The sequence below is a fragment of the Ictalurus punctatus genome, chromosome 5 (genome assembly GCF_001660625.3).
Source record: "Ictalurus punctatus breed USDA103 chromosome 5, Coco_2.0, whole genome shotgun sequence".
NCBI lineage: Eukaryota > Metazoa > Chordata > Actinopteri > Siluriformes > Ictaluridae > Ictalurus > Ictalurus punctatus.
Window position 1 is genome coordinate 16,354,456 of NC_030420.2, and position 119,252 is coordinate 16,473,707.

Genomic DNA, 119,252 nt, shown 5'->3' on the forward strand with positions numbered 1-119,252 from the left:
AAACGCAATGTCTCATTCCCTTCTCAGGGAACAGGGTTACATGCGTAACCCAGACGTTTTGTTTTTGTTCACAAATATTTTTTGTAATTCCTCTTCATAAAAAACACCATCGATGACATCGTCGTCATAATCACACAATCTATAGACGGGACATTCGCGTGATATATATATGTATATATATTCCATTATAGTGAAAAACTCGTGCGTATAGTTTTCTTTATAAACTTTTGTGAACTGACCTCTTACTTTAGAAATTCTAATAATGTCACCAACTTTATATTTAAATTTGGGGATTACAGTGGGGCCGTCATTAGATCCATATAAGTTATTATACACCGCAGATTAATTTTCTTTGTTTACATCAATAGGTCCCATCTTAATGCTCCTGTGATAGCTGGTATTGTATCCATCCGTGATGTCTTGTGGAATATCGATATAGTGTTTGGAGTTTGCAGCAGTTAAATATCTCCATATCCGCCCTTTTAAGCTTCTATTAAACCGTTCGACGATGCAAGCTTTTAAATCAGTGGCTGTTGCAAAATGTTGTATGTTGTACTTTTTTGTCATGCTTTGAAAATGTTTATTAAAAAATTATTTCCTATTATCTGTCTGTAGTTTGCGGGGTACACTGCCCTCATCCAATATAGATTCGAAAGCTTTAGACACCTCAACACCGGATTTGTTTTTTAAAACCCGAGTCCATGCATATTTACTAAATATGTCTATGCACGTCAACAGAAAATGAACGTTGTCGTTTTCCTTGGCGTATGCAGACATATCAACCAGATCGGCTTGAAACTGCATATCAATACCATAAACAAAAACTAGATTTCTTTTGTATTTTAACAGAGCAGTTCTGTGTAACGTGTAAGCATCCTCGCCGACGAGCCAATTCGAAACTTGTTTATCTGTTAAACAAATCCCTGTTTCTTTTAAAAACACAGTCTTTTAAACGTTTTTTACCCCAAAAGATCCCGGGTTTGAAGGTGTGTAATACACTTTTCTCATTTTTTCCGACGTATCGACACTTTTAGCCTCCACAAAAGAATAACTCAGATGGTCTTAAATGTAATGGTATTTATTTCAGTAAAAGAGCACAAAAGTTATCATACATCATTGAGGGAGTGTAGAAGTTTTATACACATCACAGTGTTTTTCTCAACCACATATGCAATAAATGTATCGATTATTTCACAGACAACAGTCTGTTCATTTCTCGACAGAAGGATTACACATAAATCATGCACATATGTACACATAGATAAAATGTCTACAATTCTAACACGTCTGCCACATTCAGTCACAAGATCTAGTATTTTTGTGATAGAAGCCCAAATTGGATCGCATGCATTAATATACATATGTAACAAAGCAGACCAATCGCACGCCGTACCTCTCACAAGACATATCTGATTCATGAGGTTTGTTAAACATCTCGGTTCAACATCACATCCATTTACAGCGACATGTACATCAGCACAGTCCGTACACAGCACTTGTACATCATGCTGGACATCTCGCACCTAATACAGCGCTTAAGCAGACTCTTTGCTAATCCTGTAGCACTACACGCATTTCACATCTCAAACGACTGGTGCGATCCAATTCCAGCTGTCCACGGCATCATAGACAATCTGTTTGCTGCTGACATCCACAAGTTTCTCTCTGACTTCGTGAAGCCTTTCCACGATGTACACTTCATCACGCAGCTCGTGCAGAACGGCATCCACTGACCCCTGAATCTTCTGGGGTGAATCCTCAAACCACACCGACTCAATGATTGAGCGATGAAATGTTTAAGTCCGGGTTTGACCAGATTACGTGATAGTTCCTCAAAGTATTTCTCAAAGAAATACGCATCAAGTTCGAACAGACACGAGTATATAATCTGACTCGGGTGATTCACTTCGCACCCTAAACAGAGCTCTTTCAGCTTTTTTTTTGATAAGATGTTCCAGAAGGACCACGACTGTCACTTTTATAATCTTGAATGCATGAGACCAAACACAGCCGTCCCTGTCATCAATACCATTGTAGACAGATGCTCTTGCTAAAGTACCTGTGGTTCCATAAGGAAACTTGTAAGGAAACTTAAGTTGTGATATCCTAATTCCTTGCAGAAATTATCTAGCCAACTGTTGTCACATATTTGTGGGAGGGATTCTAGCATTGTTGCGTTGTCATCAGGCAAAGCCAGGTCTGTCTCTGGGTTGTTGCTGTAGCAGGCATATGCAGAATCTTGAGACATCTTCTATATGTGTCCACTGTAACACCTTCCACCCCATTTTAATCATCGCGGCATGAGGACGGTCTTAAGAGACAGTCTACGGAGTTGGTAACGCCCTGCTCACGGTTAAACAGCAGATTCTTTACAACATCATTCTCATGAAAAAATTTGACAAACTAACACTTTGCTGTTATTTTTTTCTTGGAGCAAAAGTTAACTCCTCATGCAAGTAGTAAGCAAGCCCCTGACAGCTGTGTGACACCACAGTGTCCCTTTGGATTAATTGCTTGCTTTTCAAAATAAATTACATGAAGATTATCACAAGGTAAGACTTGGCTATATTGTTATTGTTTGTTGTTCATTTATATAACAGCACTTTTCCAATGGTTGATGAACACGCACCTTCTTTTGTGTCACATGTGTATATAAAAAGACTGGCTTGGTGTGTTTAGACATGAATTGTTGTAATATTTGCTGCTGCTGCATATACTGATGAATAGGGAATGAATGAATGTGGTGTTTGATGTTGTCATGTGGGGTAGTAAAGAGAGAACGTAATCAGGAATGCCAAATGACTTGTGTTTTTCACAAGTCTCTACCTTCAAGTCCAAGTCAAGTCACAAGTAATTATTTTGTGACTTAAGTGCAACTCAAGTCCAAGTCACAGACTTGAGTTTCCAACTCTGGTGTTTACAAAAAAAGTATCCCAGTCTCAAAGGAAAACATTCTGCAACAACACAATGTTGACAAGTGGTTGTATTGTTGAAGTAATGTATTACCAGTTAAGAGTACCTGAACTAGACACTGACCTACTGAGTTTCCTGTGGTGGTCAAATGGAGAAGTAGATCAGGAATTAACTGAGTACAAAATGGTTGTCCACCTCTTTGGTGCAAAGTTATCACCAAGTGTTGCTAATTATGCCCTTAGAAAAGCAGCAGAAGAAAACCATAATAAGTAATCAATCGAAGCAGTTAACAGTTCTCAAAAACTTTTATGTAGACGACTGCTTAAAGTCTATCTCAAGCAATGCTCAAGCTATTTCATTATACAATCATCTCTCAACACTGTGTGAAAGTGGAGGTTTTTGCCTCTCAAAGTGGACATGTAACAGTTGTGAATTGTTGGCTGCTGTTCCAGAAAATTAAAGTCAAAGAAGTATTTGAATTTGGATTTTATTTACTTCCTGCAGAAAAAGCTTTAGGAGTGCTATGGTGTGTTGATTCCAACATGTTTAAATTTAAGATCAATTTGAAAGAAAGACCTGTAACCAGATGAGGAATCCTGTCAGTTGCAAGTTCCATCTAAGACCCCTTGGGCTTTCAAGCTCATCTGAGAAATGAGCTTGAATTTGAGTTACAAGATTCTGTCTTTTGGACAGACAGTACAACGGTCTTGAAATATATTGACAATGAAAGGCTTCGTTTTAAAACCTTTGTTGCCAATACGATTGCCATCATAAGAGAGTCAACCAAGCCACACCAGTGGAGGTATGTCAATACCTCAAAAACCCTGCTGATTCTACATCCAGAGGACTTACTTGTGAAAGTTTATGAAAAACTTGTGCTGGACACACGGTCCTTCATTTCTCAAGGAACCTGTGAGCATGTGGCCTGATAAGTATCATGACCTGTCAATAAAAGAGGACAACAAAGCACTCAGCCTCAGTGAATCTTGTGTGTGCCACAGGAGGGAGAGATGCTGTGAACAAATTGATCAATTATTACTCTGATTGGTACATGTTGAAGAGAGCAGTTGCCTGGATTCTTCATTTCAAGGCTAAAATTATGTAGAGTAGCAATGATAAAACAACAAACCAAAAAGTTCAGAGTAAAACAAAACCCACAACAAAAACACTACAAGGCTTTAACAATGCTGGAGTTGACAAGGGCAGAAAATGAGATCAGCAAGTTTATTATTTAGGTCAAAGATTCATAGAAGAAATTTCCATGTAGCAAAAAAGTAATACATTTGTTAAAAAAAAAGGAATACAAAAGAAAAAGAGCAGTTGCCTTTCTAAGCTGGATCCAGTACTTCAGGATGGAATGCTGAGAGTTGGAGGTTGTCTTGGTAAATCTGGAATTCCTGAGCATGTAAAGCATCTACTCATAATACCAAAATACTCCTATGTCACTACTTTAATCTTGAGACATTAATGAAAAAATTGGATAATGTGGAAGGAATTATATGCTTTCAAAATTATGACAAAAGTATTGGCTTCCATCTGTAAACTCTGCTGTGAGGAAGTTTCTCTCTAGACGTGTGACATGTAGAAAGATCGGAGCAAAAGATGTAGAACAAAAGATGTCAGAACTGCCATATGACATCTGATGCCATATGATTAATACCAGATCAACCACCCTTTACTAAGGTTGAGGTAGATTATTTTGGATCATTCAAAGTCAAAGAAGGTAAAAGTAATATTAAGAGATATGGTGTACTGTTTACTTGTCTGACAACAAGAGCTGTTCATATCAAAGTTGTACATACACTGGACACAGATTCTTGTTTGAATGCCATCTGACATTTTGTGTGAAGGAGAGGACAGGTGTCAATCATGAGAAGTGATAATGGTACTATCTTCCTACAGGGGCTGAGACTAAACTGTGTGAAGCCACTGAACAGTGGAATCAGCTAAAAATTACTAATTACAGTGGAATCAGCTAAAAAGTACTCTCATACAAAGGGGAATACAATGGATATTCAAGCCACTCTCTGGATCCCATTTTGGTGGTATATGGAAAAGACATAAGATCAGTCAGAAAAATCCCGAAATCTGTGCTGAAAAGCAAACGCTTATGATGAGAGTTTACATACATTCCTGTGTGAGGTGGAAGCAATAATTAATGACAGACCACTTACCAATGCATCGGATGACCCTAGAGATCTTGAGCCATTGACAACTAATCATTTCTTGTTGATGAAAAAACAACCAGCCTTGCCTCATGGACTTTTCCAAAAGGAGGACACATATGCCCATTCCAAATGGAAGCAGGTTCAATGTCTTGCTGATCTAAGCGATGGGTATGTAAATAGTTTCCTGCACTGCAAGAGCATCAAAAATGGACTCAAGTGAAAATTAAGCTTTCAGTTGGAGATTTTCAGTTGGAGTTGTACTAATAATAGACAACTCTTTCCCAAGAAATTCCCAAGAAAATCCTGTTTCCTGAAAAGGGAACGAGACGTTGCATATCTTTGTCATACTGGCACATGCCTATGAATTGTGTCTTCGCTTCAGATCATAGAGGCTTATGAGGTGCTTCACAGGTGCCATTTTTATATCATGTGCCACACTTAATTGCCACGTCACCTGATCATGGCAGGCCTATAAATAGGCATAATGTTACACATGCTTCAGATTCTGGACACGCGCAAGGGCGCTTCCCAAAGAGTGAAGCTCACACAACATCTCGTTCCCTTCTCAGGGAACAGGGTTACGTGCGTAAACCAGACATTTTGACTAAAAGGGATTACAGTATTTTAGACAAAAAATAGATTGTTGAGATGTGATAAAACAAGTGGAATACACTGTATAACGATTGAAAGAAATGTGAACATTTGCTGAGTTTAAAGAATAAATAATGACTAAGGATATTCCATGGATGTCAGAGCTGTGAGTATTTCACTAAGAAGACAAGAGTTAAGATATGTGTCAAAACTTGTAAACTAACTTTGATAAAATCACATGTCCTGTACATCAAGCATCTTCAGTTTGCCAGAAACTACTGGAACTTCAAATGAGATTGGATTCTATGGTTTTTAACTTTTTGTCAATAAACACAAGAGGTGGTTTTGGTTGTGGCTCTTTAATGTTTTGGGGCTTTTTTCTGCCAGAATACCTGGGCAATTTGTTAGGAGACATGGCATCATGGACCATCAAATATCAACAGATATTAAATGAAAACCTGACTGCCTCTTCCAGAAAGCTTAAAATGGGCCATGGTTGGATCTTCCAGCAGGACAATGATCCAAAACATACATCAAAATCAACAAACAAATCGTCATGTGCATCCTAGTCCCCTGACTTGAAACCCATAGAAAACCTGAGGGGTGAACTGAAGAGGAGAGTCCACAAGTGTGGACCTTGTAATTTGAAGGATCTGGAGAGATTCTGTATGGAGGAATGGTGTCATCCCTTACTATTTATTCTCCAACCTCATCAGGAATTATAGGAGAAGACTCATAGCTGTCTTCTCATAGCTGTTATCTTAGCAAAGGGAGGTAGCACAAAGTATTTACTCAAAGGTTTGGATAAAAAAAAAACTGTTTTGTTTGGAGCTGTTTGATATCCATGAGAGCAGAGCATTTTTGTGAATTTTTTGAACAAAAAGTAAAAAAAATAATGACAATTTTTCACAGCCTTCTTTGCTCATATCTGCATATTATATATATATAATATGCAGATATGAGCAAATTACATATTACAATAATATATATATATATATATATATATATATATATATATATATATATATATATATATATATATATATATATTATTGTAATATGTAATTTACTCACTTTCAAATATGTTGTTTCAAACTCCTAACAAGTGGACAGAAACACTGCAGTTGTGGCTGAGATTCAAACATTCAGCACAGAATTTTATCGCTCCATCTCCTACAGCAGTGGTTTTCAATCCTGGTCCTGGGGACCCGCCACTCTGCACATTTTGCATGTCTCTTTTATTTAACACACCTGATTCAGATCATCAACTCATTAGGAGAGAGATTCATGAACTGAGCTGAGTGTGTCAGATATACAAAATGTGCCGTACTGTGGGTGCCCAGTCCACTGTCCTAGTTCACTATTTCATCTGTCTAAAACCTTTTTAAGAATGTACTGGTTGGTTTTTCCATTCAACTAAAGAGAATGGGGAGTAGAGCTCTCAAGTTGCAAAAAGCCTCCAAAAGTCCATGAAAGTAGTCCAGCTGAAACCGAATTACTGACTCTTAGAATTGAACTCAATAATCAGATCAATCTGATTTGGGAACAAAATCACTGATACTGGTTTAATGAACTAGATCAAACAATTCATTGAAAAGGTCCAAGTCAAAAGAATGATTCAATCACAAATCAGACGTCAAAAGAATGATTCAATCACAAATCAGACAATGTTATTTTTCCTCATTAATCATCATTCAGTGAATGATGATTTAAATTTTGGTCTGTTCCTCATACAACCCCAATTCCAAAAAAGTTGGGACACTGTAAAATGTAAATAAAAACAGAATACAATGATTTGAAAATCTCATAAACCCACATGTTATTCACAATAGAACATGGAAAGCATATGAAATGTTTAAACTAAGGAAATGTACAATTTTAAAGAAAAAATAAGGTAATTTTAAATTTGATGGCCTCAACACAACTCAAAAAAGTTGGGACGGGGGCAACAATCGGCTGGAAAAGTAAGTGCTACTAAAAAGAAACAGCTGGAGGAACATTTTGCAACTAATTAGGTTAATTGGCAACAGGTCAGTAACATGATTGGGTATAAAAAATAGTACCTAAGAGAGGCGGTGTGTATCAGAAGTAAAGATGGGATGGAATCTGGATGGAAGCATAAGTTGCTCTAAAATCTGTATATACCTTTCAGTACTGATGGTGCCTTCCCAGATGTGCAAGCTGCCCATTCCATAGGGAGTAATGCAACCCCATACCATCAGAGATGCAGGCTTTTGAACTGAGCACTGATAAAAAGCCTGATGGTATATCTCCTCTTTAGTTTAGAGGACACGGCGTCCATGGTTTCAAAAAAGAATTTCAAATTTTGATTCACCTGACCACAGAACAGTTTTCCACTTTGCCTCAGTCTATTTTAAATTAGCTTTAGCCAGAGAAGATGGCAGCATATTTGCATCATGTTCACATATGGCTTCTTCTTTGCATGATAGAGCTTTAACCAGCATTTGTGGATGGCACGGCGAACTGTGTTCACAAACAGTTCTGGAAGTGTTTCTGATCCCATGCAGTGATTTCCATTACAGAATCTTGCCTGTTTTTAATGCAGTGCCACCTGAGGGCCCGAAGATAACAGGCATGCAATACTGATTTTCACACTTGTCCCTTGTGCACAGAGATTTTGGCAGATTCTAGGAATCTTTTGATCATATTATGTACTGTAGATGATGAGCTATTCATAGTCTTCACAATTTTATGTTGAGGAACATTATTCTGAAATTGTTCCAGAAATTGTAGATGCAGTTTTTCACAGATTGTTGAACCTCTGACCATCTTTACTTCTAAAAGACTGCCTCTCTAAGAGACTCTTTTTATACCCAATCATGTTACTGACCTGTTGCCAATTAACCTCCAGCTGTTTCTTTTTAGTGACACTTACTTTCCCAGCCTTTTGTTGCCCCTGTCCCAATTTGTTTGAGATGTGTTGTGGCCATCAAATTCAAAATTGCCTTATTTTTTTCTTTAAAATGTACATTTCCTCAGTTTAAACATTTGATATGTTTTCTATGTTCTGAATAACATATGAGTTTATGAGATTTGCATTGCATTCTGCTTTTATTTACATTTTACATATCGTCCCAACTTTTTTGGAATTTGAGGTGTACAAAAACACTGAATGGCTTCAGTAGACTTACAGTCCATAAAACACAAGAAGTAGGGACTAGTTTAATGACACCTTTTTTGCTTTTGCATCCTTTTTAAACTTGAAAACTCTACTACAGTACCAGTAACAACTAGAGATGCACCGATGTATCGGCCAATAATTAATATCAACCAATAAAGACTATTTTTCACGCTATCAGCCGATAGTTTAAAAACATTTGATGATCAGTGCCGCTTATATTCTGTCAATCAAAAGAGGGTGGGAAAACATCGATTTCATGTTGTGTGTAAAGCAGATGTCTCTTGTGTGGAATGACGACAAAACTGCAGTCTGTAAGCTCTGCACTGCTAAAATAATACACCGGAAGTGAGCGGCAGTGAAGAAGGAGTTTCGGCGACAAGTCTCATTGTTATTGTTTCTTGCTGAGCTGCTTGCGCTGAATTAAAGCACCAGTACACCGGTGAAACATTTAAATGAAGATGAGATGACAAAAAGTATATATTGCCCAGAAAAATATATTTGTAGAGTAGTGTATTTCATATCCAGTTAATGTTGATACATAAAAAAAAGTTTATAATATATTACTAGTATTGATGTTCAGTGATGAAGTAGAAATGCTTTTGTTTGTGGTGAGTGAATGTGAAGCCTAACAGGAGTTTTTTTTTAGAATTAAGTCAATTGATTCTGTTAATATGAATTAATAACATTCAATAAGTTAAGAAATCTTAATTTAATCTTCAAAATTTAGTTAATGTGTTAATGTTAATTTGAGTAATGTGTTTTCTGTTTATGATACCAGTTACTGTGAAACAACTTGTTGAAATGGAGAGAATAAAGTTTTTATTTGCATTTCTTTCAGAATTCTTTTAAATGAATTATTATTCATTTTTAAGAATGCATAAAAGGCAGAACTATCAGTATCAGCCGATTTCACTCTGAATAATCGGTTCTCACTATCGGCTGAGAAATTTTGTATCGGTGCACCTCTAGTAACAACAAATACATTGTTCAAATTTTCTCATTTTGTGTTCCATGGAAGAATGTAAGTCCTACAAGTTTGGGACATGATGAGGGTGAGTAAATGGTGACAGAATTTTCTTATATGTTTGTATCCGTTTCAACAGGTTGTCCACCGATGAACAGCCGCCTGGAGTCCTTATCATAGATGCATGATGCATGCAAATATACAATATTAATGATCAAATAATAATCACTATTAATCACAGTTTATGTTCCATCAGAGGTCAGGTGTGATATAGCAATCTCATCAGGTGTCAGGAGGCAGTTGAGGACACAAATGCAGTTACAGCATGATTTTTTAACGAAGCAAACTAAACACTGAAGTAATCCAAAATTGTGGTCAGTACACAGGCAAGGCAGTTACAGAATGATTTTTTAACGATGAATAATTAGCGTTGAACAAACAACATATACTAGGGCAGACAAGATCAACAACGTAAATAGCAGCAGAGGTCAAAACCAAAATATCATGCAATAAACAAAAGGCTTGTTCTCAACTGATAACAAGACACAGAGTGTATACTTCATAATGACTGTAAGAACTAAGCGTCTATTTAAACTGGTTGCTGTGAAGGTAATTGACTCCAGGTGTGTGTAATCAGTAATCTGGTAAGCCTGACTGAGCGAGTCTGGTTGTTGTAGTTCTTGGTGGCCATGTTTGTAAGCCGCACTGTGTTCTGGGAAGCATATATGTAGTTGACATGACATCAGGATTGTATGGTCATGTGTGTAGATCATTAATCTCACCTTTCTCATTTTCACCTGGTCTGTCCAGAGAACAGCTAGCAGCCAATGCAGTGTCCGAGTGTGATTCCTCTGGAAAACAAAATTCACATAGTTCTTATAACCATATACAACAGTAAATGTTATAATAATAAAATTGCTGTTTTAATATATCAAACTAAATATAGTTCACACCAAGGATTGTCACATACCGAGACGTAAGGGAGATTAGGGCATATGCAAGTGCAGTTAACAGTTTTATTAAAGGAGACAACAGCAGACAAATCCAAATCGTAATCCAAAAATGTAGTCCAAAAACATGCAAAAGGTCAGGCGATCGGCAAACAGGCATAAATAGGGCAAAGCAATAATCAGAGTCGAAAAAAGAAGGGCCTTAGTCAGGGAGGTGACCAAAAACCCGATGGTCACTCTGACAGAGCTCCAGCGTGTCTCTGTGGAGAGAGGAGAAACTTCCAGAAGAACAACTATCTCTGCAGCACTCCACCAATCAGGCCTTTATGGTAGAGTGGCCAGATGGAAGCCACGCCTCAGTAAAAGGCACATGACAGCCCGTCTGGAGTTTGCCAAAAGGCACTTGAAGGAATCTCAGACCAAAGATTGAACAAAGATTCAACTCTTTGGCCTGAATGGCAAGCGTCATGTCTGGAGGAAACCAGGCACCACTCATCACCTGGCCAATACCATCTCTACAGTGAAGCATGGTGGTGACAGCATCATGCTGTGGGGATGTTTTCCAGCAGCAGGAACTGGGAAAGATGAATGCAGCAATGTACAGAGACATCCTAGATGAAAACCTGCTCCAGAGCGCTCTGGAACTCACACTGGGGCGAAGGTTCATCTTCCAACAGGACAACGACCCTAAGCAGACAGCCAAGATAACAAAGGAGTGGCTACAGGACAACTCTGTGAATGTCCTTGAGTGGCCCACCCAGAGCCCAGACTTGAACCCATGTTGTCATTATGGGGTGTTGTTTGTAGAATTTTGAGAAAAATAATTAATTTAATCCATTTTGGAATAAGGCTGTAACATAACAAAATGTGGAAAAAGTGAAGCGCTGTGAATACTTTCTGGATGCACTGTATACACACACACACACACACACACACACACACAGTGTGGGAAATATCAACATTTGTTTCAGTAAATATATTTCCAATGAGGCTATACACATGAAATTTTCACTAGACATCAGTATTGTACCACTGTATATATAAATAAAATAAATTTAAAATTTCTATAAAATGGGAACATTGCAAATAAGAATTGAATCAAACCACAAAATCAGTGCCAATGTCATAAAACATGCACTTCAACATTACAAATTAACCACTTGCTAGTGGAACAGTACTATAACAATTGGGAGGCCCGTTTTACACTGTTAGCGGATTTTTCAAAGATTGAATTTTGGGTGCCAGCTTGCCTTCCAGGTTGAGCATTACCTGCTGAATAAAGTGGAAAGTACAGTATAGTCCAAGTGCAGGGCATAAATCAGTCCGAAAAGAACACAGAAGACCTGAAACAGGTTGGCCAGTTCATCCAGCACCAAACTCCCTTTCAAGACGATGTTCACTTTGAATGGGTTTAGCTGAGGACTTTCTGATTAGAAGCAGAGGATCCCCACTGGAGTTTGACTGTATGAGTCCTTGTCAGTTACATCCTAACGGAGAAAGAAACAGATTGACGAAAAAATGTCAGCTCTACTCGCCAGGTAGGGGTTCAAGCAGGAGAAAACGTCCAATATTGTTTAAAACACTGTTTTTCACTGTTAAAAATGAACAGACAAAAAAATGTCGGCGGGTAGGAGTTCAAGCGGGCTCGTGTCCACCGCATGCGAATTAAAAAAAACTCGCTAGTTAAAAGCTGAAAACAATGGTTTATTTATTACTTACAAATAGCACCTTGATATAGGAAAAATTATAAGAATTAACATAAAAAGTTTTTATGTTCCATTTAAAAAAAAAATCTAAATTTACAGACGAAAAAATGTCTACCGAACTCACCTGGCGGGGTTCAAGCGGGAGAAAACATCCGAAATGGTTTCAAACAATATTTTTCAGTTAAAATGAACAGGCGAAAAAATGTCCCCTGAACTCGCCTAGTTCAAGTTCATGTGGGAGAAAACGTACAAAATTGTTTCAAACTATATTTTTTATTACTTACAAACAGCCTCTCAACGGAAAATAGAAACAATAAAAACTGACTAAAACATACTTTCTAACCACTCATCAACAGCTCCTCGACATGACAGTATCATGACATGACAGGGCTAACAGTGTACAGCATACAGTGCATCCGGAAAGTATTCACAGCGCTTCACTTTTTCCACATCTTGTTATGTTACAGCCTTATTCCAAAATGGATTAAATTCATTATTTTCCTCAAAATTCTACAAACAATACCCCATAATGACAATGTGAAAGAAGTTTGTTTGAAATCTTTGCAAATTTATTACAAATAAAAAACAAAAAAGGGACATTTACAAAAGTATTCACAGCCTTTGCCATGACACTCAAAATTGAGCTCAGATGCATCCTGTTTCCACTGATCATCCTTGAGATGTTTCTACAACTTGATTGGAGTCCACCTGTGGTAAAATCAGTTGATTGGACATGATTTGGAAAGGCAAACACCTGTCTATATAAGGTCCCACAGCTAACAATGCATGTCAGAGCACAAACCAAGCCATGAAGTCTAAGGAATTGTCTGTAGACCTCCGAGACAGGATTGTATCGACGCACAGATCTGGGGAAGGGTACAGAAACATTTCTGCAGCATTGAAGGTCCCAATGACACAGTGGCCTCCATCATCCGTAAATGGAAGAAGTCTGGAACCACCAGGACTCTTCCTAGAGCTGGCTGCCGGGCCAAGTTGAGCGATCGGGGGAGAAGGGCCTTAGTCAGGGAGGTGACCAAAAACCCGATGGTCACTCTGACAGAGCTCTAGCGTGTCTCTGTGGAGAGAGGAGAACCTTCCAGAAGAACAACTATCTCTGCAGCACTCCACCAATCAGGCCTGAATGGTAGAGTGGCCAGATGGAAGCCACTCCTCAGTAAAAGTCACGTGACAACCCGTCTGGAGTTTGCCAAAAGGCACCTGAAGGACTCTCAGACCAAAGATTGAACAAAGATTGAACTCTTTGGCCTGAATGGCAAGCGTCATGTCTGGAGGAAACCAGGTACCACTCATCACCTGGCCAATACCATCTCTACAGTGAAGCATGGTGGTGGCAGCATCATGCTGTGGGGATGTTTTTCAGCGGCAGGAACTGGGAGACTAGTCAGGATCGAGGGAAAGATTAATGCAGCAATGTACAGAGACATCCTTGATGAAAACCTGCTCCAGAGTGCTCTGGACCTCAGACTGGGGTGAAGGTTCATCTTCCAACAGGAAAACGACCCTAAGCACACAGCCAGGATAACAAAGGAGTGGCTACAGGACAACTCTGTGAATGTCCTTGACTGGCCCAGCCAGAGCCCAGACTTGAACCCGATTGAACATCTCTGGAGCGATCTGAAAATGGCTGTGCACCGACTCTCCCATCCAACCTGATGGAGCTTGAGAGGTCCTGCAAAGAAGAATGGGAGAACTGCCCAAAAATAGGTGTGCCAAGCTTGTAGCATCATACTCAAAAAGACTTGAGGCTGTAATTGGTGCCAAAGGTGCTTCAACAAAGAACTGAGCAAAGGATGTGAATACTCATGTAAATGTGCTTTTTTTGTTGTTGTTTTTTATTTTCAATAAATTTGCAAAGATTTCATACAAACTTCTTTTACGTTGTCATTATGGGGTATTGTTTGTACACTTTTGAGGAAAATAATTAATTTAATCCATTTTGGAATAAGGCTGTAACATAACAAAATGTGGAAAAAGTGAAGCGTTGTGAATACTTTCCGGATGCACTGTACATCAGTTCCATGTGATTGAATTAAGTTACATTAACACAATTTGTTTTTGTACATCAAACATGATTTGATGATATATTTTCAATGCCCTGAATAAAAATAAACTCCACCTGAGCTGAGGATTGAACCCCAATTGCTGGCATTCTGTAATAGCCACCTTACTGCGTTATTCTACCACACACATTGTAGCTGTGTTAATTTAAATACTATAGTTATAGTATCTGTACTGTGTGAATCGATTAAAATTATATATATATAATATATATATATATATACACACAATTTAAGTATTAATTTAAACATGTGGCAAAACGTGTTGTTACAGAGAGAGCATATTCACAACATGATTTACATGTCCTATCACAGATAGTCAGAGGTGGGTAGTAACATGCTACATTTACTTTGTTACATTTACTTGAGTAATTTTTTTTTATTACTTTTACGGGTAGGTTTTAACTGGCCATACTTATACTGTTACTCAAGTTAATTTTTAATCACAGAAATGTACTTTTACTTCGCTACACTCACTGCCATTCCTTTGTTACTGTTTAATGTTAATAAATATATGTAGTTTTAATAATTAGTTTAAATCATGTATAATGAGGTCACGAGCCTAGCAATACACTGCAGTGGTCTGAATGTCCATGTATTGCCTAACCTTAACCCTCCTGAGTCCACCTCCTCACAATCCTTGTGGAGACAGGCTGACTTTGAACTGCAGGAAGGAGTTCTTGTACTATAGTTACTATAGTTATTGTACCTATACTACGTGACTCGATCACACTTACTTTGTATAATTGAATCTTGTCATTAGAAACTTGTTTATGTAAGACCTTAAGGACAACCAGGCCGCATTCCACAGAGGACAATCCAAATAGATCCCTTCATACCTTCAAACAATAAGTCACAGATTCACTCACAGGATGGGGCCCAGCTAATGTGTTTACATATAGGTACCATCTCAAAGTAATACTAACGGTCATCGTAAGGAGGCCATCTGGCAGGATGTTGCCACGTGGTAATCTCCCACCCCCCTGGAAAGCCACAAGGAGTCAAGGAAGTAGAGCTCTATTTTAGAGCAAGGTGAAAATTCATACCATCTTCTAAAGGCACACACCCTTTGCGAACGCCTTTCCGGACTTAATTTCTCTGATCATCTACTGGAATATGTGCTGTCATTTCTTCAGTTCAACCACCCGGCCTTCTTAATGCTGGCTCCATTCAAATAAGCAAGGACAAAAGGGAGGTCTGTTCACCTGACCTGAATTAATCCTCAAGTCGTAAAACGTAGACTGTGAAATCTAACTGACCTTCTTTTGTCCAAAACAGCTTTCACACCATGACCAGCACAAAAGAACAGAGACAGATAAACTTTCCTCATGGAATTCACGTTATCATGCTTTCATACAAGGTTTATAACATAAACTTTGTAATCATTATACTGTTATGCCTATACTTACTCCACCAATCTCGCAAATGATTATTATCCTTCCCTGTACACTCACATATCCATGTCCAGAATCCAAAAATGTTATCCTTATGTTTGTTAACATATATATCTACTAGCATCCCTAGCGAAATGTCGAGCACTGTGAAATATATTAACCCTGTATGTAACCTAAATGTAGCTATTAGGCTTTTATTATCTGGTATTAGGCCAATATATATCAGGCAAAGTATTCCTTATATCGAAATTCGTCATGTTTATTTCTGTATGTCACTTATAACATTTCCAGAATGCTAGTGAATGGCAAATTTTAATAACTCATCAAGAAATCCCCTTTTATTGGTAAAAGACAACATTAACCCAAAGTAAGAATGAGCATGGACCCTAAGGATATTATGCAGATTAATTCGAGGGGAAGACCAACCTCTCTACCAGTCACCTGAAAAGACCACTTCTAATTGGTTAGGACCCCTAGAGGGCTGGGATAGTTAGCAAGGGTTAAAAAGCCATGTCACAGTGAACCCACAGGCTGGCAGTGAGGAAGATTCATTTTGTTAGTCTCGTCCGCTTCATCATTTGTTTTCCAGACCTCTGCTTCTTTCTTTTCTTAAGTATTATTGGTAACTTTAATCTAAGAAACTCTTAAGCCGAAACCACCTGTGACCGTAATCGACTCCTTCCAATCGCTGATCAACTCGACTAGGCCTCCTGACCTCTGCCAACATTGCACGCCTCATCTCTCACTAACTACAGCAAGCAAGTACACATCTTTACCACGTATAATAAGCTGGAGCAGTACCTAGGAATGAATAGACTATAATCAGTTTTTGGGTCCTTCATAATACATTGATGTTTCGCTCAGGTCAGAGTCTATTTTGAAGCCATATTTTGCCAAAACACTAGCATTCTGCTTGACCTCTGTTGTAAGTCTTTTCCTCTCTGTCATGCCCATGTGTGTGTGTGTATGTGTATGCATTTGTGTATATGTGTTAGAATAGTCTTTGTGTAATAGTTAGATTAGTTTATGCGTCATAGAATAGTGTAATAAAGTCTCATCTATATTAAAGTGAAGTTGTCTGTGATTCATTTGCTCATGATCTGAGTCCCTATACTTGCCGATTTTGTTACCCTGCTCAGAAATATTGCATCATCACTATAAGGTATTATACTAATAAAGGCCACGAGAGTAATAACTTTCAGAATTAGTGCATAGCCTCACTAAAGATTATTGGATGAATAAATTGGTTAGCTGCTGTTACTTGATTCTGTTTTGATTTTGATGAGAAACATAATCTTTTTATGTAAACCATACGTAATAGTTTTTCTTAAATCTAACAGACCACACATTCCATTTTTTACAGGCTCGGCAAGGTTAAATTTGCTCTGCTGCTTGTTGCAAAACAAGAGAGGTTCACAGATCTGCGGACGAAGCACAAGCAGATCACGGGCTTCAATACAAGAAACAGCACCATTTGGTTGGTAAAAGAATATATGCTGTCTACTGTATCTAGCAAGCCATGTTTGTTCAAATAAAACATGACTGCCCCTTACTGGTTTTGTCTTTCCTGCATCCGCAGTATATGTGTGTGATAACACGTGATACCACATGAAATCACAGGATCCTCTTTCCTTTGATGTGCATTTTCAATGGGCATCTTTCATCTGTATGTCATGTAAAACAGAATTTAGAAATGTAGTTGTTCTAATATTCCCTAATGTGTATATATGTAGATCGATAATGTCCATTAATTTGATAATTTCAAGAAAATTACTGTGTTTACATTTTTTTTTTTAACTGATAGTGTAGTTTAATTTCATAGATCTGCAGGAGAAGAATATATTCATGCAAACATGATTTTGTGGATGATTAAATGCAATAAGATGTTACACTATATTACAAATTTACAGGCTTTGTGAATTTCACATGTAACTTAGGTAATAAAATCTCTGTTTTTGTGAATTTTCAATTTAAGTACGTTACCATCCTTGGTACTAACCCAGGCTCCATACTTTATTTTAGGTGGACAGTTTTTGTGCATTTTCAATGTAAGTAAATGGGACTTCCTTGATACTCCACACTTTTTCAAGTAGACAATTTTTTACATATCATCTGTTACAGCATATGAGGTGCACAACAAAATATCAAACTTAGTGAATCCAGAGTAGCCTTAATATGCTAAATGAGATGATTGAATATGTATATTGGACCATTCTGTTACTAACGTTTTGCAAGGTAAGCAGTGTTAATAAGAAATTAAGCTATCAAAATGTGTTATTCGTCCAATCTCCAACCATTTGTTTAACAGATGATGCATCTGCAGCTTGACTCTTAAATGGTTTGAATAATAAGAACCCTCATACTCATATTTAAACACATTGTGGAACACATTTGCTGTAATGTGTTATAAATATAAAATTATGAAAAAATATTTTACATAAACTGCAGAGTAGTTACAAAATTGCAATTATGGTGTGTACTAAAGAGTGCACTTCCGAATTCAATACCATAACTAGAGATTGATCGTGCAGGTACTTTAAAAGTAAGTACAACGTAAGAACATTTTGGTACAGAGTAAGTACATTGTATCAAGTGCATCATTTATTATGTAAGTACATAATTGTTAAAGACACCTAATATAAAGTGGGACCAGTTCTTCTTACCAGACCTGACTGTCACCACATGCTGATCTCCTTAGACAATTTTGTGACATATGGCTAGGTTTTCTGTCCAAGGTGATATTACCTGCTTTTGTAAACCAATAGAGTAATCTTGTTAATCTTGTGCCTTGTTGTCGCCAATATATGCCCTGTGGTATTTATTATCTGATCCTCCATCCTGCTTCAGAAATTATATCATTGTCACCTGTTGTTTAGAAATGTACTGTATAGTGTGTAAGACACTTTTTCTGATGTTCCTTTTGTCATGTCAAGGTTAAAAGAATGTTCCTGCAGCTAGTTATCTGGAGAATAATAGAGTATGCCTGCTCTGGTGGCTGAAAATTTACATTCTTACCTAAATGATTAGTGTGCAGAGGAAAAGATATTAACGTATAAATTACAGTAAGAGCTTTAATTTAAACATTGTTTAAGCTGAAACCAAAGAATGTTGATTATAGGATTATTCAGAGAAATAATAGATCTTTCTGAATTTGATTACTCCTATGAACAATTTTATTAAATAATTTCAGTTTGTAAATTCACAGGAAAATGAACTTGCCGATTATCCAATAATTCATACATATTAAAAAATCTGCAACAATAATAGATTAATGGATATATTCTACATATTCATTGTCATGTCCAATATATATTAAACAAGAAAGTTAATAAAACATTAAACATATACAGGTACATTAATCATTTCCAGTGAATGTGACATTATAAACTGAAAAAAGTCCAGTGTTGAAAAAAAAACCCTTAATATTTACAGTGTCTAAGGTGGTGAGAAAAGAAAAGAAACTCTACTACTAAATAATAAATTTTAAAAAATGAAATAATAAAAAATAACTTTGTAGTGTAAAGTTAGCTAGTATGTGCTGTTCAGGCAGGTAAGATATGAGTACAGCATAAACCACTATGCACAGATATTACAGAGTGGATTAAAACAAAGAAATGGTGGGGCAGTGGAACACTGTAGCTGGTTTTCACCAAATGAATAATACAAAAATACATTCTGCATTGAGATTTTGAGTTAAATGAAAAAACACACAAAAAAATGTAAACACATAATGTATATTGTGCTACTTTACCTCATAGAGTGCTGTGAAAAAGTATTTGCCCCATCCTGATTTCTTCTGTTTTTGTGTATATCTCATTCTAAATAGTTTTAGATCTTCAAACAAAATACAACATAAAACAAAGACAACTTGATTAAACAGACAATACAGTTTTGTTTTTTTTATTGAAGCAAAAAAAGTTATCAAACACTTATCACCCATGTGAAAAACTAATTGCCCCCTTAAACTTAAAATCTGGTTGTGCCACCTTTACCAGCAATAACTGCAAACAAACACTTCCGATAACTGGTCTTTCACAGCACTGTGGTGGAATTCTGGCCTACTCTTCTTTACAGAACTGCTTTAGTTCAGCCACATTGGAGGGTTTGTGAGCAGAAACTGCCCATTTAAGTTTCTGCCACAGCATCTCAATTGGTTCAAGTCAGGATTTGACTAGGTCACTCAAAAACTTTAATTTTGCTATTTTTGAGTCATTCAGAGGTTGACTTACTCCTATGCTTTGGATCATTGTCTTGCTGCATAAGCCTGTTGTGTTTGAGTTTCAACTTACGGACTGAAGACCGAACATTCTCCTTTAGGATTTTCTGGTAGAGAGCAGAATTCATATTTTCCTCAATTATTGCAAATTGCCCAGGCCGTGAAGCAGCAAGCATACCCACACCATCACCCTGGCACTACAATGCTTGCGTAGATATGATGTTCTTTTTGTGGAATTCAGTGTTTGGTTTACACCAGATGTAACAGGACCCCCGTCTTCCAAGCAGTTCCACTTTTGACTCCTTAATCCACAGAACATTCTCCCAAAGGAGGATCACCAAGGTGTGTTTTGGCAAAATTCAGACAAGCCCTAATGTTCTTCTCAGTTAGCAATGGTTTTCACCTTGCCACTATTCCACGGATCGAATTTTTTCCCAGTGTCTTTCTGAAAGTGGAGTCATGAACAATGACCTTTACTGATGCAAGAAAGGTCTGTATTTCCTTTGATGTTGTCCTTCGCTCTTTTGTGACTTCCTGGATTAGTCGTTGCTGTGCTCTTGGAGGAATTTTGGAAGGTTAGCCACTTCTGGGAAGGTTCACTACTGTGCCGAGTTTGTTCAATTTGGAGATAATGGCTCTCACTGTGATTCTTTTAAGTCCCAGAGCCTTTAAAATAGCTTTGTAACCCTTCCCAGACTGATGTATTTCAATCACCTTCTTTCTCACAATTTCTGGAATTTCTTTCAACTTTGGCATGGTGTGTTACTGGGTAAGACCATTTAACCAACTTCATGCTGTTGAAAAGGTTCTATTTAAGTGTTGATTTGATTGACCAGGGCTGGCAGTAATCAGGTCTGGTTGCATCTCGTCCAGCTGAACCCCATTATGAATGCCGTTTCATAGAGTTGGGGAATTAGTAACTGGGGGCAAATACATTTTCACACAGGCACAGATTTTTGGTTAATTTTCTTGCTTCAATAAATAACATTATCATTTAAAAACTGTATTTTGTGTTTACTTGGGTTGCCTTTGTTTTACATTATATTTTGTTTTAATTTCTGAAAGAATTTAGTATGAGATATACACAAAAACAGGAGAAATCAAATACTTTTTCACAGCACTGTATATTGAGGTAGGTATATACCACCCCACAAGGTGGTTTTTTTCACAAGTCCTAGTGGTGATCACAGTGATTCCAAATACTGCTTGGCATCAAGGGAGCCACATATTGGGTTAATCCTTTCAGTACTTTTTTGACTTAGGCCATAATGTTTAGGCTAAAGGTTAAATCAGCCTTTCCTCAGGAGGCACTTTAAGCACGCTGCTCATCTCGAGACGAGCTCCTGCCACCTCTTGTTGGCTGGGGCTATAGGTGCCTTCAGACTGCCGTTTCCTTCGTGCAGTGAGCATCATGCAACCCAAACCTACCATGGCCAGCAAAGCAGCAAAACACATCAGTGGGATTGCCACTATAAGCCAGGGGATACTCTCCGTCTGCTGCAGCCTCTTCAGGATAGAGAAGAGTACAGGAAATGTAGAAAGATGTGTGGATAGTGTGAGGCAGGGTAAAGTGACTCATCGAATGTTGTTGTTTTTTTTTTTTTGTACATGCAGTGCATTTTTTTTTAACTGTACAAGAAAATTTTATTCTTTTCTATCTCATGTATAAGAAGACTAAAATGACCACAGTTACAATGAACCTGAAGCATTATGTTACATATAGTATAGACTAGAGTATGTTACAGATTGATAATAAGTAAACTCACAGGAGCCTCGCAGTTATCTCCACTGAAACCTGGCAAGCACTCACAAAGGTAATGATTCTGCTTATCCATGCAGGTAGCTCCATTGAGACAGGGGTTGGACTCACACTCATCTATGTCTATCTCACATCTAGGAAGAGAGATAGATCTCACTAAGACTGTTTTGGGATAAATAGTTGGACTAGGGTGATAGATGCCATGATTTATGTTAACAAAGTTAAACTCTCACCTCTCCCCAGTGTATCCAAGTCTGCAGGTACAGTTAAACCCCCAGGGTCCATCCATACAGACTCCTCCATTAGTACACTGCACATCTACTCCACACTGCAGTGGAGGGAAGCCCCACCTATTGGACACAAAAAAAGGGAAGAAGAGTACATTGTTAGATTATGTTACACTTTACTGTGTCATAAGATATAACTGTGTCATGCTACCATTACTGGTAATAGTTTCGATAGCTACTATAATGTTTGACATCATGATTTTTTTTTACATCACAAGTTAATTTGATGTGTGCTCTAGTTAGCATATGTTTAATTTAATGTAATATTACATAACATTATACAGTGGTTAATAAAACTATGCTATGACAAATTTCCATAAATTATGTGTCATAAAATTGGTCATAAAACATGCTAACTACAGTAAACGTAGCAAAAATAAAATTAGCATGTGAGTTGTTATGGCAACAAACATGTCAACTATCAAGATAAATACATTCATATTTAGTAACAGTTTGTAAGGCATTTGCCATACTAATTTATGACATGGTCATGTCAGTCATATGATGCAAGGTTCAATTAAAATATTAATATGGTTTACACATTCTACATTCTATGGATTACATAGATGCTTATTCCTAAATTAGTCAACAGGTCTTATCCAAGTCCACTGAACAATGAGCATGAAATCAGCTGTGAGATATCTCTTACTCACTGGCAGAGTGGACCACTGTATGCTGGTGGACAGATGCAAGTGTATCCCCCCACAGTGTTCACACAGGACCCTGCATTCTCACAACGCAGCTCTTGGCACTCATCCACATCCTCATCACAGTGCCTCCCCCTGTAGCCCTGGGCACACTGGCACAGGTATTCCCCAGGAAGATTCCTGCAGGTCCCATGGATGCAAGGCCCAGAGATGCACTCATTGACATCATCCTGGCAGTTTTCAGCCTGCCAGCCTGGGGCACAGTCACATCTATAGTGATTAAAGAGGTCTTGGCATGAGCCATTATTCAAACAAGGATGCAGGAGACACAAGGGTGCACCACTGCACCCAATTTGTGGCTTCTTTCTGCTGCCATAATGGAAAAATTGCGAAAACTGAGGTGCTTCTTCATGAATGCCCTCCACCAGTGGCAGATACACTCCCCCTATCCTGACTTCACCAAGACAGCCAGTGAAATTCTCTGCCAACCACACAGTAGAATGGTTAAAGAAATCCAAGTTGGCAGCAAATGTTTGGTTTGAACCAGCCACTTGCCCATCCACAGTGAGGTTCCAGTGAGAAAAAGCATAGAGTGAACATGTCTTCCTCAGCTCCACATGATGCCATTCTCCATCTGAAACCTCCACCTCACTGTTGAAAGCTAGCACCTCCTGGCTTTTGTTATTACGGATCTTGACCAGCATGAAGGAATTCAGAAAGCCCATGTAGAAAAACCCGAGGCCATTGGATGTACGAAGGAGTGTGCCATTCTCTATACGAGTCCGAAATTTCACAGAAACCAATTTCACAGGAGCAGATAAAGAGCCACTGGCACTGTACTTCAAAGCATTGTTTTCAAATGTGGCATTGGCCAAGCCTAGGGATGGAATACAAAATTGGAAAGAATTTATAAAATCTGAAGAAAAAAAAATGACATTCCAGCATGGTTAAAACAAAACACTAGTAGACATTACATTTCTATGCCTGTTTTTTCAAAATATCATCTTGTGCATGTGTATATTCATTCTTGATCCTGGGGCTGTGAGAGGGCAATACTACAGGCTGTACCACTATGCCATCTGAGTGTATATGTGGTTTGATTAATCAAATAGAGACAATTATACTATTGGTGGGGGTGGTACAGTGAGGGAAAAAAGTATTTGATCCCCTGCTGATTTTGTACGTTTGCCCACTGACAAAGAAATGATCAGTCTATAATTTTAATGGTAGATTTATTTGAACAGTGAGAGACAGAATAACAACAAAAAAATCCAGAAAAACGCATGTCAAAAATGTTATAAATTGATTTGCATTTTAATGAGGGAAATAAGTATTTGACCCCTCTGCAAAACATGACTTAGTACTTGGTGGCAAAACCCTTGTTGGCAATCACAGAGGTCAGACGTTTCTTGTAGTTGGTCACCAGGTTTGCACACATCTCAGGAGGGATTTTGTCCCACTCCTCTTTGCAGATCTTCTCCAAGTCATTAAGGTTTCGAGGCTGACGTTTGGCAACTCGAACCTTCAGCTCCCTCCACAAATTTTCTATGGGATTAAGGTCTGGAGACTGGCTAGGCCACTGCAGGACCTTAATGTGCTTCTTCTTGAGCCACTCCTTTGTTGCCTTGGCCGTGTGTTTTGGGTCATTGTCATGCTGGAATACCCATCCACGACCCATTTTCAATGCCCTGGCTGAGGGAAGGAGGTTCTCACCCAAGATTTGACGGTACATGGCCCCGTCCATTGTCCCTTTGATGCGGTGAAGTTGTCCTGTCCCCTTAGCAGAAAAACACCCCCAAAGCATAATGTTTCCACCTCCATGTTTGATGGTGGGGATGGTGTTTTTGCGTTCATAGGCAGCAGTCCTCCTCCTCCAAACACGGCGAGTTGAGTTGATGCCAAAGAGCTCCATTTTGGTCTCATCTGACCACAACACTTTCACCCAGTTGTCCTCTGAATCATTCAGATGTTCATTGGCAAACTTCAGACGGGCATGTATATGTGCTTTCTTGAGCAGGGGGACCTTGCGGGTGCTGCAGGATTTCAGTCCTTCATGGCGTAGTGTGTTACCAATTGTTTTCTTGGTGACTATGGTCCCAGCTGCCTTGAGATCATTGACAAGATCCTCCCATGTAGTTCTGGGCTGATTCCTCACTGTTCTCATGATCATTGCAACTCCACGAGGTGAGATCTTGCATGGAGCCCCAGGCCAAGGGAGATTGACAGTTCTTTTGTGTTTCTTCCTTTTGCGAATAATCTCACCAAGCTGCTTGGCAATGGTCTTGTAGCCCATTCCAGACTTGTGTAGGTCTACAATCTTGTCCATGACATCCTTGGAGAGCTCTTTCGTCTTGGCCATGGTGGAGAGTTTGGAATCTGATTGATTGATTGCTTCTGTGGACAGGTGTCTTTTATACAGGTAAGGGAGAGGGGGTCAAATACTTATTTCCCTCATTAAAATGCAAATCAATTTATAACATTTTTGACATGCGTTTTTCTGGATTTTCCACAGTGCATAGAAAGACTGATCTCCAGTTATCTAAAGCTGTCAGTTGCAGTTAATGCTGCTAAAGGTAGCACAACCAGATTTGAACTTTAATTTAGTTTTTCACATGGGTGATAGGTGTTGCATAAACTTTTTTTGCTTCAATAAAAATAATAATAATAAAAACTGTATTGTGTGTTTACTCAGGTTGCCTTTGTTTTATGTTGTATTTCATTTGAAGATCTAAAACTATTTATATGAGATTTACACAAAAACAGAAGAAATATACTTTTGCACAGCACTGTATAGTACAATTTTTGTGAAAATTTGTACAGGCTTGATTCCATAATAAGTCTGTACTTTAAATATCCACTTCTTTTTATATAACTTCTTATAAAAAAAAATAACTATTTTGAACCTTAAAAACATATCTAAGCATTGTACACACACTTAAGACTTGCCAAATAAACAATGAGAGAGTCCAATGTCTCAAAAAATTTTATCAAGCCCATTACAGAAGCTCATCAGGTCAAGTACTCACACTCATATCCATCAGGCAGGTCCACACACTGGCTACCCATGACACATGGATTGCTAGCACACCACACTCGGATGTCACAGGTCTTTCCAGTGTAGTTTAGTGGACAGGAACAGATGAAGTCATTCCACTTGATCATGCATTCTCCTCCATTCAGGCATGGTTTCCCCTACAGAAAGTAAACAATATACTTTCAGAAAGACTGAGATAATCTATAAAGTAAGTATTAAAGACAAAGGGGTTTTTCCAGCTCTGATTCAACACACCTAATTCAACCTGACAATTATTTGTGTTGATTCAGATTACTAATATATACTAATCTGAGAAAGGTTTAATTCTTCTGAGATATGACAATCTTAACATACTGTAGGATCATATTTTATCCAGTTCCTTTAAGTGATACTTATTTTTAGACATATCCTCAACAAAAGATAATATCTTACCTTACATGCTTCATCACTGACACAGTGCTCCAGCAAGTTATGTGAAATATCTGCTAAGTAGCTTGGTTGTTCATGTATTTTGATTATTTTGTTTAAGCTCATGTAGAGCTGAGTGTCATCCAGACGTACATCTTGTAGGCAACCTTTGAAATGACCACCCCAAGGTGTAGCATCACCTTCTTCAGGAAGTCCACCAAGATATACCACATCTCCTGCCTGCACTTCAAGCTCAGGAAACGTCCCAGGTCTAAAAAGTATTTCTGTATGGTTGAAGTATAAAAATCCTCCATGGACATTGATGGTAATCAGCATCTTCTCCCCATCTGTGATGAATGTGGAACTCTCTCTTATAGAAGAGTACACAGCAACATTTATTGTGCCTCTCCTCAGGAACACTGAGAGATATGCCTGATTCCCCCGTTTCAATTGGAGAATAAGGCCACTGGTTTTCAATGTTCGCAATAAAAATGATACACTAATGTTACCAGAATGGCTCTGAGTTATGGGAAATGCAGCAAAGCTTCTATTATGCTCATGGTTGAATGTCCATGAAGGGTACTCTGAAGAGGAAGGCATTATATATTTTATACATATATATATTTCTATATATAAATTTATATATATATATATATATATTGGAAAAGTATATCTAATGAGCATGCATTATAAAATGTTTAATGGTTATAGATTTTCAATATTATGCAATTCATTATTTTGGTCAGCATGCCATTTACCCCAGACAAGATCTTACCATAGGAACAGATGTTTCCATAAAATGGCCTGTGGCAGTCACACTTGTATTCAGTCCAAAGGTCTACACACTTTCCTTGATGAGAGCAAGAATCTAGATGGCACCATTCAGGCTTTTCACAGCCCAGTTGGATGTAAGTGACATTCTCTTGGGAGAAGTTATGGGGCAGAATAAGCTGAGAACTGATGACAAAGTCCTCCATGCAACCAACAAATCCTGTCCACGTCTTTGTTTTCTTCAGATAATCTTGTGGGACCCCACCAATGTAAACTTTTTCCAGACAATGTGGAGGGAAAAAAAGATGTTGACCCTGATCTGTCTGCTGAATATATGTGTAATTCTTATCTAATAAAGTCACAACCAGCATGTCATCTACAGAAACAGACACTGCATGCCACAACCCATTGTTAAAAGTCCCATGAAGTTCCACCACCAGCTTTAAGTCCCCTGATTCTGCTGTAGCAAGGAGATTTCCACCATTCATCTCCAGTGTGAAGAAATGCTGTGCATTTCCCCTGAAGAACAGCACTGCATCTTGTAAAGTTGTCCTGAACCGCAGCAAAACAGTGGTTGCCTCATTGTTATAAGTCTTGTTATAAGGAATCTCCACCACCACATAGGCTGCTTTAGAGAATGAGAAAGTGGTGGGAATGCTACAGTTGTCACCGGAGAAGCCAGAAGGACACCTGCACCTAAAAAGGTGTTTGTCTCCACGTAGGAAAGGTTCACACATGCCTCCATTGTTGCAGGGCTCATCCACACAGCCAGTTAAAGCAATGTCACAGTTACGGCCACCCCAAGGCAGCTGATCAGGTACTGATACATTGCAGTGACAGGCATAGTCATTAATGACATCCTCACACAAGGCACCATTCTGACAAGGTGCACTTTCACACTCATCAATGTTCACTTCACATATGAAACCTAGAAAAAGAAGACGACGACAAGAGTCATAATTTAAAGCAATAATAAACAATAAGCTAGTCCAGTTTCATTTGACCATTGTTTTTACTTCACAGTGATTAATATATTGCCAAAAATATTTAAAATATTATGTATTACTTTTTTAAAGTTGTAGATTTAATGCAATATACACAAATATTTTATATGTTCTCTTTCATATGTTTGGATGTTTGGGCAGAGCCAGTTATTTTGTCAGCTGATGAATCAGTTTTGATAGAACAAAGAGACAAGCTAGCATAAGAAACAAGATGGCATAAGAAACATCTGCAATGCCTTTCTTACACTGACACATTCAGCAAGGCCTTTTCTTCAAGATATACTACAGTTAACTTACAAACTGACCTCTCTGTGAAAAATATTAGCTGTAACATCTCTAAGGTCTGCACTGGATAGTGTAGCATCATCACATATGAGAAAAACTCCCACAGTTAACTTGCATGCCAACAAACAACTTTTGCAATAATGGGAGTAAAGATGTTGAAAAAATAGCATATAGCTTCCAACTAGCATAGAGAGAATATGAGAACATGTCATTAAATGCCATAGGGCACTTCTTTTATTCAGAGTAACTTATTTTTCTAATAACAACAACAATATTGGGTTCATATTTAACAATACTTACATTAACAAATGACTGGGCCATTTATGATTCTCAAAATTGCTCAGATCTTAGTATAAATAACTTTACATTTCTTCAGCAAGATGTTTCTTCAATAAGACTATATTTGTAGTGGACTGACATAGGACCTTTATAAAACATTTATAAGCACTGCACAAATATTTTTACAAAGAATTGATGGAAATTTTCAGCTTATAGCAAATCTCTTTAGGGGACAGAGGTTTTATGTGACGTTCTAAACTGGAAAACAGTGTTTCATAACAGGGCTATTAATGCAAATTTGATTGCCATTTATATTCATGTCATAAATATACTCAGCAAAAAAGCAACGTCCTCTCACATTCAATTGCTTCTATTTAAATCAAATTTCTTAACATGTGTAAATATTTGTATTAACATAAAAATATTCAACAAGTGAGACATACACTGAACAAGTTTCATAGACATTTGAAATGACAGAAATGGAATAATGAGTCCCTGAATAAAGGGGGGGTGGGGGGTGGGGGGGATGTCAATATCAAAAGTAACAGTCAGTATCTGGTGTTGACAACAGCTGCTTTAAGTACTACAGTGCATCTCATCCTCATGGACTGTACCAGGTTTGCCAGCTGGCCTTCCTGTCTCCCTGTAGCACTGTCTTGGGTGTCTTACATTACAGACATTGCAGTTTATTACTCTGGCCACATCTGAAGTCCTCATGCCTCCCTGCAGCAGGCCTATGGCATGTTCACGCAGGTGAGCAGGCACCCTAGGCATTTTCTTCTAGTGTTTTTCAGAGTCAGTAGAAAGGTCTCTTTAGTGTCCTAGGTTATTGTAACTGGGACCTTAATTGCCTACCGCCTGTAAAGTGTGAGTGTCTTAAGGACTGTTGCACAGGTGCCTGTGCAATAATTGTTTATGGTTCATTGAACAAGCATAAAAAACATTGTTTAAACCCTTTCCAATAAAGATTTGTAAAGCTTATTTCGATTTTACAAAATTATCTTTAAAATACAGTCTCCTGAAAAAGGGACATTTCTTTTATTGCTGAGTATATAATTCTGGTACTTCATAATAGTTTTGAATGCAAGTGGACCACCAGTATTTCAGTTCAAGCACATGTCATGCTCTATAATTACCATAATCAAAAAGACACAATTCAGTATTTGTCAACAGACCTTTAAAAAAAAAATGAAAAATGCTGCTTGCATAAGTATTCAACCCCTTCAGACTAATACTTGGTAGAACCACCTTTTCTACAATAGCAGCTTAAATTCTGTTGGGGCCCAGAGAACCCATGTCACACCCCTCTTCATCTCCCTCCACTGGCTTCCTGTAGTCGCCCGCATCAAATTAAAGGCCTTGATGCTCACCTACAAGACCTTGTCTGGAACAGCATCCTCCTACCTCAACTCTCTCCTGAAGGCTTACATTCCCTCACGCAATCTGCGATCAATCAACGACCGACGCTTAGTAATACCTACTCAGCGTGGCTCAAGGTCCTTTTCAAGAACATTCAAACTAACTGTTCCTCATTGGTGGAATGAACTTCCAACCTCAATCCGGACCACAGAATCTCTCACCATCTTCAAAAAACAGCGAAAGACCCACCTCTTCCGTGAACACCTAACCAACCCATAAAATAAATAAATAAATAAATAAATAAATAATAAAAATTATCTGGCACTTACACCTCTACTCTGCGCACTTTGCTTCTTCTGGAACTCAATTAACGGATCTTGTATGGTAGTACTACTTGTATTATTCTCTGCTTGATATATCACTTTGCTTGTATTTTCTCATTTATAAGTCGCTTTGGATAAAAGCACCTGCTAAATGAATAAATGTAAATGTAAGTTCCCACCAGTATTGCACACTGATTTCACCCATTTTCACCCATCCTTCCAGGCACATTTGCTCCAGGTCCTTCAGGTTGGTTGGATGTTGCTTGAGATTTTATAGTTTTTAGCCATTTCAACTTATAGATTTATTTGGTTTTCACTGTCTAATTCTAAAAGAACAAACTAGAGTGGTAATTTATCTGTTGAATATTGCTATTATCAAAATTTACACTGTTTGGGATAATCATTTAGTCACACAGTGGTGTCAATACAATGGTTGTTAACTGCAGCATTTGACACTACTAAACATGATATCTTACTGGATAGTCTAGAAAATATGAACAGTGAACAATACAAAGAAGAGGGAAGGAAAACTATTTAACTTTTCTCAATAACTATGTAAAGTACACTACATTATCAAACATAATACATATGGTAGATTATTTAAGGGCTAAACATTTGCTGTTTCAAGAATGCCAAATACTCCACACTATGCTAATGTAAATGGCCATGGAAGAGTGCCATGGAAAGCAAATACACCCACACTTTACCTGTCAGGGGGAGCAGCCCACACCAAATCACTGACACTTGCAATCGTCTCATCCTGCTAAAACATCCAAGCAACAGTGACATTCCTCAACATGCTGTGACAGACAATAACAGAAAATTGACAGGTCCCAAGGCAGCCATTCAACAACTATCTCTCTTCTTTGTCACAGCATATCGCTCTCATGCTCTCTCCTGATTGTGTCTCATAAGCACAAAGGTATCACGGTATCACACACACGCACACACACACGCACACACACGCACCCCTCCACTCAGTACCAGGCAGCCAGTGGTGATTACAGGATGAGTCCATTACCACTCCCCCACAGCCAAGCTGCTTGGGATAATAATCCACCATGCTTCCCTCCCTTGCTCTCCCTCCATCCAACTCCCTCTTTTTCTTGTCCCAGCTGGCCTTTGTCAGTGCTGACAACAGGAATGCCTGTCCACTCAGGGTGTAAGCCAGCAACACCAGCCTATGACACACTCATTACAGAGTACGTGATTTTAAAGGGAAAAGAGCTCCAGCAAGAATGCCATAAGCAGTGAGTGAAGAGAACTGATTTTGCTCAAATTAGTGGTGCAACAGTGTTATATCAAGTTAAAAGAGCTGAAATTCCGTGCATAGCACACACTATATTTGTATTAAATGTAACTGAAAAAAGTATTTGTACGAACAGAACTATTTAACTAATAGTTTACCTTTTAGCTTACATACACATTTGTGTTGATTTAGGGATAATCAGGGCTAAGGAGCTTTTTCTCCTTCCATACTGCTACATTTCCAACAGATATATACACACATTCAATGAAAGCAAACCCTGGACAAAGCTGATATATGGCACCTGCAGCAGCTTTGTTCTTCCTTCATTTGCCTTTCTGCTTTCTGCCATTACATTCATTACATTTCATTGTCTATGTACACTGTAAAAAAGGATTTTGGAGGATGGTAAATACAACCATGCAAATCATTTAAATTTTACTTAAGTATAATAGTAAGCAAATGAAATATATAATAATGGGTAAATTCTACCTACACTACCTACTAGTTAACAGTAATAACTGCAACATAAAATATACCCCAAGATATCCACCTTTTCCCTACACCCATGACGTTTTGCGCAAATTATGGGAGTAACTTCCATTAAGACGTAAACAAACCTTTCACTGTGGTGTTGATAGTCATTCATTCATAGCAAAATGTGGAATCACACTCTGACAAAGCTTATAAAGGACATAATCAGCATACCCGTCCCTTCCTTAATACAGGGATGGAAGGACAACTTAGAAAAAGTGGCCACGGATAACTTACAGTAGCATATTTAGCCATTTTGTTGATTCAGTTGTTTGTGATGATAAGGCAATGAAGAGCTTGGTGGCTTACCACTACCTGTACAGTAATAAAGTGATATCAAAATAATTTTGTGTACAACCCCAATTCCAAAAAAGGCGCTGTGTAAAATGTAAATATAAACAGAATGCAATGATTTGCAAATCTCATAAACCCAAATGTTATTCACAATAGAACATAGAAAACATATCAAATGTTTAAACTGAGTAAATGTACCATCATAAGAAAAAAATAAGGCAATTTTGAATTTAATGGCAGCAATACATCTCAAAAAAGTTGGGACGGAGACAACAAAAGGCTGGAAAAGTAAGTGTTATTAAAAAAGAAAAAATAGTATCTTAGAGATGCAGAGTCTCTCAGAAGTAAATATGAGCAGAGGATCACCAATCTGCTAAAAACTGCGTCTACAAATTGTGGACAGACAAATCATAATTTGAAATTCCTTTTGAAACCATGGACGCCGTGTCCTCTAAACTAAAGAGGACTAAAGAGGAGAGAGACCATCCGGCTTTTAATCAACGCTCAGTTCAAAAGCCTATGGAATGGGTAGTTTGCACATCTGGAAAGGCACCATCAGTGCTGAAAGGTATATGCAGATTTTAGAGAAACATATGCTTCCATCCAGATTCCATCCCATCTTTACTTCTGAGAGACTCTGCCTCTCTAAGATACTCTTTTAATAGCCAATCATGTTAATGATCTGTTGCCAATTAACCTAATTAGTTGCAAAATGTTCCTACAGCTGCTTCTTTTTCATGACATTTACTTTTCCAGCCTTTTGGTGCCCCCATCCCAACTTTTGTAAGACATTTTACAGCCATCAAATTCAAAATTACCTTATTTTTTCTTAAAATGGTACAATTGCTCAGTTTTTATATAATTTCCAGGTTCTATTGTGAATTAGATATGGGTTTATGAGATTTGCAAATAACTTCATTCTGTTTTTATTTACATTTTATACAGTGTCCCAGCTTTTTTGGAATTGGGGTTGTACCTAAAGCCAAAAGAGTCAGGAAACGGGCTTGGATGCAAGTGGTACTTAATCCAGGTACTTAATCCTTCTATTAACCATGGCAAACAAAACCAAGATGTGATCCAAAAACATGGTAAATAAACAGGCACAGGTCAGGCGATGTACAAACAGAGTCAACAAGGTCAAGCAAGATAAAGGATTATAAACAGACTAAGGTCAAAACCAGAATAGTAAATAAACAATGGATTGGTAATGACTGGTACAGAAAGACACAGAGCGTGAACTGAATGTCCTTATATACTGTGAGTGTGCTGGGATGTGAATGAGTCTAGGTGTGTGTAATCAGTAATCAGGTAAGTGTGAATGTGAAAGTATTTGGGGGTTGTAGTACTCAGTGGTCATTTCTGTAGGCCACGCTGTGTATTGGGCATTGTAGTTGGATGCCTTCTCTGGCACCGATATGACAGAAGCCACGTGATAAGTCACGTGGCTTGTTTTTTAACAAGAAGCCGCAGTGATACAGGCACAAATGTCCTCCAAGGTGGGCACTGGATGGGGACCCGCACTCTCTGGACCTCTTAGATTTCATGGTCTATGTCCCAGGTGAGTGTCCAAACAAAGCATGATTTGGGCAGAATGTATTCTTCTGTCATCTCACATAGGTGTGCTGGGTATATGGTGGTAGGAAAGCTGAACCTTGAGAACAGTAGTGCCCTGTGTGCCTGATGTGAGTTGAGTCGTTTGGCAGATTTGATGTCCTCCAGGTTTTTGTGGTCAGTATCTATGGTGAATGGGTGGAGGCCATTTCTCTACTGTCCTTTATTAGAGTATGACCCCAACCAATGTTTCAGATGTGCTAACCTCTGTTTTGAAACATTTCGTGGGCTCAGGGGTGCTGTGGTAAAAGGCATTCTTTAGTTGTTCAAAGGTTTGGTTGGCCATGGGGTTCCATTGCAGCTTATTAGTCCCTCTAGTCAACTGGGTAGTCAGTGGGGTGGCAGTGCTGCTGAAGCCTCATATGAACCACGGGTAGAAATTGGCAAACCCCAGGAATTGCTGTAGTTCCTTGAAACTGGTTGGCACAGGCCACTTGGTTACTGCAGAGACTTTGTCCATGCGCACCCCCTCTGGTGCTGAGGATTGCCACAATAAAAGCAGAGCCTCTCCTTTTGATGCCTTTGGTGTTCCACAGCCTTGAGCTTTGCCTGTCCTAGTTGCATGGGCTCTGTGGTCTGGATTTCCAGAACAGGAGTGCTGACCCCTGACTGACAATAGCTCGTTATTTATTTATCAGGACGTCACACAGGATTGACATGTCCATCAAGAAGTCAAAGCATGATCACTGTATCAGCATGACAAGCTAGTTCTTTGAGCAAATCCTCATTTAACCCTTGGTGGTAAACAACTTTGAGAGCAGGCTCATTCCAGCCACTGCCTGCTGCTATCGTGCAGAAGCAGAGAGCATATTTGCACTAGAGCTTCAACAACTTATCAATAAAATCGATAATAATCGATTATGAAAATCGTTGTCAATGAATCTCATTATCGATTAGTTGGTCTGTGCACAATACATTTACTTATTACATTACTTCTATTACGAAAACACGCTTCAGAGAGTAAATACTAAAGTTGTGTCCCAAATGACATACTATACACTTTCACTATGCACTACCGTCTAATGCAGTGTTTCTCATGCGGACCCCTAGTGGTCAGTGGTGTAATTGCAGGGGGTCCGTAGGAAAGTTTTTAAAATGTTTTAAATAATATTGTATATATTTTTTGTTAAATGAATCAAAACATATTAAAATGAGATGTTTTAAAATTAATAAATTTGGTTATTAGCAAATATCACATTAGCTGAGCTGATGTTCGTTCATTGATGGATTTATTTAAAATTTATTTACAAATGAAATGATAATTTTCAAAAACCTAGGCGTGGTAGACAAGTTCATGTTTTGCATTGATGGATAAAATAAACAAAGGATAATTCAGAGAGTCAAATTAAATGTCACACCAACAGTAAAATGTAAAAAATAAAATGTTTTCATAAAATTTAAATGTTTAATATTAATAAAATAAAGCGACATATATATTATATATATATATATATATATATATATATATATATATATATATATATATATATATATATATATATATATATGAATAACTGTTTAATGTATAGCCTATAATTGTTGTGGAGTGAGGGGGTCCTTATGGATTGTTTGAAATATGCTAGGGGTCCAAACCTCACAAAAGGTTGTGAACCACTGGTCTAGTGTATGAATTTTAGAAAAGTAATATTGTCTCAAATAGAACACATTAGTTTTTTACTAACCTGAAAGCCCTCCCCCATCCGATCAATCGAAAAAATAATCAGCCAACTAATCGATTATGAAAATACTCGTTAGTTGTAGCCCTAATTTGCACCCTCCCAACGCTTCATATGAGTGGGTTTTCTAGCAGGTTTTCTTGGTTCCAGATGGCATTTGCACAATCTAGCGCTTTATCTGTCAGCAGGTTGATGAACTGAATGACCCTGGTGTTATCAGGAATCTACTCTTGACCAGTAAAGTAAAGCAAGCAGGGCGTGTATTTTGCAATGAGTGAGTGAAATGAATGTCCTTATATACTGTAAGTGTGCCGGGATCTGATTGAGTCTAGTCTAGATGTGTGTAATCAGTAATCAGGTGAGTGTGAATGTGAAAGTGTATGGGGGTTGTAGTACTCAGTGGCCATTTCTGTAGGCCGCGCTGTGTGTTGGGGATTGTAGTTGGACACCTTCTGTGGACCGACATGACAGTAAATTAATAAAGAGTAAGAAAGGCTGTTGTTTCTTCTATAAAGTTAGAGAATGCAGTCAGGCAAGGCAAGACAGGCATGTCATGCACTGATGTGCAAAAGAAGTGGAATGCAAGTGTGAGGAAGAATGTAGGGCTGAGGAAGCCAAAGCTCACCATCTTAACTTTAGGACTGTGAATGTAGCACTCTTTAATCGAGAAATTAATTTTCGCTGCTTGTAAATGCAGCCACAAACAGCACATGTTATTCCTGAGCTTCATAAACACATTTCAACCTATTTCCAAGTAAAGCAATAAACAGTATTAGTTTTTAACACACACAAATCACAACATAAACAACACCTACTGCCGTCAGAGCAAGCTAGTCAACTCTGCGCTACTACTTCCACCGGAAGTTCTATCCATAATCATTTCGATAGCAGCGCCCCCAGGAAAAAGTTAGATTAGCCCTGCACTGCAACGTGCTCATGGGTCAATCATTTTAATTGGCGGGACCAGGGAGTGTTGAGCTGCTGGTAAGGTTTCAGTTTAACATATTGCTGTGTATCATATCATGAATGCAAATGATAACTTATTTAATTGCAGGATCTATCACAAGCAGGCGCACGGTGGCTTAATGGTTAGCACGGTCAACACACACCGCCAGGGTTGGGGGTTCGAATTCCTGCCGCATGCAGAGTTTGCATGTTTTTTCCGTGCTTTGGGGGTTTCCCCTGGTACATCGGATTCCTCCCCCTTTCGAAAGACATGCATGGTAGGCTGATTGGCATGTCCAAAGTGCCTGTAGTGTGTGAATGTGTATGTGATTGTGCCCTGCGACGGATTGGCACCCTGTCCAGGGTGTACCCCGCCTTGTGCCTGATGCTCCATAGGATAGTCTCCAGGTTCCCTGTGACCTTGTAGGATAAGTGGTATAGAAAATGAATGGATGGATGGATCCATCACAAGATTTGTAGTCATCGTGCTTCTGTGTTAGACCAGGAATATAAGTTTGTAGTCTTCTCTAGCACTGGCAGTGTGTCTTTGATAACTAGCAAGCTAATTAACAGGAGCAGTGTTAATGCCAGAATTGAACGTGCAAGCAATGTGAGCTACTTAACATTAATTCTAAAATTTAGCAGTGAAAAAAAGCCTGAAGCAATGTGCATGGTAAGAATGTTTTTATGGTTCATGGTAAGAATGTTTTTACATGGGTATGGTTTCATTGTACAGTATTGCATTCTTGGCTGAACCTAGTTTCAGAGGCTCCAAATTTAAGCTAGCTATCTTTTGGTGCAGGGGTGTTGCTCCCAAGAATTTTATAAAAGTACTTAAAAATTTCTAAGGGGGTTCGGGGGATTGACCCCGCAGGAAATTTTTTTTTGCAAAAACAGCACCAAAGCATTAGATTTTGGTGACTTTGAGCATATTTATTTATTTATTTTATTCATATTATGTATAACAAACATCCGTGTAAGCATGTGCTGCAGATTATTTCATTAGTTCAATTTTACATTTTAATTTACTGTGAAGGGCGGTGCTAAAATTACCTTTGTAAACATTTTTTTAGGTATCAAAACCAGTTACTGTTTGTTTGGTGACAATGACAAACTCCATATTTTTATACCTTGGAACTCTGTTTTACTATGGTAATTGTTAATGTTTTCAGTAATTGTTTATCAATGTAAGTTTACATTTTATTTGATACTTGACCATGCCTAATTTCTATTACAATTCTTGAAATAAATACACATAGGTATACACGCCGTTCAAAAAGACAAGAGAATAAATGGCTTTTTGACATACAAAGCTGGCACCTGAAATCCCATCACAAAAATACAGAAGTGACTTTTGAAAGAACCTGTATATAAAACAACAAATATATATATATACATTTTCATTACATTTACAATTCATTCTCTCCAATCCTAGTCTATCAGAGCCCCCACAACAAATTTATTGCGTTTTGTTTTTCAGAAGTACCAGACAATATACTGAAAGAGACCATTGAAACTGAGAAATTAGCTTCTAAACCAGAGAGGGACAATTCCAGTGTTCTGTTGATTTGTCCTACCTTGTCAGATTTTCCTACCATAACTCATAATTATAGCTATATCTATTGATCCATCGTACCAAAAATCCTACTTGCAGGTTTCTGCTTCACATCTGTGACTACATAAAATAATTCAGTGTAACTGATTCTTATTAGGCAATAGTAGGATGATTTTACAGTGCAAAATACCCTATCAGATTATAAAATAAACAGATAGGATGATTTTACAGTGCAAAATACCCTATCAGATTGTCCTTCCAATATAAAATAAACAGGTAGGATGACTTTACATTGCAAAATACCCTATCAGATTCCAAGTCCATGCGCAAGTTGTAAAAAATTATGGGTGTGTTGTTCAGCATGACAAAAATGGGGCAATATTGATGTGCGCATGCGCAGTAAGCCCTGGCAGGACAATCTTATGTACTCCCTTGGTTATTCCCCATGCCTTTAGTGGACCTTCATTTACTAGAAGTAATTAATAGGGCTGGGTGGTACAGCTAAAAATTTATCATGATATAATGTTTCATATAATTCGGTATCAATAATTATTGATAAATTTTTATCTTTTTTAAAACAAAGATCAGAAGAAAAAAGGTTAGACTTTAACAACTGATGTTGGTCAGCTGAAAAGAAACCAAAAAAAAACTGCCACATTGGCGGGCTGACATGTCCTTTTTCCACAATCTCCTCAGCAGGCACCGAACTCATTTTCGCAAGTGTTCGTGTGTTCTGATGTCACATGGCGAAGACGCAACCAAACCCCACAGATACGCAGCTTGTTGTTGGCTGTTTGCTTGTCACTCGTAGCATGAACCTTTATCAAGGCATATGATAGGCTGTTAATGTCCAAGGACAGCACAGGCTTGAGGGTTGTTCATGCAACCAAACTTCATGTCTGTTTACATTTTATCAAGCGTTATACCAAACATTTTTTCTATCATTACCAATAAAGCTGTACCATCGATAAATACCGATAACTTTTTATCGCCCAGCCCTAGTAATTAATGGTAATAATAGAGTAATATCAAAGGTAGAAGTGGTCAATCAGTACCTAGAGCAGAAATACTGCTCAATGCTTACAATATTTAATGATGGCTCTAAAGACTGTTTAAACTGAAAAGGTTCAAGCTGCAGCAGCTGTATTTATTCTACATTTTCAAATAAAAACTGCAAAAAGGACTTCTGATCAAGTAGGAATATTCTCAACAGAGATGGAAGCAATCTTATTAGCTATGCGGAGGACCCTCGACCTTTGAACGTGGTGATCTGCTCAGACTCATTTTCTGCACTATCATGCATATTACCTGGAATATCTTCCAGACAAGATATCTTGTATGAAATTCTTCTGAGTTTATTTAGAGTTTAAAAACTTGGGTGTTAAGTTATGCTTTCTTTGGGTTCCAGCACATGTGGGGGTGGAAGGAAGTGAGGAGGTAGATCACCTGGCAAAGCAAGCTTTGAAATGGTCTAATATAGAGATTAAGATCCCTTAAAGTAAAACAGAAGTTAATATAATAATCCAAATGATTATAAAAAGAAAGTGGCAAGAAGTTAGAGATAAAGAAGAACGGGGAAGACATATGTATCATATTCAATACCAGGTTGGTAGTGAAAGAAGGCATTTTGGTAAGAGAAGACACAATAATAACTAGACTTCACCTTGGTGAAGCTTTAAATTACATACAGCTTTAAATTACTCCCTATACAAAATCAGGAAACATGACTCTGGAAATAACAGTAAACGTGGATTAGCAGAAACTATTTAGCATATTCTACTATGTTATAATGCTTTTAAAAGAGAAATTACACATTTGCTAGAAGAACTACGGGAAATAGGAATAGGAAAATTATCACTTAAAAACTGCAAGAAGAAGAAGTGAGTTAGTGTCCTATGATTGAGAAACTTGATTTTCTAGTCCAATGGACTCTTTATTTATGCTTTACTTTATGGTGTGGATGCTATTTTCACAAGTGGAATAATCATTATATGTTGGATTTTTTACCTTTTTTTTTTGGCCTTGTGGATCCCATGACTGTACATTGACTATACAGCTAAGTATATTTTTACTTACTGGACATTGCATTTGCTCATTTCACCCATTGCTCAAACCAGCATTCACCCGCCCTTCTATTTAATTGCTTCATGGTTACATTTTTTTACCATTATTTTATTTCATTTCATTTTCACACCAAAAACTTTATATAAAAGAGTTTAAACTCAATTTATTTTGTGTATGTGGTTCTGTGATCACTCACTTGGAAATCCTAAATCACTTGAAATCACTTGCTGTGAAAAAGTATTCCTGATTTCTTCTGTTTTTGTGTATATCTCATACTAAATTGTTTCAGAAATTAATATAAAATCTAAGATAAAGCAAAGGCAACCTGTGTAAACAGAAAATACAGCTTGCAAATGATAGTGTTATTTACTGAAGCAAAAAAAGTATCCAATACCAACTGGGCCTGTGTGAAAATGTATTTGGCCATGTAGTTACTAATTCCCCAAATCTAAACTGCATTCATGATGGGGTTCAGCTGAACTAGACACAACCAGGCCTGATTACTGCAAACCCTGTTCAATCAAATCACCACTCCCCATGCTGTGGGAAGTACCCTCGCTCATGACCGGTATCTGAAATCTGGGTAAAATCAGGAATATTTATCGGTCTGCCACGGTTAGGTGATGTGGCATTTTGTGCGTTGCGTGATTATAAAACAGTGCCTGTAAACCATGTCATCAGCCTCTATTATCTGAAGCGAAGACATGATTCACAGGCATGCACCAGTATGACAAAGATATGCAATGTCTCATTCCCTTCTCAGAGAACAGGGTTACATGTGTAACCCAGATCCTTTCAAAGGGAACTCAACTTTGTGTGAGCTTCACACTATGGGAACGAGTATACCCACTCTGTCATACTGAGGGTACGGCCTGTCACAGAGACTCCATCAATAGTGGCGTGGCTGGCCAAAATGGCAATCACGTAGACCCTAATTGCAGAAGGAGCCAACCTTCTAGAGAAACGTTCCTGTAAGAACTCCAAGACCGTAGCCATTGTGCAGTTTACTTGGTTTCACTGAGGTTCCTAGCATTTAACATGGTCTCTAAAATCTCACTTGAGAAACTGGAATGTATAAGCTGGTGCCCCTCAGGGGCCAGACTCACAGTTTCCATGGTTCCAGCCGAGGATGATAAATCAAACCACTGGCTTGAGACAATAGATCCATGTGAACAGGAATCTCCCATGGAGTGCCATCCAGCAGAGATATTATGTCTGAGAGCCAAATTCAATCTGGTGCTACTAGCAGCAGACATAGCACAATCTTGGCAAACTCTTGCTAGAGCCTGTGGGAGCAGAGCAATTGGGGGAAAGGCATACAGACGTTACCTTGGCCACATGTGTACCATGGCGTCCAGCCCTGACCTTTGTTTTTGTTTGTTTTTTTGGTGCAGGAGGAGTGAGGGTGAGCCACAGCAGGCAGCGTGTTGTCTCCTCAGAGGCGAACACATCCCCTTCCGCTCGGCCGAACCTCCGCCATATGGACTCACCCAATTGCAGATGGAGCCTCCAATCCCCGGGTCTCAGCCCCGGTCAGGACAGGACGGTTGCCTGGAATGTACACTCACTGACAAAACTTCCCCTCTGCCAGAGAAGAATTAGTTTTAATGCCTGAACAGGGGGTGTGAATGTAATCCTCCCTCATGCTTGATATATGAGACCACCGCTGTATTGTCCAACACATGTTGGCCTCTCAACTGAGGAGAAGGAATTCAGTGCTAGGAGTATGGCCCACACTTCTAGGAGATTTATATGCCACACTAGATGAGGGCCACTCCAGAGACCATGAAGGAGGCATCTGACATTACCATCTTGCAATAAGAGAAGCCCCTAGAGCAGGGGTCACCAACACGGTGCCCGCGCGCACTAGGTCGCCCCCAAGGACCTACATGAGTCACCCGCAGGCCTGTTCTAAAAATAACACAACTCACCAGTGAGCTGCGTCTAAAATTTGATATGCGTTTCTAATTAAATTTAATTATTTATTTTTTACACTGTCAAATTTTTATTCCCATGTTGAAGTTGAAAAGGTATAGTTCAAAGGTCAGTTTGTGGAGCATAAGCTAGCGGGTGCAGCGAAGACGGGTAGGCTGAATGTGGTTCCTTGCCCCAAAAACATGGCCGAAAAAAGAAAGAAAACTTATCATTTTCACAGTGAATGGAAGGAAGAGTTCTTTTTTACTACTGTGAAAGAAACCTGTGTGTGTTTAATTTGCGGGGCAACTGTGACAACGGCAAAGCAGCACAATGTGTAGAGACACTTCACTACGTGTCACAAAAGCTACCATGCTAACTACCCACTGGGCAGCGCGCTACGGGCAGAAAAAGCCCGTGAGCTAAAGTCAGCTCTGGGTAAGCAGCAGTCTTTTTCCACGAGGCCGGCAAAAAACACCCAAAAAGCAACCGAAGCCTCGTTTAGAGCTACACATTTTCTGATAAAGAAAAAGAAGGCATTTTCAGATGGAGAAGTTTTCAAAGAAGCAATGATGATAATTGGAACACTGTACTTAAAGACGAGAAAAATGGAACCGATCTAATCTCCACTCTCTCCGATGTCCAACTAGGGGCATCTATGATGGCTAGATGAGTGTCGGCTATGTCCGGTAACTTGGCCGATCAGTTGGACCGGGATCTGGCGAAGTGCAGGTGGTTTAGCATCCAGTGCGACGAGTCCGTGGACAGCAGCAGTACAGCGCAGCTGTTGGTCTTTATCCGGATGGTGTTTGATGATTTCTCCACAAAAGAAGATCTCCTGACACTACTGCCCCTAAAGACAACTACGAGGGGAGTTGACATTTATAACGCGGTGTCGCGACGGGCAGAGATCCGGCGCACACAAGAGGGAAAACGCTCCTTCTCCGACTGCCGCACCGGCACGACGTGGGCAGCTTCCTGCCGAACATTCCGCCAGCTGGAAGGACCGCCGCGGCAGGGCGGGACTGACGCGACTCCGGCCAGCGATTGGCGGATCCAACGGGGAAGTCCCACCACTCAGGCGACGACGGAGGAGGATAAAAGGGCGCGCTTCCGGCCGGGAAGGGGAAGAGAATATCGTGGCGTCAAAACGGACTCCGTGCGTGTTTGCAGCGATTCGCAACCTCCGATCACGACGGTAACCTCACGCCCCACGCTAATTCTTCTCTCTCTCTCTCTCTCTCTCTCCCTCTCTCCAGGAGTCGTAAGCGCGGACGAGACCGCCGGATAGTGAGAGTCGCACACACGGAGGACGCCGGCCCGGGAAAACCCCCGCCCCGCCTCGGGAATCCCGCCTCCGCCACGAGTCGACTCCGCCGGCCGTCACGCCTGCACAAACCCCCGCACTCTTCCATTTATAACACGTTCACCTCACCCTAGCCACAATAAAGCACCGTCTGCAACCATCCTTTGGTCTCCTGTGGGTCTGTACGCCGCCCTTCCCCGGGCTAATTCCTCACAACTGGTGGAGGATGCGGGCATAGTACAGACCCGCCTACCGCAAAAAAAAAAAAAAAACAAAAAAAAAACAAAACAAACAAAAAAAAAAAAAAAAAAAAATTTATAAATAAACCCGCGAGAGAGAGAGAAAAAAAAAAAAAAAAAAAGGGGGGGCCCCACAAAATGGACCCCACCCTGCAACACCTGCTGGAGACCAGCCTCCAGCAGCACGCCGTGACGCAGCAGCTCGCCGAAAGCCTTCAGGTCGCCACACAGACACTGATCGCCATGAGGACTGAGACCCCCGCCGCCTCCACGCCTCTCCCCGACGCAACCAGCGAGATCCGCCGCCTACTACCCCCCCTTGGAGGTGACTGCCCTGGAGCGAACCTTGGCCACCCTGGAGCTCGACTCCGGGGAGCAGCAGCACCTCGATCGGCCCCTCGGTGCCCAGGGCCCCCGGTCTGACCGCCAGACCCGGCCCCGCATCTGGAGGAACCCACAGAGGGCGCCCACTTGTGAACACCCCCGAGACGAGCCCATGCCTACAGAGCCGGAGAGGGAAGCCGCCCGGCTGCTTACAAAACCCTGGCTGGCAGGCTGCGCCCTCCATCAGCAGCAACCGCCGGAGGCGCCCTCCGTGACGGTGTGGGTCGAAGGGAGACCGGTAACCGCCCTACTGGACACCGGGAGCACGGTGACCCTTGCCCAACCCTCCATCCTGCCTGAGGGGCGCCGACCAAGCGGGACGCTTACCGTGACATGCGTCCATGGGGACACCCGGGAGGTCCCCTCAGCTGAGGTCCAGATCCGGAGCGAAGCCAGCACCTGGCCCCTCCAGGTCGGAATCATCCCCGAACTCCCCGTGCCCCTCCTCCTGGGACGAGACTGGCCAGGGTTCCGGGTGGTACCGAGAGCCGAGTCCTGGAGACCGCGGCGGCGGGGGAAGGGGATCCCAACCCGGCCGGCCTACCTGGCCCAGGACGACGGAGAGGCCACCTCAGAAGGTAAGACCCCCCAAACTACTAACCCTCTGTCATCTGTCTTTCCCCAGGTAAACCGGGAGGGAAAGTTCGGCCGGGAGCAGAAGGAGGACGACCGACTGAAGCACTGCTGGGCCCAGGTACGGGTGATAGAGGGGGTCGACCAGAGCCCAGACCTGAGGCTCCCCACATCGTACTTCCTCGTCCGAGGGGGGCTCCTGTACCAACGGGCCTGCCGCCGCGGGGAGCAGGTGGACCTACTGGTGGTGCCCCGAGCCAAGACAGCCATCTTATTACACCTAGCCCACACCCATCCCCTCGGCGGCCACCTGGGGGCCCGAAATACCCTGGAGAAACTGCGGGACCGCTTCGTGTGGCCCGGGATGGACGCGGAGGTCCGGACCTTTTGTCAACAGTGCCCGCAGTGCCAACGCACGGCCCCGCGGAGGCCCCCGCCGGCGCCCCTGATACCCCTGCCCATCATCGGTGTCCCGTTTGAGCGAGTGGGCATGGATCTCGTGGGGCCCCTACCCAAGTCGGCCCGGGGCCATGAATACATCCTGGTCCTGGTCGACTACGCCACTCGGTACCCTGAGGCGGTGCCGCTCCGCAAGGCCACCTCGCAAAACATCGCCAGGGAGCTGGTACTCCTCTTCAGTCGAGTGGGGATCCCCAAGGACGTGTTGACCGACCAAGGTACGCCGTTTGTCTCGAAGCTAATGGCGGATTTGTGTCGTATGTTACAGGTGAAGCACCTCCGGACGTCCGTCTACCACCCCCAAACCGACGGACTTGTTGAAAGGTTCAATCAGACCCTCAAGCGGATGCTGCGCCGGGTGGTGGACGAGGAGGGGAGGAACTGGGACCTCCTCCTCCCCTACGTACTCTTCGCCGTTCGGGAGTGCCCCCAGGCGTCCACGGGCTTCACGCCCTTCGAGCTCCTGTTCGGGCGGCGGCCGCGGGGATTGTTGGATGTAGCCCGCGAAGCCTGGGAGGAGCAACCATCCCCGTTCCGCTCCGTCGTCGAGTACGTGCAGGACATGCAAGCCAGGATTGACAGGGTGGGCCCCATCGTCCGGGAGCACATGCTGGCGGCGCAGGAGGAGCAGAAGAAGGTATACAAGCGCCCCGCACAGCCCCGGGAATTCCAGCCGGGGGACCGGGTCCTCCTGTTAGTGCCCAGCAGCGCCTGCAAGTTCCTCGCCCGGTGGCAAGGTCCATACACTGTCCTCGAGCGCCGGGGCCCAGTCAACTACCGCCTACAGCAGCCCGGTAAGCCGAAGGACGGGAAGCTATACCACATAAACCTGCTGAAAAAGTGGGTGGAACCAACCCCGGTGGTGTCGGCGTTCGCAGCTCAGGACTCGGACCGGGGCAAGGGTACCTTGGTCGGCTTCGGGGAGGACCTCACCCCCACCCAAAGACAGGAGCTTACCGAGCTGACCGACCAGTTTGCAGATGTGTTTTCGGCTGCCCCGGGAATGACTCAGCTGGTCCAGCATGAAATCAAGACTCCTCCCGGTGTAGTGGTGAGACAAAGGCCATACCGTGTCCCCGAGGCCCGGCGCCAGGCCATCGAGGAGGAAGTCAGTCGCATGCTGCGGGACCACATCATCGAGGAGTCCAGCAGCCCCTGGTCCAGCCCCATCGTCGTCGTGCCGAAGCCGGATGGGAGCATGAGGCTATGCAATGACTTCCGGAGGCTGAACCAGGTGTCGGAGTTTGACAGCTACCCCCTCCCCAGAGTGGACGACCTGATTGAGAGGCTGGGGAGAGCCCGATTCATATCGACCCTGGACCTCACCAAAGGCTATTGGCAAGTGGCGCTCGCACCGGAGGCAAGGCCCAAGACAGCCTTTAGCACGGCCACCGGCCACTGGCAGTACCGGGTTCTCCCCTTTGGGCTGCACGGGGCGCCCGCCACGTTCCAGCGGCTAATGGACATCCTCCTGCGACCCCACCGACAGTTTGCCGCGGCCTACCTGGACGACGTGGTCATACACTCCTCCACCTGGGCCGACCACCTGTTCCACCTCAGGGAGATCCTGAAAGCCCTCCGGGAGGCCGGCCTGACGGCGAACCCAAAGAAATGCCACCTAGGGCTGACGGAAGCCCAGTGCCTGGGATACCGCATCGGACGGGGGATGCTGAAGCCCCAACAAAAAAAGATCGAGGCTGTGAAGGACTACCCACGTCCAACGTCGAAAAAACAGGTACGTGCCTTCTTGGGATTGGCGGGCTACTACCGCAGGTTCGTGCCTAACTTTTCTGCTGTAGCCTCTCCCCTCTCAGACCTTACAAAGAAGGGCCAGCCAGACCAGATGAGGTGGACAGCCGATGCAGAAAGGGCCTTCCAGGCCCTAAAAGAGGCCCTCACCAGCGCGCCGATACTCCGCAACCCGGACTTTGACCTCCCGTTCACTGTACATACTGATGCGTCCGAGACCGGGCTGGGTGCCGTCCTCTCCCAGACCTTCGACGGGGAAGAACACCCAGTCCTCTACATCAGCCGGAAGCTGTCCCCGGCCGAGAGGAAGTATGCGGCGGTCGAGCGGGAGGCACTAGCAATAAAATGGGCCATCGAGGAGCTGCGATACTATCTGGCGGGCAGGCACTTCATCCTCATAACCGACCACGCCCCCCTGCAGTGGATGGCCAAGGCGAAGGACACCAACGCCCGGGTAACCCGCTGGTTCCTCGCCTTACAAGACTTCTCTTTTCAGGTTAAGCACCGGGCAGGGGCCCAGCATGGTAACGCGGATGGGCTCTCACGACGAGACGCCCTCTGGGCCCACCACCGAGCGGCAGTAGGCTCGGAGCTGAGGGGGGGTACTGTCGCGACGGGCAGAGATCCGGCGCACACAAGAGGGAAAACGCTCCTTCTCCGACTGCCGCACCGGCACGACGTGGGCAGCTTCCTGCCGAACATTCCGCCAGCTGGAAGGACCGCCGCGGCAGGGCGGGACTGACGCGACTCCGGCCAGCGATTGGCGGATCCAACGGGGAAGTCCCACCACTCAGGCGACGACGGAGGAGGATAAAAGGGCGCGCTTCCGGCCGGGAAGGGGAAGAGAATATCGTGGCGTCAAAACGGACTCCGTGCGTGTTTGCAGCGATTCGCAACCTCCGATCACGACGGTAACCTCACGCCCCACGCTAATTCTTCTCTCTCTCTCTCTCTCTCTCCCTCTCTCCAGGAGTCGTAAGCGCGGACGAGACCGCCGGATAGTGAGAGTCGCACACACGGAGGACGCCGGCCCGGGAAAACCCCCGCCCCGCCTCGGGAATCCCGCCTCCGCCACAAGTCGACTCCGCCGGCCGTCACGCCTGCACAAACCCCCGCACTCTTCCATTTATAACACGTTCACCTCACCCTAGCCACAATAAAGCACCGTCTGCAACCATCCTTTGGTCTCCTGTGGGTCTGTACGCCGCCCTTCCCCGGGCTAATTCCTCACAGCGGTGAAGGAGTTTTTCGTGCAGAAAAAGGTAGCATTGGAAAAGCTGGTAGCGGTGACTACAGATGGGGCTCCTGCTATGATCGGCCGACATACAGGTTTCATCGCTCACTGTAAAGGTGACCCAGACTTCCCAAAATTTCTGCATTACCACTGCATCATTCACCAGCAGGCGTTATGTGCAAAAGTGTGTTCATGAAATGGAACAGATATAATTTTGTTAAAAATGCCGCAGATGCCCAACTAATGCCCAACAGCATTAGTTCAAAATGTGATAAGATTTATTTAAAAATATGAAAGTTGATTTTTCTTAAACATTACATAATTGATAACTTTTTCAAACAAGGTGCAACATAGTTCATGATTTGTTAAAATGGTTTGTTAGTGGCTAGTGACAATGGGATATTTTTCCTATGAAATGTTGTAGAAGTGATCATCTCAAAATTTAAACAATTGCTGAGATTAATAGAAATAAAGTGTTGAATATTGATATTATCTGTTTCCCACCTTGTTAATTCATTGTTGATAATTATTGTGAGAAATCATTAACGTGAAGAGTGTCTTCACATGATGAGTATCATTTATCATTAATAACAATAATAATATATAACTAAAGGCAAACTGAGCAAATTTGTTATTTCAGAAGAGTGTATCAAACTGGTAGCCCTTCATATGACTCAGTACCCATGAAGTAGCTCTCAGTTTCAAAAAGGTTGGTGACCCCTGCCCTAGAGTGTGACCTGAGGCTAGAAACCGGGGACACCAGAGTTCTCAGAGCATGTAGGCATCACCATGTGGCAGTGATTATTCTCAGAGGTTTCGTCCTCGGATGAAACTCCTGACTTTCAGCCACCACTGAACAGTCTCATGTGCAATGGACCCAATAGTATGACATTGGCTACTGCTGCCATAAGCCCCAACAGTCTCCATAGAGACTGGAGGGGATGCACAGACCTAACTTTATCTTGCTCAATGTTGATAGGATTGCCCTACGCATGTTGAGGATGGACACGCCCTCATCATATTTGATTTAGGGGATCGAGCTATAAACTGGACCTGATACCCTTTTCTATGGAGGACAGTACCCATGGAGACACATTTGGCAGTAGTTTTAATGCTGCCAGATGGTCTTTAGTGACGTTAAGTTTCCACATTTTGTTGGATGGAAAACATCAGATTTTTGTTGCCCTGTGACTGCTCGCTGACCAGAGAAATTGAAAACTTGGGACAACATTGGCTAGGGGAGCCCTACAGTAATAACTGCCCTAACAACCTCTCGTCCCCTGATACCTCCCTCCGCAGCCCCTCAAGACTGCTTCTTTTTGCCTTTTCGGCACTGAGTATCATTTACCAGAAAATCCTAAAGGAGAATGTCCAGTCTTGAGTCCGTAAGTTGAAACTCGAGCGCAACTGGATTATGCAGCAAGACAATGATCCAAAGCATTGCTCTGTGGCAAGATGCATTATCATCCTGAAAAATTACTTCATCATCACCAAACTTATTTTCTAACCGTGGAATGAGAAAAGTGATCAAAATTTCAATGTACGTCTGTGCATTGACTGTTGAGGTCTCGCCTGGTCCTTTACCTGATATGCAACCTCATATCACAAATGAGTGGGAAAATTTGATTACTTTCTTCAGGCAGCCATCTTTATATGTTTCATTAGAACTGCACCAGACAAAGGTTCCAGTATCATCTCCTTTTTGTGATTCATGATTCATCACTGGATATCACTGTCATCTAATCCTCCAAACTCCATGATTGCTTCTCTTTAGCCCACTGTAACCTTGTTCCCTTTCAAAGGGAACTCCACGTTGTGTTTAGCATAACACTATGGGAGCGCCCTTGCACTCTGAAGCTTGTGTAAAATCATGTCTATTTATAGGCCTGCCGTGATCAGGTGATAATTAAGCGTGTCGCATGATGATATACATATATACATATATACACACACACACACACACATATATATATATATATATATATATATATATATATATATATATATATATATATATATATATATATATATTAATATATTAATATATATATATATATATATATATATATATATATATATATATATATATATATATATATATATGTTATCCCCTAGCCAAGGCTGTCCCAAGGTTTCAGTGTTCTCTTGTCAGGGGGCTGTCCCAGGGCAATGAAAATCTGATGCTTTCCCTCCTATAGGATGTGGAATAGTTAACGTCACTAAATGACCGTCTGGCAGCGTGGAAACTACTGCCCAATGTGTCTCCATGAGTTCTGTTTACCATAGAAAAGTGTTACCGGGTCCAGTTCAGAGATTGACCCCCTCGGTTCAGAGGTGTGCTCGCCACAGTAGTCAGCACAGACCAGAGCCTGACGTTAGCGCAGGAAGTAAGATCCCTCTTGGACAAAGGGGCCATAGAACATGTACCCCGTTCCCTGAGGGTGGGAGGTTTTTACAGACATTATTTTCTGGTCCACAAAAAATAAAGGCGTATGAGGCCAATTTTAGATCTGCGTCATCTGAACTGTACTCTTTGGACATACAGGTTCAAGATGCTGACATCCAAACTTATCATTCCACAGATTCAGTTTGAGGACTGGTTTGTGACGATAGATCTGAAAGGTGCATGTTTCCACATAGAAATATCGCCCAGTCACAGGAAGTTCTTGGGTGTTGCGTTGGAGGTGACGCATATCAAGATCAAGATAACCCTTCGGGCTAGCTTTATCCCCTCGCACCTTCACAAAGTGCATGGATGTCATTCTGGCTCCATTGTGACTCCAGGGCATCTGTGTACTAAACTACCTGGACGACTGGTTAATTCTAGCATGATCCAGGGAACTGGCGGTTCAACATCGAGATTTTGTTCTTGCCCACATGAAGAGCTTGGGGCTCAGGTTGAACCTTAGAAAAGTATGCTTTCTCCAGTACAGAGGACAACTTTTTTAGGGGTTATTAGGATTCTACTATGATGAGGGCATTTCTATCCCCAACATGCATAGGGTCAATCCTATCAACATTGAGCAAGATAAAGCTGGATCTTGACATCCCCTCCAGTCTCTATGGGAGACTATTGGAGCTTTTGGCAGCAGCAGCCAACGTCATACCATTGGGCCTATTGCACAGGATACCATTTCAGTGGTGGCTGAAAAGTTGGGGGTTTTGTCCAAGGATGAATCCTCTGAGAGTAATCAGTGGCACACGGCGATGCCTACATGCTCTGAGAATTTGAGTGTCCCCGGTTTCTTCTAGAAGGGAACGAGACGTTGCGCAGCTTTGTCATACCAGGGCAGGGCTGTGAATTGCATCTTCGCTTCAGATAATAGAGGCTGACAGCTCGGTTCACAGGTGCCATATATATATCACGCGATGCGCTTAATTGCCAAGTCACCTGATCACGGCAGGCCTATAGGCATGATTTTACACAAGCTTCAGATGCCGGTGCTCCCATAGTGTTATGCTAAACGCAACATCTCGTTCCCTACTCAATGAACAGGGTTACATGCGTAACCCAGATGTTTTCTTCTGTTTAGGTGTTAGTGCTGGTTTTCGTTTGTCTTTTCTATATGTAAATGTTTTCCTTTTATAAACTTCCCAATTTGTTTATACTTGCACAAATTTTAGACACAGCTGACTGGGAACAACCAACATCTTTTGCCACACTCTGTGTTGGATTTCCTTATTGAAGGAGTTTTATAATCCTTTCCATTGTTTCAACTCTCTTGTTGGGACCATGTTTCCTTTCAAAAAGTCCAAAGTTAAGGTCTGCAAGAACTCTTTTAAGGTCTGTAAGCACTCTATTTTAACTGCAGACTAATTTGCCTTTTTTTTTTTTTTTTTTTTTTTTTTTTTTTTTTTTTTTTTTTTTTACTTCTGCTGGTATTTGTTTTATAAATGCAAATTACAAGGTGATTCCATACATTGATCTGGAAACAAATATGCCATTAATTAAAATAATTTCATTGTTTGAGGTAGACAAAGCCAGAATGTTCAGTTATTAAACGAAAATTGTTTTCTGTCATATCTGTGATTTGTTTATTTGCTACGAAGTAAAAAAGCAGAGTGAACATCCTCTAAGTGTGGTGATTCCATACTTTTTCCAGGGGTTGTAGAAAGCTTGGCAGTTCCCTCACAAAATTCAGATATATAACTCAGGCCTTTACAGGGCAGTGATTATAACAGCTGTTAAGCGATAGTTAAGCGATTTAACTATCCTATTGGCTCTGCTCGGGGTATGGCTTTGGCAGACCAATAGGGTGAGAGCTACCCGACTATTTAAGGACCCTTATTTTGGTAGGTGTCTCGGTGATTCCGAGTTCCTCGCTCCCCTGGCATTTCCGGTTCCCATTTCCGTTCAGTCTTAGAGCGGTGCTGGTGTCGCGTGCATTGTGGCGAGCTGGCGCCGGAGATCGTGTTCAGTGAATGATATGTATATCAAGCCGCGGTACCTATGAGTAATCATACAACTTCTCGTCTGGTGTTTGTTCGACCCAATGGTAAGTGCAGCTCTCCCTTTTTCACACTGGGACTTGGTAGATTTATGTTGACATTCTGATCTTTGTGTTAAGGTGAGAGTGGGGAGTTGAGCATCCAAGTCTTCTCTAAGACAAATCCCCAGCCGAAGATGCTACATGTGACGCCGCTGCTGTTTTGCTTTACTTACTGTTCTGTTTCACCCGTTCTGTTTTGCTTTACCTGATTTTGTTTTACGGTCATTTTCTTGATCTATTTTGTGTCATCTGATTTTTTTTGCTTTACTTTTGGATGTATGTTTGGCTTATGTTTTGCAACCACACGTAGTCTGAGAGGCTAAGTGGTAAATTAGTGTTTTCCAGCCTCAAACCTGTTTCGGGTTTGTTGTTCCACACAACCACCTTACTATTGATGGGGTGTATGCTATGCCTTATTGTCTGCATGCTATAGTGACTATAATTTTTATTTGTACTGTTTACCATAATTCTGGTTTTGCTTAGGTGCTGCCAACTGCCTCTATTTCGTGTGATGGTGTCAGTGGGCCTAGGTGTTATAGCCACCACACCACGGTGTCTGTAATATTTGTCTTTCTTTGTTTAGTGTTTGTGTAATTTTGGGTTAACCAGTGTCTTCTTTCTCTCCAGGAGCCAGTGAGTCTTGGTGGGACAGGGGAGGCTAGCTGCATTTATTCTGTGGTGTGCTTCACAGCGTGCTCAGTGTGCCAACACAACAACTTCCTTATGGTGTAGGTAGTGTTTGATGATTTTGGCATGACTTGCAGTGGGTTTGGATGACCTCCCGAGCTGTAGCTGGCCTGCCTTGTCCCTGCCAAGCCTGGGTCTGGAGAAGTGGTTAGTTTAAAAATCCTTATTGTCCTTAATGGGAGAGCGATTTTATATTTGTATAAGTTTTAATGATGCTAAAGTGTCATAATAAAATGTGTTTATATATATATATATATATATATATATTTGTACTCGTGTCTCACTCTCATGTACCTTGCCCCGATTGGTAAAACTTGTGTGCCTTTATTTGGGAGTATTTCCCTGGTTCTCCACCAGGGTGGCGTAGTTGGATTTACTAAATTTGGGATAAATGTTTCCCTCCACTTGGGAACGCCACATATAGGTTTACAGTGTAGCTTTAAATTATAAGTGTAGCTAATAACTTCTCCACTTTTTCATTGTGAGGGGAAAAAAAACTACTTGGCAGTCTAGCTATTGGTTGCAAAATCATCATGTCTTATTCTGCTCCCACAGCCCCATGACAAGGAAGAATTAATGGTAAGGTTAGGTTTAGAAGGCAGACGTACAGACTCGCTGTGATAATGAATACATCTGTCTTGAGTCATATGACAACAGCATCAAACTCATGTCCTGGGAGGTATAGTGCCAGTGTCTGTTTTCCCTCTTCAAACACACTGAATCCAGCCTAGCAAGGCCTTTTTAATTAGCTGATGAGTTTAATCAGATGTGTTAAATAACACCTAATGCTGAATTCAGCAGTTGTTGCTCTAAAGGACACAAGTCTGAGATGCCTGGTCCATGGTAATGTGTCTTCTAAAAAAAAAGGTACGTCAACTTCTGCAAAGCTGGTCACTGTAAAATAACAGTCTGACTGTTATCAGACTGAGAGACTCACCTGTGAATCCCGGAGAGCAAAAACATTGATACGCATTAATTAGATCCTCACAGCTTCCCCCATTTAGGCATGGTGCAAGTTCACATTCATCTATGTTAATTGAACAGTTTTGACCTGCAAATCACCACACAGCACATAATTATCTTCATGGAATTGTTCAAAACAGCAGAAAACATTTTGTTAAGCAAATAAGATCTTCTAGCTATAGTAAAGATATAGTCAAATTCACCCGTAAAGCCAGACAAGCATTTGCACAGAAAGCCAGCAGCATACTCATAGCTGAAAGATGTGCTCAACTGGTCTAAGACACCATAATGTCTCTGGTCAGATCGCTGGAAACACTTGCCACCATTCTCGCAAGGCTGAGCCTCACATTCATCCACATCCTTCTCACAGTTCTTCCCTTCATAACCTGTGGCATGAGAGTCATAAGTCATACAATTTTTGTAATGTACTGTAAATCCAGTGCCAAATAAACTACGTTGTGTACCTGATACAATTTCTAAACTATATTTCAATCCTCTGATCTCTATAATGTTCTCATGTGAATTAGACTTTTCTTTTAAATAAAAATATTTTTAAAAGATCCAACAAAGTTTACTGTAGCTTGTCTCAGATATTTTCATCTCCCACTAAATAGCAATAGGAACTATAATTATATCTAACTGAACAAAAATAGTTAATAGAACACATATTCTAATCTACTTTATTCATTAGTAAATTAAATGAGATAACTGGGTTGATGTAATAGCACTTTGAGCAAATACTGTATTGTGCAGAATTGTAGCATTATCCCAGACTAATACGAGTTCAAATAATCAACTTTCAGTGTGTAAATTTTGTTCCCTGGATTGTGTGTTATATTCTTTACTCTGTATTTTTTAGATAGTTATATAATGATAGCTGGTTAGTTTGCTATAGGTTTTTTTTTTTTTTTATCAGTTCTGCTGGGTCTAAGTTATTTGATCACCGACCTTTGCTTCTGTATTTTCTCTTAAGTTTTGTTTTTGGTTGGTCTTTGAATTATAAAGTAACATCTACTTTGTATAAATTGTGTGATTATAAATATAAACTATGCACAAATATTCATTCCAATCCACTATTCTTGAACACTTTCTGATTTTATCTTCTTTTTCTTTCTTTAAAATTCTGGTTGACTATGCAATTGTAATGATGCACCATTTTTTTTTTTTTACTTAAACAATTAAGTTAAATACCTATTTACTTTTCTCCTCTAGAGGGCAGTGTTTGGTATCAAGTGCTTAAACATCTCAGTAAAGTGTGACTGAATCTGGGACAGGAATGAGTTTCCCAAAAGCACTGCAAAGTAAAGATTGTAATAACTTTCTTTACCATTTACCATCTTAACTTTGCGTAATGATCTTTGTGCTGCAATGCTTTTGGGAAACTCGACCCAGTGTAGAAACACAGCAAGAGATGCTTTCCCACTGATCTTCAAACAATACTAATACAAAGTCATCCACTTTGACAACAATATGCACTGTGAAATTTGTTGCCAACTCAGAAGAAGGCATGAGTGATGTCAAGATGAGTCTGCTGAGTCCATGTCAAAATCCTCACATTTTTCACAATTACAGTCATGGGAAAAAGAAAGTGCACCCCCTTCAATTCTATGTTTTATTTATGAGCACCTAAATAACAAGTGTGTACTTCTCACCAACTTCTATAAACAAACAAATAACCTCAAGTAACTTTTTTTCCCCAAAAAGTAAATGAACATTCAGAAACCAGGTGGGACAAAAAATAAGTACACCCTTCCTACTGCCATTATCATTAAGAGAGTAATTAGTAGCCAGGTGTTACTAATGAAATGCACAAGATTAATTAAACATCAAGAAGTGTGACTAACTCTATAAAAGCATAACTTTTGGCAGTTTGGTGTACTCAGGCACCAAAGCACTCAGGTATATGTCGACATCATGCCAAGAAGAAAGGACATCAGGCATGTCTTCAGAGAAACAATTGTTGCTGCTAATCGATTTGGGGAGGGGCCCCTCAAACAATCTGAAATTCACCATTCTACAGTGAAAAGGATTGTTTACAAATAGAGAGCCTTCAAGACAATTGCCAATCTTCCTAGGAGTGGGTGTTCCAGCAAATTCAGGTCCAAGGTCACACTGTTTCATGATCAGAGATCATTTTCTTTTCTTGTGAATGTAAAACTTTGCTAAACTGATTAATGATGTAATTTTGTTTCAGAAAAATTTGGGTTATGTAAACAAAGTAAAATATCATGTGGTTTTAAATTTAAGGTTTTGTTAATTCTTTTTTTTTGTCATATCCATTTTATGGTCAAACCTAAATGAGGTTGAGATAACAGATTTATATTTATAAGGTAATTTCAAGGTGAGAAATGGGGAGGTTTAAGCTATCTTGATTTACATGGAGGATTGGATCTGACAATAATGGAGTTTCTTATAAAATTATTATTAAAATGTTTATCATAAATGGAAAGACCATTTACTAAAGTTTGTTGTAAGGTTGAATCATTAATATCTACTGAAGATTTTATTAAATTTAATATGCCACTGGGGATAGCCTTAATTATTATCATTATTATTATTATTTTAATATTCTTTTAATATTCATTTACATTTGTATAATTGCCCATTCTTGTCAATAAACTAGTTTACAATTAATGTTACGCTGGAAGCAATTCTCCATGTACAAGGACATCTTTTTATAATTGATATTACCATTGTTCCAGGGAGAGAAATTGTGCTTATACAAAAGTGACCACTACGTTAATGCTTGTTTGTGCTAACTAGCTGGGCTAAGCCATACTTGCCAGGACACTTCAGATTCTGGAGAGTATTTGATTCGACACAAAATCTGATGAGACGCTGAGGTGCAGAATGATATCATCAAAATTGCTGATCTGTATTGGTGGTAGAAAGAGACTGTAAATTCTGAATGTGTATATATCTTCTAAATGTGAATTTTGTCATTGTTTTGGAGTACACTTGCTTATAGATAACCTTAAGGCTAACAAATATCATACTAAAAGCCAAAAAACTCCAATTTTGATTTCATGGGGACTTTCATGAAAATTATTGACGACAATGGAGAGCAAAGACAAGGGCATGGTGAGGAAGAAATGGAAACAGTCGAATGGAAAAAAGTGGTGTATGACGTTATGCACATTTTACCCCACCAGTCTCATTTCCACACAGAAAAAAGTAATTTGACTCATAAATCTCACTCCAGCCAGGAAGGAAAAGTTGGTAGCCCTGAGGAGGGTGTACTTTCTTTTTCCAATTACTGTATATAAAATGACTACCTGAGAAAAAAATATTTAAACTTTACCAAATGCTATAGCAAATTAAGCTACTATGATTACTAATAAAATGTAAAACAGTAGGTTACCTGGCCAGCACTGACAGGCGTATTGATTAATTCCCTCATGACATGTGGCTCCATGCTGACAGGGCTCAGACACACACTCAAGAATCTCTTCCTCACAAATTGGCCCAGCAAACCCTGTCCCACTGCAATCACACTCAAACCTGAAATTCACACACAAAAGCCAAACTATTATCACTTCAGAGGCATTCTGTGGTGTCATCTCTATATATCTAACTAACTTTCCATATCTTTTTATATATTTATTAGTAATATAATACATAAATATTGTATATCTGCAAGAAACAGGATTGAAATACATCAGGAAAAGCAACTATAAAATTAGTAATATTTACAAATGGGTACATCAGTTATAAATGTATTAGAATATAATGATTTTCTGTGCTCAACATTATATTGAAATGTTTAAATTGTTTCATACAGAAATTACACTGCAACAAATCCCTTTTGCATAACTGCAGTCTATTTGGTAATTCATATATAATTATTTTTATCAGGAATTGTCGGCATATACACACACTAAGTGATTGTAGAATGTTCCCTTAAAGATTAAGATTGAACAGATGGAGGGTTTATCCTTTTAGAAGCTTACTAATGAACAAAGTTGATCTTATTCCAGACAGATTAGTGCGAAATAGATTTGAGTCATGTTTACTATTAGTGAGCTCTGGGTGACTAAACCATCATCTAAAGCCGTTACGGGGGACTGTATCATCTTTATTTACAGAAGTGGTGTGAGGTATCAGTAAGTCTGCATTGTTCTACATGACACTAAAGGATTATGTAAAATGTTTTTCACTAATAGTTCTCAGTGAAACAGCAGTGTTTAGTATTTTCCAGCTCACACCTAATTTAAGAATAGTTAACTGTCTGTGACTTCATAACTGCCAGAGAAATACTATATATATACAGTCCCCTCCAAAAGTAGACTTTAAACTGTATGTTATCATCATATACCAAGACACATACCTCACATGCCAGGAGATTACACTTAATCTGATATCATTTGTGCACTAGGAAGGAATTTTAATCATTGTGATAAAAATGATTGTATGATGATTAAAAAAAAATATTCATGATGGCACTTCACAACACAGCAAAATTCCAAGTATTGATTTGACACCCAGAGTGTTGAATTTACACCCTACAATGTTTATATAGTCCAACTGGACACAAATGAACACTCTGGGTATCAATTCAACACTAGGGGTTTTACTGTGCAGGCTACTGGCACAGCTCATAGTGTGGTATATAGAATTTATTTTACAATATTATTTCTGACTGCAATAATCCAAAAGGCCCTTTAAAGCTTTTCGAATAAAGCCCACCAGTTTTTCATGGTGGCCCAATAATTCTTACCTGTTCACCAAATCAATACATGAGCCATTGTTGAGGCATGGCACACTGATACACTCATTGATATCCACCTCACAGCTGATGCCTTCAAACCCAGGCACACACTCACATGTGTACAGCCCCACATAGTCATGGCATGTAGCACCATTCTGACATGGAGTCTCCTCACACTCATTGATCTCGACCTCACAGTTCATTCCTGTAATTAAAGAAAAACATATCATACATCAAGCCAAATTTTAAGCCAAATATTAAATATATACAGTACTGTGCAAAAGTTTTAGGCACCCTATATTTTTAGTACAAACTTTGTTATAGATTTTTTATTTTATGATTGGAATTTTATATACCCAAACATTAGTTTTCTAGCACAAAATTAAATGTTACAAAAAAAAAATGCTTGTATGTCATTAAAGAAAGCAGCATATTACATAAGAGACCACTTTTCAGACAAAAAACACAATGAAGGCTACTAGGTTTTGCTGCACAAATTATAAGCAAGTGCGCCAGTCAAAAGTTGTCCAGAAGAACTGTGGCTGGTTCTGCAAGATGCTCAACAAAATGTACCAGCCAATTTCCTTATAAAACTGGACAAATTGTACCAGACTCTACTATTTTTATTTTTATTTTTGTGTCATACCAAATATTGACTTTGTTTCATTTACTACTGTTTACTGCACTTTACGTTTTTTTTTTTTTTTTTTTTTTTTAACGTAGAGACATTTAATTTCATTATTTTGAAGGCATCTTTGCTCTACAGCATTTCTTTGCATGTGCCTAAAACTTTTGCACAGTACTGTAGATGTTTATGACTGCATTATTGAGAAACTGTAATGTGATAGCATACAAAGATATCCTATACAATTGCAAGCTTCCAACTTTGTGGCAACAGTTTGGGGAAGGCCCACATATAGGCATGGTGGTCAGGTGTCCACAAATTGGCTAATTATATCTTCATCTTTATAAATAACAATATAAATAATATCCATGGAGAGAAAAATAAAAAAGCCTCTTCACAAACTTAAGGGTTCTGCATGATAGAGTGTGCATGTCTCTAAATTAGAGATGGAGGCAGTGTGACAGAGATTAAAATCATCTTTCACTTTGTTTTTAAAGATTAGTAAATTTATCTTGATAGTCCCAGGTCAAAATAGCCTAAACATAAATTGTGTAATGTTGGGTATGTACAAATACAGTATATTCATAAGCCAACCACATAATGTTGAAAAATATTTTTAGTTGACATGAAATAACACTTAATACTAGAGATGCACCGATGTATAAAGACTATTTTTTGTTTAGAAACTTCCGATGATCAAGGTCGATTATATCCTGTCAATCAAAAGAGAGCGGGAAAACACATCAATTTCATGCTGTGTGTAAAGGTGGTGTCTCTTGTGTGGAATGACGACAAAACTGCAGTTTGTAATCTCTGCAATGCTAAAATTTTACACCGGAAGTGAAGCAGTGAAGCACTGAAGCAGTGAATCAGTGAAGCGGAAGTTTTGCCGTTGAGTCTAAATTTTTTTTCCCCGCGCTATTTGCACTGCATGTGCTGAATTAAAGCACCAGTACACTGTTGAAAGATTTCAATGAAGATGAGTTGACAAAAAAGTATATATTGCACAGAAAAAATTTATTTGATATCCAGTTAATGTTAATATATAAAAAAGTTGATATTATATATTACCAGTTTGATGTTCAAGGATGAAGTAGAAATGCTTTTGTTTGTGGTGAGTGACAGGAGTCTAACAGGAGGTTTTTTAGAATTCAGTCAATTAGTCCGGTTAATATGAATAAATTAATTAATAATCTTAACATTCAATAAGTTAAGAAATCTTACTTTAATCTTCAGAATTTAGTTGATGTGTTAATGTTAATTTGAGTAATGTGCTTTCTGTTTATGAGACCAGTTACTGTGAAACAACTTGTTGAAATGGAGAGAATAAAGTTTTTATTTGCATTTCCTTCCGAAATGTGTAATTAATTATTATTCATTTAAAAGAAGGCATAAAAGGCAGAATTATCGGTATCGATATCAGCCGATATCACTCTGAATAATCGGTTATCGGTATCGGCTGAGAAATTTAGTATCGGTGCATCTCTACTTAATACCATAAATTTTACCATAATACAGATGTTTAAGTGGTGTATTTGACAAGTTGATTACTTGTTAAACTACAAATCAAGCAGCATCCTTACCTGTGAACCCTATCAGACACTCACAGATGTAACGGTCCTTCCCATTAGTACACTTTCCATTGTTTTTACAGGGCTGGGATGCACACTCATTAATGTCTATCTCACAGTTGTAACCTTGAAATCCAGGCACACAGAAGCAGTGGTACACATCTATACCATCGAGGCATATGGCACCATTCTGACAAGGTTGGGACAGGCATTCATCAGTGTCATGTTCGCAGTAGTTCCCCTGGAAGCCACGGCCACACTTACACTTATACCCGTGTGATGTCTGTATGCAGGTTGCATTGTTAAAGCAGGGATTATCCAAGCAATCCATTACATGAGTCTGGCAGTCCTCGCCACTGTAGCCGCTAGGGCAGTGACAAGAATATCCATTAAGTGCATCTACACAGCGATTCTTTATTCCAGTGCATGGGTTGCTCTTACACTTGTCCAACTTATGAGTACAATCAGGGCCTCCAAAGTCCTCTTGACATGGACAGAAGTAGTTATCTATTCCTAGGGTGCTGATGCAGTTATGACAGTTGACATGAGCACAAGCATCATACAATAGTTCACAGTCTTTACCTACATAGATGAGTGGTTCTTTTGGGCATACACATGTATAGTCAGCCATTGCTTCTATGCATGTGCCACCATTCTGACATGGGGAAGACAAACATATGTCTGCCTTCGCTGTGCTGAATAGTCCTATGGAAAAATATTGTTGTTGTTATTTACCTTATCATAATGAAAATATATTCACACAGTTTGATAATACTTTACAACATAGTTTGATTATACTTTAATAATACTTTAATTCAACCTTAACCCCTTAAATGCTCAGACACTCCTCACACATCCCATGCTCATAATGACACCCTTTCCTTTGTATTTAAAACTTTATTGCAGTTGCTGAAAAATATATAGTATTTACTGATAAACATACATTCAGATATAACTGAATAATAAACCGCGCATTTAAGCGTCTAATGTGTAGCAGTGTGAAAATGCTATAGAGACACTAGGGATTTTCCATTTGTTTTGTTTTGATTTGTAGTTTTGTTTTGTTTTAGATTATTATACATAATTTTGTTTTATTTGTATGCCATTAAAGGAAGTAACAAAGAAGTAATAGAGCACTAACTAAGCTAAACATTAGGGATACTGTCTTGGACCTACAAAGGATTAAGGGAAACACATTTTATGAGATGCTTAGAACAGTCTACAAGCCCTTTTCCTTATAAAAACTGCAGTGTATGTAGCAGGAAGGCAAAGTATTTTATATAATGCAAGGGATTTTTTTTTTGTTTACTAAAAATTTTTCTTTTTAGTACATTTTTAAGGTTGCAGTATTTTTAATGCATCTTTACTTGTACATGTGCCTTTTGCATAGTACTACACTTTCAGACCTGTGAAACACATGGTATTCTCTAACTACTCCCCCTACAATTTAGAAATTCAACCTGCTCATTCACGAATTCTTACACACACATATTTCAATGGGTTAAGGGGCTTTGTCCCACTGTTTTAAACAAGAAGCTGCTGTATGTGTTAACCATATCCTACATAACAACAAAAGATCACCTTAACAGAATCATACTCAAAATCTAACTTAAATTCACCAACATAAAGTCATAGCAAACATAACTAGCTACATAGTAACTGATGACATAGCCATTAGTTCCAAATTTATCTACTTTGCTGGTTATATATATGTGTGTAAGGATGTAGGTGGGTGTATACACGATCAGCCATTACATTAAAACCACTGACAGGTGAAGCGAATAACATTGATTATATCATTACAATGTGGGATACATTAGGCAGCAAGTGAGGCAGCAAGTGAGGCAGCAAGTGAGTCAGCTCTCAAGTTGATTTGTTGAAAGGCAGAAAAATGGGCAAGCATAAGGATCTGAGTGACTTTGACAAGGGCCAAATTGTGATGGCATTTCCAAAACGGCAGTTCTTGTGGGGTGTTCCCAGTATGCAGTGGTTAGTACCTGCCAAAAGTGGTACAAGGAAGGATAACCAGTGAACCAGCGACAGGGCCATGGGTGTCCAAGGCAAATTAATGTGTGTGGGGAGCAAAGTCTAGCCTGTCTGGTCCAATCCCACAGAAGAGCTACTGTAGCACAAATTGCTGAAAATGTCAATGCTGGCTATAGAAATTGCCGTGGGCACTCTGACCAGTCTTTGGCTATGCAGCCCCATACACAGCAACCTGCGATGCACTGTGTTCTGACACAGCCAGCATTAACTTTTTCAGCAATTTGTGCTCCACCACTGAAAGTGCCTACAATGGGCACGTGAGCATCAGATCTGGACCATGGAGCAATGGAATAAGGTGGCCTGGTCTGATGAATCATGTTTCATTTTACATCAAGTGGACAGCTGGGTTCATGTGTTTCACTTACCTAGAGAGGAAGGCAAGCTGTTGGAGGCAGTGTAATGTGCTGGGCAACGTTCTGCTGGGAAAACTTGGCAACCTGGCATTCATGTGGATGTAACTTTGACATGTACCACTTACCTAAACATTGTTGCTTCTTTCAGCAGGATAATGCGCCCTGCTACACTGCAAAAAATTTTCAGGAATGGATTGAGGAATATGACAAAGAGTTGACGGTGCTGACTTGGTCTCTAAAGTCCCAGGATCTCAATCTGATTGAGCAATTGTGGGATGTGCTGGACAAACATGTCCGATCCATGAAGGCCCCATCTTGCAGCTTGCAGGACTGCTGCTAATGTCTTTGTGCCAGATACCACAGCACGCCTTTAGAGGTCTTATGGAATCCATGCCTTGATGGATCAGAGTTGTTTTGGTGCCACAAGGGGGACCTGCACAATATTTGGCAGGTAGTTTTAATGTTATGGCTGATTGGGGTAAATGGAAGCTTTACTGCCTGTCTGTTGGCATTCTTTCTGACTCAGAGACAGGCATGTACTGTATGTGTGTCCCACTTGCCTGTATCTGAGTCATAGGGAATGCCATACAGACAGGCAGTCACACTATTCAGGGCAAATCCAAGGAAATTGTCTGCTATACACTTCTATAACAAGAACTCTCATAGTATATTAAATACACAGCATTTTTCATTAAATCAATTTTCTCTTAAAATGAAGTAAGACTGCAAAACTTTAGTGCCCAACATCATAATGCTCTGATTGCAAACCCATAAAGAGTAGTATGCTGAAGACTCCAGAACCTGTACAAAATCATGAAAGAGATGGCTTCCACTTCTAAGAAATCCCCCATATACCTATTACATGGAGTAGAGAGCAAACACATACACTGCAGTGTAATGAGACCTTTCAAACTTGACTTTATGTACTCATATTACAAATATTCTGTATTTTAATATGTTGATTAGATAAACTGAATACTGGGATTTATATAAAGTAATATACATATGTGATATATATATAGTATATCACAGTATCTCACAAAAGTGAGTACACCCCTCACATTTTTGTAAATATTTGATTATAACTTTTCATGTGACAACACTGAAGAAATGACACTTTGCTACAATGCAAAGTAGTGAGTGTACAGCTTGTCTGACAGTGTAAATTTGCTGTCCCCTCAAAATAACTCAACACACAGCCATTAATGTCTAAACCGCTGGCAACAAAAGTGAGTACACCCTAAGTGAAAATGTCCAAATTGGGCCCAAAGTGTCAATATTTTGTGTGGCCACCATTATTTTCCAGCACTGCCTTAACCCTCGTGGGCATGTAGCTCACCAGAGCTTCACAGGTTGCCACTGGAGTCCTCTTCCACTCCTCCATGATGACATCATGGAGCTGGTGGATGTTAGAAACCTTGTGCTCCTCCACCTTCAGTTTGAGGATGCCCCACAGATGCTCAATAGGGTTTAAGTCTGGAGACATGTTTGGCCAGTCCATCACCTTCACCCTCATCTTCTTTAGCAAGGCAGTGGTCATCTTGGAGGTGTGTTTGGGGTCGTTATCATGCTGGAATACCGCCCTGCGGCCCAGTCTCTGAAGGGAGGGATCATGCTCTGCTTCAGTATGTCACAGTACATGTTGGCATTCATGATTCCCTCAATGAACTGTAGCTCCCCAGTGCCGGCAGCACTCATGCAGCCCCAGACCATGACACTCCGACCACCATGCTTGACTGTAGGCAAGACACACTTGCCTTTGTACTCCTCACCTGGTTGCCGCCACACACGCTTGACACCATCTGAACCAAATAAGTTTATCTTGGTCTCATCAGACCACAGGACATGGTTCCAGTAATCCATGTCCTTAGTTTGCTTGTCTTCCGCAAACTGTTTGCAAGCTTTCTTGTGCATCATCTTTAGAAGAGGCTTCCTTCTGGGACGACAGCCATGCAGACCAATTTGATGCAGTGTGCGGCGTATGGTCTGAGCACTGACAGGCTGACCCCCCACCCCTTCAACCTCTGAAGCAATGCTGGCAGCACTCATACATCTATTTCCCAAAGACAACCTCTGGATATGACGCTGAGCATGTGACCACTCAACTTCTTTGGTTGACCAGGGCAAGGCCTGTTCTGAGTGGAACCTGTCCTGTTAAACCGCTGTATGGTCTTGGCCACCGTGCTGCAGCTCAGTGTCAGGGTCTTGGCAATCTTCTTATAGCCTAGGCCATCTTTATGTAGAGCAACAATTCTTTTTTTCAGATCCTCAGAGAGTTCTTTGCCACGGGGTGCCATGTTGAACTTCCAGTGAACAGTATGAGGGAGTGTGAGAGCAATGACACAAAATTTAACACACCTGCTCCCCATTCACACCTGAGACCTTGTAACACTAACAAGTCACATGACACCAGGGATGGAAAATGGCTAATTGGGCCCAATTTGGACATTTTCACTTAAGGGTGTATTCACTTTTGTTGCCAGCGGTTTGGACATTAATGGCTGTGTGTTGAGGTGTTTTGAGGGAACAGCAAATTTACACTGTTACACAAGCTGTACACTCACTACTTTACATTGTAGCAAAGTCTCATTTCTTCAGTGTTGTCACATGAAAAGATATAATCAAATATTTACAAAAATGTGAGGGGTGTACTCACTTTTGTGAGATACTATATATATGGCCAATATGTGACAATTCAAACCTTCTTCCCAAGTGCATTCTTCCTTATTTCTGCTAAGAAAAAACACCCACTGATACGTTAAGCGAGCATCTGACAGACCGCAAAATGACCAGTCATCGCTCACTTTTTAACGTGACATTATTTAATGTTACGCACAACAACGCTTAGGTGTGCAACAAAGTCTTATTCAAACAGTACCATGAGATGTCAGACCCACAGACACAGATGTGCAATAAAGAAATTCAAACAAAACTGAAAACATTTTACCTCACAAACAGTCACAAATCCCGCGACTGGTTCTTCCTCAGACACGTACATCATCTTTGGTAACTTTTAAATAAGAAGCTGTTTTCCTGCAGCTCAAAAGCCTGTGTACCCCCGAATGAAAGCTAGGTCAGGTGAGCAGGATGAAACCAGAACATTGTATGCGAGATGGTAAGTTTGAATTCCTAGATTTTAAGTCCATATGCATCATATTTAATTGTCCATGATTAATTTATATCATGTGCAGTGTACCTTTTCATGTGTTCCAGTCTTTTTATATGCTAAGCTACAAGTTTTAACTAAAATGTATTTTCTTTTTTCCTGCTAGATGGCTGGCATAGACAGCAAGACACAAGGAGAAACTGCACTAAAACTTATTTATTTATTTGTACAAATTTCTTAAGTGAATATTTTTGAAGTTCTTCAGAGAGTATTACATAAATATTATGCACCGATTTTCTGTATGTTTCATTAAATTTGTGTTATATCGGCCTCATATCGGTAAATCGGCCACACTGCTTTCTAGATATCGGCATCGACCATTAAAAAACTCATATCGGTCGACCACTAGATCTAATGTGTGAATTAACTCCATATAATGAAATCAATGAAAACCACTTAAAGTAGGCTACCCCAAATCCTGTTTGATTTTTAAAAAGTCCAAAGCTTTCCACATTAATCAGAAAGGTATTTAATATCCACTACCCATTTTTCCCAAAGTCCTGCAGGACATTAATATATTATATTTAATACAATAAGGGCCACAGTAAACAAATATTAGACCACAGTCTAGCCAGTGGTTTTGTTTAACACTATTCTCACACTGCCCTTGTATTCAGTGGTTCAAACCTGGCTGAGGGTAAGCAGGGATCTTCTCTAGCTAGGATGCTAGGTATTGTGCTGCATGGGACTTAACTCAGATGTAGGAAGTCTGAGAATTATGCAATTTTCGAGCTTGGCAGGTTCAAGCTACAAAGTGGAAAAAACATGGACATATCCATGAATGCCAGCTAACATTAGTGATCATGAGTTTATGATGTATTCACTTTCTCAGAAGAGTGAACTGTATGGTAAGTGTTGTAGATTTAATAAAATATTGAGTCTATGTTGGTTGATATAATGTAAATATTATTATAAACTCATTTAATGTAGTGAAGTGATATTTTATTTACTGTTGATGGTGTGAGAGGTCATGCTAATTTGATGTCATATGCTGGGGCTGAAGACACGTTCCTGAGTTTCATTGTTTTTCCAATTCTCCCAGTTGAGGAAGCATTTTCTTTAGCTTCTTATAGTTGGAAGTCAAAGATCACAGCATGAATCTTTAACTTTCAGGCAACTAAATGTAATAGTTCTGCCAAAAATTTAACTCACATTATTTTCTCTTTAACCTAAATGTCTGAAGGTTGCTTCTTTAGCTTTGCAATGAAGCAAAGAGACTATTGTCATGTCAATGCCAGAATTGGCATTGCTCTTTGATTCCTGAAACACAGAGTGGCCTATAAACTTGGCCACTATCAACCACAACTCTTAAGGTATATCTCTGTTAGCTCCCTAGGTCGTGAATGAGAATATCTTGTACACAGGTTCGTGCTCTGGTAAGGACCATGGTTCACTACACATTGGGACACTGATAACTCAATTTCCAGCGACATGACTAAGTACTCATGTTGTAAAATGTCACAAAAAGTTAAAAACATAAACATATTTCATTTTTATATGTCATGCAAATTTGTTAGCTTGATCACACTCATTTCTGTCATGGTACTTTAAGCAGGATCGTAGACTACCTAGTGAATTATTTTTTAAAAATCATTAAACACTTAAAAGTCTCAAACAAGCCATATATATAGAACGCCAAATAAAGTAAAAAAACATAAGAAATCATTTGAGAGCTACAACAATGATAACAAGCTGCTTACTTTTGTAGACGGAAGTTGGCTGAGAGTTCGACCCCCATGTTTTTTGAGCTGAGAGGCTTCATAAAACATGACATCATTTCCAGTAAGGGAACATAGTGAGCATCGATGCTCCTCTGTTTTTGCGGGGCATTGTGGGATTTTTTTTGGGAGCGAATGTTCCAGTGCACTGGAGTATTTTGCAATTGAGACAGCCCTTAAAATGGCTGACTCCCTGATCAGAGCCCTGACTACTAAGCTAGGGAGCTGGTTGAGACATACCCTCAGACTGATTGCTGCCTACAGACATGGCTCCATGGACTACAACACTTAGCACAAACTCACTTGATCAATTTTACTATTCTTCTAATTGCACACACCTGAACACAATGATGTAGCACTAGTTACAGCATTTAAGGACCTTCAGTGCACTTACCCATTGCAACTTATACACTCAGTGTTCTCATACCTGTTGATACCAAGCATTACTTCAGTGTGATTGCTTCATGGTTAAGATAATGTTTTATGGTTCCTGGTTTATGTATTTGCATTTCACACACATTGCTCTGTTTGAACACTGCATGACTCCTGCCTGTTTGACATTTTGAATTTGTCTGCCTGTGTAAAAATAAAGAAACTTGCAACTGCTGCAATCTCGGCCACCTGACAGAATACTTCACAGTCACATGGAGGTAGCAGGTTTTCACAATTGGCGACAGGCTTTGGCCTCTTAAGGATATTTCATTGATGAGCAACAGCAGCAGATTGCCATGATCAATACCCAGCTAGCGCAGACAACCATCATGCTGATGCCCTTGCTGGCTACATTGGAAGCACCCTCTCAGTCTGCTTCTTCGCTCATTGCACAAATTGGACAAGTGTTCAGGTGATCCTGCTTTGTGCAAGGGTTACATGCTTTAATGCTAATTGTATTTCTCAATAAGAAGGAGTAGCCAAATGGACCAAGATTGCACAGTTCATAAACTTGGTGACCAATAAAGCACTAACCTGGGATACCACTGTCTGGTCCTAAAGAGGGGAGCAAATTCCTATGAGCACTTCCTTGGGCTTTTTCAGCAAGTGTTTGCCCATTGTGAGCAACTTCTATCACTAAAACAAGGCAACCACACTGTTGCAGAGTTCATGCTAACATTCCACACCCTAGCCACTAGTACAAACCTGCACTCAAAGCAGGTTCTTAACCAATATATCTTCACAAAACTGGCATGGCATGATGATAAAGCCACGCTAGAAGGAGTTCTCACAGACCAGGACAAGGTCACTTCCATAATTAAACAGGGTTCAAACAGGGTTCCAAGAAACTCCGATGGAACCCATCTACTCCCCAAACCTTTGAACACAACCATTCGAGTCAGCTATCATCTTGAGGCACCCTTACCAATCTACACCCTTTGTTGTTCAAGTGGATGCATAAGAAACAGGTGTGGGGGCTGTGTGGTCACAAAGGTTTGGTGAGAGACCTAAGCTTCATGCAGTGGTATTATTTTTGAAGAAATTGTCCTCTGCTCAGTACAACTACAACATAGGCACCAGGGAGCTCCTTGCTGTAAAGATAGCCCTAGAGGAGTATCATCTCTGACTGGAGGGGGCCTTTTGTGATATACACGAGCCATAAGAAACTGGAATATATCAAGACTGCATGGTGGGCCTTATTTTTTGCCAGATTTCAATTCACCCTCTCTTGTTGGCCAGGATCAAAGAACACCAAAGCAGACCCCCTTTAATGCCTAGATACTGCTCGTCCTAAGGAGAACTCATGGGACAGCATCCTATCACAATCTTGTTTTGTGGCAGCTATAACCTGGGAGATTGATCAGGAGATTGATAAAGAAGAGAGTCCCAAGTCAGTGACCAGTGGTAGAAATATGTTCCCATCCAGTTAAGAGACAAACATATCATGTGGGCACACACCTCCCCTGCAATAGGGCACCTGAGCACCCATAAAACCCACCAGCTACATCAATCTAAATACTGGTGGCCACGTAAGTAGAGAGAGCCAATCGAGAAACTGGCCATTTTCTGAAAACCTGTTGCAGCTTCAGGTCCTTCCAGAACATTTCTATCGAATTAAGCTCTTTGATTTGGTCAATCCAAAACATTAAGTTTATTATTCTTTAACCATTCTTCAGTAGAACAAATGAGTCCAAATGCTTTAGATGTAGTTTTGTAACCTTTTCCAACCTGATGAGCACCAACAACTCATTTTCTGAGGTCCTCAGAAATCTTTTGTCGTGCCATGATACACTTCCACAAACATGTTGTGAAGATCAGACTTTGATAGATCCCTGTTCTTTAAATAAAACAGTGTACTCACACCTGATTGTCATCCCATTGTTGGAAAATTAACTCAAACTCAAATTAACTGCTAATCCTAGAGGTTCACATAATTTTGCCCCTCACAGATATGTAATATATGATCATTTTACTTAATAAATGACAAAATTAAATATTTTTGTCTCAGTTGTTTAATTGGGTTTTCTTTGTCTACTATTAGGACTTTTTCTGAAAATCTGATGTTTTATGTCATATTTATAAAGAAATATAGAAAATTCTAAAGAATCACCACTCTAAATATCGAAAAATAGATGATATATATTTTTATTAATTTGATTATACAAAATGTAACTAAAGTTATTACATTATTTTATTGCTGCTTTATTTACTGCTGCTGTTTTTGACAGTGGTCATTGGTGAATTATTCTCACATGCACACATACCATAAAAAACATGCACAATTTACTGTTGAAAACGTCATCTTGAATTTACACAGAATGCCATCAATCAGAATCACTGCTTTCAAATAAGTGGGTGTATCATTCTAATTGTAGTTCAGAGCTGTTGTTCTCACTCACTCATTCACTTTCAGTAAACGCTTATCATGGTCAGGGTCATGGTTTTTCCGGATCCTGTCCTAGGAACACTGGGTATGAGGCAGGGCTACACCCTGGATGGGACACCAGTTCATTGCACAAACCAGTTAATTGCACAAACACATTCATACACTCATTCGCAAGTAGGGGTAATTTATCTTAGTCAATACACCTACTGACATGTTTGTTGGGAGTGTTCCATAAAATGGAGAACCCGGAGGAAATCAAAATGGACACAGGGAGAACATGCACAGAAGCTACAAAGATAATAACTCAAGCTGGATTGAACCTAGGGACCACCTGCATCACTGTACTACCCAGAGCTGTTGCTATAAGGCAAAAGTATGCAGGGTAAATTAATATCTATACTATTCACTGAAGCCCTGCCAGATACAAATTAAATTTCCAAGCATTAATTTAACACTGTAAAATTTGCTGCATGAGGTAAAATAAATATTTGACCATGACATTTGCATAACTGTGTTCTTGCCCCAAATGCAGTCCCGCAGCCAAGACAAGTTTGGTGTCTAAAGTTTAATAGTTTAGTTTTGCATGGAAACTACAAGGCTAATGAGAAAGTAAAGCTTATAGCTACCAGTTTAGCAAAGTGCCAACTAAATCATGTGTAAATAATGCTTGCCTTAAACTGTGCTGAGTTATTAAGAAGGTTATAAAACATGAAAATCTGAACTCTGGAAGCAATATTTTGACATTTAAAACCCCTATGTACCATCTTTCATGAAAACTACCATGATGATCAAATCTAGGCATCCGTGTTCAGCAGGCATATAAAAAGCCTATTTGAAAATTTATATAAAATCCAAATCTAATAGAATTGTTTTGATTATGGTTGGTTCTTGCATCAGCTTGCCTCATAATCCCTGTTGGATGTAGCTAACTAAAAGTAGAGACACTACTAACTTAACTACATTTTTCAGTAGCATGTCTGTAGCTCTGCTGCTTTAAAAATAGTGTAGCTTTTTCAGTAACGACTTACTTTTTCAAACGAACAGTGATGCAGCATAACCAGTAGTTAGGTTTTTTTGTCCAATTATAATGGTGCGCTTGATTGCATATCTGCGGTGCCCGCTTGCTTCACAGGAATTAAGTATTGTAGCTTTGTAGCTCACATGGATAGGAAGTGACCGTCGGATGGACATGTAAAGCGACCAAGCACAGTTAGATACATGATGTATGGGACAGGTAAATTATAATAAATAAACAGATGATGATGCAGAGAATATTACTGGCACTTTGTTGTTAATAGGGAACACAACGTTTACATTTACTTACAAATAATGTTTCATGTTCCTTAAGGAATCAAACAATAAATCTTACACCTTTATATGTAATCTTTGTAAAAGAAAGATTAAAATACTTCGTCCAATACTTCGATTATAATACGACATCCAAGAGTTCAAGCACAAATTTAAGGATGCATATAGAGGTGAACGTGATTGTCATGTTAAATTGATAAGTAGCCTAATATGCACATTATAAATTCTTAATTGTTCTGATTTTTTTTTAAATTATTATTGTGCTTAATTTCTTAATGCAAAATTATACAGTTATTCATAAGCTGCTTCACAATCATGACATACTAAACATGTTGCTCATTTAAGTAGTTTCAATGTAGTTAGACTTCTGTTTGTTAGTAACTTGTAGTGTAGCTCACTACTTTTTTAAAGGGTCGCTTGACTATAGCTTAACTACTTCAAACTATTAGTAGCTTGTAGCTAGAAAAGCTACAGTTTCAAATTAGCTTCCTCAACACTGCTCATAGTACTCACTAACTCAGTAAACTCCTAATTTCTTTTCCAGCTCTAGTTGCAAAGTCAGTGGAAACACATGAACATGGTAACACATACACAGACACCAAAAAGAAACTGACCCCAGCTGAAAGTATCACTACAATACAAGCTGGTCAAAAAATGCAGTCACAAATTCACAAATACTGAAGGAATTTAAAATATTTTTTTTTCTATACATGATCAAAGTGGTGCACACAAGGTCATATAGATCACAGAGTGAAACATGGGTTTTTATTAAAGGGTGAGGAACCATTCTGTAACGCTCTGTAACACTTTAACTGTGAAACATATCCATTTGGACTGTTCTGCTTTTAATGTTATTAAACAACATTTCTTCTAAGGAAATACTTTTAAGTATGTGTTGTGTAAGCTTTCATCAGGAAAAATTTATTTTATTTTATTTAGTTTGTTTATTATTATTATTATTATTATTATTATTATTATTATTATTATCATTATTATTATTATTATCATTATTATTATTATTATTGTGTTGAGGTCGTTTGTCCATGTAATAGCCTAAATGATTTTACAATAAAAAATGCTTTATTTGTACAAATATTTATTACGTGCTCAATCTGAACAGAAATTAAACCCCTTTTCTTATTCAGTTTCTGCCACTATGGACAAATAACTAATATCAATTCATTAGTACTTTCTTTTCACTTAAGTAAACGTGATTATTCATATTGTTTCGATTTTGAGAATTAAAATAAAATACATTTAAACCAGGTGGAAGTGCTACGTAACGCGAAATACCGAATCTCTGAATGTCTGTCTCGCGCAAAAACTTTGAAGCACGTGCAGTGGGACTGAGTGAAGCGGTGCGAATATCTGAAGTAAGAAAACATAACCTATCAAAATAACCATGACCTTTTTGAAACACTATGAAAATAACATGAACTTAATGTCATAATAACATTAGGTTGTGTGCTACGTAAGGAATAATTGACGACGGGTCCAGAGTCAATTATTCCAGTTATACCATGATTACCACACTTCAAGACCTTTTCCAGATGTTTAGTGTGTGTGTGTGTGTGTGTGTGTGTGTGTGTGTGTGTGAAAGAGAGAGAGAGAAAGAGAGAGAGAGAGAGAGAGAGAGAGAGAGACTGAGATTATACAATGTTTAATCCCTCTCCCTCTAATACTTCTCTGTATACAGACTGAAACAAGAAAATCCAAGATTGCTGATTAGTTAACTGCACACAGTTTCCAGGAGTTCATCTCTACATTTCAAGGTTGACCTCCCTATTTACTTCAACAATTAATACAGTGAGGGAAAAAAGTATTTGATTCCCTGCTGATTTTGTACGTTTGCCCACTGACAAAGAAATGATCAGTCTATAATTTTAATGGTAGATTTATTTGAACAGTGAGAGACAGAATAACAACAAGAAAATCCAGAAAAACACATGTCAAAAATGTTATAAATTGATTATAGAATGATCATTGTTATAGAATGATCATTTCTTTGTCAGTGGGCAAACGTACAAAATCAGCAGGGGATCAAATACTTTTTTCCCTTCACTGTATGCTTCGAAGATGAGAAACACCCTGACATTCATTGGAAAGTATTTAATGTGCCATAATGCCAAAAACAAAATGCCACCCACAGTGATTAAAATTGAAATTTTTTTGCTAACTGAAAGTATATGTATATACAATCCCCTGCGAAATTATTGGAACAGCAAGACCAATTCTAGTGTTTTCATTATACATTTGAAGACATTTGGGTTTGAGATCAACAGATGAGACGATAGATCAGAATTTCAGCTTTCATTTGCTCATATTTACATCTAGATGTGTTTAACAACTTATAACATGGCACCTTTGGTGGCGCACCACCCAATTTTTAGATGAGCAAAAGTATAGGAACAGATAGTTTAATTAAAGCAAATAACACTTAATATTTGGCATATCCCTTGCTTTTAATAACTGCATCAAACCCGTGACCCACTGACCACCCAGCTGTTTAATTTTTCTTTTGTGTTGCTTTTCCAGGCTTTTACCACAGATTCTTTCAGTTGTTGCTTGTTTCAGGGGGTTCAGGGGTTTTTGTTCTTCAGAAAGTGAAATGCATGCTCAACTGGGTTAAAGTCTGCTGATTGACTTGGTCAGTCTAAAGCCTTCCACTTTTTTGCCTGATAAAGGACATTCCAAATTGTTGTATTGGCTATGCCCAATGCTTGTGCAAACCAAACAGTAGTAATTCATAGCTATTAATTCTTTAAACAATCAATTTAACAGGACACACCTTTCAGCAAGAAACACCTGTCAGACACGTTTCAATATTTTTGATCACATGAAAAAAATGGGTGGGTTTAAACAAATGGTGCCATGTTCTAAGTTGTTTAACACATCTACATGTAAATATGAGGAAATAAAAGCTGAAATTCTGATCTATCGTCTCATATTCATATTTTGGTCTTGAACATAAATGTCTTCAATGTATAGAGAAAACAATAGAATTGGCCTTGCTGTTCCAATACTTTCAGAGGGGACTATAAATAAATGATCTGGAATAGGTTGTTATCTTGTTTTAAACATTATCTTATTTTCTAAATATTATAAATATTCAATTACATTTTCTTAAATATTGAATGAAATTGATTATTGTTTTTTCATGAAAGACAATATTCCTTTATTTTAAGTAAGTCTCTATTTGTCCAGTTGTGTCAATGTTGTGAAATGGGATTAAGTAAGTAATGTATAATAAAAAGATGAAGAGGAAGAAGAAGAAGAATATGGTAAGGATGTCTAGAAACAGGTTCAAAAAGGAACTCTGATGGGTTGTTAATACAACTTTAAGAGATGGTTCCAATTAGAACCTTTTTTAAAAAGGTTCAAAATGAACATTTAAAGTTCCCCCACAGATGCAATCTCCAGGAACCTCAAAAGGTTAATATTTTAGCCTTTTCTTCTTAGAGTGCGTTTATCTAAATGTCTCTAAAAATTAATCTATAAAAATAGACTAAATGCCAGTTATAACAGTAAAATCTTGAATGTGGAATTACTGGAATTACATCCCAAAGTTTGAAGTTTCCCAAAGGTGTTTTTTAAGGTGGAATTTACATTAGAAGTGAGCCACATAACAATATATAGCCTAGTCCCAATTATGTCTAAGTTTATTTAAGTGTTCAATATTATGTTAAGGTATTACTAAGACAAACTATACAAACCATGTATTTTAAGGCAAGTAACAATTTAGACATCTGGTTTGCTGGTAGGTATAACCTCCTTCCCTTATTTGTTGGCAACATTAGACAGTCCACTACATTACAAAACTAAGTAAGCAAACTTTGGATATCAGGAATCGCTTGGCTGATCAAATACATATGGACTAAATGCATTATACATTTTATTATTTGTCCATTGTTTCATTAATTGTGTTTTTGCTGCCCAGTAAATACTGCAAGGTCATTGTGTCCAGAGTTTCAGTAGTCTGCACAATTTTACTGTCAGCAATCATTCTTTTTAAATGCATTCTTACTCAGTTCAGCTGTGAAATTGTTACTGTAAATTATAGCCTACTGTTAATTCTGTGTTTAGCGTGACTGTTGTTCTTTGCAGTCTCAGATAAGGAAATCACACATGCCCACCAACACAACCGTCTCAGAAACCCCCTCCAAACAGAGACCACCGACCCGCCATTCAGCCAAAGACAATAGTGCGCGCCAAAGACTCGCGGGTTACCATGGCGACACGCAACTTATGGCGTTGCCAGTCTACGTGAAAATCCCCGAAAACCCTTCGTGGGGGAAACAGAAAATAGGTCACTGACCCATTAAGGAGAACGCACAATTTACCCCTTTCTCCCAAAACAAACACTTATTCATGACCAGAGATAGGCCTACCGCCGATATTATCCAAACTACCCGTCTCATATTTATTGGAGTTTTTTCGCTTAAAAAATATCAGGCGGGCGTGTGGTCTGCATTGCATACAACTGTAACATTAATATTATACCAGCAAGGTTTTATGATTGTGCAATTCTGAGGTTTTAGTAGCCCATCAGAAGGTACAAATTAGCTTACTGAGGACTGTGGGCGAATCTTTCGCAATTTTATGAAACTGCTTTGTTATGTTATGCATTTTAATTTTATGCTGATAAAGCGAGTTTTAACAGCACTTTTTGACAGCACCATGATCCAACGCAGACCGTGACTTAGAGAAATGGTTGGGAAATAAACACATTTAATAAATTAATAGAACAACAGTATGGTACTAATAATTGTGTGCGTTACTCTTACCTGGAAATTTAGCGTCGGATCTAAACAACCTGACTGTCTGCTTTATCCACGTATGGGCTAAATCCTAATTACTGCGCTGTACTTTTTTATTCTTTATGGAAAAGCTACCTACTGTAGGTAGATAGTGCTGATTAACACACAACCACAACAGCGTCCTCAGCTCAAAACATTATTCCGCCCGTACCCCATCTCTGCTTTACGTCTCACACACACCTGCCAAATGCAACTGACTTTTTTTTTTTTTTAGATATGTATCTTACTTTAAGCAGAAGCTGGTTCCCAGTTATCACAATGAAAAGTAAGATTATGTAGGCTACGTAGGATACTCAGACAAATTCCTTTTGCTACACAAAATCAAACCACATCAGACCTTAAAACAACATTGCTTCGATGGATCCTTCTCACATCTCTAAACTTCGTGAAACCATCTTATTCTAACAGCAAATAAATAATTATTCAGGTTGCGAACTTTCTAGAACTAATTACGCAGCAAATCTAGGCTTTAATTCGCCATTACCCCATTTGAACATCATCATGGTGAGTAGCACCGCTCTGGACCTTCTGAAATAAGATCGGCCCAACTCCATCGCCTCCTGGGGCTCCTGGGCTGCACTTCTAATAATTCCAGTGCTTAAAACGTTTCCTCAGCATCTCTTTGGGTGGCTCCGACTTTCATTATTACAGGGAACAGAATTTGTGGGTGTGTGAGTGTCCCATGCTGCAGCAGTGTATTCGGACGGGCCTTAGACCGTTAGGGTCAGAGGTAAAACACGGACTGGAATCTGTTATACCTGACTCTGCTGTAGACTAGGGTGACTGTCTCTAATCGAAGCTCATCAGTCAGTAAATTCAAATTTTATTCCTATTCCTAAAATTTTATTTTATTCTGTCTCTCTGATTTACAGCGTTTTAGTTTCTCGTTCATGTTACAGATCCGTTATTTGTGTTGTCTTCTTTTAAGAGACTTTCACGGTCACCTCTATAGCTCAGCAGCTCTGTGTCAGTTCAATTAGTGAGTATGACTGAAAGTAAATAATAGTGAAGCTAAATGGAAATGGAAATAAATCTTGAATTTCGACCTCCAATTAGTGCAAATTATTTCCACTTTGATAGATTTGCTTTAACAAAGCTGTCATTGTCACATAATTAATCAAAGCACATAGAATACTTCAGGCAGTACATAACTAACTTTGGCTTATACAAGAAAATACATTTGACAGAATGCCATGTCTGTCTTCATTACAGTGCTGTGAAAAAAAGTATTTGCCCTTTGTTTTATCTTAGATTTTGTTTTAATTTCTGAAACAATTTAGTATGAGATATACACAAAAACTGAAGAAATCAGGATGGGGGCAATACTTTTTCATAGCACAGTACATGAGTCATCTGAGCAGTCCAGGCCAGATTTGGCATTTGCACACTGATTCACAGGATAGACTCTCTGAGTGTACTTAGGGTTTATCCCCTGTTGCCCCAATGCCCTTTTGCTCTTCTCTCTCATAGTGGTTAGAACTCCCCTGGTTCCAGCTGAGTCAAACCCACACCATGCTGAGTTGGGAGTGACCATGCTTTAATTAAACTACTATAAACAGGCGAGCAGTGTAAAGATTCCAGGCTGCACTCTGCATTCCTGAGTGTCAGTGTGTTAACGACACTGGTGGGGTGGTATTCTTTTGAGAAGATTTGTAATCCACGTTAAGTGTGCTAGACATGTTACTCAAACAAATAGAGCATGAGGTCAAATATATTCATATATGTAATCCAAATATTTTAGATAGCTCCGTATAGTACAGATATAGTTTTAGCTCTTTTCAGTCTATCAGTTTATCCTGATGAGTGATAAAGTAGAGGTGGAGATAAGCCTACTTTTAAACTCTTTGGGGTTTAGGGTTGGGGGCTGGGCTGAGGCCTACCGTTTTACTGAGCATTGTGTTCAGCATGGAGCATTGAGAAGAACTAATTTTTTTGAAGTGTAACCCCCCCACACCCACTGCCCCACCCACCACCCCCAACACAGAAATGCAGGATAACACTCAACAGAGCATCTGATTATCTTGACGGTTGGCCCTCTCAACTGTGCCCTCCTGGGGTATCTATAATGATGGCAGATGATAGATGATGTCGTGGAGGGACACACAACTATAGCAACAAAAAAAATAAATAATCAAGATTAAGAAAATAATTAACCTGTGACAAGTTTGAAAAGTTTTGAAAATCCTTAGTCTCAACAAGAGTTCAATTGTAAATGAAGTACTTTACTTTTAATTGAGATTATAGTGGTATATGTCAGCTCTCAAACCTCTTCTTTATATCTAAGAGCCTAAAAAAAGTTTGTAGCTCAGTAGCTAAGCTCATACATCAAGATTCAGGCTTCATGACAGTACTGAGAAAGTGCTGGTAGTAAATTATCTACTGACCTCTGATTAGTGTCTCTGTACATGTGTTGCTCGATCTTGATGCAGCCTTTGTTATCAAAAATCAAACTATTCTTAGATACACAGTGCTTTCCAGGCTCAGGTCTTATCTGACTGATGGTTATTATCAGTTTGTAAATGTTAATGGTGACTTCTCAAAGTCTCTCAAATAATAACAATAATAAAAATGTGTTTCTTTAAAAATAGCAACTGTACCTATATTTTTGTTATGATCATGCAAATATAATTTATCATCTGTAGTGAACAGTTTTTTTCCCCCATCACATTTCATTGAGCTTTTTTATTATTTGCATAAGCCATAGGGAGCAGGCAATGAATATGGCAGAGAGAAAGGAAACAATTATTTACAAGTCTGCCTGCATGACAATATTTTGCATAAGATTTGACTTCATTACTGATGGCTATTTAGAATTTAAATAAGAAGAACACATTTGAATGAACCTCTCAATTTACAGAAATGCCAAATGTTCAGTTCTTTAAATTGTCCAGAAAAAGATGCTTTAGATTACAAAGAATTTTCACTAGAGAATTTTATAGTCCATATGAGGTTAAATACATGTTCAAGGTTGAGAAGTGGAACATAGTTAGTTATGGCTTAACTAGCATTCCTTGCTTGCTAGCATGAGTTATAATTAATAATTAATTACTAATAATTACAAATCCCAGAAATGTTTTGACCTACAGTGGCGCTTGAAAATTTGTGAATCCTTTAGACGTTTCTATATGTCTGCATAAATATGACCTAAACCATCATCAGATTTTTACACAAGTCCTAAACATGAAGAGAACCCAGTTAAACAAATGAGAGAAAGATATTATACTTGGTCATTTATATATTGAGGAAAATGATCTAATATTACATATCTGTGAGTGGGAAACCTTTGCTTTCAGTATCTGGTGTGACCTCCTTGTGCAGCAAAAACTGCAACTAAGTGTTTCCGGTAACTGGTGATCAGTCCTGCACATCGGCTTGGAGGAATTTTAGCCCATTCCTCAGTACAGAACAGCTTAGCCTCTGGGATGTTGGTGGGTTTTATCAATGAAATGATTGTTCAGGTCCTTCCACTACATTTATATTGAATTATGGTCTTCTTTAACCATTCTTTGGTAGAACAACTTGTGTGCTTAGGGTCGTTGTCTTGCTGCATGAACCACTTTCTCTTGAATTTTAGTTCATGGATAGATGTCCTGACATTTTCGTATAGAATTTGCTAGTATAATTCAGAATTCATTGCTCTATCAATGATGGCAAGCCATCCTGGCCCAGATGCAGCAAAACAGGCCCTAACCATGAGACTACCACCACTACATTTCACAGATGGCATAAGGTTATTATGCTGGAATGCAGTGTTTTCCTTACTCCAAACATAACCCTTCTCATTGAAACTAAAAATTCTATTTTGGTCTCATCTATCCACAAAATATTTTTCCAATAGCCTTCTGGCTTGTCTATTTGATCTTTAGGAAACTTCAGATGGGCAGCAATGTTCTTTTTGGAGAGCAGTAGCTTTCTCCTTGCAACCCTGCCATGCAAACCATTGTTGTTCAGTGTTCTCCTGATGGTGGACTCATGAACATTAACATTAGCCAATGTGACAGAGCCCTTTAGTTGCTTAGAAGTAACCCTGGCTCCTTTGTGACCTCGTGGACCTCGTGTACCTGTCTTGCTCTTGGAGTGATCTTTGTTGGTTGATTACTCCAGGGGAGGGTAACAATGGTCTTGAATTTCTTCCATTTGTACACAATCCTGTCTTACTGTGGATTGGTGTAGTCCAAACTCTTTACAGATAGTTTTGTAACCTTTTCCAACTTGATGAGCATCAACAACTTTTTTTTGAGGTCCTCAGAAATCTCCTTTGTTCATGCAATAATACACTTTCACAAACATACATTGTGAAGATCAGACTTTGATAGATCCCTGTTCTTTAAATAAAACAGGGTGTGCATTCACACCTGATTGTCATCCCATTGATTGAAATCACCCGACTAATTTCACCTTCAAATTAAACTGCTAACCTTAGAGATTTACATACTTTTGCCACTCATGGATATGTACAATTGGATTATTTTCCTCAATAAATAAATTAACAAGTATAAAATTTTTGTCTCATTTGTTTAATTGGGTTCTCTTTATCATCTTTTAGGACATGTGTGAAAATCTAATGATGTTTTAGGTCATATTTATGCAGATATGTAGATATTTCTAAAGAGTTCACAAATTTTCGAGCACCACTCGATGTTCCTCAAAGTACGTAATTAGTGTTGCAGAATCAGGAAATGAAACTTGACATTTAAATAAATTTACTAAACATAGCCACAGGCGGTGATTAATGAGGTCCTCGCACCTTCAGCAAAAATCGCCCCAGTATCCATTTGTTGCAAAGTTACATGGAATAATAAAGATGACATTAACCAAATTTCAGCTCAATCAGATTTACAGTTCCCAAGAAACAGTTATCTGAACATTTTTTGCTTATTATGCTAATTAGCAAAACATGGGCTGAGCTAAATTGGTCTTAAGGAGAGAACACAAGTTAGCAAAAGGAAAACAGAATTTTGTTTGCAAGTAGTAAATGAGATATGGACCAAAATGTAAACACTTACACTCCAGCACCACCATTGACCTGATTGGCAATCTGTGGGGTCCAAGCAGTCGTACAAACATTGCATACAGTGGCCAAAATATTTTAGCTAGATTAGATGTATGGTTCCTGAATAACAGACATCTGACCTTAGCTCTGTGCCTATGAATGATCATGCCCCAAACTTGGCACATGACCACAGAATCTTGTCCTGTAAAGGCCTTTCAAGTTTCATATGGATGAACACAAGCATTCATGAGTTACAGCTCTTTGAGTAAGTTATTCTCCACCTTATTTGAATTGATTGACATGTGGTGGCCAAATTGTTTACAAATGTCAACATGTTTTTGCTCATTATTGAGCTTCAAACTCTGCTGAATAGTTTGACACCAGGTTTGTGAAAATAAGTCTAAATCCTAGGAGTAATTTGCAAAAGTAGATTTAGCATATTATGCAAATGAGCAAAAATTTATCATGGCGGAAATTAGTGCACAGGGAAGCAAAAGCCAAGGAGTAAGAGTAAAAAAGGACTTTGAGTGTATGGTTTACAGTTCTCAAGAAATGTAAATGTTTGCGCTTAAGTACCACCATCAGGCTAATGCTGGTCCCTTTACTTCCGTGAGTAGCAGGGAATTTTGAGCTACAGTACTGTGTAAAAGTTTTAGGTACCTGTTACGTTTCAAAGATGGTTATGGAAGCAATCGCAGATTTCCAAATTATATCATGAACAAACGAACAACAAAACAAATATACGAAGACAACTCGGTAAAATACTGTGGCTAAGGCTAAACATAAACTATCAAACAAAACATGGTACAAGACACAGGTCAAGAAGACAATTACATGAGACAAAGAATCAGTGCAAACAGTGGCTATATATACGAGTGCTCGTTAAACAAAAATTTGATACAGGTGCAGGTGGTCATGTGACAGTAATATGGTGCAGTGGCTGCTGGGAAATTAAGTCCAGAGTTACCTCCTTGATATATGACAGAACCCCCCACCATGGGCTCTTCTCCCGGAGCACCCAAAAATACACTCCCTCCATCTGGTGGTCCTGGCCCCCTGGGCAAATGTCCCCAGCAAAACTAGGAGGCTGAGCAGCATCCTCAGTGGAGCAAGAAAGCAACACACCTTCCTCAGTGTCACAGGTAAGCAGAGCGACGTCCTCAGCAGAACAGGTAAGCAGAGCGACATCCTCAACGGGGCTGGGGCTCAGAGCGACGTCCTCCACGGGGCTGGAGCTCAGAGCGCCGTCTGCGGGGCAGGACAGCGGGACAACTTCCTCCGCAGGACAGGAGAGGGGAGCAATGTTCTCCGCAAGGCCCGAGGGAAACTCCAAGATTTCCGCGAGGCCATAGAGGGGGCGAGGTTCTCCGCGAGGCCAGGGAGTGGAGCAAGGTTCTCCGCGAGGCCAAAGGGAGGAACGATGTTCTCCGCGGAGCACAAGGGGGAAACGATGCCCTCCGTGGAACAGGAAAGGGGAGTGACATACCGTGCGCAGCAAAGAAGAGGAACGACGTCTTCAGCGGAACATGGAGGCAGAGCGACGTCCTCAGCGAAGCAGGATGGCAGAGCGATGACCTCAGCCGAGCAGGAAGGCAGAGCGATGTCCTTAGCCGAGCAGGAAGGCACATCGACGTCCTCAGCTGAGCAGGTAGGCACAGCGACGTCCTCAGCCGAGCAGGTAGGCAGAGCGACGTCTTCAACCGAGCAGGTAGGCAGAGCGACGTCTTCAACCGAGCAGGAAGGCAGAGCGACGTCCTCGACCAAGCAGGAAGGCAGAGCGACTTCTTCAGCCGAGCAGGAAGGCAGAGCGACGTCCTTAGCCGAGCAGGAAGGCACAGCGACGTCCTCAGCCGAGCAGGTAGGCACAGCGATGTCTTCAACCGAGCAGGAAGGCAGAGCAACGTCCTCAACCGAGCAGGAAGGCAGAGCGAGTTCTTCAGCCGAGCAGGAAGGCAGAGCGACGTCCTCAGCCGAGCAGGAAGGCAGAGTGACGTCCTCAGTCGAGCAGGAAGGCAGAGCGACGTCCTCAGCCGAACAGAAAGGCAGAGCGGCGTCCTCAGCCTAGCAGGAAGGGAGAGCGCCGTCCTCCTCCAGGCAGAAAAGCGGAGTGCCTTCCTCACGTTGGCCTCTGGCTGAGGCTCGGTGGGTGAGACCGCCTCAGAGCTCCAGCTTGAGACCCACGAGGAGGTCTCAGCACCTGAGCTCCAGCCAGAGGTCAACATGACGACCTCAGAACCCGAGCTCGAACCTGTGACCCAGGAGGTGGTCTTACCCGCCGAGCTCCAGCCAGAGGTCAACGTGGCGACCTCAGAGCTCCAGCCTGAGACCCATGAGGAGGTCTCAGCTTCAGAGCTTCAGCCAGAGGTCAACCGGATGACCTCAACCAAAGAGTTTCAGCCTGAGACCCATGAGGGGGTCTCAGCTCCAGAGGTAATGCCTCTGTAATGCCAAGATATTGTCCCAGGTCGAAGAGATGACCAACCCAAGCTTTGCTCACGCCAATTTCCTGTCCCAGGTCAAAGAGACAGCCAACCCAGGCCCTGCTCATGCCAAGTTTCTGACCCAGGTCGAAGAGACGGCCAAACTAGGCCCTGCTCATGCCAAGTTCCTGTCCCAGGTCGGTGCCAAAGTCAGTACTGACCAGGTTCTGCTCATACCTGAAGTTGTGGTCATGAACAATCAAGCTCTGATCACACCGGAGACTGCTAATACAGACAACCAGGTTCTGCTCATGCTTGACACCGACGACATGGACGACTCAGTTCCCCTCACGCCCGAGTTAGATGACACGAGCTCTGCTCACAACTGAGTCTGTTGATATGGACAACCAAGCTCTGCTCACGTACAAGTCTGCTGACATAACCATCGAAGTTATGCTCACGCCAGAGTCTGTAGATCTGACCAACCAAGTTCTGCTCACGTCCGAGTTTGCTGACATGGACAACCAAGCTCTGCTCACGTCCAAGTCAGCTGACATGACCAACCAAGTTATGCTCACGCCCGAATCCGCTGACACAGCCAACCAAGTTTAGCCTGCAGAGTCCACTGAGAACGTCGCTCTGATTTTCTGTTCTGCTGAGGACGTCACTCTGCTTTTCTGTTCTGCTGAGGACGTCACTCTGTTTTTCTGTTCTGCTGAGGACGTCGCTTTGCTTTTCTGTTCCACTGAAGACGCTGAGTAGTCTCCTGGTTCAGCTGGGGACATTTTGCCCAGGGGGCCAGAACCGCCAGTGGAGAGGAGTGTTTTGTGGCGCTTCGGGTGGAGAGCCCTTGGGGAGAGTTATGTCACGATCTCCCCATCTGGCAGCGCGTTCGGAGAGATGGGAGGGCGCACGCATGCATGAGCTACGTGCACGAGTGCTCAGCGAGCGCATGCTCTTCGGATTTTGACAGCTGTGACATTGTTTACTGTGGACACATGCATTTGTTATGTTTCTGTTCTGTCTCCTCCCTGTTCTGTCATTGGCTGTTGTTCGAGTGTGTGACTAGATTGGTGTCAGCCTTCAGCACTTAACGTTGATTATGTTTGCTTATATACCGCGTGCCTCCCAGTACACAGCGTGGAGTATTAGATACATACATTAGATTATAGATATACATAGACATAGATACATTAGATTAATACCGTGTTAGATATAGTTATATAGTTAGTTTCACATTAGATTAGTTCATTTAGTCCATGCTGGTTTTTCACTCCCAGTTCACAGTCATAGTTCATGTTTCTTGTTTTGTTTCTTGACCCTGTTTTCTGTGACCGCGACCTTGATTCCTGCTTTGCCCTGTTTATGCCTGTTCGCCAATCGCCTGACCCTTTGCCTGTCTTGACTACGCTTTGGATTACAATTTGGATTTATCTGCCTTTGTCTCCTTTAATAAAACTGTTAACTGCACTTGCATCCGTACTATTCTCCCTTACGTCTCGCAGTACCCTATATTTTTAGTACAAACTTTGTTATAGATTTTTTATTTTATGACTTCTGCATTATCAAGTCAGTGCAAAAAAACATTTTAGATTTTCTAGCACAAAACATTAGTTTTCTAGCACAAAATTAAATGTTACACAAAAATTTTGTATGTCATTTAAGAAAGCAGCATATTATTTAAGAGACCACTTTTCAGGCAAAAAAAAAAAACCACAATGAAGGTTGTTGGGTTTTGTTGCAAAAATTAGAAGCAAGTGTGACAGTCAAAGTTTCCAGAAGAACTGTGGCTGGTTCTGCAAGATGCTCAATAAAACTTACCAGCTAATTTCCTTATAAAACTGCACAATGACTTTATGACTTGTGTTTTGGGCTGCCCATTGCATTTTAGCAAAGAATCAGAACAATATTAAGAAGAAAAATCCTAACAATTCCAACAGGGTAACAAGCAGCAATCTGTAGGGTCCAATCACTTCTCACAAATAGCACCTCCAGTGGCAAATTCTTGCCAAGACACATAGAACAATAAACAAACCAAAGATAAACATACTTATCAAATTTTGTGATAATAGCTCAATGCTGCGTGAAATGTCCGCTAAAAGCTGATCAGTTGAAGGCAGCCATGTTTTTGAAGTAATGAAGAAGTAATTAAAATTCTGCTACAGATATGCAGAATGATATAAGCACACTAAATTTCAGCTCAAAAGGATTTTTGATTCCTGAGAAACAGCTAAATGAATCTAACTTCACCCCCTTTCAATGACCATGCCTCAACCTCCGCAGACATCCTCATATCCTTGTACTGAAGATCCCTTTCAAGTTTGGTTTAATTCCATGTCACCAATCATGAATTACAGCTATTTCAGTAATCCAGCTCCACCTCCTTAGAATTAATTGATGTATGGTGGCCATATTGTTTACAAATGTCAACATGTTTTTGAGAATTATTGGCATTGACATGACATAACTGAGTAGTTATGTCATGTCAATGCTAAAATCTGCATCTAACTAGAACTCCCAGAATGCTACGCGTCCTATAAAAATGGCTGCCACCAAGTGCAATACCCAACACACACAGACTAGGGCTGAAACAGGGCTACATTTAACCACTGACATCACCAGCATACATAGGCTTCTTTTTGTGGAGAAAAAAAGGACTGCTTATGGCCTTGTATAGATTACAGTCTAGATAGATTTTAATATCTAGATAGATTTAAGTCTAAATTAAGTCACAGTCAAGTATTTTTATTCTCTACCATTGGTCTCTTTGGCCTTAGATCAACTGCAGGAGTTGTTCAGTGCAAACATCTTGATGCTTGATCCGCAAAGGGGACGAGTGGAAAATGACCTCTGGTCACTTTGAATATTGCATCATGCCATATGGGCTATCTTCAGCACTAGCAGTTTTCCAGTGTCTCTCTAAAGCTGCAGTACGGACGTTTTGTCTCTTTGTCTCCATCTCTGTTTGAAACATAAATTTGCAAGTTACTTGTGGAGGGTTTTTTCTAAGTGGGTTGTGCTTTGGCACTACTCCTCTATGCAGATAAATCTGATGGTTTTAGGTATACATATGGGTTGTCTGTGATCACCGCATCAGAGCAGATTTGTCATTGTACATCGACATGACACTAAGAAGTATGTCGTACAAGGCATATATCAGAAAATACGTCAGCTGAATAAGTAACGCTCTTGTTCTGACCAAATAAAAACTTAAATGTTTTAAAATAAATAACATTACTGACGTTTAACAGTTGCTCAGTCAGATCAGATCAAGTCACACACTGCAAATTATTAGTACTAAACTTTGCTTCACAAATTGTTAATGTTGTCAAAATCAGCATTTTGTACCTAGCCATAATTTGTGTGTATTAACGTTATTTTTAGATTTCACTTTCTAATAGCTACAACACTCACATACACATCTTACGTATCTTGTAATTTCTATACGTGAAGTAGACAGTGGGAAAGCAAAGAAAATGGCTACGTTTAAATGCAACCAAATAATCCGATAGTAATACAATTGACTTCTCAATCAGACTGAAAAGCCTTCATGTAAACACCTTTATCTATCCGATTGAGCTCGATCTGAATGAAATTTCGATCAGCTTGGAAGGGTTGGTTTATTCCTTTTCTAATCCAATTGAGAGGAAAAACATGACCATTTAAACCATTGAATCCTATTATTTTCTCAATCAGATTCAAAAATACCTTGGGCACATGCGCAGTGTAATGGTGGCAATCACCCAATACTAGGCGCAAGAACCTAATTTATATAAAACAATGGCAACACACATTAAGGGAATGGGGGCACGCACTGTACATTATGCAGGGCTCATGTGTTTTTTCATAACATTACATAAAGCAGAAAAAAAAACAGAATGTCGCGTCATTCAAAAATTCTGTTTCCATTCCACGTCTGTAAACTCCTTAAGAACAACTCTATACAGGTGCATCTCAAACAAATTGAACATCATGGAAAAGTTCATTTTTTTTCATAATTTAATTAAAAAACTTTCATATATTCTAGATTCATTACACAAAGTAAATAACAGTACATAAAGTACAATATTTCAAGCCTTTTTTGTTTTAACCTTTATGATTACGGCTTACAGCTCATGGAAATCAAAAATCCAGTATCTCAAAATAATAGAATAAAGAATTTATTATACAGAAATGTTGACTTCTGAAAAGTATGTTAATTTATGCACTCAATACTTGGTCAGAGTTCCTTTTGCATGAATTACTTCATCAATGCGGCGTGGCATGGAGGGGATCAGCCGGTGGCACTGCTGAGGTGTTATGGAAGCCCAGGGTGCTTTGATAGGGGCCTTCAGCTCATCTGTATTTTTGGGTCTGGTGTCCCTCAGTAAATTCTCTATGGGGCTTAGGTCAGGCGAGTTGGCTGGCCAATCAAGCACAGTAATACCATGGTCAGTAAACTAATTTCCAGTAGTTTTGGCATTGTGGGCAGGTGCCAAGTCCTGCTGGAAAGGAAATCAGCACCTCCATAAAGCTTGTCAGCAGATGGAAGCATGAAGTACTCTAAAATGTCCTGGTAGACGGCTGCATTGACTCTCAACTTGAGAAAACCCAGTGGACCAAGACCAGCAGCTGGCATCGCACCCCATATCATCACTGACTGTGGAAACTTCACACTGGACTTCAAGCAACTTGGATTCTGTGCCTCTCTGCTCTTCCTCCAGACTCTAGGACCTTGATTTCCAAATGAAATGCAAAATTCATCTGAAAAGAGGACTTTGAACCACTATGCAGTGGTGTTTTTAGTAAAAAGGTGCCTGAATATAAGTGTTGCAATTTAAATTATAGCTACATAAACACAAAGGCAGGTCGATGGCTTTCGGGCTAGCAGACAGATTAAAAGCTTGAGTTTGCTTCATGAACGAACTGATTCTTTTGATCCAGTTCTTTTCAATAAATATCATATAAATGAGGCTTTAAAATGAGCTTTATCCAGCCCAAGTACAAACTGTACACAAGACTTTTGTACTTATGGTGACACACGGTGGCTCCTAATAATGATAGACTAGTAGTCGCGCTGGCAGTGTGGCCAGTTTCTTGACTATCGTGTGAGGTTGGTCGCGTCGCGCTGGTCGCTTGCACTATGATTTATGTCATGAGGGCTCTTAGTCACCTGTCATTTAGGACAAACAATGATGAGTAAATAATTTTAAAAAAGTAAATCTAAACATAATAGATGCATATATCTAAATAAATATTATCCACCCATTTATATCCTTGTCTATAGAAATAAAAGCACCAGTATACAAGTAAACATTTAGACCTGTGTACCAAAAAAACATGATTCAAATAGTAGCACTTTTGTACACCAAATGGCTTCCCTGATCAAATGGTAAAATACTAGCATTGAATATTTGGCCTAGCACTTACTAGAATTATAACCACAACGTACCTGTGTCTTTTACTATTTATAGTCTATGCTGGTGCCCCTTGTATAGCTATAAATGCTACATAGGAATACAGATAACAGCCATATACAGACAATGCTCAGCATTTATGCACTTGACACAAACCCAATCCTAAATTGTGTTAAATTAGAATGATTTACCGTAAAATGAAAAAATGTGCCACTTTTCCTCCTCTGTCTTTTCAATTGCCATCTAGTTTCTTCTGTGGTAAGTGCTTAATCCACCAGTCTAGCTATTAACCTGCATTTCAGTCTCAGATTTATGTTCATAATGTATTGATTAGTCAATAATTTCACTTTATGAAAAATGATTAAACTGAATACATTAAGTTCCTTCACAAAGACCTAGGCCTAATATTTGACTCTTTTTCTCTTTATTGATTTAATGACTGTACACAGGTCATTGCTGCTTTCTGTTGTGTAAGTATTCTATTTGACTGAGATCCAGTTTTACACCTACATCCATCTCAGAGGTGATCTGATCACAAGTGGATGCCTGGTGTTGACAGATGTCTCAAATACATCTAATGTGATCATTTGTGGTCAGATTTTGGGAGGAGAGTCTCTGGTTTTGTGATGACATACATCACTTACTATGTCAGTATATTGCTGCATGTTTATAAACAACAAAAAATACACTGTTGATACACCGTTGCTTTACAGTATACAGTGAGGGAAAAAAGTATTTGATCCCCTGCTGATTTTGTACGTTTGCCCACTGACAAAGAAATGATCCGTCTATAACTTTAATGGTAGATTTATTTGGACAGTGAGAGACAGAATAACAACAAAAAAATCCAGAAAAACGCATGTCAAAAATTTTATAAATTGTTTTGCATTTTAATGAGGGAAATAAGTATTTGACTTCCTCTCAATCAGAAAGATTTCTGGCTCCCAGGTGTCTTTTATACAGGTAACGAGCTGAGATTAGGAGCACACTCTTAAAGGGAGTGCTCCTAATATCAGTTTGTTACCTGTATAAAAGACACCTGTCCACAGAAGCAATCAATCAGTCAGATTCCAAACTCTCCATCATGGCCAAGACCAAAGAGCTCTCCAAGGATGTCAGGGACAAGATTGTATACCTACACAAGTCTGGAATGGGCTACAAGACCATTGCCAAGAAGCTTGGTGAGAAGGTGACAACAGTTGGTGCGATTATTCGCAAATGGAAGAAACACAAAAGAACTGTCAATCTCCCTTGGCCTGGGGCTCCATGCAAGTTCTCACCTCGTGGAGTTGCAGTGATCATGAGAACAGTGAGGAATCAGCCCAGAACTACATGGGAGGATCTTGTCAATGATCTCAAGGCAGCTGGGACCATAGTCACCAAGAAAACAATTGGTAACACACTACGCCGTGAAGGACTGAAATCCTGCAGCGCCCGCAAGGTCTGCTGCTCAAGAAAGCACATATACATGCCCGTCTGAAGTTTGCCAATGAACATCTGAATGATTCAGAGGACAAGAAGAAAGTGTTGTGGTCAGATGAGACCAAAATGGAGCTCTTTGGCATCAACTCAACTCGCCGTGTTTGGAGGAGGAGGAATGCTGCCAAGAACACCATCCCCACCGTCACACATGGAGGTGGAAACATTATGCTTTGGGGGTGTTTTTCTGCTAAGGGAACAGAACAACTTCACCACATCAAAGGGACGATGGACGGGGCCATGTACCGTCAAATCTTGGGTGAAAACCTCCTCCTCAAATCCAGGGCATTGAAAATGGGTCGTGGATGGGTATTCCAGCATGACAATGACCCAAAATACACGGCCAAGGCAACAAAGGAGTGGCTCAAGAAGAAGCACATTAAGGTCCTGGAGTGGCCTAGCCAGTCTCCAGACCTTAATCCCATAGAAAATCTGTGGAGGGAGCTGAAGGTTCGAGTTGCCAAATGTCAGCCTCGAAACCTTAATGATTTGGAGAAGATCTGCAAAGAGGAGTGGGACAAAATCCCTCCTGAGATGTGTGCAAACCTGGTGACCAACTACAAGAAACGTCTGACCTCTGTGATTGCCAACAAGGGTTTTGCCACCAAGTACTAAGTCATGTTTTGCAGAGGGGTCAAATACTTATTTCCCTCATTAAAATGCAAATCAATTTATAACATTTTTGCCATCCGTTTTTCTGGATTTTTTTTTTTGTTATTCAGTCTCTCACTGTTCAAATAAATCTACCATTAAAGTTATAGACTGATCATTTCTTTGTCAGTGGGAAAACGTACAAAATCAGCAGGGGATCAAATACTTTTTTCCCTCACTGTACATGCATTTTAATCACCCTAAATATGACGTGTTGAGCAGAATGCTCATTTTTATTTTATTTTTATGTGCATTCTTCAAATGCATGATGATATCAACCATTCCAGAAAAGTTTGAAACATCTTTAAAAAATCTTTAAAATAATATTTCCTCTTTTTTGTGTAAGTACAGTGGATATAAAAAGTCTAGACACCCCTGTTAAAATGGCATGTTTTTGTGATGTAAGAAAAATTAAACAAGATACATAATGTCAAAACATCTTCTACCTTTATTGTGAGAAACAATAAGAATCGTTTTTGGGGAAAATGAAAGATAAAAAATGTACAATAACCTGGTTGCATAAGTGTGCATACCCCTACACTAATACTTAGTTGAAGCACCTTTAGATTTTATCACAGCATTCAATCTTTTGGGGTAAGAGCGAATCATCTTGGCACATCTTGACTTACTGTAGCAATACTTTGCCAGTCTTCCTTGCAAAAGCATTCTAACTCTGCCAAATTGGTAGGGCATCTCCTGTGCACAGCCCACTTCAGGTCACCACACAGATTTTTGATTGGATTTAGGTCTGGACCCTGGCTGGGCCATTCCAAAACCTTGAACGTGTTTGGGTGAAGCCATTCCTTTGTTGATTTGGAGGTTTGCTTCAGGTCATTGTCATACTGACATTCCTCTTTTTCTTAAGTGTTTTAGCAGAAGACTGGTTTTGTGCCAAACTTTACTGGTATTTGGTGCTATTCATTATTCCCTCCACCCTGATTAAAGCCCCAGTTGCAGCTGAAGAAAAACAGCCACAAGGCATGATGCTGCTCCCTCTATACTTCTCTGTGGGGATGATGTTCTTTTGGTGATGTTCTGTGTTTTTTTTTTTGTTTGTTTGTTTGTTTGTTTTTTTTTGTGCCAAACATATCTTTTGGTATTATAGCCAAAAAGTTCAACTTTGGTCTCATCTTCATCATCAGACATTATTTCACATGGTTTTGGGGAACTGGATGTATTTTTTAAATTTATTTTTTGTTTAAAAAAGGCTTCTGTCTTTCCACCCTACCCATAGACATATGAAGAATTCAACCAGTACTTGTTAGAAATTACTGCAATTCTTTTAATGTTGCTGTAGGACTCTTGGCAGCCTCTCTAACCAGTTTTCTCCTGATCTTCTTACCAATTTTAGAGGGAAGTCCTATTCTTAGTAGTCACTGTGGTGCCATATTTTCACCACTTGTTGATTATTGTCTTTACAGTGTTCCATGATATATCCAATGCCTTGGGGAAAAAATTAATTGTAACCCTTTCCTGATATTGTTCAACAATAAGATCCCATATCTGCTTTGTAAGCTCTCTGCGGCCTATGGCTTTCGCACGTGGATGTTTCCAAGAAGATGTCATGAAAATCCTATATACTTTATTTGGAGGTAATAATTAACTTTAATTGATGGCAGGTATATACTAATTAGTATTTAACATGAGTTTGCAACCAGGCTATTGTAAAAAAAAAAAAAAAAAAATGTCTATTTTTTCCCCTAAAATGATTCTTATTGTTTTTCATTTTAATTTATAGGTTACAATTTCACAATAAAAAAGAAAGAAAGTAAATGTTCTGACATGATTTATCTTGGTGTGAATTGGAAGACATTTTCATTCCGGTCCTGGAGTTTCATAATCATAATTTCATAAGGATTTGCACAAAAAGTAAGATGTATTTCATATTATGCAATACCATTCATTACAGTAAACAGTCTGTTTATTGATTTAAGAAAATAGTGGTGCTGATGCATAATATAATATGCTAAACGTTAAAGCATTCACACTGTAGGTTACAGAGTTTTTGTAGTGTAGGTCAACAATGCATGTGAAGATGCTCGTATGCTAGCACATTAAGACAAATGTTATGGTTTGCATGTTACTGAAAAAATAAGGCTTGTGTTGTGAGTATGCATGCATTTGAAGAATATGGGGGAGATTGTTCCTCCTTGTACTTTGTCAGTCAACGATTCAGGGCTCTACAGTAACAATTTCTTTAAGGAGCACTTGTGCTCCTAATTACAAAAATATAAGAGCACGGTCAAAAATTTAGGAGTACGGTTGAAGGTTTTTTTGTTAGATTTTTTAGAAATGGTAACGTTAATGTGCCACAATATAACGCACAGGTAGGCATGAGAAAATTTAATTTTTTTTAAAAAAAAGGTAAAAGTCTGATAAAGTAAATTGAATATTTTCAGTTACTTGTACAGGCTGTTTGCAAAAAAACAACACCCATTAACCTGTTCCACCTTGAAAACAAATACAATAAACCTCAATGTTCAGTCTTTGAAGTCTTCTCCTCTTAAATATATTTAAAGCTACACTATTAGACATTTTCCACTGTCATACTGTTGGTTAATTGCTGAATAAACAGGCATAAAATATTTATTTTTATATATCTTAAACAAAAAGGAGTCTCAATTAAAAGTAGACGAACACAAAAATGATCTATACATTAGGAAAAAGAAGGCTAAAAGCCTTCTAAGGAAATAGCCTATTAAGCTTAATGTCAAAATGATATTAAATGCAACGCATAGTAATTAAACATTACTTAATTTCTCATTTTATTTATATTTTATACATTTATTACAATATCTATTTTTTATATTAATTGATTTATTTATAGCTAAGCATATTACATTTACATTTTATTAGTTTTTTGTTTGTTTGTTTATCAGTTTTAGATCGGTTCCTCGAGTACAGTGTTGCCATGTCTACTGATAATATAGTGTTTTTTTGTAAGATTAAATCAAAACATGAAAACTGGACAAGACTTGTCTAGTAATATCTGGCAACCCTGAGTTTAAATGTAGTGAATGCGCTGTCTTTTAGAGTTGGTGAAGAGAGTGAAGGATAGCTGCAGCGTACTGTATGTTTACAGACTGAACAGTTGCTGCTCTTGATTATGATCGGTGAGGAATTAATAAAGTTTGAATTACACCCAATCTTGTAGTGTTAGCATTAGTATTGATTTACTGGCGCCGTCCGACGCCGCTGTGTCTACACTAGCAGGTCACAGTCTCAGTTTCAGGTCATTTTGCGTGATCAATAAAAGATGGCGGTTGTGAGATCGGGAAGTTGAGAGACGCAGATGATATACAGAGTTATTCTTACACTCGTTCGGTTTACTGAGCAATGTGAAAGTAACTGTTGCACAGTGTAGCTGCATTTTGGAGTTGTCGTTTTTATTCCGATTGTATTATACAACTCCGAACAGGTCACTCGTACCCGTGCGACTAAATATTTTTTCACAGTCGTACAAAGTACTTTTCAGTCGCACTGTAGAGCAGGGAAGGGAAGCGGAGTAGAAAAGCGAGAAGAGCTCTTGGCCGCACCGGGAGGCTGAGCTGCGTCCTCAAGCGAGCAGGGAGCCTCAGCCACGTCCTCAGATGAGCAGGGATGCTGAGCGGCGTCCTCCGTTGACACGGCAGGCAGGACGAGATCCACAGTAAGGGAGGGAGGGTTTCTAGATGGTTCCAGCCTGGTCGGAAGGCTTCTCCTTGACATACGCTATGACGGACCACATCATGTCGAGCCACTCCCGGTTGGCTTGAATGAGGGAGAATTTTCCCTCCTTCTCCCACTTCGGCTTTTCCCTCTCATACAGGACCTCTTGAACGCTAAAAAAATCTGCTGTATCCATGTTAGGGTCTTGCTTTCTGTCACGTCAGGTGGTGCGGATGGATGCAAGTGCAGATAAAGAGTTTAACAACAATGAAAATTAAACACATGACAGAAACATAACACAAGGACCAGAACAGAAACAACGCCAAAGTGAGACAATTAAAGCAAGACAGAAATGCGGTGCAAACTGTGGCTATATGTGTACATAGTGTTCGTTAACTAGAATGTGATTCAGGTGCGTGTGGTCATGTGAGCGTGATGTAGTGCGGTGGCTGCAGGGAGCTGAAGTTCAGAGTAGCCTCCGGGATATAAATGACAACAGCATTTCTTTGAATGTGCATAAGACTATTGCACAGTACTGTACATGCAAATAATGTACAACAAATGAAAAACTATGATTACAAAAAAAAGTATTGAAAACAGGGAAAGACATAAGAAAGCCATGAAGAAAAACTATTGGTTTAATGTGGATTACAGAGAAAAACACAAACAAGCCATGAAAGACAGCTGTAAAAAAAATATATTGAAGAATACAGGGAGGAAAAAAATAGTCATGTACTCAGCAATTACAGGAATGATGCACAATTTAAGGAGAGACAAAATAACTATATTATTAGAAATTACAGGAATAATGCTAAATATAAGGAGCAGCATTGTCATGATTTCCCCTTGAAGCAGCGTGCTCTAAGCGCGAATGCGCGAGCACCTGCTTTTCCATTGTTGACAGTAGTGACATCTGGACGCATGTGTTTTGTTTGTGTTTCTGTCGTGTCTCCTCCCTGTTCTGTCATTGGCTGGGATTTCACGTGTGTCTGTATTGCCCTCAGCTGCTAGCAGTTTAGACGCTGATCATGTCCACATATATACCGCGCGCCTCCCAGCACACAACGCGGAAGCTTATCGTAGAGATAGATTAGTTCGTTTAGTAGTCATAATCACGTTCCATGTTTAGAGTTAGTTCACGCTGGATTATCCGCTCCCAGTTCCTCGTCATAGTTCATGTTTCTCGTTTTGTTTGTCGAAACTGTTTTCCGTGACCATGACCTTGGTTCTTGTTTGGCCCTGTGTGTGCCTGTTTGCCGATCGCCTGACCTTTGCCTGTTATGGATTACGTTTTTGGATCACGTTTTGGATTTGTCTGCCTGTCTCTCTTTGAAAATAAACACTGTTCATACTGCACTTGCATCCGTCCTATCTCCGCTCCGTCACGATACGTGACAGAATCTTCCGCCTTAACATGGATGCAGCAGGAGGACAGGGGAGACATCACGCTACAATGGGAGTAGCAGGACAATACCTTATCGGGAAAGTTCCGATTACTGGCCGCATTTCTTGTCCATGCAGTTCCCTCAGCGGTACGCCGTTGAACTGCCGCCAGAGACAGTGGGATTGGGGAGCTACCCGCTGGAGTTCCTCTTCAGCTGCCAGGAATATTTCTGCAGCCTGGCGTATCCCAAGCCTACTAAGAGACAGTGGATCGGTTTCTTGGTGTCCAGGTTTTGCGGTCTGGCCCGTGACTGGGCGGAGCAGCTGGTGAGCACTGGGTCCTCTGCCCTCCAGGATGTCACTCAATTTGCAGAACTTTTTATGGAGCAGTTCACGCAACCAGGGCAGCTTCATGGTCTGGATTTACTGGGGTGGAGAGTCAATGGACAGCCCCAGCCTGACCTGCCCTTTAACCTCTATTATGAGGGGATTGACAGGTCAGCCTCCACCGATCCGCTTCAGTTTCCAGCCAACGTGAAGGAAGTGGCACCGACATGCATGTCTGAGGGCTGCAGGAGGGAGACCAAGCTACAATGCCCTACCTGCAAAAAACTGGGTCTCCAGGAAGCATTCTACTGCTCTCATGAATGCTTCAAGAGCAGCTGGCGGGAGCATAAGAAACTCCACCGGAGAGCCCATGCAGAGATCCAGCCCGAGGTCAACAGGGTGACCTCGGAGCGCCCGTCGGCGGTCTCAGCACCTGAACACCAGCCGGAGGTGAACCTGGCGACCTCAGAGCTCGAACCTGAGACCCACGAGGTGGGCTCACCTGCTGAGCTCCAGCTACAGGTCAACAGGGCGGCCCCAGCATCAGACCCCAGCCAGAGGTTAAACTGGCGACCTCAGAGCTCGAACCTGAGACCCAGGGGTGGGCTCACCTGCCGAGCTCCAGCTAGAGGTCAACAGGGAGGTTCCAGCACCAGAGCTCAACCCTGAGGTCCAAGTCCAAGTCAAGTCTCAAGTCTCTGAAATCCAAGTCAAGTCTCAAGTCCCTGAGGTCCAAGTCCAAGTCAAGTCTCCAGTCACTGAAGTCCAAGTCAAGTCTCAAGTCTCTGAAATCCAAGTCAAGTCTCAAGTCCCTGAGGTCCAAGGCCAAGTCAAGTCTCCAGTCTCTGAAGTCCAAGTCAAGTCTCCAGTGTCTGAAGTCCAAGTCAAGTCTCTGAAATCCAAGTCAAGTCTCAAGTCCCTGAGGTCCAAGTCCAAGTCAAGTCTCCAGTCTCTGAAGTCCAAGTCAAGTCTCAAGTCTCTGAAATCCAAGTCAAGTCTCAAGTTCCTGATGTCACGTCCAAGCCTGCTGATCCAGTTGACCAAGTTCCGCTAATATCTAAGCCTAACAACCAAGTTCTGCTCACGCCCAAGTCTACTGACATGGCCGACCACGTTCTGCTCACACCCAAGTTTACTGATACGGCCAACCAAGTTCTGTTCAAGCCCAAGTCTACTGATATGGCTGACCAAGTTCTGCTCACGCCTGAGTCTAACGACACGGCCGACCACGTTCTGCTCAAGCCCGGGTCTACCGACCCAGTCGCCCAAGTTCAGCCCACGCCCAAGTCTACCGACCTGGTCACCCAAGTTCAGCCCACGCCCAAGTCTACCGACCCGGTCGTCCAAGTTCAGCCCACACCCAAGTCTACCAACCCGGATGCCCAGGTTCAGTCCACGCCCAAGTCTACCAACCCGGTCGCCCAAGTTCAGCCTACGCCCAAGACTACCGACACGACTATCCAAGTTCTGCCAAAGCCCAAGTCTGCTGACACGCACAGCCAAGTTCTGCTCACGTCCGAGTCTGCTGACACGGACAACCAAGCTCTGCTCACGTCCATGTCTGCTGACATGCACAACCAAGTGTCTGTTGAAACAAACAACCAAGCTCTGCTCATGTTCCCGTCTGATGACCCAACCAACCAAGTTATGTTCATGCCCAAGTCAGCTGACGGGGACAACCAAGCTCTGCTCATGTCCACGTCTGTTGACATGCACAACCAAGTGTCTGTTGACACGGACAACCAAGCTCTGCTCACATCCCAGTCAGCTGACATGACCAGCCAAGTTCAGCTTGCAGGCTCCACTGAGTACGTCGCCCTGCCTTCCTGCTCAGCCGAGGACGTCGCTCTGCCTTCCTATTCAGCCGGGGACGTCGCTACACTTTCATGCTCCGACGAGGATGTTGCCCTGCTTCCCTGCTCTGCTGAGTACAGCGCTCTGTTTCCCTGTTCAGCCGAGGACGTCGCTCTGCTTTCCTGCTCCGCCAAGGACTTTGCTCAGCCCACCTGCCCTGCTGTGAATGTCGCTCCGCTTTCATGCTCTGCCGAGGACTTCGCTCAGCCTGCCTGCCTGGCTGTGGTCGTCGCTCCGCTTTCATGCTCTGCTGAGGACTTCGCTCAGCCTGTCTGCCTGGCTGTGGTCGTCGCTCTGCCTTCATGCTCCGCCGAGGACTTCGCTCAGCCTGTCTGCCCAGCTGTGGTCATCGCTCTGCCTTCATGCTCCGCCGAGGATTTCACTCAGCCTGTCTGCTCAGCTGTGGTCATGGCTCTGCCTACCTGTTCAGCCGGGGACGTCGCTCCGCCTTCATGCTCCGACGAGGACGTCGCCCTGCTTCCCTGCTCCGCCGAGGACGTCGCTCCACAGTCCTGCTCCGCAGAGGACGTCGCTCTGCCGTCCTGCTCCACCGAGGACGTCGCTCAGCTGTCCTGCTCCGCCGAGGACGTCGCTCCGCTTTCATGCTCCGCCGAGGACGTCGCTCAGCCTGTCTGCCCAGCTGTGGTCGTTACTCTGCCTCCCTGTTCAGCCAGGGACGTCGCTCGGCTTCCCTGCACCGCCAAGAACACCGTGCGGTTTCCTGGCTCTGCTTGGGACATTCAGCCCAGGGGGCCGGGGCCGCCACTGAAATGGGATGACTCATGGCACTCCGGGATGAGTGCTTTTGGGGGGGGGGGGTTCTGTCATGATTTCCCCTTGAAGCAGCGTGCTCTAAGCACCTGCTTTTCCATTGTTGACAGTAGTGACATCTGGACACGTGTTTTGTTTGTGTTTCTGTCGTGTCTCCTCCCTGTTCTGTCATTGGCTGGGATTTCACGTGTGTCTGTATTGCCCTCAGCTGCTAGCCGTTTAGACGCTGATCATGTCCACATATATACCGCGCGCCTCCTAGAACACAACACGGAAGATTATTGTGGAGTTAGATTAGTTCGTTTAGTAGTCATAGTCACGTTCCATGTTTAGAGTTAGTTCACGCTGGATTATCCGCTCCCAGTTCCTCGTCATAGTTCATGTTTCTCGTTTTGTTTGTCGACCCTGTTTTCCGTGACCACGACCTTGGTTCATGTTTGGCCCTGTGTGTTCCTGTTTGCCGATCGCCTGACCTTCACCTGTTTTGGATTACGTTTTTGGATCACGTTTTGGATTTGTCTGCCTGTCTCTCTTTGAAAATAAACCCTGTTCATACTGCACTTGCATCCGTCCTATCTCCGCTCCGTCACGATACGTGACAAGCATATGCAGTATATCATTGATAGATATGTGCGAGATCCAGTTTTCAAGCAAAAGGACAGTTTTACAAGTAGGTACAAAAATTATTTGAACTTCTATGAACAAAGAAAGGAAATGTTTAAACAACTTTATCACTGTGATCCACATTTCAGTGCCCATCACAAGGAATACTATTTATTAAAATCTCAAAACAGAATAACTGCACTCAAGTTACTTCATAAGATACAGATTGCACAACATATACAACAGAAATGCAAAAAAAAAGATGATATGCGGAAACAGAGAGAAATGCATCGAAATGGTCTGTGTCTTGAAATACAGAGTCCAGAGGCATTAAAGGCACTGAATATTTTAGAGATTTGATAAAACAGGGGCCAGCTTATGTCTGCACATGTTGTGCAAGAGTGCTTTTCTCACATCAAGTACATAGTTGTGATCGTGAAAACTATAAAAAAAAGAAAACAACAGTTGTTTCACTTTGATTGATGGGTACTTTGTTCACATCTGTTCTGATTGTCCTGATCAGTGTGTCTTTGAGAACAGGAAAATAGAGTGGACCTGTCACAGCTTCCACACAATGCTTTTGAATGGTCAATTACCCAGCATTGCTGTTGTCAATAAGCTTCAATTTACTTCCATTCTTTCAGAACTCTGATTTATTATTATTATTATTTATTATTACTTATTATTTATTATTACTCTGATCTATTTATTATTATTCTAGAAACACGCATTCAATTCAGTTCAATTTTATTTGTATAGCGCTTTTTACAATAGACATTGTCTCAAAGCAGCTTTACAGAAATATCAACACGGTATACAGATATTAAAGGTGCAAATTTATCCCAACTGAGCAAGCCACTGAGTGGCGATGGTGGCAAGGAAAACTCCCTAAGATGTTTTAAGAGGAAGAAACCTTGAGAGGAACCAGACTCAGAAGGGAATCCATCCTCATCTGGGTAACAACAGATAATGTGAAAAAGTTCATTATTGACTTATATGAATTCTGTATGGCCATAGAAGCAGCTGTAGTCCCAGCAGTCTGGAATTGGAGTAGATTAGAGCTCCATCCAGAGGCAGGACATCCGAAATGGATCAGGCAGGTCCGGAGATCAGAAAGGATCTGGATCTCTAATATCTCCATAAAATCAAGTGTGGCTCGGCAGAAGGAGAGAGGAGAGAAGAGATTATTAGAACTGGGAATTAGCATAATAGAGAGACTAGTCAGGGTAGGCGTGAGTAAACAAATACGTTTTGAGCCTAGACTTAAACACTGAGACTGTGTCTGAGTCCCGAACACTAATTGGAAGACTGTTCCATAACAGTGGGGCTCTATAAGCGAAAGCTCTTCCCCCTGCTGTAGCCTTCACTATTCTAGGTACCGTCAAATAGCCTGCATCTTTTGATCTAAGTATGTGTGGCGGATCATAGAAAACCAAAAGGTCGATTATATACTGTGGTGTGAGACCGTTTAGTGCTTTATAAGTTAATAAAAGTATTTTATAATCAATGCGAGATTTAACTGGGAGCCAATGCAGTGTGGATAAGATTGGGGTGATGTGGTCGTATCTTCTGGTTTCAGTTAGGACTCTAGCAGCTGCATTTTGGACTAACTGGAGTTTGTTTATGTTCATACTGGAACATCCAGACAGTAAGGCATTTCAGTAATCCAATCTAGAGGTGACGAATGCATGAACTAGTATCTCTGCATCATGTAGTGACAATATATTTCTTATCTTAGAAATATTTCTGAGATGAAAGAAGGCTATTCTAGTAATATTATCTACATGAGCATCAAATGATAATCACTCCAGCATCAAATGATAATCAGTCAATAATCACTCCAAGGTCTTTTACTACTGTACATGATGAAACAGAAAGTCCATCCAGAGTAACCATGTGATCAGAAAGCTTATTTCTAGCTACACGTGGCCCTAATACAAGTATTTCTGTTTTATCAGAATTAAGTAAAAGGTAGTTAGTTAACATCCAACGTCTAATGTCCTTTACACAATCCTCAACTTTACTAAGCTGCTGTCTGTCCTCTGGCTTCGCTGAAACATACAACTGTGTATCATCAGCATAACAGTGGAAGCTAATTCCATGTTTACGAATAATTTGACCCAGAGGTAGGATATACAAAGTAAAAAGCAGTGGGCCTAAAACAGAACCCTGCGGAACTCCAAAGGTGACCTCGGTATGCGCGGAGAAGTCTCCATTTACATCTACGAATTGATAACGATCGGTCAGATAAGACCTGAGCCAAGAGAGGACTGTTCCCTTAATGCCAACAACATTTTCTAATCTATCAAGGAGAATAGTATGATCTATAGTATCAAAAGCTGCACTAAGGTCGAGTAACACAAGCAGCAAGACACAACCCTGATCAGAGGCCAGTAGTAGGTCATTTACTACTTTAACTAACGCTGTCTCTGTGCTATGATGAGGTCTAAATCCTGACTGATACTTTTCATAAATGTTATTCCTATGTAAGTACGAGCATAACTGCTTTGCTACAACCTTTTCTAAGATCTTAGAGATGAAGGGGAGATTTGATATAGGTCTATAGCTGGACAGTTTAGAGGGGTCAAGGTCAGGTTTTTTTTTATCAGGGGTTTAATAACTGCTAATTTAAGCGATTTGGGTACATAGCCAGTGCTAAGGGAAGAATTGATTATATTTAAAAGTGGTTCAATTACTCTTGGACAAATCTGTTTAAAGAAACATGTAGGCACAGGATCTAGTAAGCAAGTTGACGAATTAGTTGTAGAAATCAATGAAGCTAGTTCAGTCTCTCTAAGTGGAGCAAAACACTCTAAACATTGATTTGATATTGCTACATTATCATCTAATGGGTTTGATACAATACTGTCTGGTTTTAATTTAATAGCCTGAATTTCACATCTAATATTTTCAACCTTACCAATGAAAAATTTCATGAAATCTTCACTGCTATGTAATGATTGAGTGTTCCTCTCTGTAATTGTTTTATTCCTAGTTAATTTTGCTACTGTGTTGAATAGAAATCTAGAATTGTTTTTGTTATCTCCTATTAAGGTGGAGAGATAGATTTTTCTAGCATCGCTAAGAGAGTTTCTATATTTCAAGAGACTCTCCTTCCACGCTGTTTGGAATATCACCAGTTTGGTTTGACACCATTTACGTTCTAATTGACGAGTTGTTTGTTTTAAGGTACGCGTTTGATTGTTATACCAGGGTGCTAACTTTTTCTCTCTAATTATTTTTATTTTGAGTGGAGCCACTCTATCTAGCGTGTAGCGGAGTGTTGATTCTAAGCTTTCAGTCGTATGATCGAGTTCTGTCGGATCCGATGGTGATCCAAATCTAATTGATGTTTCTGAGAGGTTATTTATGAAGCTCGGTGCAATAGCTGATGTGAAAGTACGTTTTACGCAGTAGTGAGGCGAGGTGGAAATATTATGATCAATATGTATTATGAACGAGATAAGATAATGTTCTGAGACAACTTCAAACTGCGGAAAAATTATAATATTTTCTATACTTAATCCGTATACTATACTTATCCGTACACATCATCACTACATACATTTGAAGTACATTCCATTTGCTAAAATTTTAACACTTCTTAAAGGTCAGCAGAGTTATGTTTAAAAGGTGTTTTAAAGGTCAGCGGAGTATGTTAAACTCTTGATATCGGGGTGAACTGCATCACCTACACAGCAGCGTCTTTTTCGCTCTTCTTTAATTTTTATTTTTTGCACTCGGCCTTCTAGCTCTACAGTATTTGGATTTTTCTTGAAGATATCATCATTGCATTACTTCGCCTAGATTTTGTGGACTCACTCCTCTTAAATCTACTTCTGTATTAATGTGGTTCTCTGTTTTGAGGCTCTGACTGGGTTAGAGTTTCTGTTTATTTAATTGTATTAGTGTTTTTTCCATGGCTTTACGTGCTACACTGTTGTATTATTTGTTACAAGTCTTTAAAAGTTAAGGACATTATATTTGTTATTGTGCGCAGACTGTTTATCAGACTTGAAGTCAGTAGGGGCTTTTTCTCTTACTGGAACTTTTTGTCATGGTAAATTTTTTGGTTAGTTCAGCTTACTCTCCGAGTTGTTTTCACATTGTGGACAACTTTTGGTTATTGTGGGAAACACTGCTCTCTCATATTTTTTATGGAGACTTTGGGTGTGTGTGTGTTTGGGGGATTGTGAGAGTAAACAAAACATGCCAATGCTTCAAAGGATGTGAACTGGAACGGAGTAATGTTAGTCAATTGCGAATCTGTTTTTAGAGGATTTAAACCTAACATGGTGAACAAATTATATTATAGAATTCAGGCAATTTTACTGGGGTTATCTCATTCAGTGTGGCAAGTAATAATCTGGAAAGACCTTTGTAATATCACAGTCTGAAACTGTATTTAAAGAGAAGCTGTTACGCCACGGCCAGCAGAGGGCACTGCGGTACGGCCGCTGACTGGTCACGTGACTCTTTTGTTTTCGTTCACTTCCCGCTTGGACACTGACTTAAGTCTTTGATTTGCCCCAGGTGTTAATGTTTTAGTTTAATTAGGTTTGTTAGTTAAACCCCCCGTGTGACTGCGCACATCGCGCAGTATTACAGTTGGTTAGTTCGTCAAGTGAGGGAAGTATCCGGATATATGCTAATGTGTAGCATGCTAGCGGTCGTAGCTAGGGGACCAGAGTGAGTATAGTCCGTAGAGACCGCGCTCCCTGTGTTTGTTTGTTTGTTTGTTTGTTTGTTTGTTTGTTTGTTTGTTTGTTTGTTTGTTTAAGTAATAAAGACGGTGACCTGCACCTGCATCCGCCTCCAGTCTCGCCCCGTAACAGAATACTGTGCCCAAAATGCGGAAGCAGCAGGTCGCCATGAGCGCCGCCGAAGAGGCCAGTATTTGGGCGCTTCTCCGTTCGTCCCTGGAGTTGAGCAAACAGCTCGCGGAGGACATTTCTCAGTGCAAAGCCAAGCTGCGCGCCGCGTCGTCCCTCGCGCCATATACCCCGTCCCCGCCGCCAAGGAGCGACCCCTTGCAACAAAGTAGCCTGAGCATCTGGGGTTTTCCACTGCAGGGGAGATGCACCTTGCTGCGCAGTCCAGAGGTGAAGGCTGGCCCAGAAATTTTTTGGGGGGGGGGCAATGAGGACAGCAGAGCTCCAGCCTGAGGCCTACGGGGAGGTCTCAGCTGTGGAGTTCTCACCTGAGGTCAACATGGCGACCTCAGAGGGACAGGCTGAGGAGGCTGTCCCGCTATCCTGCACGGCTGAGGAAGCTGTCCTGCTGTCCAGCCCAGCTGAGGAGGCCATCCTGCTGCCCAATCCAGTTGAGCAGGCCGTCCCGCAACCCTGCATGGCCGAGGAAGCAGTCCTGCTGCCCAGTCTAGCTGAGGAGGCCGCCCCGCTGCCCCGCCCGGCCGAGGAGGCCGCCCCGCTGCCCCGCCCGGCCGAGGAGGCCGCCCGGCTGCCCCGCCCGGCCGAGGAGGCCGCCCGGCCCTCCAGTGCCGCCGAGGGTGGCACCCAGAGTTCCAGAGCTGCCAGGGATGGCGCCCAGCATCCCAGGGGCGGTGTCCTGCGTCCCAGTGCCGCCAGGGGCGGTGCTCTGGCTTTCAACCCCGGTGGGGATGCTGCTCTGCTCCTCTGCTGCCCGACGGAGGCTGCTTCGCTTTCTGTCGCAGTGAAAGACAGTTCGCACAGGGGCCCGGGACCCCCGTTGGAGGGGGGTTCTTGGTGCTCCGGGAGGAGCACCCTTTGGAGGGGGGTTCTGTTACACCACGGCCAGCAGAGGGCACTGCGGTATGGCCGCTGACTGGTCACGTGACTCTTTTGTTTTCGTTCACTTCCCGCTTGGACACTGACTTAAGTCTTTGATTTGCCCCAGGTGTTAATGTTTTAGTTTAATTAGGTTTGTTAGTTAAACCCCCCGTGTGACTGCGCACATCGCGCAGTATTACAGTTGGTTAGTTCGTCAAGTGAGGGAAGTATCCGGATATATGCTAATGTGTAGCATGCTAGCGGTCGTAGCTAGGGGAATAGAGTGAGTATAGTCCGTAGAGACCGCGCTCCCTGTGTTTGCTTATCTGTTTGTTTGTTTGTTTGTTTGTTTGTTTGTTTGTTTGTTTGTTTGTTTGAGTAATAAAGACGGTGACCTGCACCTGCATCCGCCTCCAGTCTCGTTCCGTAACAGAAGCAAATCAGTAAATGAATCACATGTAAATGAATCACACGAATATGAATCACACAAATATGAATCACATGAATATGAATCACATGTAAATGAATCACATGAATATGAATCACACAAATATGAATCATATGAATCACATGAAAATGAATCACATGTAAATGTATCATATGAAAATGAATAAATAAATTAAAAATGAAAGGTCAGCAGAGAGCTACAAAAGGAGCTGTAATTTCTGTTGCATCTGAAGTAGAAACAGCAGTAAATTCTTTACCCAGACCATGAAGTGAATCACTGCTTACGGTGAAATTGAAAAGACGTCTGTGTTATGAAAGTCATTACCAACTGCAAGCTGTAAATATGTGCAAGGTCTTGTCTGCTTTACGAAAACTACACAAAATCTATTCAGAATATAAAAATATTGTAATTAATGCTGGACTCTCCAGCAGATGAAATGTTTAATGAGCATGCACATCTACAAATGTCAGCGGTGCACCTGATAAGCCAACAGACGCTGACAGCAGCAGTCAAAGTGAGAACACTGAGCATAGTGATTCAAGTGATGAGACTGAAACTACTGCACAACAGCACTCGGGTTTTGCCTTGGATACATGTCTTGGTCAGCAGTTGTTGTCTTATGATGATGGAATATTTTGCAATGCTCCAGGAGAGAGAAGTAAGCCTGAAAGCATTTTTAAGTCTGGCATTTCTAGTGCAGTTTTCTGATGGTAAAAACACCTTTGATGAGCCTGACAGACAGGTTGCAGCATGCAGATTTGTGTGAGTGTTGACAGTTTGAAATCTTGAACATTCCGAGCCAGGCTCTGATCATTCCGTCAACGTAAGTGAATGGTAGTTTTTGGGATTTTTCATTGCCATTTTTACGAAACTGTAAGTCTGATCAGTTGGAAAAGATACAAGTCAGAACAGTCTGAATGTCTGACCTGAGTTTACCTAGAAGTAGCTTGAAAGCTCAAGGAGTTATAATAGTCAGAAATTTTTAATGTAAGTCAATGGGAATTTTGGCCACTTTGAGCTTCCGTAACAGGAATTCCGTAATTCCAATCACTTAGAAAGGTCATATAAAAATGCTCAGAGAGCCATATATACAAACACGGCTAATTTTAAGTCTTTACACACAGTGGTTAGCTTAATGTTTGCTCACTAACTAGCAAATACGGCTAATTTTATTATTTACACGCAGGAGCTAGCATAGCATTAGCTTGCTTACTAGCAAACATGGCTAATTTTATTCTTTACTCAAAGTGGTTGGCATAATGTTAGCTGACCTACTAGAAAACATGGCTAATTTTAGTCTTTACACACAGCGGTTAGCATAGTGTTAGCTGACCTACTAGTCTACACAGATAACTTTGTTATTTACAAAAAGCAGTTAGCATAATGTCAGCTGATTTACTAGTAAACACAGCTAATTTTACTCATTACGCACAGTGGTTAGCTTAACGTTATTCTTTACACGCAGCAGTTAGCATAGCGTTAGCGCGCTTACTGGTGAACACGGCTAATTACATTCTGTACACGCAGCTGTTAGCGTAGCATTAGCTCGCTTACTAGTGAATGCTATTTCTATGCTAATTACTAAATACAATCGCCAGAAATAAAAAGCCAACCATATGCTATAAACGAACTACACTATGATTGCTTGACTTCAGTGTCACCATCCCCAAGCTTCCGACAACTTTTCCAAACCTGATTTAAAAACATTTTCCATAATACGGATTTACTCTGTATATGAATCTTCATCCACATTTTTTGGGAATTGCGCACAGTATACCAGAACCAGTTTATCTGCAGTTTTTTCCTGTTTGGCGTGATGACTGAATGTACCTGACAAATGTAGTCCCATTTAGCAACTTGTTAGCAAATGCCTTTTTCAATACTTGTAAAAACTTTAAATAATCATGAGTGGGTTATTACTGGTGTATTTTATGTCATAGAATAAAACCTACAAATATTTTGAGCTTGTGATAACCACAGACCTTATTTCAGGCTTTTAACCAAAATCCAATTTAAAAAACCCATGGGCTAAAATGCTAACTCATTTCCAGGTTTTGGCATACAAAATGACATCATCCCTGCACCACTGTATGCTAGCTCACTTATTAGTGAACCCGGATAGATAGATAAATACTGGAATATTGGGAGTCTGATCAGATCGGATTGTGCTGAGTGTGGTGGAAGTAGCTTGAAAGCTCAAGAAGTTATAACAGTCCGAAATCTTTTATGCAAGTCAATGGAAATTTTGCCCATTTTGAGCTTCCGTAATGGGAATTCCGGAATTCCAATCACTTAGTCATAGCTACTCAAGTCAGAACAGGCTGAAGGTCTTAAAAAAAGGTCTTTTTTGGGTCTATAATAATAATAATAATAATAATAATAATAATAATAATAATAATAATAATAATAAAGCAGAACAGTATATTGGTGTAGGGGTTCACTCACTGGTCCAACGACGGTATCCAGTGACATGGTAGAAGGATTCCCACGTGCTTCTGTCTTTTTGAAGTGATGTGAATACATTTAGATTATTAAATGTGACTCCAATTCTTAGGTATTTGTATTTTGATACTTTTGATATTTTATACTTGATTAATTCTAATTTATTCTATACTTTAAATTGTGCTTGTTCATTTGGATTCCATCTCGAGCCTTGCGCCGGTCGTGTATGTGGATCTCACAGTCACAAACTCGCCAGTCTTGGTCATTAGCCAGAGGTAATTAACTAATACTATTTAGACGACCGCCCCATGTTTGCCCTTTCCTAAATAGTACTTTATTTAGTCCCCTTAGATAGTAACACTTAGTTATAGTAACGTTATCTCAACTCAGAGGTCATAAGTAAAATCTACTGAGATAGCCCAATAATATCTAAGTAAAATTAGCTTTATATAATCATGCCATAGTTTCCTATGTACACATTAACTAGAGAAAGATTACAATAACCATAGGTTTAGACTTCCCCCTATTTAGACTTGGTCAATCAACTTTATGTTGTCCTAAACAGGTATTTCATATCGAGCCTGTACACACTAAGTACACTTAACTAGAGCCAAGTCATTAGCCTGGTCTCTTAGTTCCCTTAGTTAGTAACACTTAATTACAGTAACGTTATTTCTAGCCAGAGGTCCTGACCACTAAAACCTACAACGATTGACCAATAATATCTGAGTAAAATTAGCTTTATATAATCATGCCATAGTTTCCTATGTACACATTAGCTAGAAGAATATTACAGTAATCAGAGGTTTAGACTTCATCCTATTTAGACTTGGTCGATTAACTTTATGTTGTCCTAAACTGAAATTTCCTATCGAGTCTGTACACTCTAAGTACACTTAACTTAATGCCAAATTGTTAGCCTGTACTAGCCTGGTCGCAGATTTGCTCTAACAAGGACTTAACGTAATCTACTAGAGACAGTAATTTCAGAATAAGTAACCAGGTCTGAAAACATCCAAATCCAATACTACTATTGATAATAAGAAGAAAGAATTACATTCAACATTACATTACAATCTAATTCAAAATATAATATTACAACATACGAGAGACAACACTTACATACCTGGTAGAGAAAAACTACACACAGTGATCATGAGATCTTTCTACAGATTCCCTGAATCTTTGGCCAGCTCTCCCCTAAATACCCAGATGCTCTGTGGTCCACCAAATGGTGTTGTTTGTGATTATAATTTTTTGTTTGTGGAAGGATGTACCTTATTTACATACAGGAGGTAATTTGAGTGAGGGACCTTGGGAGGGTATGCCTTTAACGGCATGTAATATTTTATTTAAACTGTTGTTGAGGTAATGAGACCATATTTTCCAGTCGCACTGAGACCTTTTGTATAATACAGTAAACATGTTTAGTTGACATCTTATTCGCATTAAAACATGTTATGTAATGTATATAGACTTTGGGTGTGTTTAGGGTGATCTTGACACAGAGAGAGAAGGGTGTGGAGAGAGAGGAAGGAGGAAATAGTGTAGTGACGATTTCCTAGTCTCTACTCAGCATGATGTGTTAATTCAAATAGAGATGCTAAATCTGCGAGAGAGAGGTTGAGTGTTCTTTCCCGTAGTAGCTCTTTGTCCTCAGAGAGTGGTTCTCTCCCAGTTCAGACATTTCCTAGTCACCGCTGAGCCTGATGTGCTAATTCTGCGAGAGAGAGGTTGAGTGTTTGTTCTCGTAGCAGTTCTTTGTTCTCAGAGAGTAGTTCTCTCTAGGTTCAGACATCTTGTCACCAGCCTTACAGTTTTCCCCCCTTGGCCCCATGGGCTATTCACAAGAGACCTTGCGGGGTCATTGCATTCGGTGTACGTGGAGTTTAATACCTGTTGATGATCATCATTTCAGTCTTTGCAAGGTGGGTAGTTGTAGTGGGCTGAGAGCCAGTGCTGTATCGGTCGATTAAGGTTGTAAATGTTAACCACAGCCAGTGATCTTATGTTTTACGTTAAAACTACAATCTGGTCTTGAAATAGTCATTAGAGTACTCAAGACTCATGTGTTAGCTATGTCGAACTTTGTTCCTGATCTCTCCTAATGACATTGTGTGGTTATTTTTTTTACCATAAATAACACCAAAAATGCCCTACAAAGGAGTAGAGCTGACTGTTTAATTTTTAACTTATAATGCTTCTCCCCACAGTTCTGTCATGTATCAAGGAGGGAACTCTGGACTTAATTTCCCAGCAGCCACTGCACCATACTACATCGTTGTCACATGACAATCTGCACCTGTATCCCGTTTCTGTTTAACAAGCACTCCTATATATAGCCACTGTTTGTACTGCTTCCTTGTCTTACGTATTGTCTATCTTGACCTTTGTCCCTGTACTATGTTTTGTTTCATCGTTTAGCCTTAGCCTCTTTGTTTTGTTTTGTTGTTTGTTTTGTTTCTGTTCTGTCTCCTCCCTGTTTTGTCATTGGTTGTTGTTCGATAGTGTGACTTCATTGTTTTCAGCTGCCAGCACTTTATGTTGATTATGGTTGGGATATATACCGCTCGCTTCCCATTACACCTCGTGGAGTATTAGATATAGTATAGTTTAATAGTAGATAGTTCATGTTACGTACCTTAGATTTAGTTAGTTTACCACAATAGATTAGTTAATTTAGACCACGCTTTTATTTCTGCTCCCAGTTCCCTGTCAGAGCTTTGTTTCCTGTTTTGTGTTTTAACCCTGTTTTGATCCTGAGCTTGGCACAAGGTCTCTAACATCCACCAGTTCCGTGACGTCGTCATGGAGGTGTGGAAGAGGACTCCAGTGGCAACCTGTGAAGCTCTGATGAACTCCATGTCCAAGAGGGTTAAGGCAGTGTTGGAAAATAATGGTGGCCACACAAAATATTGACACTTTGGGCCCAATTTGGACATTTTCACTTAGGGGTGTACTCACTTTTGTTGCCAGCGGTTCGGTTTAGACATTAATGGCTGTGTGTTGAGTTATTTTGAGGGGACAGCAAATTTACACTGTTACACAAGCTGTACACTCACTACTTTACATTGTAGCAAAGTGTCATTTATTCAGTGTTGTCACATGAAAAGATATAATCAAATATTTACAAAAATGTGAGGGGTGTACTCACTTTTGTGAGATACTGTATGTCTATACATGGTGGGAGTGGATATTTTGGGGATGTGCAATTGGCAGTGCCCTCATATTTGCCTTCACACTGTTCCAGAGCTGCTACCTTTGATGCCTCAACAGATAAAGCTGTGATAGATTGCTATTTGGACATCTCAGAAATCTTTGTCAGGACAGAAATACATAACGCATGGAAGGTCATTGATCGGATTCAATCTGGGTTGATGCTCCGCAGAATGGGAGGGTTTGGTTCGCTACCACTTGTGCCACTGTGTTTTCACTGTTATTGCAAGTGGGAATTGCTTCAACCCATTTAGAGAATTTATCAATTATCACTAGGCAATAGCGATTATCCCCCCTTGGCACTTGGTAGTGGACCAAGAAAATCTAGTTGTAATGATTCTCAAGGTGCTTTTTGTGGATCTGGTCTGCAGAGTTTTGTTCAACCAGACCACCAGACGTTCTGTTGTATCAGCTGTTGTGTTGGGAGCCGATATGTGTGCATAATCATTGTATAATTTTATCATTGGTTTCTGGAGGGCCTCTGGAATAACGTATTTTCCATCCCTCAAAATCATGCCCTCTGTGACACTGACTAATTTTTCCTGCTTTAATTGCAGTGCAAGCTCTCCATCAGAGATACTGTTTTATGTCGATGGGAGGAGCCTAAACCACACTCACAGCAGTTACAATTAGCATTCATATTTTAACTTGGATCGCAGCTTTCAGCCCTCAGCAGAATACCAGGATTTGATTTGATTATTGTTCCAATTAAAATTTAGCCCCTTGACGCACAACCAAAGTAGGTCTTTTAGTTGTATAGCCACAGTCGCCATTATCTCCTCATCTACTCTGCTGCTACAATTTCTCTGAAAAGCCATGCTTTCCCGGCTAATTCTTCAGCCCCACGGGATTTCTACGGTCTCCGGTCTAGCAATGGGTATGTTGACCCATTCTACAAAATGTGTCTAGATGAGAGGTGTGAACAACTTTCCCTCAACACTTCTAAAAGGCAAAAAGATTGGACTTATCACAGCAATTGTAGACAGAGAAGGAGTTTGAACCTCATATCCCGTGTATGTCGCACTTCTAAAGACATCACATCACATGTGCTAATTTTGATGGAGATGCTAATTCTGTGAGAGAGGTTGAGCGTTTGTTCTCGTAGCAGTTCTTTGTTCACAGAGAGTAGTTCTCTCTAGGTTCAGACATCTTGTCACCAACCTTACATTGGCTTTGTCAAGCTAACATAATAATAATAAGAAGAAGAAGAAGAAGAAGAAGAAGAAGAAGAGGAAGAAGAAGAAGAAGCTTATAAACAGGAAAGTATGTTGGCTTTCTTAACCCTCTATGGAACTAATAATGAAATCACAGCTAAAAAAAATTATTAACTTATTATTTTTGTGTATTTAAGGCTAAAATCATTTTCCAAAACTTGTTTTCTACATTTTACCTTTGACCTTTTTTTAGGGTGCTGTAATTTATAACTGACTTTGTCTCATTAGGGTAAATGATTTTTGATAAATTGTCTGAAATGTTACACAGTCAAATGCATTTTCACTGTCTAGAAAGAAGTTAACCAGTGTCTTGGTGTTTAAGAAACATTTAAAAAACTTTATTCACATTCCATTTCATCTTATGCTACTATATTTGTTTGGGAACTCATGTAAAATTGTCTGAAACTTGAGACAAATTCAAATGCAATGTCAATCTCTGGAAAGTAATGTAAAAAAAAAATCTCTTAGTGAATCAAAAACAGTAGTGTAACAATGTTTTAGAGTTTTAAAAACAGTCGTGTAGTTGTAAAAACATGTTGTTTCACAGTAACTGGTCTCATAAATAGAAAACACATTACTCAAATTAACATTAACACAACATCAAACTGGTAATATATAATATAAACTTTTTTATATATATTAACATTAACTGGATATGAAATATATTACTCTACAAATATATTTTTCTGTGCAATATATACTTTTTTGTCCTCATCTTCATTTAAATCGTTAAACAGTGTACTGGCGCTTTAATTCAGCTCGAGCAGCGAGCTGTCCGGTGTAAAATTTTAACAGTGCACAGCTTACAAATTGCAGTTTTGTTGTCATTCCACATGAGACATCATCTTTACACACAGAGACATCATATTTACACACTCTCTTTTGACTGGCAGGATATAATCGGCCCTGATCATCGGATGTTTTTAAACTACTATAAACTAATGGCCGATAGTGTCACAATCTCGCCATCAGCAGATGGTGCTGCGGCGTCGACATGCACGGACGGCTGCAGAGTGCACGCATGCGAGATCACGGAATGAGAAATATTTGCTATGGACACGTGCCTTTGTTTTGGTTCTGTTCTCTTCCTGTTGAGGCATTGGTTGATGTTTGAGGGTGTGTCATTATTAGTCCCAGCTGTCTGTGTTCAAGCATAATTATGTTTGTTATTTAAAGCCCTCATGTTGCTGTACACTTTGCGCAGTATTAACTGAATAAGTAAATGTAAAGGTGAAGACGTTTAAGTATGCTAAGCGGTCGTGGTTTCGTGTCCTGTTTCTGTTCCATGCCTCACATCCAGTTTCATGTTTAAACCTCGATTATCTATTCCAGTCTAGATCACGCTTCCAGTTTATTACCTTCAGTTTGCAAATAAAGACTTTGATCTTTGGTTGCCTCTGCTTATAATCTCATTCCGTAACAGATAGCATGAAAAATGGCCTTCATCAACCAATAATTATATTATAGGCCAATACTACGGTGGACCTGTGATATATATATATATATATATATATATATATATATATATATATATATATATATATATAAATCCTGGGATGCAACATTAGGTTTACGTAGGTTTACATTTATTTACAACATAGGCCTAACTACCATCCAACAGTGCCTAGCCTAGGTAAGTAGATAATAAAGTAGCTAGTGTGTTGTAGCTAATTAGCTTCCTAACATTAGACAAAGAGAAGTGACAGCTACACTAATGTCCTTTGAGACATTGTTTAAAGTGCTGAATAGGTACTTACAATTGAAGCTTAAGTGGATGAGGATGATGAAAACACAATGTTCGATATGGTAGAAAAAACAGTTATGCCGGTTGAATTTCAAATAAAACAACTCAGCCGATGGAGTGCTCTGATGCAGATCAACAATGATTGACAGGCCAGGGGCACTTCAGGGGCCAATCAGATTTCAGCTGTTACCAGTGCCCCTCTGGCCCTACCTCTGGATAAACCAGTGAAACAAAAAGAGGGAATTTCATACTAAACAGTCTGTAACTTTGGAATTAATAAAAGTAATTAATTATTTCTGAGCCAGAGATAAATGACAGCTTAATCAGGTATAATTTGAAGATATCTTAAGGTCTGCCCAAAGCAGATTCTTAAGAATTGTACATACAATGTACATCAGAAATACTGTTGGAACAATATACAGTGTATCTTTTTATTTTCACAAACATAAATCATCTACTTTTCACTCAGTCTGCCTTATCTTGTCTGCAGCTTGTGCAAAATGCAGCAGATAGATTTTTAACAGGGATCATATTAACCCTATTCTGGCATCTCTTCTGGCATCCTGTCAAGTATAGAATTTAGAATTTTAAACTTCTAATTTATGTATACAAAGCTCTTTGTGGTTCTGCTACACAGTACATCATTGACCTTCTTCACCTTTATTCTCCTTCTAGATCATTGAGATCATGTAATCAACTTATTTTATTTTTCCCCCGTTGGGTGATCAAGCCTTTCCTCTGGTTGGTCCAAAACTTTGGAACGTTTTTGGAACCTTTGGTCTCCATTTTCACGTGAGGTCTGCTCCATCTTTAGCTATTTTTAAATCCTCTCTTAAAACTTATTTTTATTCTATGTGTTTAATGTTTTTTAATGTAATGAATTTTGATGTTTTGTACAGCTATTGGGATCAACTGCTGTGGTCTTTAAATGTGCTTTATAAATAAACTTGACTCTATACAGCTCATTGTATAATCATTTACCCATACAACATATAAATTCTGTCTAATTACAATATACTTCTACTATCAATAATCACTTAAATATATTAGCCTACATAAAATTGCAGTATGAACTGGTCGTTTATTACATCAATAACTTGTGTGTGTGTGTGCGTGTTTGTGTGTGTGTGTATGTGTTTGTGACTTATTGATAGCCTTACTGACTGAACAATTAATAAATGGCTCTCCTGCCCTCTTTGCTTGATGGTTGCTATGTGAATTAAAGTGTGATGGGCTGTTGAATGTATGACATTTTTGTTATGCCATCGGCAACTTATTGTTTACATTGTTGCAGACCTCTGACTATGCAACAATGGCATATATAAAATAAAAAAGTATAGAGTACCTCTGGTGCTAGATACTCTAATCTTAAAACAATGTTTTAACTGTCTTGCTGACATAGGGGGTTGCCCACAGAAAACCCCCATGGTGGCCCCAAAGGACAAAACTGCTGTGGGCCCCACATGGGCTAACCCACAGGGGGACCTGTGTGGGTTTTCTATGAGCAATTTACTGTAGGTTGCTCACAAAAAACGCTCACTGGGACCCCAAGGGGCAAAACTGCAGCAGGCCCGACATGGGCTAACCCACAAGGTGGTCCATGTGGGCTTTCTGTGGACAAGACCACAGTGGGTTGCTCACAGAAAACCCTCATGGGGACCCAAAAAGGCAAAACTGCAGTCTGCCCTGAGTGGGCTAACCCACAGGGGGTCCATATGGGTAATCCCACTCGGGGCCGACTGCAGTTTTGCCCTTTTGGACCCCCATAATGGGGAACCAGCTCATTCTGGTTCTGATTCTTCTAATAGCTCTTCCAAACATCCTTTAGAAAATTTGGCATGTATGTGATTCACAGAACAGTGCTTTATTTCAGCTGTAAACTCAATTACACATACTAGAACAAAGCGCTCTTTGGTTGTAGCAACCTTTTTCCTTGACCCTCCCCTGACCCCTGAAGGCCGATTTATGGTTCCATGTTGATGTCCGTTTGCATAGCTCTTTGCCAATGCAGAGTGAAGGATTATGGGAATTCAGCCTACACAGATACTACTGAGACGCACTTGCATGCAGTCCTTCAACAAGCCAACAGCACATAGTTCCTTGGCAGTGACACTATCCGTAGGACGAATGCTGATTGATTGAAAGGTTGGCTTGGACCAGAAATGGAATGACCACAGCAGAGTTAACCACGAAGATGCATTCGTTTATAACATATAGTCTATGGTTTATAAGCAGTGCTTGTGACTGCTAATGCAACATGACTGCTAGTAATGCTCTCCTCCGACGTTATTTTTACCCTCATTTTCACTCCACTACATAGATTTCCCGTAGCAGGGGCAAAGCAGAAGGACTAATAATAGCACAAACAAGAACAAGAGTAGCCAACATTTCTGGTTGCTTCACATATTTTTGACACTGGCAGCGGACAGCTACAACACATGAGTATGTGGAGCTCTGCATAGCACCTACGTAGTAACAATGCAGTTGGAACCTTGAGATATTTGCCGCTGTATTCCTGTTCTCTCCATTGCTTTCACCCCTAGCCTCCCTTGCTCCCCCTTGACTCTATGGCCCCACTCCTCAAAAATATTCTGTGCAAAGGGCAGATCTCCACGCAGTATGTATGGTGAATTTGTAAAGGACACATACCTGAAAAAGCATACACATACACAAGCATACACACACAACGCTCATTTTATGGAGCAGTAATAATAATATTGATTAATTAATATTGAATAAAGGGCATTATTTGTAATAATTTGTCACAGACACATTATTTGTGCCCGTCCGCTCCTCGCCTCCAATTGAACCTACATGTACTCAGTGTGTAGTGCATGGAGAAGTGGGTATACTCTTAATTTATGCCCCAAATGTTTTTTTTTTTTAAAGCGGCCCATCCAGCAAAGGTTAACTACCCGAGTTATAAACACAGACGTGTAAGATTATGCTATTTGTCTTAAGCCGAGCAAGGAGGCAGAGTGACGTCCTCAGAGGAATAGGAAGGTGAAGCGATGTCCTCAGTTGAGCAGGAAGGCACAGCGACGTCCTCAGCGGAGTAGGGAGGCAGAGTAACATCCTCAGTGGAGTAGGAAGGAGGAGCAACGTCCAATATGGAGCCGGGTGTAGTGATGTAGACCAAGGTAAGTAGGGAGACAGAGTGACGCCCATGGGGAGGCTGTGATCTGTAATGTCGTTTCTTAAGGCGGGGGTTCTGCTCATCCACACATGAAACTTGGACAACTATTCTCTCACCTTGCAAGTCTATGGACCAGTAGGTTATTTTGTAAACTGTCTCTTGAAACAGCTAATATGCAACAGATAGTGTAGGCCAGAGTGTGCCACCATTATAAAATTAACATTCATAACATCAATGAAATCCTCAAAACATTTTATGAATCTTGCTTTAATAATGTTCTTCTTTTGTTATTATGAAACATTGTGCCAGTGTTTTATAAAAGAACATTCTGTTACCTCAATAATGTCCTCAGAATGTTGCAGGCAAAATGTTCTAAACATCATATTATAGGAACGTTTAAAAAATGTTCTGTGATCTCAGGCATGAATAACATCCTTAAAATATTT

General features: G+C 40.3%; 1 protein-coding gene across 2 annotated transcripts; it reads right to left on the bottom strand.

Annotated features, from left to right (window-relative positions):
• Positions 1 to 11,827: 11,827 nt before the first annotated feature.
• Positions 11,828 to 78,029, bottom strand: crb2b (crumbs cell polarity complex component 2b). Of its 2 annotated transcripts, none has more exons than XM_017466971.3 (13): positions 77,816 to 78,029; positions 61,118 to 61,810; positions 58,919 to 59,114; positions 57,563 to 57,702; positions 54,405 to 54,587; positions 54,176 to 54,289; positions 27,033 to 27,956; positions 26,282 to 26,841; positions 25,842 to 26,007; positions 22,822 to 23,692; positions 22,115 to 22,231; positions 21,889 to 22,015; positions 11,828 to 12,215 (listed from the first exon to the last, which is right to left on the bottom strand). In XM_017466971.3, the coding sequence occupies exons 1-13, from the start codon at positions 77,883 to 77,885 to the stop codon at positions 12,159 to 12,161; spliced, it is 4,218 nt and encodes a 1,405-aa protein (XP_017322460.1). In that variant the 5' UTR covers positions 77,886 to 78,029; the 3' UTR covers positions 11,828 to 12,158. The 2 variants fall into 2 exon arrangements, with proteins under 2 accessions (XP_017322460.1, XP_017322457.1); XM_017466968.3 differs by lacking the exon at positions 11,828 to 12,215 and adding an exon at positions 19,063 to 21,628.
• Positions 78,030 to 119,252: the final 41,223 nt, after the last annotated feature.

What these genes read in the sequence shown, in the direction of transcription:
- crb2b (XM_017466968.3), bottom strand. Translation starts at nt 77,885, where the DNA reads ATGGAGTTGGGCCGATCTTATTTCAGAAGGTCCAGAGCGGTGCTACTC. An exon ending in GTGTCTGATAGGGTTCACAG is followed by an intron (nt 59,115 to 61,117) that starts GTAAGGATGCTG and finishes CTTTAATTACAG; the next exon opens with GAATGAACTGTGAGGTCGAG. An exon ending in CGCCTGTCAGTGCTGGCCAG is followed by an intron (nt 54,588 to 57,562) that starts GTAACCTACTGT and finishes CTCATGCCACAG; the next exon opens with GTTATGAAGGGAAGAACTGT.